The 144,179-nt window shown below is 40.9% G+C and overlaps 4 protein-coding genes and 1 long non-coding RNA gene across 7 annotated transcripts in view; 1 reads left to right on the forward strand and 4 right to left on the reverse strand.

The window, feature by feature from the left end:
- Window positions 1–4,670: 4,670 nt before the first annotated feature.
- ndp (norrin cystine knot growth factor NDP) lies at window positions 4,671–31,632 on the reverse strand. 2 transcript variants are annotated; one of them, XM_080290799.1, is made up of 3 exons: window positions 30,894–31,632; window positions 18,025–18,470; window positions 4,671–5,900 (listed from the first exon to the last, which is right to left on the reverse strand). In XM_080290799.1, exons 2-3 carry the CDS (start codon window positions 18,232–18,234, stop codon window positions 5,676–5,678), a joined length of 435 nt encoding a protein of 144 aa, XP_080146925.1. In that variant the 5' UTR covers window positions 18,235–18,470; window positions 30,894–31,632; the 3' UTR covers window positions 4,671–5,675. The 2 variants fall into 2 exon arrangements, with proteins under 2 accessions (XP_080146925.1, XP_026001762.1); XM_026145977.2 differs by lacking the exon at window positions 30,894–31,632 and adding an exon at window positions 29,373–29,608.
- Window positions 31,633–40,928: 9,296 nt separating this feature from the next.
- efhc2 (EF-hand domain (C-terminal) containing 2) lies at window positions 40,929–51,435 on the reverse strand. The gene is given in 14 exon segments (XM_080290800.1): window positions 40,929–41,118; window positions 42,440–42,539; window positions 43,602–43,694; window positions 44,565–44,759; window positions 45,515–45,594; window positions 45,597–45,669; window positions 45,791–45,956; window positions 46,640–46,778; window positions 47,811–47,918; window positions 48,587–48,838; window positions 48,988–49,211; window positions 49,947–50,097; window positions 50,323–50,511; window positions 50,769–51,435. Coding segments are annotated over 14 exon segments (1,929 nt in total). The 5' UTR covers window positions 50,811–51,435; the 3' UTR covers window positions 40,929–41,001.
- Window positions 51,436–51,604: 169 nt separating this feature from the next.
- On the reverse strand, window positions 51,605–54,726 carry fundc1 (FUN14 domain containing 1). 2 transcript variants are annotated; one of them, XM_026145525.2, is made up of 5 exons: window positions 54,576–54,726; window positions 53,958–54,108; window positions 52,662–52,737; window positions 52,447–52,575; window positions 51,605–52,342 (listed from the first exon to the last, which is right to left on the reverse strand). In XM_026145525.2, exons 1-5 carry the CDS (start codon window positions 54,643–54,645, stop codon window positions 52,265–52,267), a joined length of 504 nt encoding a protein of 167 aa, XP_026001310.1. In that variant the 5' UTR covers window positions 54,646–54,726; the 3' UTR covers window positions 51,605–52,264. The 2 variants fall into 2 exon arrangements, with proteins under 2 accessions (XP_026001310.1, XP_080146924.1); XM_080290798.1 differs by having other exon boundaries at window positions 54,219–54,579.
- A 1,103-nt stretch (window positions 54,727–55,829) lies between these two features.
- kdm6a (lysine (K)-specific demethylase 6A) lies at window positions 55,830–105,936 on the forward strand. The gene is made up of 30 exons (XM_026145520.2): window positions 55,830–56,334; window positions 56,481–56,544; window positions 61,087–61,195; window positions 61,481–61,530; window positions 67,220–67,278; window positions 76,186–76,306; window positions 82,324–82,378; window positions 82,829–82,863; window positions 84,343–84,436; window positions 87,240–87,366; window positions 92,911–93,009; window positions 93,280–93,499; window positions 94,524–94,664; window positions 96,345–96,437; window positions 96,519–96,572; window positions 97,717–97,821; window positions 98,465–98,851; window positions 99,250–100,133; window positions 101,756–101,885; window positions 102,047–102,152; window positions 102,656–102,861; window positions 103,066–103,118; window positions 103,208–103,279; window positions 103,389–103,537; window positions 103,623–103,737; window positions 103,827–104,014; window positions 104,104–104,245; window positions 104,332–104,458; window positions 104,568–104,738; window positions 104,820–105,936. The coding sequence occupies exons 1-30, from the start codon at window positions 56,165–56,167 to the stop codon at window positions 104,844–104,846; spliced, it is 4,353 nt and encodes a 1,450-aa protein (XP_026001305.1). The 5' UTR covers window positions 55,830–56,164; the 3' UTR covers window positions 104,847–105,936.
- A 36,330-nt stretch (window positions 105,937–142,266) lies between these two features.
- Window positions 142,267–144,179, reverse strand: part of LOC113007825 (uncharacterized) — a 25,069-nt gene continuing 23,156 nt past the window's right edge. The window contains exon 2 of the long non-coding RNA XR_013902193.1: window positions 142,267–144,179. This exon is cut by the window's right edge and continues 5,339 nt beyond it. This is a non-coding gene — a long non-coding RNA (uncharacterized LOC113007825).

The raw sequence follows: 144,179 nt of genomic DNA on the forward strand, positions 1-144,179 counted from the left end.
TAGATGAGTTTGGTGACAAAGCCTTAAAATGTCAAAGACTGCTGCTGACCTACTGTAAGCAGGGTTATATTAGAGGTTTTCTGGTAACATTCTTTGGAAATCAGTATCCATCATTTCATCCATCCATCAGGCTATTACAAAATGAAAGTCAACTAAAACTGAACTAAAACCAATCTGAGCTCACCTGTACTTTGTTTCGATTTAACCAAGTGTGATTTTAGGCGTTATCGAGAATGACCTGTAAATAAAAGCAAGGCGTATTATTTCTCATATCTGAAACACAAAAGCAATGTACCTTACTGTCATTTGCCCTGCAACTTAATGAAACACCACAAAAGCCTAACATATGTGGTGTTTGGTTACACAGTGAGTTTAGATATGAATATAAAGGGTTTTTTTGTTTTACAAACAAACAAACAAACAAACAAACAAAAACACATTTTACTGGAAATTAACTTTTCATCCCAGTTTTCCTACATTACAATCCTAGTAAAAAACTTTTCCTGCACTGTGGATTTGGTTAATCTGTTTATTATTAAAAGCAAACACCATACTGGCACATCGAAGTGAGGAGAGAGTAGCTGAAGTTAACGATGCCTGAGCAGCCCTAATTAATCAAACTATTTCCAAAGTTTCAGGACGAAATTCTTTCTGGTTAGACACAAAGCGCAGACTGCCAAAGCCTCACATTAAGTTAAGATAAACTCTGCTGGATACTTTAGGACATAAACACTTTTTAAAGAAAATATGATCACAAAGAGTGCTGCCAATTTTAGGTTGCCTTTTTAAGAGCTTGCCAGAGACAATAGAATTAGCTTATAGAGGGTTGGCTCTGTTTTTACAGTTTATTGTGTTGTTGATTAATGAGCACAGCCCCGGTCACAAAAATAAAATGAAATGAAACAACAAGCGAAACTTTCAGAGAGAGACCTGAAACACTGTGAGCTTACACCCTACACTGCCATTGTATTCATATTTCCTTAGTAAAATAAGTGCTGACAGCACGCTCGCAAACCTCAAGCAGTGAATGGTCACATTGTGAACCCTCCAGCACATGGCTGTTGTCCACGTTTCACGTCTGGCATTATGATGGAAAGCTAAACATACAGAGGTGATTTTTTTTAAACGAGTCCAAATGAAATGCTTCTTTTCTACGATTTTTTATCAAACGCCTGAGTGGTTATGATTAGGCTCGAGACTGAATAAATGTGTGATGTCTGCTGATGTGAAGAGTTATATAATGACCACATCTGCCTGCCAGGCTGCCTTACACCTGGAAATGAAGAAAGTGGACCTGATGAATGATGTTTCTGCTGCTTTAATTAGAAGGCCTGGACCCGGCCAACAACAGTCTCCCCGATCCTATTTTGTTCTGCTGGGACAGCCTGAAAAGAGAGCTGTTAGCATCAGCCTTGAACCTTCTCTCATTCTGTCACACCAGTTCTCCTGTTAATTACACCTACTCGTGCCTCCTCACCACCGGCGCTTTTGCGCGCGTGTGTCGAGAAAGGTGAGCCACAGTGAGAGGAGACAGCAGAGAAAGGCAGATTAATCTCCGGAGTGGAAGGTAAAGCCATTTTTATGAGGTTCACGTGTGAAGCAGCCGGCCGTGCTGTCAGTTGTTGTCGGCACTGAAGTGTTCAGAGAGCAGCGTGTTGTGCTGTTTCACAGGGTACAGGTCTGAAAACAGCGAACACATGTGTGCAGGGAGTGGATACTGCAAGCAGAAAAAAACACATACACTTTGTAAGTGTCAGAGCTCTGTGTTCCAGGCTGTCACACTTCTCTGAAAAAGAATCTTACAGGATACTCGGTGAATCCACACAGTGGGCTTTGGGTGTGTGAGTGAAAGGATCCATCCTTCAGTTTTTCATCGTTTGCATTTCTTTTGCATTTCGTTTGCATGTGTTTTCTTTTTCTTTAGCTTTGTTGTGCCACAACCTGGGAAGGAGCAATCTGAGTTTCATCAAAATGTATATGTTGGCAATTTGATCAAAACCTAAATCAGAAACGGATCTACCCGTTGGTTACTTCATATTTGTCTTCTCTATGCGCTATGATGCAAAACTGTATAGAAGCAAACCATTAAATACCTGCAGTCACAATCCTAAAGCTTTTTTGTATTTCATTTCTTTTTTCAGTTCTATGAATTCATCTGCACGCAGCTGACTTTTATGGTTCCTGCTCTGGATTTGAATGTCTGCTATGAGCACTAGGGATGCACAAAGGATGATGCACACATATAATCCACTGTTACTGTTTTTAATTTCCCTTTAAGATCAGCTTCTCTTCTCCAGCTGTTTCAGGGCTGGATGAAGTTCATATTACAAGCAGCACATGTCATTGCTAAGCTACCACTGACTGCACTGAAATGTTTTAGCTTACAAAGTGGGATTCCAGTGACCATAGGATCAGCAGTCACCTCTCTGTCTGGGTTTATGTGACTTAGATTAGAGCTGACAGAACAAGAAGTCAGATCAGTTTCCTCATATTGTTCTCAGCAGACGGATTTGCATGGGGTAAATAAGGAAATGTATTAAGAGACAAAAATCCCCACAGATATCTACATCACCTCTAGGTGACTAGCTTCCAGTGTCTGTATTAAACTCCACCACTTCCATCTTAGTGGGTTAGATGTGTTTGCAAAAGGGACTTCTGGCTGTGTGGATGTTTTTGAGAAGACATCTGCTCCTTTGTATCTCAGTAAAAAAAAAAATCATAATAAAACTTGTACTTGCTTCAGTTCATAATCAATAAAAGTTCATTTTGTAAACTTTTCCCTCTCATTTTAAGTGAAAGAAATTCACACAAAACATATTATTTATCCCACATTAAGTTTGTCTTTCTCTTCATTGATTTATTTTTGAAGTGTTAAATTTTCTGATAAGACATTTAATGACATGTAGAGGTTTAATTAATAGCAGAACATCAAACAACTATTCCATTTCCTAAGACTGGCTTTTATTTTTTTTACCCATTTTAGTCGTTCTGCAGTGAACTGCACAAACTGATAAGTGATCTGTTAAGGCACCAGTCACACAGGCCTGCAGATGGGATGGCCGCCAGTCACTGGGGAAGAATAAGTACTCCCAGACTGGTTGCATGTGGTTGCTGGCAGTCACTGTGAAACTGATTGCTGATGATCGTTCATGCAGGGCTTAAAACAGTCAGTGACCCCAAGGTAAGTCCAGGTACCTCATGGCTGCAGGAGTTGCTAGGTGAAGCTGATCATACGGTGCTGCACTGAAAACCTCATTGTGATTGCTGTGGCTGCAAGCAGATGGCTACAGTCACCTTTAGTTTGTATGGAAGAGTGTTTGTTTGCAGACACTTGCAAACTTTTGCCAGTGACCAAAGTGATCACACAGAGGTTTTTGGAGCAACACCCTCTTCGATCAGTTTCACCCAGCAACAATCAGCAGCTGCTCCTCAACCAGTCGGGAAATCACTTCCCTAGTGACCAGACATTTTGAGAGTGCTACCAACTATCTCTGAGTAGCAGACATGTATGTGAGGGTAGTGAAATATATGTACAAGGACAGTGAGACTGTGGTCATGTTTGCAGAGTGTGTCTTTAAGGTGTAGTTCAAGGTTGGGTGGGATTACATAAATGATTGGCTCTGAGACCCTTCTTATTTGCAGTGGTGATGGAGAGGCGGACAGAAGCCTTCTCTGACTATGACGTTTGCAGACAGCATCGTGATCTGTGGTGAGAGCAGGGAGCCAGTGGAAGAGAGCCTGGAGGGGTGGAGGTATGCAGCAAAGAGAAAAGAAGTCGAGACAGAATACATGTGTGTGAATGAGAGGGAGACGAGAGTAACGGTGAAGCTACAAGAAGTAGCTGCGAGGTGAAGAAGAGAGTGCAGGCAGGGCGGAGTGGGTGTAGACGAGTGTCAGGGGTGATATGTGACAGAAGCATAGCAGCAAGAGTGAAAAGGAAGGTTTACAAGATTGTAATGAGACCTGCTATGATGTATGATTTGGAGATTTGGATTTTGGATAGCCACAGTTGCAGGTGGAGCAGGTGAAGATGTTATGATTGTTATTAGGAATGATCAAGATAGACAAGATTAGAAATGAGTACATCGGAGGGACAACTCAGGAGGCAGAGTTAGACGGGTGAGATTGAAATGGTTTGGACATGTGCAGAGAAGGGATGGTAGATACTTTATATTGGACAAAGGATGTTGAAGATGGAGAAGATGGTCGTAAAGAAGGAGGACATGCAGAGGGTTGGTGTGACAGAGGAGGATGCGGGGCTAGAATGAAGGCAGATGATGTGCTGGAGTGACCCCCTAAAGGGAGCAGCCAAAACAAGAAGAAAGAAAGGACGTCCTGCTGTATATGCCAGACACACAGGATTTAACTTAACATGTATGACATAAATTAGCATACTCCAAAGCAGTGAAGATAACTGCTGTGCATTTAGAAAGAAGCATTTAAAATTCAAGCTACCATGGCCTTTCTTTGCTTTCAACCACCCATTATTTCAGCTCAAATACTAAAAGTGAGCTCTCAATTCTTTGTGGTTTGAAAAAAAACTGAAGCCTTAATGATGGAAAAAGCTCAATTTGAACACAGTTTTTCCAATTCAAATAAAGTGACCACAAGTTTTGCAAATGAGCCTGCGGCACACACACGCATACACAAATGCACACACAGAGTATGAATAGTGAGTGTGAAGTTCTGTATTCATCATGTTGGACACAGGACATGTCATTACTAACAATACGTTACAGGCAATAGCGGCAAATTTAATCAATCCGGCGTGATAGTAGCGGCAGTTACAATAACATCAACATGAACATCACAAAGATCCAAGTAGAACAGGTTATACTTTAAATGAGCACTGATACCCTTGGCAGTCTATTGACAGTCCACGCCGCTGACCCAGAGGCTGCTAAAACCTTCATCAGTGGTCTTCTTGCATCCTCTGGGCTCCTCTTACGCTACTTTTTTTTTCTTCTTTTTTTTTTCTACTGTTCATTCGATGAGCTCTCCTGTCAGCATCAGTCATGTTTTACACAGCTAGATGAAAGTCTGCAGGGAGTGTGTAAAATGTTACTGGGTGAGTAAGCACGGCGCAGGTGCTCCACTGTAGATCCAGCACATGTCAGGGCTCACGCGGACCCGCTTGTCCTTTCCCATGCTGCTTTTTAACGAGGCATTTTGTTTAGTCGTCAAACGCTTCTTCTTTTTTTTCCCTTTTTTTATGGAGCAGGGAGAAGGCTGTTACAGATATTTGCAATGAGCTCTCATTCTGTGGTTCTTGAGCGTGTGTGTTATGAATTACGGAGGCTTATAATGAGTGCAGTGTGTCTCTGCAGCGAGGAGGGTCTCCAGCGGGCTCCTGGGAGCTGCAGTTTGTGGTGTCTGGCCTTGTGAGCTGAAGAAATATGCTTTGCATTGTTTGTACTGATTGAATGCACATAATAGAAAGGGTATAGTATGTTCTGTCTGAGTCCCAAGGGCTGTAGGTCAATTTTAAGGCCCACGTGAGGCTGATCTGACTGCTCCAAACTATCACTCACAAGTTAACAACCAGTATCTCTGGGGCCGTTTTCTGATCCAATAATCAACCAAAATGCTTTGGACAGCTTGAGAGGAAGGTCTGTGGCCAAGAAAACTGCCGGCTCTTGAGAGTCTTGAGGGTCTGGGAGGGTACTGCTGTCTGCTCAGCTGCACTCCTCGCAGTTGCAGGCGAGGATGTATCTGTAAGTGGCCGTAATGCGAGTCCCGCCAGTGCAGCGCAGCCTCACCGCCTTCAGCTTGGAGGTGTGCGGCCGGCAGCAGGAGCAGGTGCTCTTGAAGGGCTGTTTGAGCACTGAGCTGAATGAGATGAGGGGGTCGGAGCGGGTCGTGTGGCTGCAGTGGCCCTCGCAGCGCGCCAGCAACACCATCTGGAAGAAAGAAGTAGGCGAAAAGGCGATGTTATGAAAAATACAGATAAGCATTTTTCGTTGACCTTCAGGCTCTTTAAGGGGAGTAAAAAGATGTTTGGGCTCTGTGTGTGTTTATGTGTGCGTGGTTGGCCACTTTTTTTCTGTGCTGTTTAGAGGGAACAAAGCCAGCATATGAAACCTTTCCCCAGTTTAACCAGTCAGCACACACACACATCACCAGCCTGATTAGTGTTGTGACTGTCCGACCGGCATTCCTCTGTAGGTCACTGAATTCCTGTCGCCTGTGTCATGTCCTTCTGCCAGCTGCTGTGTGTCGCCACCCGTGTACCCACTTTGATAAAGGCCTGTCTGGGGCCATGTATGGGTGACACACACACACACACACACACACACACACACACACACACACACACACACACACACACACACATATGAACACTGTTGTCGCCACTTTAAGACCATTTGTCTTTGTCCTGGCAAAGGATCAGGCTATCAAACTTTGGCCTCCTCTCTGTCTGCACCTTTCCTGCTCCTCCTTTTACTCATGAGCCAAATTCAAATTCAAATTCAAATTTTATTTGTCACGTACACAGTCATACACAGTACGATATGTAGTGAAATGCTTGGACAACTGCTCGTGACCTAAAGAAAACAAAAAAGGAAAAGGCTATGAATAAGATAGGAAATAAATATGAAAAATTAAAAAGGGTAAATTTAACTAGGAAGGAATAAAATATAAATTAAGGTTAAAAATGAAATAACTGTACAATACAAATTAGAATGAAGGGTAAATTTAACTGGGAAGAATAAGATAAAGATAAATATATAAATTAAAGTTGAAAATAAAATAACTGTACAACAAAATACACAATATAGAACTATATAAGAATGTATGAAGAAATCTAAATATAAATAAATATATACACAATAACAGCAGCTGTACAAGTATTAACCGGAAATGAAGAATATAGTGACCAGTGTTGTGCAAAACCAAAGTCCAGAATGTCCAGTGTGTGTGTAAGAACTGTATGTGTGGGTCAGTACTGTGTGGTGGTGTGATTGAGAGACCGTATCGCCTGCGGGAAGAAGCTCCTCCTCAGTCTCTCTGTGTTGGTCTTCAGGGAGCGGAATCGCTTTCCTGACCTCAACAGAGAGAACAGTCTGTTGTTGGGATGGCTGAGGTCCTTCACGATCTTCCTGGCCTTGGTCCAGCACCGCCTGCTGTAGATTGAGTGCAGGTCAGGGAGCTCGGAGCGGATGGTGCGCTCAGCTGACCGCACAACCCTCTGTAGAGCTCGTCTGTCCTGCATGGTGCTGTTCCCGAACCAGGTTAAGATGTTTCCCGTCAGGATGCTCTCTATGGTGCACGAGTAAAAGTTCCTGAGCACCTTGGAGGGCAGTTGGAAGTCTCTCAAGCGTCTGAGGTGGTAGAGACGCTGTCGGGCCTTTTTCACCACGGTGTTGATGTGACAGGACCATGACAGGTCCTGCGTGATGTGAACTCCGAGGTATTTGAAGCTGTCCACTCTCTCCACTGGGCACTCGTTGTTGACAGGGGTCTGGTAGTTCCTCTCCTGCTTAGTGCTGAAGTCCACTATCAGCTCCTTTGTCTTACTGACGTTTAGAAGGAGGTTGTTCCTCTGGCACCAGTTCTCCAGATTCCTAATCTCCTTCAGGTAGGCCGTCTCGTTGTTATCAGAGATCAGGCCCACCACGACGGTGTCGTCAGCAAACTTGATGATGGTGGTGGAGCTGGTAGTGGCCACACAGTCATATGTGTACAAAGAGTACAGCAGGGGGCTCAGAACACACCCCTGGGGGGCTCCAGTGCTGAGAGTGGTGGAGGCTGAGACATGTCCGCCCATCCTTACTGCCTGTGTGGTCTGCCAGTTAGGAAGTTGGAGATCCACTGACACATAGATGAGCTGAGTCCCAGATGCTCCAGCTTGGTGGTGAGTGTGGAGGGAATTATGGTATTAAATGCAGAGCTGTAGTCTATGAAGAGCATTTTAACATAATTCCCCCTTCTAGTGTCCAAGTGAGTGAGTGATGTGTGGAGGAGATGAGAGATGGCATCGTCTGTGGAACGATTTGGACGGTAAGCGAACTGTAGTGGGTCCAGTGTGTCTGGTAGTGAAGAAATGATGAAGTCTCTGACCAGGCGTTCAAAGCACTTCATCACTACTGAGGTGAGGGCTACTGAGAGTCATTGAGAGAAGCAGGGTGGGGTTTCTTCGGGACAGGAACAATGATGGACTCTTTGAAGCATGTGGGGATCACCGACTGAGATAAAGAGATGTTGAATATCTCAGTGAACACAGGAGCTAGCTGGTATGCGCAGTCTCTTAGGATACGACCTGGGATGCCGTCTGGTCCTGCTGCTTTCCTGGTGTTCACTCTTTTGAAGGCTCTCCTTACTTCATGCTCGGAGATGACGAGCACGTTTCCGGTGCTGGCAGTATCTTCCTGTCTGCAGCCGTTAGCGCCGCTAACACTAGCATTGTTGGAGACCTTAGCTGCAGCCTCGAAGTGAGCATAGAAAGTGTTCAGCTCGTCTGCCAGAGTCACGGCCGCGTTCGTCATACCAGTTGTTGGTGCTTTATAGTCCGTTATTGTCCTTAGTCCCCGCCACAGGCTCCTAGAGTCACTCTGTTGGAGTTGTGACTCTAGTTTCCTCCCGTAGCGCTGCTTCGCCTCTTTCACCGCCCTCCGCACGTTATATGACGCGGCTTTGTACGGGTCCATGTCCCCCGTCATGAGTCCCGTGTTGTAGGCAGCGGTGCGGGATCTCAGAGCGTCGCGGATGGTTTTATCCACCCACGGCTTCTGGTTGGGAAACGTTGTGATAGTCTTTGTCTCCACGGTATCATCCGCTAGTTTCCCGATGAATCCCACAACCGCTTCCGTAAACACGTTGACGTCATCGTCGGAGCTGTTTCTGAACATGCCCCAGTCTGCGTCATCGAGTGCGTCCTGTAACGCGGCCACCGATTGATCCGTCCAGCGCGCGACCTTCCTCTGAACCGGAACTTCCTGTTTCAGCCTTTGTTTGTATTTTGGCATGAGGAAGATGGCGGCGTGATCAGATTTGCCAAACGGGGGGCGGGATTGTGCCTTGTAGCCGTCCTTGACCGTAGTGTAGCAGTGGTCCAGTGTCCTTTCACCCCTGGTGGGGCAGGTGATGTGTTGATAAAAGTTCGGCGCTGCGCGTTTGAGATTGGCGCTATTAAAGTCCCCCGTCACAATAAGCGCAGCGTCCCGGTGTTGTGTCTGGTGCTGTGTGAGTGCCTCATGCAGCTCGCATAAGGCGGTGACCGTGTCCGCTTGTGGTGGAATATAAACGGCACTTACAATGACCGATGTAAATTCCCGAGGTAGATAAAAAGGACGACACATGATGGACAGTAGTTCCAGATTTGGTGTGCAGGAGCGTGTGAGAGGAACAACGTTCGCACTGTTGCACCAGTTGTTGTTCACCATTAAACACACGCCGCCTCCCCTTGACTTCCCCGAGTACCGTGTCCTGTCCATGCGGTGAACCGAGAAGAACTCGGCCGGCTGGATGGCGTGGTCCGGCACCGCTGGGTTCAGCCATGTCTCGGTGAAGCAGAGGAGATTGCAGTCCCGAATGTCTCTCTGGAACTTTATCCTGGCCCTGAGGTCGTCAAGCTTGTTCTCCAGTGACTGGACGTTGGCGAGCAGGATGCTAGGCAGAGGTGTGCGGTGTGCACGAGCTCTCAGCCTGTTCCTGACGCCGGCTCGCTTCCCTCTAGGCCGCCGCCGCTTCCCTTTGTTCTCCCTCGAGATCTCACTCGGCCAGCTCGGATCCGGAGTTAAAAACTTCGAATTGTGAGTACATTGTAAACCAATAGAAACAAGAGTGTCACTGTCATACCTAATGTACCCAATGGTGATGATTTTGCCGATTTAGAAACGCTGAAAACTAACTTAAAAAACAAAGACAAAGAAAAAGTGGTCGGAGCAGTCGTGACGGCAGCCGACCTCACCGGCGCCATCTTAAAGCCGCTACATTAAACAAACCTATGCAAGCTTCAGTACTGACACAGCACTGTTCAAGTGCCATAATGAACTATTATCGGGTGAACGTACACCATTTTAAACGACTCAGTTTGTACTTCTGTATATTTCCATTCTCATCGGTTGATGGCCACCCTTCTCTGAGCCTGGTTATTTTGGAGGTTTCTTCCTGTTAAAAGTGATATAAAGTGATATAAACCATTACTAAGCAGTCATCATGGGCTCATTCAAGCAACTTTGTTCATGTTGGAGGGTCCTTGAGGAACATTTAGAGGCTCAATTTCAAGAAAAGGTTATTGGAGGAGATTCTGATAACTCAAAACTTTCCCAAAGGAAACTTATTTAAAAAGTCAGTTAATTTATATTGCAAATTTTCAAGATGTACAGTATACATTTTTTATTAATTTGCACCTTTATCAGTTTTTTCTAATTTTATGTATGATTATGTTTTATTATAGTGGAAAATAAAACATCACTAATAACAGAATCTAGTGACAATATACTGCTGTCGGAGGGATCATTCTTTTAATACAGAAAAAAAGAAATTATTATTTTAGATGCAACATGTCAGGCTCATTTTCCCTATTATTATTATTATTATTATTATTATTATTATTATTATTATTATTATTATTATTATTGTTATTATTATCGTTATCGTTATTATCGTTATTGTTGTTGTTGTTGTCGTTGTTGTTATTATTATTATTATTATTATTATTATTATTATTATCGTTATCGTTATTATCGTTATTGTTTTTGTCGTTGTTGTTATTATTATTATTATTATTATTATTATTATTATTATTATCGTTATTATCGTTATTGTTTTTGTCGTTGTTGTTATTATTATTATTATTATTATTATTATTATTATTATCGTTATCGTTATTATCGTTATTGTTTTTGTCGTTGTTGTTATTATTATTATTATTATTATTATTATTATTATTATTATCGTTATTATCGTTATTGTTTTTGTCGTTGTTGTTATTATTATTATTATTATTATTATTATTATTATCGTTATCGTTATTATCGTTATTGTTTTTGTCGTTGTTGTTGTTGTTATTATTATTATTATTATTATTATTATTATTATTATCACTGCAATTTCATCTGCGGTAGTAGTACACAGCAAAATCTCCAGTGTTAAATTAACACTGGAGATGTATTTAACACTCAGAGGTGTGGACCCATATAGACACTCTCCAGTGTTAATTTAACACTGGAGATTTTGCTGTGTAGTATGTAATTTTGCAACAAACTGTAAATTTCCTTTGAACTATATTGTAAAATGTAAATACAAGACTAGCTTTGTATTTATTATTTATATAATTATTTAAAATTATATAATATACAAGTATTATATATTTTCAAAAGGGCTTGTACCACCTTGTGGGCCCCTCTGGACGTGCCCCTGGTCTGATGGGTGTTATATAAATGTAATTCTATACATATAGGACAAATGTCAGCAGTGCAAATATAAAGCACATCAAACTGACTGTTGTTGTAATTTGGTGCTATATAAAGAAATAAAATAAAACGGAATAAAATTAAATAGGACACGAAAGTAAAAAACTGAAGGTGGAGTGCAAAAGTACTGGAGCTGGATGTGTGTTAGTTGTGTAATAATTTTTAAAAGAATTATCTTAAATTCTTGAATTCTCACGATGAAAAGTAGCTATGATTAATCATGAAAACTCCAATATGACATGAACCTTGCATTCATCGGTCTGTTGTGTTTTAGTGACAGGCGCTGTGGTTACTTTTTCCTACTTTGGTTTTTTTATTGGCAGTTTTTAATTTGAATTTGAGGTTTTATGCTCTAAACTCAAGTACTTTTGTAATTAGGAATAATGGTGCTTATTTTGGCTGAAATTACTTCAGTGTTTCCAACAACAGCTGCTGTTTTACTTAAAAAAGTCACTGCTTGGATTTTCAGACTAAAACTGAGCGGCATTGGACTTTATTTGAGCCGGGGTTGCTAAATGCACGTGGATCTGTTAGGTAACAATGTAATTACAGTGTGACATAAAGAATGTAAGCATTTGTCTTTTAAAATAAAAGTAATTAATAACCAAAATTTCAAAATAAAAGCATTAAAACTTTGTAATCAACTAGCATGTCCGCAGCAGTGTTGCTGTCCAAGTTTAGACAGATGTAATTATGTTAAGAACTAAGATACTCGGAAATGAAGGACGAGTTTTCTGCAACCCTGCACTGAAATATTTGTGATTCCCGTGAGGAAGTCCCATATGTCCTAAAGACAAAATCCAGAGTCGACACAGTAATCTGTGCTGTCGTCAAATGGATAGCTTGTGTGACTGATCCATTCAGATGCATGGGGCATGTGAAATATTTTCTTTTTTTTGTCTGTGTGTGGGGATGGGGGATTGTGTTTGCTTACTGTAGTCTCTTACAGCAAGAATATTTTTTTCATGCATTTAATATGTTATAGGGTTTGTTTTAATGTTTTAGAGGCTGAAGTGTCATCTTGGCCTTTAGAGGGTCTCGAGATCCACTTCCTGTTTTTTGTCGTTGCTTGGATGTGTGGAATGGCTCCCTGGGAGTAATGGCTGACACCTGGTTTGCTCATCTGCAGATATACAATTTGGGCCTACGGACTCAGCTGCTCGCTGACCTCCAGATTATTTGTTTTGACTGAACGTTGTCACCATTATTTTTTTGGTTTACTTGCACAGCACTTGTTCACACAAGACACATAACCGAAGAACTCACTCCATGTTAAACGTTTTGGTGAAACACTTGGTGAAAATCATGTGTGGTCTTCACATTCTCTTCTGCCCCATTGTGCTTGGGTTGTGAGGGCAGTAATACTTAAGAGGAATAACACGTTCAGTTCAGTTTCTCATATGAAAGCTTGATTTTATAGCCTTAGGTCACCTCAGGCTCTCCTGTGCTCTGATATTTCATTTACTGAACAACACATTAATTAATCAGCAGTGGAAGTAATAGTTAGTTGGAACCCTAATTATAAAAAAAAAATTTAACCTTGGAATTTTTTTTTAATGCATTTAAATTATAATTAACCCTGTAATGCCAAGTATATCAGATTTGATGCATCAGTTTTTAAGAACTATAACCCTCTAATATGTTTTTTTGGTTTAAGATAAACAAACTATGAAAAATAAATTGCACAAAAATCCTGGACGTAGCAAAAATGATACAAATTAAATCTTATACATGCAAATTCGTCAGAAGGGTTGACAAACAATAGTTTGAAAGAAAGGAATTTTCTGGAAATTTTCAGGCTTTACAGGCTTAAATAAAACTCAAGGTGAAGAACTAGTTTTACACTGGTAATAACTGGTAAGTGTGTTCTGTGTTTTTGAACACAAATCAAAGGCAATTTCTGATAAATCCATTTGTCAGATGGCTTTCTACATTTCTTTGAAAAACTGAACCCTATAGTTGGTTTAGTGTCACATAAATGACAATGTACAGTATACTCACACATCAACACCAAAAACCCAGCAGGGGTGAAAATAAGCAGAGAACAAAGAGGGAAGAAAAAAAAATCAACATCTTGAACAATTTTTCACTCATTTTTACTGCACTGCAAAAAAACAAAACAGTACAATTTTTATGTTTGTGCATAAAAAAGTACAATAAATAACAACATCAGTGTATGAAATATTGTTTTTTTCCTTCACAATTAAGGAAGAAATTTTCTTCAGCTCCGGTGAAACAGGTCACAACTGTTACTTACATTAACCCGAGAAAGCAGCAGTTCAGCACTGGCAGGAAACCACACACTGTGGATCTAACCTGTGTGTTTTCATCATGTTTTTGCTAATAAGTTGAGACAGATGCTCAGACAAGAGTTGCGTTAGCATCTAAGCAGGAAAGTCATTCAAAAACAAACCCAATCCTATTTCTTTGCACGCTGCACAGTGCCAAGATAACCATAATGAAATCCCCAGGTTTATTTTTCTTCTCCCCTCAGATCCACAGAGGACATTATACAACTGCTTCCACTGGCTGAGTTGTGCTCTTCGCACCCTGTAAACTCAACTTTATTTGTGGAATTAGCGTAGTGATGGTGTAAGTTCAAATTTACAATGGAGGAGTTTGCTACCAGAATATTACTCAACACCTGTGCTGCAGACAGCAGAGAGAGCTTTTTTTTCTAGTCATACAGCACTGCTTGAGCTTGAGCTGCCCCATATTTCTTTGTTCCTAGGAAAACAGGAAAAATGTGTAACAATACACAGAGTATAGAAGGCAAAAACACACAAAGTCAGTGTTTTGTATGGCCACTTTTATGACCACCTTTAAAGCTTTCGTTATTTCTTATTTTCAGCTTTTTGAAGGTCAGTCAACGCTGTTCTTTGGATGTTTCTGCCTTTTGTTCTGTTTTCTGTCAAGGTGATCCCACACTGCTTCAATAATGTTGAGGCCTGATCCCCAACACTACTGGCCCCAAGCCATGTTTTACAGATGGCTGTAGACATTCGCTGTTGTCCCCCTCTCTTGTTCATACAAATCCTCTAAAGATCCACCTCTATAAGACCTGGTGCCACTGATTTTTTAGTCCAGTTCACTGTGTAATCTGCCATACCTCATCCAGTCTTGTTTCTTTCATTTAAGATTCATTTGAAAAATCAAACCTTAATTGCCTCCAAATAATGTGGAACTTCTTGTACACACACAATTTTCTTCTGTCTTGATTATTGCTGCTCACTTTTCACATGCATTTCTCAGCCTCCTCAGCCCGTCTTCAGTTGGTACATAATGCAACAAAACAAAAACTAGCCGGCATTCAGAATCCATTTAAGAATGTTACTAACAACATATAAAGCCCTTCATGACCGGGCTCCTGCGTATAAAGCAGAGCTACTGAGACATCATAACTGCAGCCAACCTCATCTGATCGGGGTCTCCTAACTGTTGCTCTTATCTTAAAGCTTGTGGTAATCACGATTTTGTGGTTGTAGCTCAGGTTGGCTGAATCTGGGGTTTGTTTTAAACATCTGCTGCAATCTCATTTCTATAGTTTAGCTTCTACTTAATCTTTTGCTGTCTATTTGTGGCCTTTTTTTTCTTCTGCTATGCGTGTATAGGACTGTGTATGCAGGAATGAAAGCGACTGTGTGCTTGCATGGTTGAACATGTGCACTTAACTTTAATGCATTTTTATCCAAACTATGAAGCCCTTTGTAACTGTTCTATATAAATAAAGTTATTATAAGTACATTTTCCCTGTTTCTCTTCCTTCTTGCCTTCTTGAGACCATTTCTGATGGTCATCAAACTGAAGTTGGATCAACTGGAGTGCCAGATGCATCGCTCAGGTCTTGTGTCAGTTTTTTTTTTTACTGGACTTTTTCCTGTTCCTTAAGAACGGGCCTTTCAGATACTGTTTATCTGATGTATATTTTTAAGCCTGCCACTTATTTTGTCCCCCAGTTTCCTCTAAATATTTCAGGGCACAATGCACAACATGATGAGATATGGCAACAAGTTTTCAGCTAACAGCTCTTTCCAAATTGCCTACTACTGCTATTTTAAGTCTATCAAACTATTTGACAAAAGACAAAATAAAGTGACAGAAGATACTTTTAAAATTGTTTATTTACTAAATTGTCTGTGTAGACACAACGCTGGCTCATCCCTTTGTTAAATGACTTTTGTGATACTAATTCATAGGTCAGCATTAAGGGATTTAAAACTCAAGAATTAAAAATGAAAATCCTCTGAAAATGGTCAGGTACAATGACTGGAATGAAAATGTTCAAAGAAAAGCTTTAAAACACCTTCAGACAACCTGAGGACCCATCACTCAAGACAACCTCCTAAGCCCCAACGTCCCCTGACACGGGAGCAAAAGGCAGGAGATCAGTTAGGCTTGGGGCTTAAGAGGTTAAAAGGACAGGGAAGTTTGGCTTTGCAGAATCTAAATATAAAGAAATGACAGCTGGCTCAAACTTTTTGCACAGTACTGTACACAGCCAAAATATGAAAGTGGAAAGACTCGAGGAACCAATATAGTTTACCCCAGAAAAGAAGCAAACAACAAAAAAGAACACAACAAAGCGTGAGGGCCCATCATTTTATTGGTTTCTATCCGCTGGCACCGCATATAAAACAAAGGACACGACCACATGCTAACTAGCACATAACGCACCAGCACAGGCATAAATGCCGGCAAGAAGTCGGCCACTTACGTAGGTTACATTGTAGGCACTACAAAGATTCACCACAGAAGTCTAAATCAGGCCTGAGGTGTAAAACAGTTGCTCAGTTAGGCTTCCACTCGGCTCTCTGTGCGCTGTAATAGAAAGCCAAGCTCATGCTGAGTGTGTGTTCAGCCCTGCCTCGCCTGAGCCGAGTTGCGGTTTGGCCACCTGCTTGATGCACTCATAGTCAGAATATTAAAAAAAGACCAAAGAACAGATCACTCACGCTAGACAAGCAACTGCACTGGTGCACAACAAAAGGAAAGAGGGAAAATCGACAGCACCTTCCCACAATAGCATTCACATGTTTGGTGCTACTCAGTGGGATCATCAGTCTCTTTACGTCAAGTGGCTGTCTTTAAGTTGTCAGGATACACACCACACCATTGTTTAATCACTGCCTCTCCACTTTTCTTCTTCTTTCCTCACCCCATCTCTCTCTCTCCCCCTCTTTAGCACCTGGCAGTGCACGAGCGAGCAGGCTAACAGCGACACGATAGCTTCAGCCAAATCTGAGCCCCAGCTGAGGTGCAGAATATGTCTGCAGCGTGGCCCATCTCCAGAACCACCAACACACACACATATACACACACTCCTATGTGACTCTTCTAAAAGAGATGGAGATTAAGAGAGCAAAGGAAAGAATGATACACTAGAATGGTCAAATGGAGAAAGGCTTTCAAGGGGAAATGAGCAATACTAGTAGAAAGGAAGGAATTTGTGAGAAAAAATGGCTCTTAAGTCATTGCTGGGTATTATTCTTAGGCTCAGGAGCTTGATTTGAAGCAAATGGCCCATTACCTTAAGGAGCTCTGTGCAACCTTAGAAAACCACTGTTATTGCTGACACCTCCACCCAGGTGATCAGTAGGCTATAGCTCAGGTTCATGCTCAGCTTGTACTTTCGCCAGTCAACACTGTCCTGCAAAAAAATGTTGTTCTGTTGTATGTGCTGTATTTCTTGTATCTTGAACAGAAACCAGGAGACCGGTATAAACACTGCGTATCAACATAAAGACATCAAAGCTAAATTGCAGACAGCTTGCTAACCACCTCCATGTTGAAAAGAAAACCATATTTTGTATAAAGTAAATATTACTCATAGATATCTTTGCCATTGCATGATTTACTAAAATCAGTACCATGTGACACTTTATAATCAATGATCACTTTAGCTGGGCAAGCTAACCAACTAGCATTTTCATTCAGATATGATTTTCACTGACAAGCAAGATGTGATTAGCCATACTCAGTTTTGGTAACATTAGCAGATAAAGTCGTTTTAAAATGTCCAGCTAAGTTATTAGATTAATTAGCAGACCCTGCTGTTTGCAGTTTGTCCGTGACTCTGAAAACCAAACATCCTGAAGTCCACCACAGTTTCCCCTGATAGTCAAATTTCCACTTCCATCTCCAGACCATCCAACTTAAATAAAACTGTGTTCTGGCTAATTTCAGCTCATCAGCTAACATGGACAACTTGATACCAACACCAGGTAGCTAGCTAACCTTATGTTTCATCCTGCAGTGTATGACAGGGCTTATTAGTTGACTTATGTTCTAAGCTGTTGTTTTCTGCTCTTGACACTTGCACTAGAAGGCAGGCACTGAGCTACGCGGGGTGTAGAATAATTGTCACATCCTTTGGGTTTTTGTGGAAAAGTTCAATCACATCGTTCACACAGAAATCACACCACCGGCTGACAGAGGGAACTGAGAGACTCGGGGATGGTCTCATTTTTGAACTTGTATTGCACTCCATTTAAACACTGGCAACAATAAACATTTAATACATCAAACAAAGTAAAAGTCACATAAAAAACATTGACAACTATCTAGATTTCATATGAAAGGTTGGCTTTTAGTGTGTTGGTAGGTTTACCTTGGAGTTGCATTTATAAATTGGGTGTGTGATGGTCTCCACAAAGTGATGCCTCATGCAGCGGTCTGGGTCAGCATCTCCCAGGTGTGCGTGTCCGTTATCGCTGGCCTTGTTGCTGCTGCTGGCAGAATGGACCAAGCCCAGGAGGGGGCAGCACATTAGAACCAGCAGAAGACCAGAGGGGGAGCCCCCAGAGATGGAAGGTTTCATGATCGGGCCACCCTGAGGCGCTTGATCCTCACGGGATGTCCAACGTGTAACGTAGTTGCTTTTCTTCCTCCTCCTTACAGAGTCTGTTCTGTCACAAGGCTGCACAAAAGGAGATTGTCTTTGACTCTGCTTTGTTCCTGTCAGCTCACTGTAGGTTCAAATTCAGCAAGCTTTAGGTAGTAGGAGGGTTTCTTGGGCAGGCTGCTCCATCCCCCGCTGCCTTAATCCATCAGAGTCTGGAAGCAGAAGACAAACATAACTGCATCAATGGAAACATGAAGAGATAAAGACCAGAAAAAGCAGCGATATTGCGTGTGGCCGTTCTATGTTTTGTCCACAAGTCAAACTGTTCCAAATGCTACAATTCGTGTGTAGTGGATGAAGCTATCTCCAGACATAGTTTTTTTTTCTGCCAGTTTTTGAGATTAATTATTTGAGTGTGTGTGTCTCAAGAAACTGGCCGTCTACTTTGTCTCCTTTATTCCACGCTCAACCCAGTACACCCACACACGGCACACACATGTGGACACATAAGTCCTTGTGCTTTTATTATAGAAGAGAAACTTAAGCCATGCACAAACAGCCTGCAGCCGGGCCTTTTCCTCTCCCCAGGAATGACTTTTTCATTAAAATAATTCACTTTCCCAACAAGCCCTCTCATGACTGCAAGCCCTCTGCATATTTTCACATTTATTTAGGTAATTTTTTTTCCCGACTTCATAGTTTTATAGTCCTTCTGACAATAGGGTTTGTGTTAAAAGTGAGCCTGGTTCTGGCTGCAGCAGGTATGTTGAAATGTGTTGTGAATTAAGTGCATGGTAGGGTGAGAGATGGCGAAAGGAGCAAAATAGCCATGTTAAAGTTTATTAACTATTATTATCTATCTATTTTCACGAGCTACCCATAAATTCATGCTTTGTGATCATTTTAAATACTTTGACCCAATTTATACTTGTGTGCTAAAGGTTTACGAAGAAGTGGTTACACATGGAGTCGCAGGAGCTGTATTTATGCTTAAGTGTTTGTTTTTTTTAAACACGTACAACTAAAGTCAAGTGTAAACCGTGGCTTTGTAAATGTAGGTGCTCATTAGTGGTGCTGTGGAAAAATATGACTTTTACACAGTTGCTTTGGGATGAGAAGAAAGTTATAATTTTGATGAAGGAACCGACCTCCCAGCCCATTGTTCCTTCAGTGGGCTGGTTTCAGTCAGTATGCAAATGTACTGTTTATAAGATTGGGGAAACCTGCAGTCAGCTGAGACTGAAGAAGTCACTTGGATGAGTGACGAAACGTTTCTCCCACTGAAAACGCCACGTCCAGATGAACAAAATCAACTTTTGGAGATCAGTAGTCTGATGTTGATTGTACAATAGTTAGAAAAATTCCAGGTTATATAAAGTGGTCAGATGAATATTCTGTTCCTTATTACTCCTCAACTAAATGAATATGTATTTAATTTCAGGGACAACTATATAACCCCACTGATGTATTTTCCACTCTGTCATATGTCAATCATATCATTCATTGTCACCTGTAAGTGCTTTAATCCTTGAAGTTGAGAAAAGTTTAACGTTTGAGCATAAATCACTAGCCTACTTCATGCTGCTGACATTTGTTTCCCTCCTTTGTGACAGTGTAAATGTGTAAATGGTAAGATGACCTAATTGCTCTCTATGGTCTGAGGTTGCCATGTTGCTGGTTGTTGCTTCCTGTGTGGACACCTCTTGACATATGATGAGTACAAGTAGTTATTAAGTGATAATGTCTACTTAAAAAGTTTGTGAAATGTAACCTATTTGAATAGTACTTTGATAATACTTGGAAATTATTGAAATTTTAACTCAAGACAATTTGTAACTAGCTCTTCAGTCAATTGCTTTTAGTTACATACCTATGCAAGAAGTGGAGTTACATTACAGTAGAAAATGAAAATGTAACTTTAATGCATTAGTGTTTTTGTGAGTGTGTGTCCAAACATCTGCTAATCACCCACCTGAGGCTTCTATGCATCCAGTTGCCTTTCTCATGCAATATGCACTATTTTAGTTGCTTTATCCTAGTCACAGTTCCACCCGATATCATGGAAAAACGTGTAACAGACATCCACCGTGTCCATTTCACGCTTTGCCTCTCCAAAGCATGAAAAGGACATGCATGCAGAAGCTGCAGTACCAGCAGGCGAGGTAATATATTGAAAGCCAAGAAGTCGCTATTGACCAAGGGTGGAATAAAGTACATTCCAGGGTCCTTAATCACCAGAAACAATTTACAATAATTTGCAGCAAGTGGCTGGTACTGCTACTAAAATGATCAAACCTAAGGGAACGTCTTCAGCCTGTAGAGAACTTTCCTGTTTTATTACTTACAAGGAATGCATTTGGCACATGACTGAATTACTTATAGTCTTGCGTTTTAAAGCTATGTCTAGCAATTTGTGACCTACTACATTTCAAAATAACTTCCCAAAAAGGTCAGTTGCACTAAAATACTTTCACAAAACACGAATACATGAAATTATGTTATTATTATCATTTTATTACATCCCTTTTCAACACTGCACCATCTTGCACTCACTTCTTCCTCTGAACTAAAACCAAGCAACTAGTTCGGGCAAAACCTTTAACCCATCTCTCCATCTTCAGCTCCCCTTTAGTTCAACCCCAGTGTTTTTCTTTCTAAGGGGGAATCATTTAACCTTAACATTCCTCTTGAGAGAAATAGAAGTATCATTTGGCCTGTTAAAATAAATATTCCCTGAGATGTTTCGTTGGCTTGTCGAACATGTGCTGCAGGGTTTACATTGCAGTCGGCTCATGCAACAGGATGCTTTAGACAGCCAGCACCCATCAGCACTTCCAGCTTTGCCAGCCATACCGTTAGAACGAACACTGTTATCCCCGTCTCTGCTGCTGGTATCGCTATCAGCATCATTAGTGTGCATGTCTTAGAAATTACACAGTCAAGTCATTGAGAATCGTACAGTGGAATCAATTCAGTTCCCATGTAAGACAGAGTAAACGAGGAAAATAGAGGCATCAGCCAAAGTGGACATTGAAGCAGATGTTGGCTTGTTTTTACTAGATCGACATGATCTACATATTTACGTGCACCCATATGAATATAGCTTACAAAAAGTAGAATAAAACTGGACATGAAAAAAATATCTATTATGAAAAACAATAAAAATTACACCACACTAACACTAACTGTAATGATTTTGTGAACTTTGAAAACGAAAATAAAATAGAAATATAGAGGAAATATCCTTTAGTGTCTGGTAAAACTTTAATTACAGCTTGCCTGATGACACTGAGGGACATGTTTATCGAGACTCTGAATGTCCACAAGAGTCAACTGCTTTCAAAAAGTTCTGTTTTTATTGTAATAATTGTATAGATTTTTCTAAATCTTGCCTCTGACAATTCCCTTTTATACAGTAACAGTTAAAATAGACTTAAACTCTGATGCTAATTAAAAACTAAAAGTAAACATTTTATAAACTAATCCGAAACAAGAAAATCCACTCAGAGAACTAACTGAAAATAATACAAAATAAAAGCGAATTCGAAAATACAAAACTATGATAACTGATCCATTTAAAGACCAGATTAAGCAGCAATGGGGCAGTGAGACAAAAATTTGCTGTCGGGCTCCTTTTGACCCGAGACTACCCTCACTTATGCCTCTGTGCACACCTTGCATGCCCCGTGGCCTCCAAATTCCCTTTCAGTGCAGTGCGCACTACAGAGTACACATGACAGCTTCATTACGTCCCCAGAGACCCAGAAAACAACCAATACTCAAGTGGTAAAGCAGTTCTTAGGTTTTCTGCACGTCAGCTGAATATGTGGTCAACAGGTTTATTTTCCAGTAAATGTGATCTTACTACCCCATAAAATCTAAGCAACGTGAACTCAAAAAATGAACTAGACCTTTCTTCCAGCCTCCATAATCAATATTTCTAAAACACTTGAAATGATCAATGCAAAAGGAAAGAGTTTGCTCAAAGAAGCATAGCAACTTAGTGAGCAGGTGGCAAACAAATTTGTGCATATAGCAGTTAAAAAGTCAGATACCTTCCTAAAAATTCAGTGGAGACAACGACTTAAGAGGACTTTACACTACAGACCTACATTCAGCATGGCCTGAGAGACATATTTACAATGAACTGGAATACTGCTTAATATCTACTGTATTCAAACACACAGATGTCTGGATAAAATGGTCATTATCAGCTTCAATTATGATAATATGGTTTCCCTGCTCTCAACTGACTAAACAATGAATTATTGACGATTCAACTGATTTTCCCTTTCAAATTGCCTATTAAAAGTACACATGCAGTCAATCTGTGAATTTTCTGGCTCCTGTAGTTTTGGCGCTCAGTGACAGCTGGATGCTGCCTTAGCTGGACGACAGTCTGGTTTTGGATGAAAGAGCAGAAAGCATATGTGATTGCAGCATCTCCTAACCCACTTTTTAAGGGAAATGTGTTTAATCAGTTCAGATCAAACATGACAATGTAATTGTATTTAGGTGTTTTCACAGGAAAAACATCCACAGTGTTTCCTCATAAATCAAAATGTCCGCTCAGAACATGTGTTTTTGTTAGACAACAGGCCTTACCATGAAGCAAAACAATCAAAGATAATGACAGGAGTGAACCGCCTAGTAAATACCAGGACAAGTCAAGCAAACTTTATTTTACCCTAAATCTCATAATTTTGGTCTCCAGCCAGCTCTGCGCTCTCTGATTACTAATTAGTTGAGCTAGCCAGACATTTCCACCTTTTTATGTGCACCAGGGAGATGACTTTCTATGACTGTCGTCTGCTTGTTATGTATCCATCTGAGGCAGCTTCCCTCTAACATCATTGCTATGCAAGCAGGGACGTGCCCTTACCGCAAGGTGACCACACATCATTATTACTGTCTCTTTTGGCAACTCATGCTTAAACTCTGAAAGCTGGTCGTATCAATACAGAGCTACGAATGGCAGCTGACTCAGATAATGGGGGCTTTCAGGATAATATATGGAGATTGTATCTGGCTGAGTGAGTTCATTACTGCACTGTGAATGTACAAACTGAGAACTTATTAATGTGTGAAATGCCAGGTACCTTATACTCTCACCTATCCAATTCATATTTATAGAGATCTTAGAGTTTAGAAAAACAAGCTCTATTGCCCCTTCCACCCCATTCCCCCAACCGATCCAAGTATAATGACCAGCAAACCCGAGACCGTTACGGTCCATATCTTTCCTGGATCTATTGTTTGGAATCAACCCCATCATCAAGTCCAACCAAGCTTGTCTTTCTGATATAATTACAAAAACAAATCCCCATGGTGTTCCACTTAAACCTGAACCTTTTCCTTTTCCCAAAAACAGTCCCTCTATCGTTCCTTTCCCATCACATCTTTCTCTTTAATCCCCAAGACCAAGCAGTTGCACCGGTACCGTCTGATGTCTGATAGAAATGATTATTTCTGGGAGGAGTGCTGGATACAACCTCATTATGTCACCTTGGGTCCTTACTGCTTTCATTATAATGTGCTGCTATGTGAGCAATACAACAAGTCATTAATTCTGAATTACCCATGAAATTTCACCTCAGTTAAAGTAAACAACCTCCTTTGATGATCGTTGTAGAAAAATTGCTGCAAGACCAGGTCCAACCCCATAACCTCCAGCAAAAAAACCACCTCGTCCCTCATCCTCATCACATGGATAACTTCCATTTGGTGTATCACATACATCACTCGAATTGATTTTACTTTAACAAATCCAGGTTCTTAGTTGTGTTAACTGAAAGCCTGTGTCCTGATATCCGTGACAGGAATCCATGTTCAGAGCTTAGTGGAATAGGAACACTGCATGAGGTAAGACTACAGGAAGCAGCAGCTGGACCGCTGCTTCAGAGTGTTAGACTTGTACTGTTCTAGCAAAGAAGGAGAAAGTATGTTGTGTTCTACAGAAGCCAGGGACATGGGGGAGATATGCTGAATTAGTTATCACAATATTGCCAAGTCTAAGGCAAAAACAAGTAGTCCAGAGTAGCATTATTACAAGAGGAGAACGATAGAGTAGTGGGGTGATTTTTTTATGTATATATTGAGTTAAGACCACCACTAATAAAGACAGAACTTTCAACTAAGTACAGTTACAACATATTAAATTGTTTAATATATTACCTTAATTAAGATGGTTACACAAGTAAGTTGAATACACTGCTTAGAACTAACTCTTTAATGTGTACAGCTGGCGCGTAAAAGAGGTCTTAGATATAAACTTAATGGCTACTTAGTTTATATTATACTACCAACGTTAGTAGTTACAAAAATTACGATTATAAAAAGCCTTAATGTGTATTGCTTACTTGGAAATGTTGCCTGAAGCCTCTTTTCTCTCTGTAGAGAACATGGCACCACAGCTTAGGTTTGCAAAGCTGTACCTGAATGAAAAACGAGACTTCTGGAACAATGTTCTTTGGACAGACGAGACAAAAGTGGAGATGTTTGGCCGTGATGCACAGCACCACGTTTGGTGAAGCATATCTGCACAAACATCTCATACCAAATGCCAAGCATGGTGGTGGAGGGGTGATGGTTTGGGTTTGTTCTACAGCCACGTGACCTGGGCACCTTACAGTCACTGAGTAAACCATGAACACCTGTGTATACGCCTCAACCCAAATGAAATGCTGTGGCGGGACCTTAAGAGACTTGTGTATAAACAAAGGCACACAAACCTCAATGAACTGAAGCAACATTGAAAAGAAGAGTGTGCCAGAATTCAATGTGAGAGTCTGATAAAGCTATGTGGAAATGGATTACTTCACGTTATTAGTGCTAAAGGTGGTTCTACGAGCTACTGAGTTCATGGGGTCAGGTGAAAATGCAGCGTCATGAATGTACGCTTTGACTTGTGAAGTAAGGAAGCACACTCTAAACCCTTTTATTGAAACATGACATTCTTTTTACAAATTCATTCACATCATTCATGTGGAGAAATTCAGAGCCTGACAGACCTGAGATGACAGTGAGTTACTAAGAAATGATTGTAAAATCATTTAGCAAAAAGCTAATAGTTTTAGCTTTAGATTCTTCGTGAACATCCTGCTTCTTTGGCCTATACCAGGTAAATGGCAATTATCCATTACCTTTATTTATCCTTTACCTATCTTACCCCAACCAGTTGCGGCAGATGTCCACCAAAGGGAGTTTTTCCTTCCCACTGTCACTGGAGGGGGGGGGGGGGGGGTGTCATATGATTGTTGGGTTTTTCTCTGTATGTATTATTGTAGGGTGTACCTTACAATATAAAGCACCTGTTGGTGTGATTTGGTAGAGTGCGTCCACTGCTTCAGGTCTTACTTAAACAAATTGGAACTTCAGTAATTTAGCACAAAGGCCTCCAAATCTAAAGCAATCTCTTTTCCTCTTCAACTGACCAACGTGAAATTCCCAGTACTCAGAAACTAATAAGAGTGCCAAAGCTGGAGGCCCAGAGGCAGACGAAATTATTACACAGCATGTATTATTTGCACTGTAACTCCAGGCCTATATCTAGATCTGTGCTTATTGCTTTTAAAAGACATATCATCTGTCATAGAACAAATCAAATTAAACAAACTCTCCTTCATTTTTATATAACTTTAGCAGCATAGCCAAAGGGCGGCTAATTTAAAAAAGGGCTCTGGACCTGCAAAGAGATCCAAACTGGGTTAAATATATAATATGTGGGAATCCAAACCACATTACTACAAAGACAGCCCCACAGTTTGTGTGGTCTGAAGGTTTTGGCTTCAGCTGAGAAGATAATTCCAAGCTTAAGAAGTGCAGACACTGTGATGCCTCTCTTAGAGGCTACTGTGGGAAAGATGCCTCCCCACGCTCACCTGGGATACAGAGACCGATCATGACGGGTCTGAAATACAGGCAGGCCAGATCTGCTTCAGGTTTTTGACTACTTTTGGAGTATCTGTGGTGAACAGTTTTCATTATTTTCTTACCATTTATAAAACCAAGCAATCGATCAGTTCACACAGATCAGTGACAGCAAAAACTGATTTCCCTGTTTTCCACTGCTCTAAGATACACAAACACAAGTCATAATGAAAACTTTTGTTCAAGAGGTACAAGTGAAACAATTACGTTATCTCAAAAATCTGTTATGAAAAGTGACACTGCGCTGACGCCCCAGTGTATGTTGTGTAGAACAGAATTGCACAATACTTGTTACCATGTTTTCTTCTTAGCAGTGGGGTGCAAGTATAAATATCCCCTGCCCACCTTACTTATGGGTTTTCATCTCACACACACAAACCCTCACATATGTACATAAGGGCTGTGTCATGTGGTATTCTCGTGGGTGTTATTATGCTCCTGCTCTGGGGCTCTGAACATTGCTGGGATGTTGGTGTGTGACGGCACATGGCCTGGGTAGAGGAGTCGGATCTTCTGAGGGATCCTCTGCTTTATCACCTATGCCTGGCGGCAGCTGAGTACACAGTTGTTGTCCAGTGATGGGCCTGTCTGCAGTCACAATGGGGAGCTCGGGTATTAAGCCCCCACTGCCCTGCTGAGAAAAACAGGTGCATCACAGGACGATGGAGGAGATGGAGTGAGGGCGAGGTGACAGGTAGAGCGGGGGAAAAGGTTGTTTTATGGTCTGTCATGAATAACTCAATCTTGCCTTCTCTCCTACATTTACTGCTACATCATCACCCTCGCTGCTGATCTGCCACGGCTCTGTATCATGCCCAGAGTTTACGTCATGATTTTCTATTCACCACCACCTGCCCTCATCCCCAACCTCACCCCCTCCATTGTTTCACCAGCTTTTAATAAACTAAAGGGCAGATTCCTGACTGCAGTGAAGTGAGGGGGGGTGGGGGTGTACAGAACCAAAGACCTGTCCAACCACACACACACACACACACACACACACACACACACACACACACACACACACACAGTTTGGCATGCAGAGTGCCAAGCTCTTCCACTGTCTACTGACGCCAGCTCTCAAAACGCACACACAAACTTACTCTTCCTCTCTGTCTAAAACACACACACATTCGCCCTCTCTTACCCTCCCCACGCGCCACTCTCCTAAAAGCTAAGCTCCTCACTAAATATATATCCCCCCCCCCCTCCCCCCAAGTAAAGATAAGACAAACAGTGTGGATTTGAGAGCACTGTACAGCCAATGACAGGCGGCCGTGTGAGCTGGAGCTAATCTTGTGTTAGCTTTACAATTTAGGCTTCTCAGAAACAGTGGGAAATAAGAGGCACTGAGATTGGAGAATACACAGGGAAGGCATTTGTGTAAATATTCTCCAGTTTCTTTTTCTTCTCATTTAACCAGAGTGTGGGAGCTGTTTGTTGACCGCTTTGATAAAAACAGAACCCCCTAATCTTCCTGAGTCAACACGCATGCACCTCAAATCCCAACTCCATCTCCTCTGCTGTTCTCTCCATCCGTGTCAGAAAGAAGTGGGGGGAAAGAAAAGCTGTGGCGAGCTGTGGGCTAAAAAAGCTGCGCATGTAACTAGATCAATCCTCAATGCAGCTCCAGGCCTAAGATGTTTTTGAAAAAGAGGGAGCGAAAGGAGTCGTGGACGCATTTGTTTTATCGCTCTGGACCGGGTTTCTTTGGGCAGCAGATATCTGCCACATGCTCGTCTGGGTGGTTGGTGTTAAGGATCCCCTTGATGGCCTCAGGTTCGTGTAGAGCATCCATTTGTCAGAAGCACATTCCTGTGGCAGTGAGACATTGTGAACTGCCTATCAGAGCTTCAGCACTGTCCAAATAAATATACTCACAATGGGCCCCAGTGTGTGTGTGTGTGTGTGAGAGAATATGAAACATGAGACACAAAACCAAGTGTGTGCTGCTCTGCCAGAGTATTGCTGTCTATCTGTACCTGGCTGAATGTGCAGTGTTTCAAACACACCTCCTACTCCTTGTCTTCGCCTTTTTCTCTTCCCCAAACAGTTCAGAGGTGATTCTCAGAGTCTGCGGCGCTTCTTTCGTTGCCGCGCAAACTGTTTCTCATCTGGTGTCACCGGAAGTGGACGGAGATGTCTGGAGGGCTGTTTGCATCACACGGTCTCAATCGCTTTCTTTTTTCTGCCCCGTCTTGTGTCATGCTCTCTCACTCTCACCTCCTCCAGCCCTTCTTTTCTCAGCCTCTCTCACACATCTCAGTTTCATTCTGTTTCTCCTATTTATTGTGTCCTCCTCCTGGCTCTGCCCGTCTCTTTCTTTCTCAGATGTTTTTTTTTCCCCTTTCCTCCTACTTGGGCTTCTTCTCCTACCCCACTCACATTATCCCACACTCTTTTGTAGCCACTTCATTTTTCATTTAAACACCTTCTCCCTTTATCATTCTCACACACACGCCTCTCCTCCTCAGTCAAATCAAAGTGGTAGCTCGCCTCCTCCTCCTACCTACCACAGAGTCTATTGTATCTGTCATCATGTACTTCTAGCATAAGCCAGCAGCCTCGGGGTCCAACATAACAGGCCAAGTCAATCATACACTTACAGCCATGAACGCACACACCTGTAAAACACATATTCATGCATCTCCGGAGATGTTCACTATTAACGCACTATTAATGTCCCGCAAGCCACGCGGGTTCCCACTATCCTTCCAGCCTCGCTGTCAGTGCCTGATTAGCAAATCCACCGGCGCCAACACAAACATGTTTCCTCTTATTACAAATCATGTCACACTGCGTCCTAATCACAACCACTTGCAGTTTATGGACTCGCACGGTGTAGAACTGCCCTGCAGTAAAACAGGAATGCACACCTGAGCTTAGTGATGTGCAACAGAGGAAGGGAGGAGTAGGGGGGGAGAAAAAAAAAGTGAGCAGGAGTGTCACTCAAACTCTCTTTGAGCGAGCCCATGTGTGATGCACGTACAGCTACGTAAAAATGCACACACGTGAAACACATCCAGGGTATAGCAGTGAATACTTGGATCCTCGATGGCATGCCTGATACAGAGTTTGATTGACTACATTTGCAGTGCACAGAGTTATAAAAAAAGACAACAGGATGCACCCAAATCTGCAGGAGTGCAGATTCAGAGGTGTGACACCCAGGCTGATGGTCTTACCTTCAGTGACCGGCAGCAGAAAGACAGCAGAGGTATCCGGAGAGGCTGCATGCAACACTGGATTTGTTGTTCAACTGTTGTTTCCCAGCCAGCTCCTCTCTCCTCTTGTTTCTACCTCTCTCTCTCTCTCACTTACACACACACAGACACACACTGATTGTCTGAGCGCTCCTCTCTCCTCCCTCTCTCTCTCTCTCGCTCTCTCTCTCACCTCTGCTTTCTCTCTCTTTCTCCCTCCCTTGCCCCCCTCTCCCTTACTTTTCTTTAACAGGGAAATCACCAGACAGAGGGAGCAGCCTGGATGCTCCCCGCCTGTGAGGACGCTCATCACATGTGGATCGTGACACAGCAATCGTATATCATACGCCCTTTTACCTCTTCCCTCTCTCTCGCAGGCACACCAGCTGACGCACCGACATGCTCCGCAGCGGCAAATGGGAATTCCAGGCTTGGAACGACTCTGCTTGCCCCATCAGGAGAGAGCTGACCAAAAGCTGCAGCCAGTTTTTTACGAGGTCAGGGTTATAAAACTGTTAGCAGATTTAGTTTATTTAAAAACAACTGGCCCCTGCGGCCCTTCCTCTTCACGCGGCGTCCCCCCCCCCCCCGTGACACAGGGGGTAGGGGCGGAGGGGTTCGCAGGTGTGGTGGTGGTTTGGAGGGGAGGAAGGAAGGGGAAGGAGAGAAGCATATTTGGGATTGCAACTCTGAGATACCATTTACTTCTACTAGAAAAGCAAAGCTACACATACGCTGAATATATTGAAAAAGGAGACATTATGAAAAGCGCCAAATCATAACCGAATGAAGGACTTATTTGCCAAAAATCACTCTGTGTTTAAAACACAGACACACAACCCGGAGGGGAGGGGAAATATGAGCACAAACCTAAAGCCAGTTGTATGTTTAGAAATGATGAAAACAAACTGCAATATAGGAGAGCCCCGAGTGGATCCAACTGTAATAACCTCATCCATCATTCTCAAGCGGCTCAATATGAAGACAGACAGACCCTGGAAATATTAAAGGGGCACACTGCTGTGAAGAGAAGGCAAATAATGAGGCTTGCCCTGAAAGTTATATATTCTCTGAGGCTGCGCGCACAACAGTCGCCTGATTATTGCAGTCGATTACGTCAGTGACCTCGCTTCCTTTTCAGCATTTCTGGATAGAGAAATATCAGAAATATGACAACTAACTGATGTGTTTGTGGTACTGGGATACAGAGGGAAAAGGGTATTTCACAGTTTTTACACAGGCACAGGGAGGCAGAGCCTATTAAGGGACAAGCTCGTGCCATTTTTCATCGCCTCATGAAATAAGTAACGAGTTCATGGCCCCCCAAAAAAGGTGTAAAAGAATAACACGTGTTTGGTGACAGCATGTGCTCCGATTGTCATTGTAGCGCACACGAACATGTCCTTGGTACAGGGAGTAAAAATTCTCAGGGGAAATAAGGGGAGCGAGCTGCAGCACACTAAGCAGGGCTTACAGGGTCAAAAGTTTAAGAAGCACAATTACCTGGAAGGCCTCGGCTGACCCCCAAATTTCTCACCTTCTGTTCCCTCTCTCTCTCGCACAAATACACCTTCGACAGAGGCGATTTACAACCAGCAGCAGGAGGTGGGGGTGAAAACTTATATGCCACCAATGGGCTCCTAGAGAGTGAGAGCGAGAAGCACACGTAAGTGTCTTGTGTTTGTGTTTTGATTGCACTTTCAGGCATTGTAAAAGATCGGGCCGGCTGTGAATGGTGTCAAATTAAATGGTCATAACTCACCTGGACTCAGCCTCTCCTTGGCTTAACTCGGCTTGTGTCCACACGAGAGGTGGTGACAGGGAGTAAATGGCTTCAGATAATGTATCATAATATCACATTAAGAAAACGGTCAGTGGAGCCAAATGTGAATCCCATATGCGGGGAGAAGAGGGTGGGGTGGGAGGCAGAGAGCGGAGGAGAAAGGCCAGAAGACATATTGAGCTGAAGAGGGATGCACTGAGCTGACATACCGCTGCAAAAGCAGCCTCCTGACAACTTGGACAAACCCTCTCACTCTCTGCACTTTTAGCTGGTAAACGGGCGGTAATAAAAAGCAAAAATAATGTGACAGCTGCTGGCAGGTAACTTACTTTTTAAAATTACACCTCGTTTCTCTCTTTGTTCGGCTCCATTTTAGTGATGTGTCACGCCTTAAGATTTTTTTTGCTTCAGTTGCATGTGACAGCGGTCCATGTCTTTATTAAGTCCCACCTTGGCTGTAGGCACTCTGATCCTGCTGTCCCTGTGAGCACCGGCACTCGAGCTGGTCTTCAACAGGATTAACAGGGCAGGGTCACATCGTATCACCTGAGGCAGACATTTTTTGGCCTTTGGGCATGGTATCCTAACACCAGCCAAGAATTTATGGTGGTGATGAAGCTCTGATGCCCTGTCCAAAGATGTAAACATTGATATCTGTCAGTTTTTAACTCGTTTCCTTCGGAGCAGCTTATTTCGAGCCACTTCATATCGTCTGCGAGACACATAAAACAGCAGGCTGACTGATGGTGAACGCACACGTATTCAGTCTTCATTTGGAAGCTTGACTTTCAGTATTATTTGAAGCTGGATGAAAAAAAATAGAAGTGGGCTATTATTTTTGGAGATTTATGCAGACCAGTGTGCAACAGAAAAACAGGCGTGTTTGCCTCAAAAGTGGTCTCCACTGGGAGCCAAATGCCTGACAAAAATAGTCCCATAGTTGTAATTTAAAGCTGGTGTAGAATAACTTTCTCTGTTCTTGACCAGGTAGAGTAATGTCACAGCAGCTGCCAAAGACAACTTGGTGTCTGATGAGCGTACCAGGTCTGCCTATGGAGCTCAGGGAGAAACACAGTTAGCTCAGAATCAAGGGATATTGTCTAGTACAGCAATAAAACTCTGGTATCAAAGAGAAACTGCACAGCTCAAATGGCGATGAGGGCGCAGTGAGTGCAGACCACACCGTAGCTAATGATCTTAACACTCATTTAAACCCAAAACACATAGCTGTGTGCATGACATTGCATGGGAAATCAGAACAAATAAAGGGATATAAGAGAGAAAGTGAAAAGATTCTGAGATATGGAACAAAGAAAAGAGCAAATAAGTGCTTTCCCATGTGCACCTGGGGCAGGGTCTGACCCTGTAAAGTGGGGTCCAAGGCTTAGCCCTCTCTACCTCCACCCTCTCTCTATACCAATGGCCATTGGCACTGAGCAATCACCGAAATGAGGGAGAGCTGCAAAAAAAATCTACTAAACTCACTTCATTCCCATAGAAGTCCCATTGCAGTGGACATTAAAGTAGCTGCTCTACCTCTGCAGCCCACTTGGGACTTCTGAGTCAGAATCAACAGGTGGAAAGGCATCATGTTTAGTGAAGGTAGTTTGAACTGTGCTACAAAAACACTCTACCTGTGTTCAAAAGGCAAAAGCAAAAACCAGTCAACAAACATGATACCATCTAGCTCTCATTTCCAAAGGTTTTGCAAAGTTTTCATCACAACATCGTCATTCCATCTCAAATCAGATGATCAAGAACTCAAAACAGAGATTTGTTCTATTTGGATTAAACTATCTGCTCATATTTTGTTTTTGTGGTAAAACTTGTTATATTTCCCCAATCCAGCATGAAAGTTGAACAAAAACAGCATTTTCTTTATTTTTGTGAATAACAATTTCATGTTCAAAAATATTCTACGTTTGCTTTTGCATTTTTGGAAAATATAACTATTCAGACATTGTCACCAATTTTCTTTTGCAATGTAAAGTTTTTTTTATTTGTGGATTCTTAATTATAGGACTTATTTATAGTCCCATAATTCTAAATAAATATATTTTAACTAGTAAATACTCAGATATTTGAATACAAATGAAAGTTTTAGGCTTTTATCTTTAATCACTTTTGAGATAATCGTGTTCAAACATGGTCTGAGATTTCAATGTGCAAAAAAAAGAGACCTGAAAATGGATAAATGGACCATTTCTCCCAAAATATATCTTGAAAGTATTTGATACATAAAGCTACAATTTCACAGCAATCAGAACATATGTTCAACCTTTGAAACATAAACTTTCGAGGCATTTTTTAAATGCAGAAAATGTTTTTAAAAATGTGATGATTTAAGAAGAAAATGGAAAAAATATACATACATATTTAACAAAATTATTTTCTGAGTTGTAATTAAAGTCCCACCTGTAAATGTCATACTTTTGATTTATTTAGACGCGACAATCTACTGATACTTTTGTTTTTGTCATATTTGCTCAATCTTTCGTGATGAAGTATTTCATGTTAAAAGCTTTTCTGCATACTTTATTTCACAGTTTTGTGAATTGTCTTTCACAACGTGAGACTTTACAGGTTGGCTTGAATTTTTTTTCTTTCATATTTTACCTAGCCAGTGTGTACACGTACTTTGATGTATGTCAGGGCAATGAAAAATTCAGGCTTTTATCTTTAACGGTCTTTCGGATATGCATGTTTATCCTTTGCCTCAGATTACAATATGTGACAAAAAGGCCCGAAAGCGGGCCAACGGACCATTAAAAAAAATAAAAAATACTAATAAATTAAATATACACATATTTTGAAATTGAAGTAAAATGAGTATATCAGAGGGACAGTTGAGGTTGAGCAGTTTGGACAAAAAGCTGGTTTGGATGCAGGAGGAATACTGGATATTTTGAACAAAGGATGTTGAATTTGGAGCTGCCAAGAAAAAGGCAAGAGGAAGACCACAGAGAAGATTTATGGATGCACTGAAGGACGACATGCAGAGGGTTGGTGTGACAGAGCAGGGCGGTGCTGGGGATAGCGTGAGATGGCGTAAGTCTGATGCCCTGCCTGTATCTTTTTTTTAATGTTGTGTAGGTAATGACTTTAGCTAAACAAACTTGATAATTTTCCACAACTACAGTCTTAAGCTGTGTAGAAAATCATTAGCAGGACGGATTAAAAGATTATAACAATTACTGGCAGATTGTTCCGAGTTAAGTGCAGGGCCAAAAACTGCTGCTTTGGGGGAACAGTTCTGAGAAAACAACATCTGAACACAGGTGCTTTGTGATGTGTGATGTGTGTGTGTGAGTGTGTTGTTCCAGGTTTAAGATTTGTTGTCATGAGAAAAGAAAGGCACCCAGCCAGTAAACAGAAACTCCCCCCTCTTGTTCTCAGATATCTGTTTAGACTTCATAGATTAGCCATGACTCCATCAGACTTGCATTAGGCCACTCACGCACATAGAGTGCGTGCACGCAAACATATCTGCATATTTGGACGTGCGCCGCACACTCAGATCCTCTTCACCCAGGAGACATTTATGGATTTCCTGCGTATCGGTTTTTACAGTACAATGGTCCTGAGCAGAACAGCAGTAAAGTAGAATGAGGACAAAAAAAAAGAAAAGAAAAAAGGGAGCAGACTCTTTAAAACAAGCCTCCGTGTCCCGTTTGTGCTGAGTAGAGGCAACAGAACACAAACCACATGAACTAAACAGTGAATCGCAGAGGGTGATTCACTGTTGCCCTCCGTGTTTGCTGCAAAGTTTGAGTCACATGTTCCTCGTTGTGCTGTTTGATAAAACGCTTTCTTAAACGTTAACAGCAACATTAACCTTCTATACAGCATGCAGACAAATATCAATTTACATAAAAGTCCTTTTTAAAATTGTGACGTTAATAAATAAATACATTTATGAAAGCTCATCACAACGATTAGAATTTTATGGAGTTAACCATACTCCATGGTAGGGTCCATTACAATTATGCAAGCTAATGCCTGTTAGCTTTTGTTTTCTGTGTGGACAACTGCAGCTAAACAAAAGTTTTTTCCTTTTAATTTGTAATTTTATTTTTTTGAGAAACTTCCTTTTTTTTTAACAGCTGATGAATCTTATCATTTACTTATTCAGGACTACCTACTCCCTAATGCAAGAGAGACACATGGCACAATATTCAGCTGCCATGTTTCAGGACAAAGACAGCAAACTTATATCAGTAGTTGTGTTTTGTTTTCACTGCTATGATTCTGTGCATGCAGTTGCGCTGAAAATAAAGTACATTTACTATCCAAAAGAGCAACTTTTGACCCCCCAAATCTCTATGAAGTTCTAACTCATGTAAATCAAAACCTACTAACACATCTGACTACTCTGCTCAACTGTGGACTCCATCCATCCATTTTATTCCAGTTATCTAATCTGCAGTAGACAGTCTAGTTCAATATGCAAGATTCCTTTTCATTTTTCTCCAGCTACATGTAGACAGTCATCAACTGTGGGACCTGTAAATACAGCAATATCCTGATTTTTCTTGAAATTATTTAGCTTATTACTGTTTTTGGTGTTTGCTAAATTTGTCTCATGTGAGATGAGCAAAAGGGCAGCATGTGGCTGTGGAGCTGCAGGTTCACCACCCCAGGTCTGATAATGCTTTAAAGCAACTGTGCAAATAAGAGCCAACAGCTAGACTCACTTCTAGAAGGACTTTTGTTCTTTGGGATGCGGATGACTATACAATAAGTTCATGTACCACCTTAAAAACACTTTCAAAAACTACTTCTGTCATTCTCTCAGCAGCCAAAATGAGTTTCTGTTGGCTGCTAACTTATACAGAAGGGGTCCTCACAGCAGACAGCTCCACATATTTGATTTGATTTTTACACCAGATGCAATCCCATGGGCAGTCTTTAACCATCTCGTATGCTAGCTGAATGTTTAAAGCACTACACTATGAAGCAGCTATTTTTGCAACATTGTTATTTACATTAATTTCTGTCGGATTGTTAAAAAGTGACTCAGCATCTGCTAAACAAATAAATACAGACGTGCATTTTCTCAAATTAATAAGCACAAACACGGTTGATATTGTGATAATACTCATAATTCATTTGGACAGCACTACAGAATGAGGAACTCTAGTCCATTGCATAGTGAGTGGTCGTTGAGATCTGAAACAATCATTCAAAAGTGTGGTTTAAACATTAAAATGTGCCCGTAGACATAGCCTAGAAGAATCTAAAATAAATTCAGGGTGAGGTCTGTGTAACCGCTTTTGCTTAAAAATGCTATAAAAATGTACAGCCACCTTGAAATCTGTTAAAAGCAGCATAAAGGAGGGCTTTGCACCTTTTTTAAAAAAAAAAAAACTTTTTCTTTTGCACAATTCTCACATAGATTTGAGTTCAGTACAGATGAGAACAGATGAAGGAGAAAGAAATTTTTTTAGGTCAAATTTTCTTTTACCTGTGTTCCCCCCTTCCCTCAGTTCTCTCTGCTGTCCTCAAAGTGTAGCACGCATTTGAAACAATGGAATAAATTACTAAATGCTCATTGCCTTGTAACTTTACACTCTTCAAAACAAAGATGGGAGTGGCACAAAGTGAAATAATCGAAACAATCGAATTTAAGACCATACACAGGCTTCACTGGGCCAAAGTCAGATTATTTAATTAACAGAAATTTACTGTGACCTTAAGACTACATGTGATCGTTGTAAACTGTCTTCGTTCGTACCCAAATTTAAAACATTTCTGATGTCAAGATTTTGAAAGTTTTCTACAATTTGGGGAAAACTGCACTGTCTGCTATTACAGCAATATTTGGGGTAAACCCTCCAAATGTGAACCTGAACAGAATCCAAGCTGACATTACTGCCTTTTGTCAACTTGTGCCAAGAAGGCCCATCCTACACAAACGGAAGGACTCCTGAAAAAGATACACTACTTTTCTGAAGGATCGACCTAACTGCTTTTGAAACCTGACAGACATCTTTCTTTTGTGTCCGACACAGAAGCAAAAGATCTGAGATCAATAAGCTGTTCTCTCCTTTTCATAGTTTTTGATTCTCTTCTCTAACTGGTCTGGATGTATATAAATCCGCACACTTATATATGTTCTTTCACATATACATATATATTAAAGTTCAGGATGTTCTGATTATCTGCAAAAAAAAGCAGCAGTGAGTAAGTGGAAATTTGGTTCATAACTAGATGAGTGTCTTCCACTACTTTCTACTCTACATTTAATGGATTCATTTGGGAAATGATTAGTGATTAATCTGTAAAGAACACAATCATTATTTGCTTGTTTTTAACTGAATGCATATTTATAATCTAATATACAGTACACATAACAGTCACAGTGACCATTACTCTGCCTGGAGCATTTTTTAAAAGTAGTAATACATTGTCCTGAATATAATAACTTCCTTTGATATTTTCACTGCATGACCTTCCCCATATGTCAGTAAGTCTCTGAGTACTTCCTCCCCACTTTAAATAACAGAGGCATCCCACTAACAAACTTATTGTTTGTCGCAAAGCGTAATTTATTTTCTGAATACATCCAAAGACAATCAAAAATCATTGATCAGCAAGTACTTTGTATACTTCAGCTGAAACTATAATATTCTATATTTTTAAAAGCCCAGCCTACTCCTGAAGGACGTTGTGCACCTCATATGTCACATCCATATTTCTAAGCCCAATGATGATGACGCAACCCATTCAATCTGCTGTTGCTGTGCCACAGACCGTGACAGGGCAGAAAATGGGATGTGTGGGTGTATAGCAACTGACAGGAGGAAGAGGAGTGTTGGACGATGTGTGGGTGGTGGAGGCGTTGAAATTCCTCCCTCATTATCCTCTCTCTCTCTCACCTCATGTTTCAGAAAGCAAAAAAAAGCCAAGCATGTGCCCAGGAAGCTCCCCGCCACCGCTGACCGCATCACCGTCACTCGTTGTGTTTTGGTGGCGGGTGACTGTGGAGGTTAATATTTTAGTACGTGTGAAAGCAGGCGGACAGGACCTGATAATGCCCTGAGTGATGTAATGCACTGTTTCTGTGCTCAGTGTGAAAGGGGTGAGGCGGTACATATGGTGTGTGTTTGCATGTGTGTGTGGTTACTGAGAACCTTCACAGACATGTGTGTGTGTGGTTACACAAAGGGGATTCGGTGTTTGATTACCCAATGTTTGACTTATCCCCTTACTATAATTTGCAACGCCGGCTCCCATTACAACGGCGCCTCAACCTGAACAACCTGTGCTTTTTCATATTCCAGCAGTGCCACATACAGACAGGCAAACATGAGAGTGTAGTTCCATGTAATTCTGACCTATGAAGAACTCACTCTTCACTTCTATGTGTTGCCAATATCCTTTGCGATGTTTTCATCCATTTAGTATGAGAAAAGAATTCCCACAACTATCACTGACAATAAGTCACTGATGCCGGAATGAGCCTCAGGGAATTTATAACTGAAGCCAAAGAGAGACAACAAAAAACAACAACATCCATTTTGTTTTCTCTATTTACATTTCGACTTTGAAAATTTTTGCCATGATCATAAAAATATAAGGCCTGGATATAATTTCTGGATTTTGGATCATTACAACCCATCTACGGATTAGGGCAAAATGATCAGCCCCCTGTGAAAACTTTTGATTTAACAGGAGGGCTGATAATTTTGTGTCCAGTACCCAGAACAACTGCCAAGACACGAGTGAATGACTTAGCCAAGTTGGGAATTTTAGTGTCAAAGACGATAATTACTAGAACCCCAAAGGAATGGACTGTGAGGCTGCAGACCAAGAAAAGCTCCATTCCTACAAAAGAGAAACCTTCAAGCCACACTGAGCTATGCTAAATACAACCTGGAGAAAGATTACATTTACTGGAAGTTCATCCTTTAGTCAGATGAGATGAAACTAGAGCGACAACAAAGACACTGCTTATATTTAGAGAAAGAAGATTGAGGCGTACAACCAATAGAATAGTAAAGCATGGTGGTGGGAGTATTATGCTGTGAGGGTGCTTCAGTATGTCTGGAACTGAGAATCTCGTCAAGGTGCAAGGAATAATGAAGAAAGAAGGATATTTGTAGATTTTGAAAGAAAACTGCAGTCAGCAGCAAAACTTGGCCTGGGTTGTCGCTTTATCTTCCAACGACATGTTACTGATTGGACTCCCCAAAGCCCTGATTTGAATCCCATTAAAAAGTCTGCGGCCTGGCCTAAACTGAATGGAAGGCCAAGGTCCAAGCCACACTACCATCAAATCTGGAGGAGCTTGAGATCTGCCAAAGAAGAGTGAGCTGCGATTGGTCAAGAGACTTATTGAAAACTACAAGAAATGACTGCAAGCTGCTAGTTTTGCTTTTTTGTTAAATAATCATGTTTCTTTCTGCAAAGCAAAATAATGTAAGCATTCAAAATAAAACCAGGATGTTTGGAAAATGCTGTGTTAAAAACCCATTGCTCTCTTTAACAGTACTTGGGAAATACATTTTTTTTCATAGGGGTCTAATAATTCTGATCTCATCTGTACATTTTTTTCTATAGCTCTAGAGGAGATAGAAAAGGGTCCAGTGACTAGAAGATTCATACCAAGTAAAGAGCTGTACGGTTGAGGTCATTCACTTCAGTTCACTTCTTATGAATTAAGGTTGCCAGTCTGTCAACAAAATCAACGGAAAGACAACCATTCACACTCACTTTCCTACCTGTGGCCAGTTTTGAACACCAGTTAATCTGACTTGGGTGGAGCACTGGGCGGTGAAGCCAGAGCATTTGGAGAGAACCCATGCAGGGAGAATGTGCAACCTCCACACAGAAAGGCGTCAGCCAGCTGGTGGATTCAAATACAGGACTTTCTTGCTGCAAGGCAAATGTGTTAACCACCGTGTCTGCAGTAATTTATCTTTGGCAGGCATCAGTGACAACAAGCATGACACTGATTAAGTCAGAAACAACATAAATACTATGAAATGGAAGAGCTGGAGTAGAGGTAGGGTTGCGAAGCAGCTTGCAGAGGCTGCGGGAGCTGTAATTAGGCTTAACCTTAGCCCTCAAAGGGTTAAAGCAGCTTAAACCTCTGAGGGCTTAGTCATCAGCCTAACCCTACCATAACCCTGTAAAAATGTGAATAGTTTCTGATGTGTGTCAGACTGTTTTCTAAATTCCATCATTGCCAAGATTTGGGAAAGGAATTTCACGAAAACATTAACTACATGTTCTGAATTCCCAGGGTTAGGTTTCGGAGTATCACTGATGACTTCGAACAACGTGTAGCATGTTTATCTTTACAACCTTATTTAGTTGTTAAAATGATAAAGTTTAGTACCTAAAATTTTTATGTCCTTGTCCTTTAGTTTAATCATTTGGCAAGGCAGACACAACATGGTATCATTAACAAAATGACTGCCAAATGTCAGCTTTTTCTTGTAAAGGTAATACTGTTTAATCAATATGTTTGTGAGCAGAGCTCTGGTCAGCATGTGTTTTTCAACCATATCTTGGTTAAGTTCAAACCAAATCGCAAACACACACTAACACATGCAAGTACATAAAAAAAAAACATCTGTGTTCTCACAACTTCTCTCCCCTAAAGCACCAATTTTCCAGTTAACTCAATTGTTTTAGCTTTGCGCTTTAACCACTGCTGCCAAACTGTACACACACACATGCATACCACCTCTCCTGTGGTTTTACACATCTTCACTGTGACCCATGATGAAAACACAAGAGGCTGGTTATGTGATGTACCATGTCCTTTAATTGAGGAATGAGCAGTGTGTGTGTTTGTGTCCATGGGGTAAGGGTATGTGTCTATGCTGAGGTGTCACTGCTGTTTGAGGGCAAGCTGAATGCATCCTGCAGGAAGGCAGAGTAGTTGATGTTTTTCACGGCTGCTCGGCCACCATCAAACCCCACATCGACTTCAAACTGGAAACAGGAACAGGAACACACACGTCACTTTGAGCAGATTCAAATACTTAGTGTTGTAAATAATTGATCATTCTGGTGTCCAGCTTTATTTTACTATTTCTTTCTCTCCTCTGTGACTGTTTGTGCTTCTCTGTGATAACGCTCTCCTTTATTGTTCTTTTATTTGCTTGACTCTGCACTATGACTTGACTATGCACTTTTGCACAAATGAAACATTTCAGAGTGTAGCAAAAGGGCTATTTAAAATAGCACTGCTTTTTCAAACGTTAACAAAACTGAGGGCTGTCTTTTACCTCCATTATACTGATTAAACCCTAGGAAACAAAGGAAAATCCTGCTTACAAAAGTGCCATTTAGCACTTTCCACTTTTTTTTTAAATTGTTTCCAAGATAAAGTAAAATGAACAGAACAAAAGAATGATAACAGCAGAGGCAATAAGAAAATCAGCAATGCTAAACAGCGAGCTGGAATGCAGCAAATACCAAAAAGGCACGCAAGGAGAAGTTAGTTTGTCTGGACCTGCCAACGTGACATTCCTGTTGTTCTTGACACCTTAAAAAATGTTAAAAAGGTGCAGTGGCCATTTTTGGTCTCTTCGAGGGTTTGCCTTGGAGATTTTTTAGGACGGCAGAGTAGTTGAGCAGAGACTGAGCAATGAGTTTGGGCTTAGAAGCAGGCGAGGAAAAAAGCAGCTGGAAACCATGGCAGAGGAAAATGGAGAATAAATTAAGCACAGTGTCAGTATACACACACACACACACACACACACACACACACACACACACACACACACACACACACACACACACACACACACACACACACACACACACCGTGAGCACACACACAGATTCCTTCACTCTTGTTCTATTCACGCAAGTCTGGTGAATATCTCTCCTGCTCACCTGTTTCTGCTTAGATTTGGCTGTAGCGTAGCATGCCGAATTTGTATTACACAGGAAAGATACAAGTAAAAGAGAGAAGAAGAGAAGAGCTACTTCTTTTTGACCACCTCTGTATGTATGTCTCTCTCAAGACATTTGCCTTACACACACACACACACACACACACACACACACACACACACACACACACAAATTGTCTTCTTATCCGATGACTGTTCCTTTCCGCTCACTTGATTCTGCCTTTGGCTCACTCATCCACTGAGTGATTGCAAGTTAGAGGAGAACGTAAACTCATTTTCAGTTACCCCTATTTAAAAAATCTGTGCACATGCTGTGAAATCACTTACTGTCTCTCACTGAATTGACTCTTTCTTCTTGCTTTATTTGCTTTATAGTTCCTGCTTTTTCTCACCTTTAAGGTGTCTTCAGGCATCACGGGTGGAGCAGGGTGCTCTAACCAGTTAATACCAGCAAGGAAGGCATAGTAGTCAATCTCATCTCCATCTGCAAACCTGAATAAAAGATGCCATCCACTTGAGAAACTGTTTTTTTGTGCTTCATGGTCACAGTCGCTGGAGCTTATTGAACCATTTTGCAAACTAAAATTTAAGAATTGCTTCCTTTTCAAAAATAAGTCACAGATGGAATTACACATTAATTATCAGACTCCTGCAATTTTTGCTTATTCTTCCAGTTCCAGCTGCCCCAAAGGTGCTACAATAATCATGTACTTTCTGTTTGTCTGTGGCTTCTGGAAAATCCAGTCTGAGTCAGAATCTCTGTGGCTTTCATACATTTTTTGTTGAAAGGTGAAATATTTTCAGTTTGTACGGATGCATATTGGACTGTATTCACACCACCTGGGCCAAGTTTAACCCATATTTCTGCACTTTATCTGCACTACTTCAAAACTTTTCTTTGCAACTTGTAACAACAACTGTAAAGCCAAGTATGATTTTTTTTAATGTGGAATAAAAATAAACAATGTAGACTTCAGAGAAAACAGAAACTACCAAACAATATTCTGGGCTGACAAAAGCAGCCAAAAAATACGTAGAAATTGTCTTTAAGATTTTTAAAATGTAGTTTTCTCAACCATCAGGAGATGTTAGTGCAGATTGTGATTGGGATGTCTACTTGATGTCTTATATGTCTTACCCAGTCAAATACCCCCAACACAAATAATAACAAATAAAAACAAAACTGAGTCTAAACACTGAAACTAAATAAATCAAGCTGAAACAAAAAAATGAAACGCACACTGGAAACCAACTGAAAATAGAAACCAAAATTTCAAGTGCAATTAAAAAATACAACTCTGGTCAGAACACACCTTTAAATATTTATAAGATATGTCCTTGAAAAGATTGTAACAAGGCACCATTTCTTAATTTTTGTGGTTTTCAGTTCGGTAGAGATTTTTTTTGTATGACAAGAACAATCCCGGGCACAGATTGCGGACTGCACTTCACCTCGGTGAAAATAAACCTTTCTGAAAAGCCTTCTGAAAATGTTCTGACATTTTTGAGGGGACCTTGAACTGCTCTACTCTAAACTGATTTGTGGGCTCTTACTTGCTGAGAAGACCTTCGAGCAGGCTGTTGGGCACGGGAAGGTGGAAAGCTTTACAAATGGTCCTTATCGCTTTTGTGGAGAGACGTTGTGTCCTAAAGAAAAAAACAAAACAAGCGCACAACATATCCAACATATGGTAGAGCCAAAAGCTGCAGCTACAGTTCAGACTCGCATTGGCTGTGAGCCTGCTGTTTGTAGAGACATTTGAGAAAGGCTCTAATAAAAAAAACAAAACAAAACATGTTGGTTAGAGGCCAGTACATTACATCAGAGACAATGTGCCATCAGCAGCAACATGAGCTGGCCTTTGTTGTTAGTTTAACATAAAGTACATGTAATTCCCATAAGGACTGACATAAATTCAGTGCTAGTGGAAAACGTTTTAAAGTGATATCGTATTTGGACAATGTGTGTAAAACAGAGGATGTCTGTCCTGCAAGAACACTTATTCTCCACAGTAATGACCGCGAGTCCAGAGGCGCCGTTCTTGTCATGCCTTCCTTATTACAGGGACGCTGATGAACAAGTTGATGCCTATCAAGGGTGTCTACACTTGTGTCACATAAACAAATCAGCAAAAGTGGGTTAAAGGTCCTATCAAGTGGATGAGCAGTGTGTGCGCATTAAATATGTGATTTTATGCACAAAAACAAAATGAAGGTGACAGACAATGAAAAACACACATAATAGACTCAGGAGACTGTGTGTGTGTGTGTGTGTGTGTGTGTGTGTGTGTGTGTGTGTGTGTGTGTGTGTGTGTGTGCGCGCGCGTGTGCACTGGGCTAAACAGGTCTTAAGGATCCATCTGGTTCCCATGCTCCGCTATGGCATTGCTGGAACTAATCGTTGCTCTGAGGTATGGGGGCCACAGGCTGCACGATTGATGCCTTGTTGTGACGCTATCTGCCTGTGTGTTTTTCTGTGTGTGTCTGTGTTTATGTTGCAATAGTATTTTGCCTTACTTGTGTCGATCGTGATCCGCGAATGCTCTGGCCATTTTAGGGAATTCTTCAAAGGCCTTCTTCTTGAGGAAGTCCTGGGCCACAGCCAGCATCAAGCCCACGTCCACCTGGGTCTGCTCGCGCTCTGAGAAACACCGGCCCAGCACCAGCACCTCGTGCTCAGACAGATTGCAGTCCAGTCCCAGCAGCAGGCTCCTATGTGGGGAGAAAATAATACACAAAAACTGATGACAAATGAATTAACCCACATCTCACAATCCTTTAAGGTTGTTTTCACACCTACAGTTCACTTACTCTGGTCCAAATCAGCTCATGAGTATCTAAACACGAAGATTTGGTTTCTGGTTACCAGATAAAACTCGAAGGGGAACTCCAAGTGAACCAAAATGTGTTGCTACAAAATAAGTGAGAACGTGTAGTATGCTTATTGGTCAGATGTGTCTGGAGCAACAAAAGTAAATAGAGGAAAGAGGTTGAGGTTATGTTCTCGCTGAGTGGATAACATGGAGAACTTACATTCAATTTATAGCTGGCCCATACTAACTGTTTTATTCTCCATTTTCCATAAAACGAAGAGAGTTCGACTTAGAATTTGATTTAAACTGACTAAACCCTGCAGATGTGAAAACACCCTTAATATACTGTGCACAGGATTTCTCTTTGCTTTCATGTGTCACTTATTATATTTACATCCCTAGAATTGGATAGGAACAAATTAGTCTCCAGTAAATCACTATTTAAACTCCACATATGTAGTGATTAACTGTCCTTTTCATCACTTTATGGTTGGGAACTAGAACCCTTCTCTCGGTCTCGTCCAAGTTACCACACTCTGCTAACAGGAGGTGCTGGCAGTAATTTCACCTTGGAGAACTGAATACATTGATCACGTACTTCAACACTTGCGGGCTAGAGATTAAACTGCAAGTGTTTTTGCTTCATTACTGTACCTTATCGACTCAAAAGGGATGAAGCCAGTGTTGCTGGGGTCACTGAGAGTCAGAAACTTCCTGATCTCACACTGTTTCTCCTTTCTCCTCTGTCAACTGGATCAGCTGTAATCATCTTAGCTTGGAAATTCAGCACTTTACTGTCCAAGCCATACCTGTGGAGACAGGCTCACAGTAGAGTTCGGGGCTAGCACTAACACACATATAGTGAGAGATAGAGTAGAGATAAAAAACTTTCACTAATTTGATTGTGACTGTGACTTAAATTCATCGAACCTGTCTTTCGCCATAAATTTCTGGAAGTCTTTCCGTGGTGGCTTGGGCAGGAGGTGCTGGCAGAAGCTAAGCGAGTCCTCCTCTGAGCCAAAGCCGTTGTAGGGGGGCACAGGTCTCGGGGGCTTAGGGGCTGGCGGAGCTTTGTACTGCAACGGGGTGAAGTCCTCTAAGAGGAAGCAGAAGAAAGAAGAGACAAAACATTTAAAAGAAAAAAATAAACCCAGGAGGAGAGCTTAAATGATCACAACGAAACAGGTCATCTATCCCTGAGCTGACCCCTGACTACTCAGAGCAAGAAGGGACACTTCCATCACAGTGACCTGTCAGCGGGGCCTCTGTCTTGTTTCCTACTGTGACTAATGCAGCAAGCCCCCAAAACCTGCCCAGGGTGGCAGTGAGCAAGGATACACTATAAGGTTTTTCCCTGCTGGGGAGTAAGTGCCTTTAACTTTAACTGGAGGCCCAGGTGTCTTTTGTCAGTTCATCAGTGGTGTTGAACACTTTCTGTTTTTCTAATAAGCGTCAAGCAATAAGCGCTCTCTATAGACAGAAAGCAAATCTATCCTGTACCATTGGATTCAGGAATCACCTCCACAAGAAAGATGGCTTTGGCAGATGCTTGCTCTTACTGCCCCCAAGTGTTTATATTAATGCAATGCAAGACACAAGTGAAAATCCCCAGGAAAAAATATGTCACTGTAAGCATTTTCTTACATCAGTTATTCCATAGGTGTATACATAATGCAATTTTTTTTTTCAGTTGACAATCCTGTCCAAAGAAACAATGCAAACATTTTTAGTAATACTCAAATAAAGAAATCAACAGCACTGCAGTAGTGTTTACCGTACCGATGCCATATTTGGCGCGGTAGTAGTGTTTGGTGAAGTCATCACAGTCAGCGAGGATTACTCTCCTGCCCCACACATTCACTTCCCCACCTATGATTAAATCACAGTCCTTGTAGAATTCCTCGTGGACAGCTCCGGTCTGCAGGTGAGAATAGAGATAATGACATGAGTAAACAAAACAAAAACTTATATAGAATCTTACTTGTTGAATTGAATTACTTAAACACACATGAATTGGATGGTTATATCTATTAAGAGCCTGGTGCTGAGTGGATACAGGGAGTGGGACATGGTGATCGAAGAATCCTGTATTAAAATCCACAGCAGAAATTATGTCAGCAAAAATGGTGGAATAAGATTAACGCTCTGTGGAAGCATTTTAAAACCTTATTTTGGGTCAAACTCAGGAAACCTTTATTTCTGATAAGACTGATGGTTGCATACAGGCAAAACTGAAAATTGATGGAATTATTATTTAATACAGAAAAGTGTGGTCAAACATAATCTGTGTTTGATTAGCAACAGCTTCTTTTTCAGTATGACACTGCCAATGCAGTAAAAGCATATCTGAATAGAGAAACACACAATGGAACATTATCAGTCATGGACTGGCCTCAGCAGAATCATTTTAGCAGTGTGGCATCATCTTCACAGAGAACAGAACAAAAAGCAGCCAACATCCAAAGAAGAACTTTGAAAGTCTTTGAGAGCTATTCCTAAAGGATAGTCAAAGAAATTAGAAGAAAACCCACCTAAGAGAGTTCAGACTGTGAAGTATAAAGGTGGTCATACTTTGACTTTCAAGGTCTTGTACATCCTCTGTTTTTGCCTTATATATTGTATTTCCACATATGTACACACATGTTTCAATAAATTGCCTCTATTTCCTAATTTCCTAGCAAAATATGGAGGAAATGAGGAGTGACACAAGAGGTTTGCACAGTATTGTATTAACTGAAAAAGGAAGCTGCCTTCCCCTAGACTGGATTACTGGATTGTAATTTGACGCATATTTTATCCTCTAACTCTAATCGAGTGTCTTAATAGCTCGTTTTAGGTTTAACCTCTGAGATTCATGTAAATCTCGCTAACTGCCTAGCCTCTCAGTGACCTCTCAAATAACATCCCGTTAGCATGTTTGTAGTGTGAGCATGGCTGAGACAGGACATACTTTGAGGCTGTCCAGTATGTAGCGGTTTCCCATAGTACTGGAGGTGAGCACGTTGAGCACCGTGCGGTCTGTTATCTCTCCAGGCTGCTTGACTTTGGCTGGAACATGCTGCAAAAGGGAAACAAGTGCGGACAGGAAAAATACAGAAACTGTTAAACAAAAATTATTCTTTATAAGTAAATACCATTCTGCATGCACACAACTGGTAAGAGAAATAAAAAGACGGATAAAAGACTGAAAGAGAGAGGGAGAAGCAGATCAACAAAATAAGACTGAAGAAGGAAACGAGATCTGTCGTTAAGGACACGGTGATTTCCCACTGGATGGCAAAGTCTGCTCAACCTTTAAGGCTGACATTTAATAAAAAGGCATCGGAGCAAACAACGTTACTGGACTGAAAACACATAGTTATACATTGACATGATTGATGCCTGGATGTCCTTCAGGATGAATTAAGCTTGGTCAGTCAGTAACTGGAGGAGAAAGCCTACATGCTTGAGGGAAACTGGGTGCTAAAGCAGTCCTGTCAGAGTGAATGAGGTCTCCATGAAAGCAGGAAGATGAAAAGAAGCAACACAACCAGAAAGAGGGACACTGCAAGCCTTTAGGTTAGGAGTAACCATCTTTAAAAGTTAACAAAAACAAAGAAATAGCAAAACTTCAAGCTCAAAAAAGCCCTTATTTATCCTTTTGTATAACCCTGCCTGTGCTTTTTTTCTTTACTCTCTCATTTCTCGACAGCTGTTATCGCGCTCTTATCACGCTGCTTTACCTACCTTAGGTAGTCTGCAGCGACGAAGAAATTTGTTCACTTTGTCTCTGCCAGAATTTGGGGGGATCACCTCCCGGATCTCTATGGTGTCATCAACCAGGAAGTAGTGCAGTATGAGCTCCCGCAAGTCAACATAAATGCTCTGTGAGTCATCCCAGAAGCAGTAGAAGCGCAGGACTTTGCGGTCATGGTCCAAGAACTGCTTCAGCGTATCATGTCTCTCATATGGCCGAAGTGGCTGCATACTCTTTTTGAGCTGAAAGCGTGAAACAAATAGATTATTCGCTATAACTTTCTTTAAAAAAAATAAATAAAGGAGGATTAAAATATATTTCGACAGAGTTAAAAAAAAAAAAAGAGTTAAAATAAAATACAAACAACAAAAAATGTATTTCGGATGCCCACCTGTTCCCGTAGGCTGCTGTAGGGGTCCTCAGGTACAGTTGTAGGGTTATTTACGTGCACCCCAAGTTTTGTCAGAAAGTTCCTTGTGAAAGAGTCACAGTCAGTCACAGTGAATGTGCGAGAGTGCAGCTTCATCTGTTGGTTGATGTTGAAATGGAACAGGTTGTAGAACTGGCCTTCATTTGGAGGAGGCAGTGGAATACGGTGGCGACGAATGAGTGTTCCTATGACAGGGATCACCAACACAGTAACAAATGAGTCTGGAAACTCTCATCATATTGCAGATTTTTGGGCCACTTGGGAAAAAGCAGAAGATTAACAAAAATCCAAACCCAATCCCAAAAGAGTTGTGATGCTGTATAGAATGTAAATTAAAACAGAATGCAATCACTGACAAACTCATAAACCCATATTTGTCTGGAGAAATGTCTTTTTGCAAGACACAAAGCTGAAAATCAATGCTGGATGCCCATGATCATCGCCACCCCGAAGGCATCTAATACAGGCATGGTTTTATCATGGAAATCACTGCATCAGCTCAGGAACACTTCCAGAAATCACTGTTCACTTTCCACAAATGGTTGGCAGAAACGGTTAAAGCTCAATCATGCAGAGAAGAAGCTGTATGTGAACAACGCCACCATCTTCTCTGAGCAAACACTCATTTAAAATTTAGAGAGGCAAAGTAGACTGCATCTGTAGTCAGACGAATTAAAATGCAATATTTGAATTTCTTCTTCTTCATCTTCCTCCCATCAAATTCAAAAGTGACCTTATTTTTTTCTTAAAAATGTTACAAGTTTTTATCATGAGTAAAATGTGAGTTTATCAGATTTGCAACTCATTTTATTCTGTTTCCATTTATATTTTGCATAGTGTCTCATTGTTTATTTATTTATTGAGGCTGTAATTGAATTTAAGCAATATTCTCAAGATATTTCCTGTTATATCACAGACACCTTGGGGAATGCCACTGTTCTTGTACTCCGGCTCCACAACCTGTATGGTATCGTCTTCCAGGAAGAAGTAGATCTTACACTTTCTGATTCTGTACGTCTCAGACTGAGCCTCAGGTACAGTCTCCTGGAAGTATGCATCAAAACACAGAACCTAGAAGAACAAAATGATATTTTGTGGCTAAAATTACTCAAATGACAAATGCGAAATGATTACAGGCTTTAAAAAATACCAGGCTTTAATTTTTTTTTTTTACTTGAATGAGTAACACAAGATATTGGAAGCTTTAAACCTTAATAACAGACATGAAAAAAAAATAACATAAAGCTATACCATGTCTGTCTGAGTGGAGAATTAAAATCAGTTTCTATTATTCACCTGTTTGTCAAAGGTTACCCATGGTGGTAAACCGGTACCACTTCCTATGGGATAGACGGAGTACTTTGGTTTAATCTCCTGACCAACTAAATGTTCTCCTCCAATGCCTGGCTTCTCAGACCCAACCAGCATAGGGACTCCACTGGAATAGTTAAAATGTTGGGATTTGTGGAATCTCTCCTTCCCCAGCTGTGGTACAGAAAGGAGAAAGTATATCTGAGCACTTTCTATTAAAAACATGTTAAATAGACTGGTTCTTATATGCCTGAGTACTCAAAGCGCTTTCTAAACAGCATACATCACTCACCCACTCGTACAACCACTTTTATCTGAGCTTAAGCGCTCTCTAGCTAACAGGCGACCTGGGGTTAGTTTCTAGCTAAGGAAGTCGCCTGCTAACGAAACTCGGTAATTTGCGAGAAACATACGAAGTGTCGTAAACTTACTCTTTCATTGGGAGAGTTCCCTGGCAGAAACGGTAAAGCCATGGTGGTAATACTTATAACTGTTGGATTACTTTCTCCATAAAACTCAGCGGCCCTGAAGTTCCAACGGTCTGTTATTGGTCTGTTACCATGGAAACGTCTTTTGGGGACACGTCTCTTAGCAACAAAAAGAACCAATGAAATATTTTTATTTTCATAACAATATTCAAATTATTGCTGTTCATCGTATATTTTGATGCTAACATAGCCAATTAAATAAAAAAGAATTTATAAACACATTATTTTTCCTACAAGTTAAAAAGTGCAACAGAGCGTAAACTGTGTACTTATGTACTATTTATATATTAAAGTTTACAAATAGTATCAGAGGTGGCATAATATAACCACCACTACTAAGGTAATTAAGTAATTATCCCTGTAAATAATACCTTGCTGTTTAGAGCTTACTGTACATTCTGATGATTTGGAAATAATTCTTGCTTGAACTTTTACGCCATCTAAAAGCCCTCTGTGTCTACCTAAGAAATTATAATTTAATGTATGCCACACACATCCTGCAAAAATTTAACTTGGACTCAAGAATACATTATAACACATCCTGTTTCCTTGTAAACTGTAAACTATTATGCTTGTAGGGCATACAAAAATAAATGGCCAGAGTAGCAGCTCATTTTTGTTTCTAATTATAAGTGCAAACTAAAACATTTTACAAAATCCAAGTGAAAGTAAACCAAAGCATGGATGAATGTATACTAACAGACTTCAAAGGCATCCGAGACTAGGTTTCTTCATCTGTACAGTTAAATAAACTGCACTGTAAATTGAATTAGACACAATTAAACATATTTCTTTATTTTTATTTACTTACATAATAGTCAGACCACAGCCTTCAGTACCCAAAGCGATGCTAAACATAATAGACCATAAAAAACAGAGACCGCAAAGACTGGTGTAACCCAGTTTTTACTTTGAAGATGATTGATTATAATGTGTTAAACCAAAATATAAAAATTAACAGTGGCACTGATGGAATACCCTAAAGACATGCATCCCCTGCCAGGTGTAGGTGAACTGAAATCTATTTGCCCCAACTCTGCACAACCACAATGGGAAATCTTTCCTTCTGGAACACTGTCCCGTTTTTTTAATAAATACATAATAACAGAAACATTCTGCTGGGTTTCCTTTTTTGATTTAATTTACATGATATGTATTATTATTTGGCGTTAAAACTGGAGTGTTTCAAGATGGCCATTCTGGGCTAATAAATAAGTCCCATGTCTATATCAACAAGTATGGTGTTATAAACAGAGGGGTTTGCAATGCAGCTTAAGTAAAAACACAGAGCTCCAAGCTAAACTGGTATCTGTTGGTCACTTGCTGTTAAAACACTTGAGAACTTTTCAGCAAAGACTTATAATTATCCCCTATAGCTTTTTATAACATCAGAAACATAACACAAAAAAACCCCAATAACTCTTCTCATTCGGTAGGTCCTAAGATGCCAGGCCGAGCAGGAATCCTCCGATGAAGCCACTTGTGACGACAATGTTTTTCTTCACAAACTCTCTGGACTGAAAGACACAAACCATATTTCATATGACACAGTCACTTTTTCGTTGTAATGGGAAGGTGAAAATGATCTCACAGTCAACCAGACAACTCACAACAAAATTACCTTCTCAACAAATGTGTTGAGCTCAGGGACTGCCTGATCTGTTCCCTTCTTTAACTGCTTCTTAGCTTTGTTGACATCCTTCTCTACTCGCTTCCAGTCCACTTGGATATAGCCACTGTTGTTAGCTACCTGAAGAAAGACAGATTCATGAAAACAATGTCAATGTGTTGAAAAGCTTAACCTGCACATATTTATGCAGGGCGATGCAATAATACCTGTAAAAGCAGAAGACCTCCCCCCACTGCGGTAGCAGCAACTTTTCCAACCTTCTGGAAGAGGTAACCTGCACACCTAAGGCAAATTGAAAAGAGAGCCTAGTAGCTGATCTAACAATAATAATGACACAAGTTAGCCTAACAATGACCATTGTAAGGTGGCCATTCACTGTCATAAGGTTTGCATGATGTGAAAGGTTCCACTGATAAAGTGTAACTAAGACACTGTTTGCAAGATACCTTAACTGCAGAGTTATAAAGTTGGGAGTGTGAAATTTGTTTTCTTAAGTGATGGCAAAATACAATTTTGTCTCTCTGCTACAGTAACACGTGAACAGCACGATGAGCATGCACTATATGTAATACAATACTGTACAAAACATTTTGAGCTACTCCTCATTTCCTTATATTTTACTTCCAAAGAGCCAGGCCTCCTGGTCATTTTTTAAAGCGGCCTTGAGCAGTAGCTCTCCAGCCCTTCTGATGCTCTTTTAATGTTTTTCTTTGGACGTTCCTTTCCAAGTTCTGAGGTATGCCAAATGACACAAGAACTGGGTTGTAAATAACTTGTCAAAAGTAATAAATTCATGAACACAGAAAATGATCTTTGATCCACCACCCAATGTCATCTCTAAAGTGTTTGATTTGGAAACTGAAACTAAAGAATGAAACTGCTGCCATACACGCTGCTAAAGGCATACCTGGATAACCCCCCCCCCCCCCAAAAAAAAAAAAACCCCAAACAAAACAAAACAACAACAACAAAAAACACAGTGGAACGCTGTCAGCCACTGATTGTGCAAAGCCTGGACCTCAACATTACTGAAGCAGTGTGAGATCATCATGACAAAGAATGGAACAAACAGCATTCAAAGGAGAACTTTGAAGAACTATCTTTGAAGAGTGCTTAAAGGAATTAGACGAAAGCTTTCTGAGGAGACTTCGGGCTGTTGAAGAATACTCATGACCATGATCACTTAAAAGGTCATGAGTATTGTATAAACTCTGTTTTTCTTATATACTGTATATATGTTTGCATGTTTCAAATACTGTCTGCACACATTTCATATTTTCCTAGGAAAGGGGAATGTGGGGTGGCTAGAGATTTTTGCGCAGTACAGAAATAAAGACATCCGTGTCCAATTAGCCAACAGAAGATATACTGTAAACAAGATGAGACACAGAGCAATTTATAACCATCTAAATCTTGAGATTTTCTCATTTTGCGTTGGGGTGTTTCTCAGCCATTCATATTTACTACGCTAAAGGCAGCATAATTTTAATGAGAATATTTACCATCCACTCACTCCACCTATTGCAATCTGTGTGGCCACAGAGTATTTTTCAGCTATGGGGCCGGAATTCTTTCCGAAAAGGCGGTTCCACCATCGCTGACGTTTAGCGTATTCTGTCAGATCCACGACCTTGTCGTAAATCTCATCTTCCACTTGTGTACATACAAGAAAAAATAAAAGACAGCTAGCATGAAATAACAATGAATGCAGCGGCGAGAAGCCTTACAAGCACAGTTATATTAATGCTACAAAATCAACATACGATTCTGGACGCTATTATCCATAACTCAACGATCAATTTTAGTAGTTTCCTGCTTTTTTACTTAAGATTTATCATGACAGAGGCAGATACCAATAGTTTCATTACGGGCTCCATTACAACTTACTAAAATTCATGGGCCTAACAATAACTTAGCATGACTACATAACTAAAGCTAACAGGTGAAAAGTTAATGTTAGCTGTAAATGGTGCGGCCCAGGACACAGTCAACGCTACAGAGGAAACGGGAAAACGTCTTCAAGGCTTCTTAGCAGCAACGCGAACGTTACTAAATGCACCCACGGTGTCGAGACCGTCCTGGATCCGAATAACATGCAATAACTTTGCAGGCCTCCTTACCCTTGCTATTCGCCATTTTGGAGTGCACTGGTCTGTCCTCAGCTGCTTTCACGTCCGGCGTCATTTGCATAAATTTGACGGTGAAAAAGAAACTGAGACATGGGCAGGCCTACATACACTGCAATGTTATACGTTGTGTAATAATAATAATAATAATAATAATAATAATAATAATAATAATACATGTTTTTGTTTCTTATGAAACATTTGGAGATTTTGCCAGTCTCGCAACTCCATCCAGGTTTCGCGTGACCTCCAATACACTCAGTGCACTGAAGGTTGTTAGGACACAGGTATGGGCAGCTAAAGGTGTGTTGGTTGTGACTATTTTGTTTTTTAAGAATAACTCTAAATGAGTGCATTCCAAGTGGAGATGGTTAGCCCCCTATTTTCCTAACTGATATTAGGAAAACAATTCCTGACTAATTCCTGACAATAACAGGTTTCATTTATTTAGGTTATTTTTGCACTATTAAGTTAGCAGAAGAAATTCTGCCGTGAATTCTCCATGAATGAGTTTCGTAATAACCCGGTGTGCCTAGTGGTAGAAAAAGACAAAACAGACAAACAAAAGAAAGAATCGATAGTAAATATATTAAAATGTTATTACTAAGTTTTATATAGCTTTTTATTTTTTATGGGATTTGTTTATATCTTTTTTTGGAACACCAAGGCATTGTGTTCATTCGCTAACTGACGTCCTCCTGAAGCTTAAAAAACAGATAAATAACACGGCACAAAACTTCAAAAAGGGAATAGTTATAGTTTTCTGGACTGTTTCACTTTAGTTTACTTTCTATGGTTCATTTCACAGTTTCTTCAGTCGTTCATTTTTTAAAATTCATGTTTATTTGTGTTATTTGGAGGAAAATGAGTTCCCAGTTTCTTGATCTATCTATCTATCTATCTATCTATCTATCTATCTATCTATCTATCTATCTATCTATCTATCTATCTATCTATCTATCTATCTATCTATCTATCTATCTATCTATCTATCAGTCAAAAAGTACATGTGCGACGTTGCAACAAATACCCTTGGCACATATGACAGTTATTTTAACCAATACGTTACCTACAAAAACAGTTACGTAATCATAATATAGCCTGAAGAACCAATCGCAGGACGTGAGGCGGGACTTGGAAACAGATTTGATGTGTGCGTGCGCGTGTTCGTTCGCGTGTTCGCAACACGTCAACAGGAGACCACCACGTGACCGCGGATGCCGCGTGCTGATTGGGCACAACGAGCAGAGGGCGTGTCGAAGGTGGCGGCATGCGTTTGCCTGTGTGACACAATTACAACAACTTTGAGCCGATGGTTGGGGAAGTTTGCGATATTATAAAATAACACTCAGTCCTACAACCCAACATTACATCAACTTCATGCATAAATTGGCACTGGAATACACGTTGAGTTTGATGTACAATGAGGAGTGTGGAAGATAACTTGAAGGGATCATTTCCTTGAGGATTTGGCAAGAATTACACTACGCCCCGTTTTAATCCTGGATAGGTGTGCAACACTTTCGTTGTGACTGCATTTTGGCGGAGTTGCTCGGTGCCGTTGATTTTCCCAGTTCTTTTCCATGAAATCGTGCGGAGTGTCGCTCACCGCCGCTGCCTCTGCTGCTGCCCGGAGTCTCGGCGTTGCTGGTAATGACGAGGAGAAAATGGCGTCGGGAAAAGCGACTGAAATCGAAGAGGACTTTCCGAAGCTAACAGCGCAAGAGAAAGAGAGCTTGGTCGGAATTGACAGGTTAGACGCTCTATTGTGTGAATAGTTTAATTCGCTTAGTTTTTTTGCAATTAATAAATTTTCTTCGCGCAGTTGGAAACAACAATTGCCCCCCCTCCCCTCCAAGTAATACGGAACCGCCTGTGTTGTCTGTCCTCTACTTGCAGTTCACTGTTTGGATTTCATAGGCTTCAAGAAGATGGCGCCAGAACGAAGGCCTTGCTGTTAAAGGTATGCCACAGAATAGGATCACAGTTGCCGCTCTCCGTTATCTCCACAGACGAGTGCATATCCCATATGAAATACGTGGTACAGACCTCCCAACGCCACTCTTGGTATAAGGCTAGCAGCGACATACACAAACCATAATTTCCCCAACTTTGAAGCTGAACCTGCGGGCTGAATGTACAAACCAGCCCTCAGTTTTACATCATTGCATTCGCAAGACAACACGTACAGTGCCAGGTACACAGCGAGCCAACTCGAGTGTATTTCTGCTATGTTTATTACTATGTTTAGTATTAAACATGCCCAAACTAGCCGACAGGGCTACAGTACGATTGCAGGGAGATGGGAATCTCCACCCTGCTCAAATCGGTGGTGTCATCGGTAGTTGAGAGTAGGTACCATGTACATAGCGTTTTATGGAGTGTTGAAAACATACTTGGCGTAGCAAAAATATTGCTTTTAACAAAACTCACAATAAGTGGAAGGCACGTGTATCGGTGAAAAAACGTATTACAGTGGTTATTACTAGTTAAGTATTGCTAGATAGTCATGCACACGTTGTAAACTGTAGGACTAACAAATTTAATACTTTGCTACCAAGCCAACTTGGTGTTTCTTATCTAAAAGCATTACAGCGAGCCTAATAATACGGTAAACGCCGACTTTTTTGACTTTTACCGAGAGGCGTTAACAGAAATATCAGTGTCGCACTATGTCGTCCGTCCCCTCCTCAGTAACGGCAGGTAGAGTTTGGTTTGTGCGTCAGCTCACTCTGTTAGCATGTAGCAGCTAACTGTCCAGTGGTTACCCGCCCCTACCCCCTTCCTGCTCTCACTTTTAGCTATTACGGCATAACCTGGAGAACACTAAGAATGAAAAACACAATGTTAGGTATTAATTTAAGCTTGCAAAAATAATGGCTGCTCAACTTGGCGCAAGATGGCGGGGATAGGGAGAAAATACCTAGCAAAGGTTTGCTAGGTGACTGGCTAACTATCAGCGGTGGCTAGGCTAACCACCATTCGCTTAAAAGATACAACGACGGTGGCGTTCAGTGTTTTAGAACAAAGGTGCACGATTAAAGTGCAAAGAAGGGTTTACAGTTGATTTCACGGTGTGTGTTGCAAACACATCAACCCTGCTCATTCAGTCAATGTTACTACAGGTGAGCTGCCTGTGCTGGATGTGTCTTCAACATGTGGCTTCTGGGTTTCTTGTTGAAGCGGTTTCTTGGGACGTTGTTTTGTCAGGGTCTACTTTCAGATTAGGGCCGAGCCATTACACTCAATCTTTGCACATTTGTGGTGTTGCTGTCCTTCATACTCTGCTGGATAGCTGGACAACCTGACCGTTCAACATCATAACGTTAAACTTACAACGTCTGGTTGTTGAGTCTTTCTTGGCGATGGTGTTTTAGATTGTATCCCATTAAATACAGTTGTGTCTTCCAAAATGAGTGCGCTTTACCTAATTCTTCTTATATTCTTTCCGCATCCTACCATTTTAAAATGTGGTGTGACTAATTCTTTGCACGATGCTCTGTTCATTGAATGGTGAATATTAAAAACAAGTAGATTTGTCGTCGTAGAGTATATAATTTGCTTAAATGGTTTCAAAAGTGGTCCTTGCTGATTGACACCGTCTCTACAGACTTCACTGCTGCACCAAAAGCAGAATTCGTGAGCAGAACAACAATAGTTTCAATGTGCATGGATTTTTAACCAGTTAATGATACATCACAGCCCTTTTTATGTTAGCGTAGTTGTATGTGCAGTGACGAATCATGCGGGAATGTTTTTCTTCTAGACCGCTAGATAAGGTGCATGGTGCACAAGAATAATGTTTTCAATTTTTTTTCATAAGGTCTTGTAATAACGAAGAGATACTGAGTCAATTATCTGAAAAAGTACTTTGCCAGAATCTCTGAAAAATATACCTCTGCTGTAAACAAGCAGCATACATATATGGAAGGTTGCCTTTTTTGCAGAGCAGTAGAACTGATCACAGATAAACACTATGCAGGTTTCAGAATCAGTGCAGCTAGTTAATTATATCTGTCTAAAAACAGTGCAGCAACATTGTGCACGCAACATAGCCGTACAGTGAGATGGATATCATTGTTTTGCAAAGTACACCTGTCAGGGGAAAAAAGTGTCTATGCTAGACCGACATGCATGGGATTCAGAAGGATGGAGTGCTGCTCACGAGTTCTGCAAAACAAGAACCAAAACCAAAAATAAGGAACCATTCTGTGTTGGCTGTTGCTACCAGGCTGATTTCCAGTTCTTGCACTAACATTATCCACTACTACCTCTTTTCCACCAACATACTGCTGGTGTGTAGCCAGTTCTGCCTTGGTTCCCATTAGACCTCTAGACTCAATTTGAGCGTTTTAAGAGCTAGTTATTGGGTAGCTCTGCTTGCAGACATTGGGTCATCTACTATTGTAAGAAAACTAAGGTGGTAAGATACCTGTAGTTTGCTCTGCCTATATTTCTTGCAGTGACTTCTCCAGTAGCCACTGAGATCAATGCTTTCAGCTTCAGCTCCATCAATATGATAGTGCCAGTGTTTTAGAACAGGTTCTAAAAGGAGCATCCGTGACAAAGCCTTAAACTGTAAATAGATAAATACTACTGATAGTTTTGCTGTGTTTCAAATATTGATCTGAGTCACATCACATGACAATAACCTGACAGTGATAAAGTTAGTTCTTTGCTGAGTAGGGCTGCCATGATTAGTCGACTAGTCACGATTACATCGACTATTAAAATCATCGACAACTAATTTAATAGTTGACGCGTCATTTGAAACTTTGTAAGATCCCAAAAGACGCAGGAATAAGTAGTAGGATTTAAGAGTGTAACAATGGCCTGAAACAGAAGATGGCAGCACTGCATGTACAAGGATGCCAGCTGCTATTAAACCTTGAAGAAGAAGAAGCAGTGTCCGGTATCGTAGCTGTGTCCAAATTCAGAAACCGCATCCTCCTGTGCCCGCATTTGTAGGCTGATTACGTTACAACGACACAACGAAGACTGTCCAAATTCGAAGACTCCAACAAATGCGGCCGACAAATGCGCCCTTCATTTCCCCAGATTTGAAGGATGGGTCGGGTGTATACTTCGTGGCCTAACCTATCCCAACAATGGCGGCAGCTAGTTAGTTTGAATTTTACTCTTATTATTCTTTCTGGGTCACAAAATAAACGTTTAACATATTTTCAGGCTAGAATGTAGCTGTGTAAACCTCAAATATCTGCTCTGTTTATCAAGACGCCACATATTTTCAAAAGTGCTCCAACGTTTTCGGAGACGTCTGTTATCCACCAGCTTGATAGGTAGCCGGGATTCAAGGCTCACTAGAGCCGGCGAGAACACCGGACTCCCAACAAATCGTTTACGAACCCACAGCCGTCTTTCGTTACTCAGGTTAAACATATATAAGTCACTTAGATAACTTAAAAATGTTATTGTTTGGCTTTTTTCAGTATTTTATTTGTTCCTGAGTAAATCGGTTGGCTGAGATTAAAGTTATAGTTTTTACACAGCTAAATAAACATCAAGCAGACAGCTGATTATCAGAAGTGTGAGATGCTGGAGAATATACTGCGGTGTCCTGTTATATTTTAGATAGCAAGGGACAGACGGCTGAGTTTATTAAACTCCAATGAAACAATCTGCAAATTTCATTAAAATTTAATAAACTATCATCTTGTCTTTATTTTTAGTTAGCACATACCTTAAACACTTAAAGCTGTAAGCTAATGATAGTTATATAAGAGCAGATGCATGCTGGTGCAATAAGCTGTACGCTGTACGTCCAATGGATGCATGATCTGATTAGTCGACTAATCGCAAAAATAATTGGTGACTAGTCGACTATCAAAATAATTGTTTGTGGCAGCCCTATTGTTGAGTTGTAGCTGGTATAAAGCAAGTTCTGTAAAGCACTTTGAGTAATCAGGCAGAGTAGAAACGCGCTATATAAGCACCAGTCAAGTTACAATTTATTTTCTGTGACTGTTACCAGCTCAACAAGACTGTATTCTGTATGCCCAAATTCACAGTACACTCTGTTCAGTTCACTTACCATTTATTTTTGTCAGTTGAGTTACATTTAATTTATTTCAGCGGTTCCAAATGATACAATTGTTTTTCCGCCTTTATTTTACCCTCTCATGTACGCACACAGTCATACTCATCAATCATTTGTCCTTAGTGACTGCAGCACGGGCTAAAGCGCATAATTTGTATAGCCATTGTTTAAATACTGACTTTCCAGGTCCATATTTGGGCACAGAGCTGGTACTATGCAAAGCAGGTCTAGAAGGTTTGAAAAGGATATCCCTTTGATAGTATGTGAGTCAACTGTGTCAGAACGTTACCTCCAATAAAGCTCATCCGGTGACCTAAGCATTGGTCATATCGGTCCTTTATAGCCTCATAACGTCTCTGTAATATGCACAGGACAAACTGAACATCTACCTTACTGTTATCAGTCGCACCCTTTTAAACTCTTCATTGCTATCACCTTTTTATTTAGGCTGTTAGCTGCTATGATGCCCTCATCCTGAAAGCAGAGGGGAAAGTGGACCCTGACATTTTCTGCCAGCTTGGACACTTCAACCTTCTGCTGGAGGACTATTCAAAAGGTGAGAGACCAGAGTGTAAATGGCTCCCTGTTCCTGTCAAATCTGCTTCTTAGGATCCACTAAGACATCTTTTTTTTCCCAGTAAAAATTTGACTTCACTCTTGTTTCTTTACTCTGCTTGAAAAAATGTTGATGATAAAATATTCAGATTAGGTCATTTGTGCTTTCCTGCTGGGAAGCGTTGAAGTGTAACAGAGCTAAATATCTTTAGCTTTTAACATTGTCACAAATTGTTTACATCCTGTTGAGTCTTTCCCTCTCTCTGCTTTATGTTCTTATATTTAGCATTATCTGCATACCAGAGGTACTTCAATTCACAGTCGGACTACTGGAAGGTAAGCGTTCATGACTCTTATAGGTAACACAGCCATTAAAAAGCTGTATTCATTTATTTATGTTTTAATTTGCTAGGACTGATTTTTTTCTGGGATACACAACATCCCCTATTACCGATTTTTCTACTGCTTTTGTTTTTGAGCTGGCAGAAAGGTACAGGTCAGCATCAGAAACGGTGCCTTAAATGCGCTGCAGGTACTGAGGGGCGGTAGAGGCTAACAACTGCTCAGATGCAAGAATGTTCAGCATGTCATTGTCCTTAAACAGTGTGCGCATACCAAACAATGCTTGACTGGTTGACAGTTAGCCTGTAAAATGCGCCTCAGCAACCTGCTTTAGATTATTCACTCCTAGTCCAGAGCCACTGCTGGAGTAGATACTGTGATTGACAGTTTGATATTAGAATCAGAATCAGAAAGGGGTTTATTGCCAAATGTTGAGCAGGTTTACAACATTAGGAAATTGCTGCGGTGCTTCAGTGCAAACATAGTGTCATAAATAGCACTTAAATAGACATGAAAAAATAAAAGTAGGGATAAGAATTAAAAGTGCTACGTAGAAAGATATGTGCATGAGATATACATGAGATATATACATGAGAATAAGAATTAAGAGTGCTACGTAGAAAGATATATACATGAGTGCAGGTGGTGATCAGTGCCAAACATGAAATGATGCAGTGACACAGCGTAGGGTCATGTGTTAGTGGTGGGAACAGTCATATGGTTATTGTTCATGTGTCCAACAGCAGAGGGGAAGAAACTGTTCTTATGGCGAGAGGTTTTGGTGCGAATGGACCGGAGCCTCCTGCCTGAGGGGAGCAGGTCAAACAGACTGTGTCCAGGGTGAGAAGGGTCAGCTGAGATCCGGGCTGCACGCCGCAGTGTCCTGGAGGTGTACAGGTCCTGCAGAGATGGGAGTCTGCAGCCAATCACCTTCTCAGCAGAGCGCACAACACGCTGCAGTCTCTGTTTGTCCCTGATAGTGGCTCCAGCGTACCACACGGTGATGGAGGAGGTGAGGATGGACTCGATGATTGCAGTGTAGAACTGCATCATCGTCCGTGTTGGCAGGTTGAATTTCTTCAGCTGCCTCAGGAAGTACATCCTCTGCTGGGCTTTCTTGATGACGGAGGTGATGGTGGGCTCCCACTTCAGGTCCTGGGTGATGGTGGTACCCAGGAAGCGGAATGAGTCCACAGAGGTGATGGGGGTGTCAGTCAGGATGATGGGGGGGAGTGGGGCTGTGTGCTTCCTGAAGTCCACAATAATCTCCACTGTCTTCTGGGCATTCAGCACCAGGTTGTTGTGGCTGCACCAGGACACCAGACGTTCAACCTCCCTCCTGTAGGCAGACTCATCCCCGTCAGAGATGAGCCCAATAACGGTGGTGTCATCTGCAAACTTGATTAGCTTGACAGACTGGTGGGTGGAGGTGCAGCAGTTTGGTGTACAGGGAGAAGAGCAGAGGAGAAAGAACACAGCCCTGAGGGGAGCCGGTGCTGATGGTCCGAGAGTCCGAGACATTCTTTCCCAGCCTCACATGCTGCTTCCTGTCCGTCAGTAAGTCAGTGATCCACCGGCAGATGGGATCAGGCACATTCATCTGGGAAAGCTTGTCTCGGAGATGGTCTGGAAGGATGGTGTTGAAGGCAGAGCTGAAGTCCACAAACAGGATCCTGGCGTAGGTTCCTGGGGAGTCCAGATGCTGCAGGATGAAGTGTAGGGCCATGTTGATGGCGTCGTCTACAGACCTGTTGGCTCTATATGCAAACTGCAGGGGGTCCAGGAGGTGGGAGAGAACCAGGCGCTCAAAAGACTTCATGACCACAGATGTCAGAGCCACGGGTCTGTAGTCATTTAGTCCAGTGATCCTAGGTTTCTTGGGGACAGGGATTATGGTGGAGGACTTGAAGCAGGCAGGCACATGACATGCCTGCAGTGAGGAGTTGAAAATGCCAGAAAACACTGGGGCCAGCTCGTTTGCACAGTGTCTGAGGGTGGCAGGAGACACGCCGTCTGGGCCGGGAGCTTTCCGAGCATTCAGGTTCTTAAACTGCTTCCTCACATCTGCTTCATGAATATGAAGAGTTGTGGTGGGAGGAGGTGGTGTGAAATCCTCTTTTGTGTGGGGTGAGGAGGGGGGTGTTGTAGGTGAACAGTTTGAAGGTGGTGATGGCTCTATGGAGGGGGGAGAGGTGGGGGAATTAGTGTCCAAAGTGCCTCTATTGTTGGGGCCGTTGGAGGTGTGAAGGCTGCCTGATGGCTCGTCAAAACGGCAGTAGAAGTCGTTAAGGGTGTTGGCTAAACTATATATTAGTTTATAGAGCTTGGAGATCGGTAGTCATGTCAGTGTGAATATAGTGTGGATATTCTTTTTTGCTGTTTAGTTATTCTGCTGAAACTTGAAGTGCATTCTCTGAATTGGATACAATACCAGGAAGATGGGGTGGATGGATGGAAGCACGCAGTTAACTAAATGTAACAGTCTTGCAAAGACAGTAGCAAACATGATTTCATATAAACTGGCTTGATTACAGGTCATTTAGTCAGCAGTATTATGTAACCGTTTTGAAAGCTGAAGTTTGCCAAATGTTGCCAGCTAGTTTGTGTTTTTTTTATATCTGTGCAGAGACCAGAGTCACGTTGGAAATGCTGTGGCATGAAGGTTAAAGGCTCCTTTCTACTGTTTGTTTTGAACTATCGCAATTCTGCTTTTCATAGCCTTTAAGAGGTCAGGGGATTTTGTTATTCTGTGCTGTGTCAAAGGTTTAAATGTGCATTGGTGGGAGGCTTTGTTCCCCATACGGAAAAGAAATAGTAAAAACTTATATGTGATTACTCATGAAAGTGGCCACTTTCGCATTACTTTCATACATTATTTTAGTAAGTATCCAAAACATACAAGTTTCATTATATAATTTTTCAAGGGATCTTATATCTGTTTTCACTCTTATATGCTTTTCATACAAGTTTCACACAAGACGGATACAAACTTTATAGGATTTATATATATCTTTTCCATATGGGTCCACCTCTAACTTGGGATTTTTTACTGTAGTCGCTTATTACTTAGGAAGAGACTGTAGCAGGATGACAACCTGCCTAAATTGCAGTTCCAGTGACATCCAATTTGCATCAAGAATAACCATGGCTTTACAGCAGTAACTAATTTACTACTGAATGGAATAAAATAAAGAAATAAGGCTAGTCAGCTAGTCTATAAGTAAGTAAGTAAAATGTATTTATATAGCACATTTCACAGATAAAAATCACAAAGTGCTTTATAATAAGATCAGACATACAAGCTAAAATTAATTAAAAGCCCGTTTGTATAAAAATGTCTTCAGCTGCTTTTTAAAGGAGTCAGTTGAGTCTAGAAAACAGTTACAATTTAATCAACAAAATAACTGATTTAACCGAGGTTAAACAGTGTCCCAGATCTAGCATGTGTGTTTTGCCACCATTAGTCACATAATTCAGGAAAGAAATTCTGTCTTAAATGTTGCTGAAATGTCTTTCTCATTGTGCTGTGCCTAACACTGGACACATGATGCTGCAGGTAGCACTAGCAGCCTTCTTTCCTTGTAGATTAGTGCCCACAATGTGGTTATTTAGTGTTCTGGTTCATATGTCGGTTTCGTTTGACAAAGTCTACACAAAACCGTTCATTAACGGAGCAAAGTAATGCAGAATCAGTGGCTAGCAGGGAATCATCTGGATTACTTTACGTTTAGCTAGTTTCAAACTTCCTATAACCACAACAAGTAAGAGAGAGAGATGCTGGTGTTTGGTTTCACCTCAGCACTGAAAGCGACCAAGCTAGAGAGAGATGGTGTAAGCATGTTTGCTGGAGCCTTAAGTCATATCAACTCACTTAATCACAGTTTTTGGTTAAAGAAAAACTATGTCTTTAAAGCCCAAAAGGTTGATTCTGTTCATCTGGACGTAGCATTTTCAGTGGGAGAAACGTTTCGTCACTCAGCCAAGTGACTTCTTCAGTCTCAGCTGACTGCAGAGTTCCCCAGCCTTATAAACAGTACATTTGCACAATAACTGAAACCAGCCCACTGAATGGGCTGTGAGGTCAGTTCCTTGGTCATTAATATGAAAACCATTGATGAAAGACCACTGATTAATGGCCATGAGAACCATTCAGAGAGTTGGGGAATGGCTGCAATCACAGCAGTGTAAGATGGCGAAAGATGTACCCTTAGGCCTCCTCCTGGAGTCTAGATGAACAGAATCAACCTTTTGGGATTTACTTACCTGGATGACTGAGCATGCATCAAGATATGCCTGCAAAACAAGCTATCTTAGTGGTCCCATTAGCGGCCATTGCTCTGTTGCTAATGTGCAGTGTAGAACTGAATGAATAGACTTTAGATCAATTGGTATCAGAGCCAGTTTTTGAAGTCCGGATTGGACTGATATCCAGTCCAGCTACTGGATCGGTACATGCCCAGTTGAACATTAGTCTTTCACTGTGTAATGAATCCCCTTTTGGGGATGCTCGTTTGTTTTTATTCTTTTTACACTGCTCTGCTACAAATGAACTACGTTTGTTATGATTTTGTTTTCTCCTATCATCACAACTTTTTCAGTATTTTGTTGCTAACTGCTTTGAAGCAAGTTCATAGCATGACAGTTTTAAGCTTGTTTTTCTCCAGTGTGGTCATATGATTTGTTGTCTTTGCAGTTTTTTATTAATCCCAAGTTTTTTGGAAAGTGGAGCGGCTGTGCTGAGAGTTTGCACCTGTATTCTGTCTAAACTAAAAGCAATAAGGTTAAGTGAAGTGTCGCGCATCCTCTTAATTTAACAGGGCAATGCATAGCTTGTCCTGCTAAATTACAAGTGTATCATGCCTGGCATGAACTAGCACATTAACTTATTTGTATTGTTCAGGAGGATCACAGACAATATTGTGAGGGGAAAAGCAAACTTAATATGGTGAGAAAGAGGATCACAAAAGCACTTCAGGGGAAGGAGACAAAAAGTGCTCTATTTCTGTCTACCCGACCACAATTACCTCATCCATAATCATGGTCCCCCATTGTGTAATTTGTTAGCTTAAACCCCAGATCAGTAGTTTTTTTTTCCTTAAAGCATTATTTGAACTTTAGTCAAATTGTCCAGTCATCTATGTTATGATAGTTTCCAGTCCGTGCTCTTCATGTGCTTCAGCACGCCCGTTAAACAGAGGTGTTGAGAGTTCGATTGTGATCAGACCTGACAGCTCCCTGCTTACAGCTCACCACAGTGAAGTGATAATGTAAGCTCGTAGTCTCGATTTCCCCGACTCAGTGCCAGGGCTGGGTCGCGGGGGCAGCAGCCTAAGCAAAGCATTTTGACATTTAAAAAACAAATAAGAAGAAGGATTCAGGGCCCTAAAATTGAAAATGGAAACCTTTTTTCTTTTTTTGGCTATTGTTTAATGTGGTGCTACTTTCTCTCTTCTATCTTGCTCTCTGTTTCACCTCAGGGAAGAATTCATTTAAAGTGGTATTAAAGGCCTTGAAAAGTCATACATTTAACTAGTATTGAATGTGTATAAACATGTTTTCGTGCCATCAAGGTTATCCTTGCGAGCTCTTACTTTAGTGCTAAATTCTGTACAGTAAACAATGAGCTGAAAAACGTCTGTTTTGCTCTTAACAACAATTTTCCAACCTTTGGTTTTCTCCACAGAATGCTGCCTTTTTATATGGCCTTGGCATGGTTTACTTCCATTATAATGCATTTCAGTGGTAAGTACTTTTGAAAAAAAAAGTTTCTCATTGCATGTGTGATCTCTGCCAGTTTTATAATTGTTTCTCCATGAACCAAGTGGGGATTAAAAAAATCCTTTTCCTTTGGTGTGTAACGGTCTGACCTTGTGGTAAATAAGCGCACGTTATGTCACCCCAACTTTGTGTGAGGACCAAGAAACTTGATAAAAGCAGAACTGTTTCAGGGAAAGACAGAACAGTTGCAAGGCAAGGTTCCCCTCTGGACTGAAGTCTGCCTTCGTGTATCAAGCTAATATGCAGATAAGAGTAAGAGAAATCCTTTTTTGAATTCCCAGTGCTCAATAGGCACTTGACATATTATTGTCAGGCATTAGTTGTGTGTGTGTGTTTGTTGAAGTATTGCTTTCCCGGCTATTGGAAGTACACTTTTCTGTGTTTATGTGATTTATATGCTGTTAACAGGCACTTTTTGTCATTAAATGTTTACATCTGTTGCACTAGAGAAACTTTGTGTGTTATGAATGATGTCTTTGTATTCCATTAAATATTCCCAGTAAGCCAAGAGGCACTGGCTGACCCTCAAGGTTGTGGAATTGGTGTAAGTTATCACCACCTCTGCCATTTAATTTTTTAAAAATTACACATGCTGGTAAAAATATTCTTGACTCTTTTTTTGCTTTCTTAAATCCTTTTAACCTAGGGCTGTTCGATGTAACGATATATATCGGATGACGATATAAAAACGTCTATCGTTTCATTTTACGCTATCGTTTGTTTCGTGGTGTCGCAAAATAAACTGTTTACGGCAATATTTTTTCATGGTTTTGATGGTCACTGTAGTGGCTATATTAATTTCTTAAAGTTCTCTCTATCGCTTATATTTAATATAACTACACTACAGACAGACAAGCGTTTGTTTTTATGCGTTGTCGTTAGCAACAACGACGGTAAAACCACCGCGTGTCTGCTTGTTCCACATAAACCTTTCACAATAAAGCTCAAGATCCTGTTGAGACTTTTCAAAATAAACTGAATCACGTGAAAGAGCAGATTGTTTACGGATGAGAAGCAAAAAAGAGCCGCCAGGTGCTAAAAAATAAACCTTAGACTCAAACGTGAGTACAGGCTTTTCCCCGCAGCACGCCGTGCACGCCGTGTAATAAGCCGTGTGCAGTCAGCACAATCTGGAGCTGAACACTCTTAAGACTGTAGAGATGACAGTGGCCTTCAGGAGACATCCCTCAACTCTGCTCCCCCTCACCATATCAGACAGCCCTGTGTCAACTGTGAAGACCTTCAAGTTCCTGGGTACCACCATCTCCCAGGACCTGAAGTGGGAGACCAACATCAACTCCATCCTCAAAAAGACCCAGCAGAGGATGTACTTCCTGAGACAACTTTGAAGTACAGTCTTCCACAGGAGCTGCTGATCCAGTTCCATACTGCGGTCATTGAGTCTGGTATGGAGCAGTCACTAAACAGGACAGGAGCAGACTGCAGCGGACTGTACGGGCAGCAGAAAGGATCATCGGCACCCCCCTGCCCTCCATCCAGGATCTGTACCTCTCAAGAACCAGGAAACGGGCAGGGAAAATCATCACAGACCCCTCACAGCCTGCACACAGACTTTTTGATCTGCTGCCCTCTGGCAGACGGTACAGAAGCCTGCAGACCAGGACCACCCGACACAGGAACAGTTTCTTTCCCCTCGCCATCTCTCTTCTTAACAGTTGACCTGTCACACTGCTCCCACTGCCAGACTGCAACTGCACCTTATGTACATTTTGTAGTATTCATTCCATCTCATTCATTTCTGTATTTTAGGTATATAAGTTAGATTCGTTATTTATAGTTGGTTTACACAGCTTTGTGTATGTATGTGTGTGTGTGTGTGTGTGTGTGTGTGTGTGTGTGTGTGTGTGTGTGTGTGTGTGTGATTTACATTGCTGTGCTTGAGAGCCACCATCTACTGGAACCAAATTCCCTGTATGTGTCTGCACATATACTTGGCCAATAAACACGATTCTGATTCTGATAAATACTCACAAAGAAAACGGCGGCCGTTACAACTTACCGGTATGTCTAAAAATGTATCGTTTCATGCATCGGTTAAAACACTCGACTCCAGCTACATGACGCTTAGCTGGAAACACTTCACGCAAGTCGAGCTGCCTGAGCTTCACAGAATTTACAGAAAATGTTACATTTTTGTGATTTATATCATTATCGGACGATAGATGTCTTAATATCGGGATATGAGATTTTGGTCATATCGCACAGCCCTAGCACAACAGACTTTCCACTTGTGTATCGTGATTGTATAAAATCTTGGAGGCTAAGACTGTATTCAGATTGTTTTGTTCTGCTGCCGCCTGTGCTGGTGTTGATGTGCAAAGATGTGATGAGCGCTGACACTTATTGCATTAGAATGTAGTAGATAAGTCTGTGATGTGAGTGTAGTCATCTTGCTGCACCGACTGAAGTCCCATCAAACAAATCTTGTAACCAGACTTATGGAAACCAGGGGTGTAGCTTTCTTATATACCAGGCTGTAGAGGCTGACCTGCTGCTGTGTCTGTTACCTTTGGGCCTGTTGATTTTATTGCTTTCATAAGCTACACCAGCAGAACATCTTATTTTTTCCCTTAGCCTAAGCCAAGCTTTTAAAGCTTGAAAACCTTCTTTAGCAAGTCTTTTACTACATTAGTGCTTTTTGCCCTGTAAGGGACCACCTTGTTCCTGGGTCTATTTCACTGAATCCCCATTGTAGAACTTTTACTTTGATTTAAGATCAAATACTTTTAAGTAATGTCCAGCATTTTTGTCTAATGACCAACCAACGTATTATCATTGGTTGGTCATTAGACAAAGGCAGATATTTCCTATCAAATTTAAAATTACATTATACATTGCAGTGCACCGGCTGCATATGCACCTGTCAGGCTTTAGGATCAGAAATGACTACTCGTCTGTGCTCCATCAGTTTCAGGAGTAGAAAAATATGATTGGGTGGCTGATACAGTATTTTCCTATGGAGTACTGGTACCCAGTACTCCATTTTTTAGTACTGGGATTCCAAGCGATCTGAAAATGTGACATCAACAGACTGACGATGAGTCACATGAGCACATCTCTTTCACAAAATTCAAAACTATAATTTTTAACACCAGGCAACTAGGGAAAGGGCTTCACCTGCATTAGGTGGTACTCAATTTTAATGGAAAAACGACCAAAAGGGGGATCGGGCCGAGCTTGTAAGGTACTATTGGAAAGGGCTATTAGTGTAGCCGAGAGACCTGCGCAGAAAAAGTCTGTGTACAATAAAGAGGAGAAAGATTTTTACGTGATGTTCTAAATGGTTAATCTAAGACTGGTTGCATGTTTCAAGTGATAAACTATGTCTGAGTTTGCTGAATTGCAGAGAAATTGTTGTCTGCAGAGCCTGCATATTCATCCTTTGCCCTCTTGCTCGCCATATGTAATTCCTTTCCTAAGTGCTTTCTGAGTCTCTCAGTGCAAACAGTGGTTGTAGAGATGTACAGTCATGTTTCATTCACACTAAGATGAAACCATGGTTTTGACAGGTTTTTGAATCTGTTTGTGTAAAACGGCTGTGAGTGTTGGGGGATGTTAATGGGGGAGGGGAGCATGTCATGTTGGGACCTCAAGGTCAGATTACGTCAACTTGAGCCGGAGGCCCAAAGGAATGCTGAGCTGTCAAACGGTGAATGTTACTTCACAACGCTGTAGTTTTGCATATCCAGAGAGGGATGCTAGCCTATGAATCACAATCCTTTGATTCTTAGTGTTTATTAAAAATAAAAATAAATAAAAGAAAGCCATAATGGAAGGATAAGATATTAGGTCATAAATGCCATGCTAATTTTGATGTTGAAATAATGTTGGACATTCAATTTCAAATGGTCACCAACCAGTAGCCATATTTCAGATGTGCACCTTTTTGTTGTTGAATGGTCTTTTCTAAAGGCCTGGGTCGCCCTCTGTTCATCCTTTGGCTCGAGTCTGCCTTATGCTGTGTGTCACAACCTATTTGGTAGAGCAGCTTCACTTTGGATTGTGCCATTTAGGGAGGGGAGGGTGAACACGGAGGGGAGGGTGAACACGGAGGGGAGGGAGAGAGGGAGGGCCCAGATAAACAGGGAGGAGGGAAGGAGGGCAATGAGTTCAGTCAAGCTGCCGTTTGTGTGTGCGTGTATGTTGCACACAGTCAGCAGTGAGCTGAGTGCCCTGCCATACAGGAGAAGGGCTTCGTGCTGATATGCAGTTGCTATTGTTGTCATAGCTACACAGTGAGTGGCTTCAACTGGAAACTAGTATTTGTCTGTGTTTTAATGTGCTCTCGTCTCTGTAGGTTAGTTTATTTCAATATTGCTGAGAGATCGGTGCTGAAATGTTGAAAGGCTGCTGTCATGCTAGCAAATTTACGATTGCTCTGACATACACTACACTTGTGAAGCCAGACCCGCCGATATAGACCAGATCCACTGTGCAGATACTGTTACTGAATGACTGATTTTTAGCTTGCAGCAAAAGTGTTGAAGAGAAATTTGGGGACTTGAATTTTCAAACTGCTGAGCATGCTGTCATTCTTAAATAATCGCGCTCCATTTTCTGCTGGCTGTGCTGTATTTGACATTACAAGGATGGATTTGTTTAAAAAAAGGAGGGAGGGTTTGCATGTGCACTTTGCTTTTATTTTACAGATAAAAACAAAACGGTACAGCGGAAAGTCTGTTTGCCTTTTTCTGGGCTGAACTGAGAAATTAGTTCAGCATTTTGCTGGCAACTAGGGACCAAGATATGAAGTCCTCTTGTTAGCTTTGATGGAACATTATACCATTGTCACGTCAAGTTTATGTGAACTGAAACCTGTTTCAGACTAGAGTAAAAAAAGTAGGATGGCAAACTGTGCAACCAGGAAAAACCACTGGTAAATAAGCTTGGCTTTTGGGTGTGTTTGTTTGTTTGTTTTTTCTGTCTGGGAACAGTTGAAAGTCAATGCAGTTACCCTCTGGGAGGCCAGAGGCTGAGTGCCCTCTGCTCTGGGCACCCAACTTTGGTCGCAAGGCAACTGCTCAGCCTCTGGGTGGGAAGTCCAAGGCGGGCAGACTCCAGTCCCTCTTCAGTAGATTGATGAAGGTTTGCTGTTAATTGCCGTCTAATCTATAAATGCAGACAAGTTGCCAACAAATTTTAATCAGTGGTTTGCTCAATCACATATAGAATAGCACAAACCTGAGTTACTGTTCGGGCACTGAAAAGCATGTTTTATTTTGTGCCAATGTGTGTAGTTGCCTCTTGGACTGTTTATTTGGAATGAGAGGGAAAGATGTTACCAGAACAAGTGTGTAATTGGCACGGCTGGATGGCTTAAAGCTGTAGGTCTCTTCTGTCGCTCTTTCCTCAGTGTTTATAGCCGAGTCCCACATGTTCCTGCTCCACAATGATGCTGGTATTTTACTGAAACAGTAGAAGTAAACTCAACTTAATGGAAGGAGGAGAATTCTAATGCAAGACACATACAAGGATTCAGCTTACTTTCTCTCTTTATTTTATTTTTTTTAAATTATAGTGAGCAGAGCAGGTTCCAGTGTGTCTGAATGTTGCAAAAGGGTCAGTGTTAGTTAAATTAATATGCAGAATATTCCAAGTCGTGTGCTTTCCTCTTCAGACACTCGAAGTCAGACGCAACAATACAAAAGTATAATCTGTAAGAATTAAACGCCCTCTCCACTTAGCCAGCTGTGCCACTCAACTTCGATGTTTAATATGAAGTAATGGCAAGAAGTTGTTAAAGAAAGAAAGAGTTAATGTTACACTGCAGTAGATTTCTAAGAAAGCACTCTACTTTGATGGAGGATTTATTTATTTTATTTTGTAAGTCTGCAGTTACCTTGAGAGTTAATAAATATGTATAATTACTCTGCATCTGTAGCAAGTTTCACACCATCACCATGGACTGGAAGTTCTAAGTGTGCAGTGAATGATGGTTGGGTTAGGGTTGAGTTTTTTTCACTCAGCTGCTCTTCTTGGCCTGTCACAACAGTTGCATCATCATTTGCAAAGCCAATAAACTTTGCATGACATTTTATCAGAGATCCTCTCACAGCAAGGCTTTCTAACTGTAGGATGTGAGACTGCAGCCCCGGTGCATAGCATCAGTTAGGTTTCGCACACTGTAGAATACCTCTGATCAATCATATTTGTACACCCGGCACAGTAAGAGCATCTTCATTAACATGCGGACAGCTTGGAACTGACAATAGATAATGTTTTGTTCTTCTAAACATCGTATATGTCAGGTGTTACAAATGGATTTCAGGCTTATATGGAGGAACAGTTTGCAATAAAGCAACTCTAAGGTCAAATCCTGCCTCCACTCGAGTCTCAGTCCTCAAGCCTTCACACAGTTACCGACAATTTCAAACAGAAGTGTTCACACTTGTATCATATTTACCGATTCCTCTTCAGCCTTGTTACCTGCTCCCTGACTTTTGCTCTTGGTGAAATGCTTGTAGTTTGCCGCGTCTTTACTTGTTTGCCCCGTTTAGATCTGGCCCAGCCTGAGAGAGTTGATTATGCACGGTCCAATGCTGGCAAGTCTGTCCCTGGCCCAGGGTACAGCTCTGCAGGTCGGATGTAGGCGGGAACAGATTTGAGATTGCAGTATTATCACAAACAGATTGCATGTAGAGTGCTTAACAAATGTGTTAAACCACATGTCATAAGTGCCAACTTGTTCCTGAACTGATTCAGAGAAAAACCACCCCCAAAAAACAGTGGTAGCCGACCGACTCGGTCTTATTGCTGTTTTATCCCCATTCTACCGCCATATTGACACACCAGTGTTGATTTGAAGACGGGCAAGTTGACTACAAGTGGTCTCAGACCCTGGTCCCTGACTTTGAAGCCACAATGTACAATTTAAAAATGGTGTCAGACTATGTTAACTGTTCATCTGCACAATTTTATACAATTTCTTCAGATTTACTGCAGATTTTTATTTGTGTAAAAACAAACAGCGGTGGATGGAGCAGCTACAAAGTTTTGCTTTTCTTTGCATCAGAGTTTTTGATCGGGTGTTTTGATGAAGGACTCCCGCTTGCCTTTTTCCACTAAAGGCATTAATGGTGATCACAGGAACAGCACTGCTGTTTACGACACTAGAAACACGTTTTTCTTTCACTCTACCCGAGCTCACCAGTTCGGTAATGGCTCCGCCTCTTTGCTCTTTATGGTGTGTAAAGATACTCTGGGTCCACGTTAAACTGTGCCAGCATCATCACTACTGCTGTTATGTTATCAGTGTTTTTGTTTAAAACTGGGGCCTGTTTGGGCTTAATGTTGTCAGACCTTTTAGTCACACGCTGCTCCTAAACACATTTATACTGAAGGTCCATTTTTAGTCGCACATGCGCGTGAAACCCTCATGTTTACATCATTTAACACATCGGCGCAATACAGAGCCATGCGTTAACCGAAGCATCGAAGCAAAGTTCGTGTTGAGAATTTTTTTTTAATAATCGAGTTCTTGGAATTACTCAATGAAATGTTGTAGCCCTGAAATGGTTTCTTTACCTACAAGTTATGCTTCTATATGTATGCAAACATGTAACAGCTCAAGTGAGACGCCTCTGGCTCCCACCAGACCACTTGCCATGAAAAATCATCTTATGAATATAGTAAGCTAACAAAGTGCACATAACTCCATCTTTACTGTAGTGATGAGGGCCTCCACGTAGTTGACCCTGTTGTGAACTTTGCAAGCAAGCAAAGAGGAAAAAAAATTTACTTTTGGGAAAAGACACATGCGTGAAGCCCACATGGAACCATGTGTATCATAGATTTGGGCTGGTAGATACCAATATACAGTAGTGTCTGCAGCACCTTGAAGAATAATGGGAAGATACTAGGGAAGACACTATCCACTGACCATAAAGGCTACAGTACAATATACTGATACACTGCTGAAGCCATTTTATTTAATTGAAGTAAACAAATTGCCTGCAGCTGTTTGTACAGTGAAATGATTAAGATTTTTTTTCTGTTGTAAAAGTAGCATCAAGCCTTATCTGGGCTACCTCAACCTGGATAATGTTTCGCAACACTAGAATAGTTTACAGCTTAGCAGCTGTTATGTTATGTATGGGTTAAGTTGCACAGTTGCATCTTGCTGCCTTAAATGGCTAATATTAGGTCCTCATCCCTTATCTCAACCTAATTTCCGAGATGGTTTTACAAATGGGATTTCACTCATTTTCCAAGTTTTTTTTCTTTTTTCTTTTCAAAGTAGCATTTACACTTATCTGGTTACCTTGGAGATTTTTATACTCCATATTATTACCATATCAATTCCATTCGCTTCCGCTTCTCCTTTTCAGGGTCGCGGGGGGCGCTGGAGCCTATCCCAGCTGTCATAGGGCGAGAGGCGGGGTACACCCTGGACAGGTCGCCAGTCTGTCGCAGGGCTAACACACAGAGACAGACAGCCAGTCACACTCACATTCACTCGCACATTCACACCTAATGGCAATTTGGATTATCCAATTAACCTATCCCCACAAGCTGCATGTCTTTGGACGGTGGGAGGAAGCCGGAGTACCCGGAGGGAACCCACGCAAACACGGGGAGAACATGCAAACTCCACACAGAAAGACCCCGGCCTGATGTTGGAATTGAACTCAGGACCTTCTTGCTGTGCGGCAACAGTGCTAACCACCGTGGCACCGTGCTGCCCCTATTACCATATTATTATTATTATTATTATTATTATTATTATTATTATTATTGATTGGTAGTGTAGTAAAGTGTCCACATGGGCTATATTGGCATATTTTATTAGGTTTACTGTTTGTATTCATTTCTGTTCTTGTTAATCCTCCTATTTTTGTGGTCTTTTTCCAGGGCAATCAAGGCATTCCAGGAGGTGCTTTACATCGATCCCAGTTTCTCAAGAGCTAAAGAGATTCATCTGAGACTGGGATTCATGTTTAAAGTCAACACAGACTACGAGTCAAGCTTAAAGGTAAATTCAATTCAATTTCAATTCAGTTTTATTTATATAGCACCAAATCACAACAACAGTCGCCTCATGGTGCTTTATATTGTAAGGTACACCCTACAATAAAAGATACAGAGAAAAACCCAACAATCATATGACCCCCTATGAGCAAGCTCTTTGGTGACAGTGGGAAGGAAAAACTCCCTTTTAACAGGAAGAAACCTCCAGCAGAACCGGGCTCAGGGAGGAGCACCCAACTGACGCGACCGGTTGGGGTGAGAGAAGGAAGACAGGATAAAGACATGCTGTGGAAGAGAGACAGAGATTTATAACAAGTACAATTCAATGCAGAGAGGTCTATTAACACATAGTGAGTGAGAAAGGTGACTGAAAAGGAAAATCTCAATGCATCATGGGAGTTCCCCAGCAGCCTATGCAAGGAAAGTTTAAAGCCTAATCTTAAAAGTAGAGATAGTGTCTGTAAATCTAAATAGATATGAAGTTTGAGACAGAATCCAGTCTGTGTTTTCAGGATTTTATTTCAGTGGTGTCATATCTTCCACCTTGTCTTGTTTTATGTATTTTCACTGAGATGGTAAAATATGTTGGACTGAACTGAAGCATGCATGCACAGATAAAAAGGGTGATCTGAGGTTGCTATACTGAGGCTGCAGAACAATGTCCAACTTAATAGGATGCACTGTAGAGGACTACTGAACAGATGTTGTCTCACACATTTTAATAATGAAGTTACTGATTTCAGTTGGAATATTCTAAATATCTTGAACTATCCATCACAAAGGACTTGGGGTGACAACTCTGGCTGTGGTCTGACGTGATTTAATAAATGTAGTCAGAAGTAAAGCCATAGGGAAGCAGGCGAGCTATCTTATCTTGTAATGTTGTCATAACAACCTTATCAGCTAATATTGGAGGGATACTGGAAGCATTTGCTATTGTGGGTGTTTATGAAGTGTATTATACAGTCTTACTTTGTTCATTGCACATCTAAAGGTTCTGCACCCACAGCTGATAGAAGTGCAGCTAGAACAAATATATACATTTTGACTCGAGTCATCAGCAGAGTGTCCTTGCCTGATGAGAGTGCTGGAACAATTGAATCATTTTGCATTCATGCCACTTAAGTTTCATGAATTCCGATGTACAGTCACAGATAAGAGCCTTTTAACTTTTTAGATAATTCTGACCTCCCTAGTCCTTTGGATCAACACCGGCTGCAGGATCATCTGTCCTGTGTGTCTGTAATCCCCGGATACTTGTGAGTTGTCGAGACAGTAACAAAAGGAAAAAGGCATTCTGACTTTTAGCTGCCGATCTGTTGTCGGGGATCCCTTTGGGGATTGATTGCTCTGATCCTAGGCTTTGTCCTGTTTCAGACGTTATGTCACACTAGCATACTTATGCCAGTGCACTACAGAAGTTTAGACATGCCAACTGGATATTACAAGTTTAAAAAAAGTAATATTTATTACACTGCCATCGCAGAGGATTTTATTCATGGTGATTATTTATGAAATAAAAGTTCAAATAACCAGAACTAAGAATAGAAAACTAACTAAGAAAAGATTAAATTCCAATAAGTTACAAGTAAGTGTCAATATTGCAGCAATAGGTGCATCAGTGTATTTAACACTCTGAATGACCACAGTCAGAAAATAGCAGGGGAAGCACTGCAGTAATATTCTTCCAGGCTTACAGAATATGAAGTTCATACATAGAGCTGTTCGATATAACGATATATATCGGATGACGATATAAAAACGTCTGTCGTTTCATTTTACGCTATCGTTTGTTTCGTGGTGTCGCAAAAAAATTAACTGTTTACGGCAATATTTTTCATGGTTTTGATGGTCACTGTAGTGGCTATATTAATTTCTTAAAGTTCTCTCTATCGCTTATGTTTAATATAATCACACTATGGATGGACAAGCGCCTGTTTTTATGCGTTGTCGTTAGCAACAACGACGGTAAAACGATCGCATGTCCGCTTGTTTATTTTCCACATAAACCTTTCACAGTAAAGCTCAAGATCCTGTTGAGACTTTTCAAAATAAACTGAATCACGTGAAAAAGTATGCAGAGTGTTTACGGATGAAAAGCAAAAAAGAGCCGTCAGGTGCTAAAAAATAAACCTTAGCCTCAAATGTTAGAACAGGCTTTTCCCCGCAACATGCCGTGTGATAAATACTCACAAAGAAAACGGCGGCCGTTAAAACCTATGTCAAAAAATGTGTAGTTTCATGCATCGGTTAAAGTACACGACGCCCAGCTGGAAACACTTCACCTTCCCGAGATTCACGGAATTTACAGAAAATATTAAATTTTTTGTGATTTATATCGTTATCGGGACGATAGATGTTTTATATCGGGATATGAGATTTTGGTCATATCGCACAGCCCTATTCATACATTACTAAATCTTTTGGGGAAGGTATAATAAGTGCCAGACACACAAACTCAGACACATATCGCTGTGATCTCAGTCAGCAGCACAGGAGCTCCTCCTCTCCTCTGATGCCCATGGAGGATCTAGAAGGAAAAAGGCCGAGGTGGTCATATTTTCTTAAAAGTAAGTTGTGAGTTAGTGTTGCCTGATCTCCCTGACTTTCTTTTTTTCAGTCAGACTAAGTAACCTAGTTTGAATGTGAGTAGAAATCCTGCCGAAACACGTTTGAGCGGTATGGTTCAGAGGTCTATGAATTCAAATAAATTTGTCATTGATAGAAAAAAGCTGCAACATACACATTTAAACAATTCTCTCTCCAAAGAAAACACACCGACATCAGATTAACAGATAAGATGACACAAGAGGAAGTGCATGTAATCAGCAAGGTGAATTACATTTCCAGAACAACACCGACAGTCCTGTATATGTGCAAGAAACGAAGTGTGCAACACTCGGAATTTAAGGTGCATGACACGTGTCTTAACTATATCAAGCAAATATTCTGTATTGGTTAATGGTGAAAGAAGTATTTCCTAAAGCTTGACATTTTCAGTTTACAGTTTATTACCAAAGGTTTTAAGAGTTTATACACATGGTGCTCTGTGGAGCTAACTAGGCTGCACGCGTTGCACGTCTTCACTCGGTGTTGGAGGCCACCCCTCCCTGTTTGTTCTGGCTCGCTGCCAACACATATACACACACAACTGCCCCACTTATCTAAAGGGAGGGGTGGTCTCTCACGCAGAGGAGCTGAGATTGAATAAATGTAAGAAACAGAAATGAGAAAGGAATCAGAAACTGTTTTCTGTAGTAAATGCGTGCAGGAGGGAGGGAATGTAGAAATGGACTTTCATGAAGGATGCATGTTTCAAGGTGCAGAGCATCAAGTGACTGAGATGCCTTGAGTTTCTAAGAACACATTGCAATGTGAATCACTGCATGTAACTGCACCAAACTTGGATTTCACATACAGCGCAGACAATTTCATCCCATTAGTGTCTGCTAATGTGGTTAATGAGAGAAGAGGAAATGATTTGGCCCCAGTGTGCTTTAAATTGAGGTTATATGAGTTGGCTGCTTCTGTAGAGCTGCGTAGCCATAGAGAAGAGCTTTGAGCTGAGAAAGAGAGGTGAGATTTGGGTTGGGTGAGGGAGGGGGGGCTGTAGAGGTGGTGTTTCCCTGCCTGTTCCAGCTTTGAGGTATTGTGTGTCATCTCTCAGCACTCTCCACTGCAGCCGTCTGCTGAATAGTAATCAGTGACACCAGGATAGAAGAGGGGGAAGGAGGTGGCGTGAGAGAGGGAGGGAGAGAGACAAAAAGAAAGATTGCAAAGAGACAGAGAGAGAGTGAGGAAAGCGAGACATGGGGAGGGAGGTGGAATGCCAAGCTGACAATCCTGCTGCATTATCTGCCTGATGGTAGAGCAAGTGTGAAAGGGAAGGAGGGAAAGGATAGAAGAGGCTGAGGCGGAGATCTACTGGAGGATGCTGTGGGGTTCCATGAGGAGTGTGATGTGAAAGCGATCTAGGTAAAAGCATTTGTCTTTGCCTCTGTTGCTTGACATTAAAGCATGTGGATGCAGTTGGAGTGTCTGGTGTTTAGTGGCTCGTAGCGCTGTTTAAAAGGGAGTTTGTCCTAAGCAGGGTCCTCTGTGTGTGTCTGCATGCGTGCGCATGCATGTGTAAGTGTGTGTGTGAAGCTCCACTGGCCCAGGGTGAAGCATGCAAAGAAAGATCCAGCTGGACGGCTCTTGATTTTTATCTGGCTGACATTGACCGTCTGTGCGGCTGCTGTCGCTCCAAGACAGCGGGCGCCTCCTTTTTCTGTGTGTGCCTGTGCTTATAGCTGCCTTTTCCCCAGCATGGACCGCTGATACCGGTGCTTGCCTTTTAAGGTTAAAGCAAGAAATCCTCTTTAATTTGACCAGTTCAGCAACAGCAGCAGTACAGTTTGTTCCAAAAGTGTGCGTGCCATTGAAAGAAGTTCAAGGTTTTGGGATTTTCCTCGTGCTCAGGTGCTGACAGGTTTTACTGACCCAGATTCTAGTGGTGCCTTTTTAAATGCACAAAGCATCATTTGGGACTGCATAGGGTTACAGTGCAGCAACCCTAGGGACTGAAAAAGGGCTCCAGTGATTCGTCCAAATAATCGATGACATCAACTATAAAAATTAATTGATGGGGGAATTTTATTGTCGATGCATCATATCATAAATTTCTTTTTGTAACTGCAATACACTACAGGAAGCTATAGGGCAGTATCGCCTATATCGTCTGCCAAGACTGCAGATAATACTAACGAAGAAGAACGTAGCGCGAACGGCAAAACAGGAGGACAGAAGAAAATAGAAACTGAGATTTTAAACAAAAGTTATTTGCAGAGTGTCCAAACTGGCACTTTCCTTCCACGACAGGACTACTGCTGTGCACGAGCATTTAAAACGCCGGCACCCTGGAGCTGTGACGTCAGCTCTGAATGCTTCAGTTTTAGGGAGTTCAGTGCATCGCGTTAATGCTTTATGTTCAAATTTGTCCAGTAATGTTTATGTTAGATTACCTATCAGAACCTTCTCATGCATGATGCTTGCTAAGCGAACACCATTTCAGTTTTGTTAGCTAAAGAGTGAAATGCGATAATGTAGCTACTCCTGTATGCTAGTTTGTTTGGTTTTTGTTTTTTTTCTCACATTATTATTAGTGTTTATTCTGAATAGTAATTAGTACAAGTTTCTGGGTCATTATTTTATTTTGCTGTGGGCCGAGACAACACAGTGATATTCACAGGTGGGAAGACTTGACTAGGTGAAACACTGGAGCCTAGAAGAGGAGGTTCACCCACTGGAAGTGGAGATAAGCATAAGTGAAATGATCGTTGACTAATTGAAGAAAAATTGGCAGATTAGTTAACTACCGAAATAAACTGCAATGAAAACTGTCACCTTGAAGCCACTTATAGACAGGACATCTTGCTGGAATTTACATTTCACTTTCTCGTATAATGAACTTGAATACAGTTAAAATTACAGCAGTGTGTCAGCAACATCTGGGCATTTTGTGGAAGAACTAAAGGGAGTCCGAGAAGGCCAGAAGAGCTGTGTGACTTGGGCTAATCAGTTCAGTGATCCCATATAGAAGGCATTTCCTGGTACTGTGGCACGCCTTGGCCTCTGCAGACATCTGCCTTACCCAGAAACCGTAGTTCAGATGATGGAATTGGATGCCATTAATAGCCTGCCACTGGATATCAGCGTCTCATTTTGAGGACAAGTTGGACAGGAGAAAGGAGGGGTGAGATTTGCGCCTTAGCTTTTCCAGCTCTGTGTCCTCTCTTGTTGCAGTGGCAGGAGTTCATTTATGGTTTATTAGGAATGCTGGGGATTTGGGTAATGCACATTAGCTGGAGAAGAATAGAGATTTCTCCACGATTTCCTTAAAAATATCACTCCTGTGCTCTGTGCTCTCGGAAAAAACTAGGTTAAATCGTTTTTGTTTGTTTTTAATCTTGTCACAGAGATGTTTGATTTGTGTGAATTTGCTTTCACACTAAAATGATTACATTTTTTCCCTCTCTGCAGCATTTTCAGCTGGCTTTGATCGACTCCAAACTCTGCACTTTGTCCAAAGCTGAAAGTAAGTATAGGTGCTATAATTGTTCCAGCCAACCAGTCACACGCTACAACGTAAAGTATGATCACATATGATGGGCCGTGTTGCTAGTGGTATGTAACACATATTGAAAGGGCATAGGAATATTTCTACAGAGCAGATTTTTTTTTTCTCTCTCTCTGTTGCTGTTTCCCTGCTGACTCTGCCCAAGACTGGGGTTGCCTAGGAGACAGCACAAGGAGAGAGAGCGAGCTGGAAGTGCTTTCAAGCACATTGCAGATACACACTGTGATTTCAGATTACATGTACACTCTGGGGAAAGTGTCCTACTCCCCCTCCCATCTGTGCTCCATAGTGCTAGCAGTCTGTACCCACTGAGCTTCATGGAGCCATTATCTAGCTTAATTTCTCTCTTTGTTTGGGTTTTTTTGTTGTTGTTTTATTTCACTAATTTCTAATTTCTCACCCCCACAGTTCAGTTCCACATCGCTCATTTATATGAGATCCAGGTAAGCAATCGATAAATGTGGGCCAAACAATTTCATGTTGTACTCAATTAATATAGCATCATGCACCTGCTATAACTTTATATTGATTTAACAATTTCTCTGACAAGGGAAGACCTTCAGTGTAATCCAGCCTTTTTAAGAACTCAGATACTGTGGCTTATAAGAACAACTGTACTGTTTATTCATAAGTATAAAATAATTCAATTATTAAAAAATTATGATGAACAACACCAGTAATATAAAGCTTTAACTTCTAACTATTATTGTTTGGCTCAAAGGCTGCTGGGAATGATTCAGGGTATATATAGGTACATTACACCCCTACTTTGTACTAGACCACTGGTGTCGATGAGTTACTATATCTAGGTATTGTTTTTATTTACATGTATCTGTCCCTTTGCCTTGTTTAGGCCAAGTTTGAATATGTTAATGCACTCCTCAGTATGCCATTATGAAAATATGCTGCACTGGGGGTAGAGCAGGTTATTTACTAAGTGGAAGGTTGTTGGATCGATCCCTGGCTGCTCCAGTCACAGATCCCAAGTTGATGCATCCATCAGAGTGTAAATGTGTGTATGTCAGGTAGAAAGCACTTAGGCATAGAAAAAAGTGCTTTTTTGAATGGGTGAATGAGGCATGTTGTACAAAGCGCTTTGGGTGCTCAGGTAGAGTAGAAAAGCGCTATATAAGAACCATTACTGTTACTATCATGTTGAAACAACATGATCAGGACCTGTTGGAAAATGTGTCAATTAACTACAGAACAGTGTTTGTTCAAGTATTATCTAAAACTAAATGACTCTAAATGTCAGATCTTGTAGGTAATGGCAGGGCTTCATTACCAACAATCCCCCCCCCCCCCATTGCAATTCTTCAGTTGTAGTAGTTCCAAATGCAGCTGTTCATTTGGTTGTATTTGCCTTCAGCCTTAATGACAATCATTAGTCGACACAGGAAGGAACATTAAAGAATCTCTCTCGCTTGTGTGCCCAAGTGTCAGTGTTTGCCCAGAGGTGTTTTTATTGTGTGCAGACAGGAAGAGTCTAGAGCCAGACTGTATGTGCAAGGTCTGCACATACACAGTCTGGTGGGTTGGTTTTTAAAAGGCTATTTTAGACCTGATAAGAGAAGATTCTGTCCATGCACTGACATTACTCTACCTGATGATCTAGACAAAAGGTCAGTAAGCCCACTAAGTTAAAACAAACCCTTGGTTCACCAGCAGGCAGCTCAGATTTCCCCAGATTTTTGTTAAAGCACACAAACATTTTAGTGCAGACACACACACCTGCCAGACTTGTTGAGTCTCCCTCCCCCCGTGTGTTTGTCTGTGTATGGAAGGACACTATGAGTGTGAGGAGGTCTTTAAAGTCTTTGTCTGTCTAGATAAAACCATAAAACACTGGCTTTCCTGTCTGGCCTAAACAACCCCCATGTCTACTTCTCTTGCTTGTCCTCCTCTTCCTGTTCTCCCCGCAGAAGAAATACAGAGCAGCGAAGGAAGCGTATGAAAGTCTGTTGCAGACGGAAAATCTTCCTGCACAAGTGAAGGCGACCACACTGCAACAACTTGGTGAGTGACCTTTGCTGATGTAGGCCGATGCTCATGTCCACATGTGAAATGTACCGGATTAAACTGGCTGAAAGTATCTTCAGGCTCGGTTGGTTCGATTCCCGGCTTCCCCTAGTCTGCATGCTCATTTACCATTTACCATCCTGCAAAGAATGGGGGAAAAAAACCATCTGCAACCAGTGATTGCTAAAATCGTTGTATTTTTACATCAAATGTAGTAATAAGTGGATTTTTATCTAGTTTGATTAAATAATTCTGGCTTTATTTACTCAGGCATTGGTTTCTCTCTCTCTCTCTCTGTGTGTGTGTGTGTGTGTGTGTGTGTGTGTGTGTGTGTGTGTGTGTGTGTGTGTGTGTGTGTGTGTGTGTGTGTGTGTGTGTGTGTGTGTGTGTGTGTGTGTGTGTGTGTGTGTGTCAGTATTAATCAAAAGATTTCATACATTTATATAAAAAATTTTTTTTAAAAGAACCACACACGCTGTGATGTTGTTGGTAAATTTTCTATATACACTTGCTGTATTACCTATACCTATTTAACTGCTTGTTAATGCAGATATCTAATCAGTGAGTCACAGAATAGCAACTCGTTGTATTTGGGTGAGAACAAGATGACTTATTGTAGTCCAAACTGAGCATCAGAATGGGGAAGGAAGATGATTTTAGTGATTTTGAACATGGCATGGTTGTTGGTGCCAGGAGGACTGGTCTGGTAGGAACTATCCAGTGAGCAGCAGTTATCTATGTTCATGCCAGAAGTCAGAGAAGAATGGCCAGAATGTTTTGAATTAATAGAAAGACAGCAGTAACTCGGGATAAGCACCGGTTACAACCAAGGCAGGAATGCACAACATGTTGAACCTTGAAGCAGATGGGCTACAGCAGCAGAAGACCACAGCAGAAACTGACAGTATACTTTGCACAGGTTCACCAAAATGCCAAGATAACCAAGGTAGTGAGGCGCACAGATTAGTTTGTTTGGTGTATTTGGCTTAGTATGTTTGTATATAGTTGTGGTAGCCACTGTTGTACCTATCAGGACTTGCTGGAAATTGGTTTTTGGCTAAAACTTCCCATTACAGATGATTTACGATGCTTGCAATAGCCCTGCCAACCTTGTGAGACCACTAGGAATTGCCATAGATTGCTGTCAAGTAGGGGTGGGCGATATAAACGATATACGATAGAAACGATACCACTTTCTGACTATACCGCTCTATCGTGATAGCGTATGTTGATGATGTCATCAAGCTGCGCCTGTTTTGGTCGAAAGCATCGCAGCGGCTACAACCATTATCATCTGCAAATTATGCCAGGCGACAGTAATGGCAAAGAGATGAAGCACTTTTTAAATATGGGGAAAGCCAAACACTGCGCGTCCTCCACTTCCGTAACATTGATTCATTAATGTTGAATTCTCTCGCAGCTGTTCTGTTCCCATGTTGTTGCAGTATATTAATAACTAACCTTGTATTGTGGATGAATAATCTCAGTTGTTGTCCTGACTGAAGTTTGGCCCGTGTATAGCATCCTGCTATGCGATTGCATTTGTCCCTGACCACCAGAATCCCTCACGTTAACTTTTATCGAGTGGAAAAAACGTTGGCGTTCATCCTCCAGCTTCACTGTGCTAATGTTATGCTAACATAGCTGTATCACTACTAATCACGTAGCACAACATTATATACCAGGTAGTCCAACTTCAGTAACCCTGCAAACGCCATCGCTGTTTAGTTTTCTGTCTTTGTTTATGTTGGAAGTGGTAGCAGAGCTGTACGTTTTAATTAGTTTCAAAAATCTCTCAGTCAGAACATGGTATGTCATGTTTAGGTGGAAACTAGCGAGCTAACTTCCTGCTAACTTCTCACTCCGTTAAATTGAATAAATTCTGTTTTCATGGATGTTAAACTTAATTGTTACACCTGGTAAAGAGAGCAACGCTGATGAAAGAATTTAGACAGTTTTTAACTCTGTGTTCGTTTGACTTTGGGACCTGAAGCCGACGGAGTTTTGGACCCAGATTACTCCGCGAAGCTCCTCACTACGGCAGCCGTAATGCTCTGACAATCCATCAAAACATTTTTTAACAGATTTCTGCACGCAAAAATAGGTTCGAGGTCAGTAAGCACAACCAGAATTCATACATAAGGCGCACTCGATAAAACAGGCGGAGTGAGAACACATCCGGGAATTTTTTGCGTTCTCGGCTTGATGCGTACTTTGAATTGGAACAGTACTTGGTCTCCGACTGATGACGTATCATGAGTACACGGGAACGCAAGTACACATAAGTACGCATATGTGGTTACACAGGTGTATAGGAGAAGAGCTGTGGGAGGTTTGTCATTGCTCATTACAGTCTTCCTGAGCCTCTGTGTTTGCTTGAAATTGCCCAGTTTATGTGTGTGCACGCACGCGTACTTGTGCGTGTGTGTGCACACACTTGTGCGTGTGTGTGCTTGAATGCAGGGAGGAGCTGTTTGTAAAGGCTGGTTCATATCAGATGTTTAAGCGTTTTGAATATAACTGCTTCTTTGACTTTTTCCACTGTTACTCTCATTAAAGTTTCAGGAAGTAACAAGTTTTTATTTATTTGATCTGTTTTGTTTTTTTCTCCTTTGGCAGACAGAACTTAATCTTATCAGAAATCTTACCTTTTTCATTACATTTAAAAAAAAATGTGGATTTTGATTTATAACACTTGTATTCTCCTTTGGTATGTAATCATCACTAAATAAAAAAACAAAGCCAGGAGGTGTGTTACAGTTGAATCGTGAAGGCTGATGTTTTGTTTTGCTCTTCTCAGGCTGGATGCATCACACAGTGGAACAGTTGGGGGATAAAGGCACCAAGGACAGCTATGCCATCCAGTGTCTGCAAAAGTCTTTAGAGGCAGACCCAAACTCTGGCCAGTCTTGGTACTTTCTTGGCAGGTACGAAAGCAAAGGACGCAGCTGTTTGCGTATTATCTTGTCTTGTGTTGTCAAATTTAATTAGACGGCAAATTCTGATTTAGTTTTAGTCGTAGTCTTTTGGCTGACCTTACTGTATATGAAGATTATTTCTGATTGGATCACTTCCAAACACGTCCCACCTTTCTGCACAACTTAATCGGATCTCATCTCTTCAAATTCATTAGTTTTTATTTAGTTGTCATCTTCTTTTCATCACAAAAAAAACCACTTGTTGCCAAAAACATGACATAACACTGTTAGAAGGCATCACAAGATAATTTGTTTGTTTTTTAGCAACCTTAAAATCTAGCTAATGCTTCAGGATGTTAAAATGCATGCTCCTGTGCTGCTGTTTCGGTTGAATGTAGTAGATGCCCAGTCTTGACCATGGGGCCAATGCTGTCCTTGAGGTTACAGCCTAAGCAGGGAAAAAACAAAAAAAAGGCATCCCTTAACTGGGTTATTGGTCTTTGCATAATATTCCTTTTAGACTAAGCAGTCTTTACTTGAGTCACTATGTTGGTGCACTAGAATCGGCCTTGCCTGATGACCCACATAAATAGACCTTCCTCTGGATCAGGGTGCTTTTCAGTTCACCGACTGAAAGAGTTTCTAGTTATTCAGGAAAATAAGTTGAAACTTGCTGCACAATAGTCAGCATTCAACACTGTAAAATCACTTCACCATAAAACACCATCTGCACTGGTTTTTTGACTCTGTGTTTTGAAGCCTCAACTTTAAAACAGTTGATCATATGTGGACAGTGTGTAGCGTTACCAGCTTCCTTAGCAGGCTGCATGTGTAAACTGTATAGATTAGCAACACACGTCTGGTAATTGGTGCTAACCGGCAGACTAATAAATACCAGAATTTCACTCACCAGATCTGGGCAAACAGCAGGCATTCTTAATATTTTGCCAATTATTAAAAGCCTTACAAGCCTATGTGACCAATTATTGATCTTTCATTAGGGCAAGTAGCTGTTTAGGTAGAAAAGCTTTTCTACTGCTTGGAAGCTGAAAGCTGCTCTTGCTCTTGATATAGCCATCTGAGTGATACCATGTGCTTGGTAGTCTAAGGAGCTTGGAAAGAAAAGCGCCTGGAGTTTCCTTGAAGACGTTTCACCTCTCATCCAAGAAGCTTTTTCAGTTATAAGTGCAATCGGTGGAGAGTCCCAGATTTAAGCCCTATTGGGAGTGTCCCTAAGATGGCCACGGACCCCCTATTGATCCTCTGCCTAATCACACGAGCCAAGGTGTGTGTGTGTGTGTGTGTGTGAGATTCACAATCAGCCAAGGTTTCGGGTGAACCCGTTATGAAACCTAGCCCCACCCTATCATGTGATTTATTAAGGTCAAATGGCCCAGGATGTGAGTGGGCTTTAAGGTGTATGAGAAGGGATCTCAAAACTTTTCAGAGATGAGAGGTGTATCGTCTTCAAGGAAACGTAAAGAATTCCAGACACTTTTCTTTTCTAGCACCTTAGACTACGATGACCTGGATGACTGAGAACCTTCACAGACGTGTGTATGTTAGTTAAAAAGTACCTAAAAGCATGGAAAATGTATCTGTCTCTGTCATGAGTTCTTACATTTATGCATGGGCAAACAGTAATGATTAAAACTGTTTTGTGTGGTTTTCACAGCCCAGGAAATTCTACAGGACAGTTTTTGGTTAATTTAAGTAACTTGACTCGGTCGATTGCACATCAAGGGGCTTGGTGTAAAAAGGTGTCTTAAAAGCGGGCTAAGATGCATGAAGAAAGATAGAAAGCGAATATGTTTTGGAACAAAGTTCAGTGCAGATTTTTCCTCAGCAACATCTACTAGATAGCTAAATGTTGCTCCCTTTGCTAGTTGGCAACAGAAAAACTAGTTGGTTAAACTAAATTTAATGCACAAAGGCATTTACATGTCCCGTCTAGCAACCCTCCTCTCCATTATACAATGTTGCAGATGGATGAGATGCAAGGTAGCATTGCAAACCACTGTATTAGTACTGTATTGAAGTTTTGTAGTGTTGTATTTTAAACTACAACATAAACTGTTGTATGTAGGCTGTGTAAGCGTAAACTGACACATAACCAGTAGATGCCCAACTGTCTTCTGAATGTTTTCACATCAGTCAATTTGTTCCTAAAAACAAACATCAGACTAAACCCTGAATTGTCTGCTTTAGGGTAGAAATTGGTCACCAGAATGGTACCAGTCATATTTTTATACAGGGAGTGGAGAATTATTAGGCAAATGAGTATTTTGTCCACATCATCCTCTTCATGCATGTTGTCTTACTCCAAGCTGTATAGGCTCGAAAGCCTACTACCAATTAAGCATATTAGGTGATGTGCATCTCTGTAATGAGAAGGGGTGTGGTCTAATGACTAGGGGTGCAACGATACACAAAATTCACGGTTCGGTTCGGTTCGATACTTTGGTGTCACGGTTCGATATTTTTTCGATACAAAAAAATGTTCATGCATTTTTTATTTGTCATTTATTAAAATTATAAATATATATTTTAACTCAAAAGTACAGTTTTTAAATTTAACCCTAACCCTTGTGCGTGTTTTTTATTTTGACAGCGAATGCACACCTGCGGACCACTTATGTGCAGCCCTGGTTATTTAGCTCATCATATTGCAGCCACAGAAATTCTTTTGTCCATGAAACCATAAAGCTGCACTTTCTTTTTGCCTTATAGTCTGATTTGTCATAACTTCTCCGTTTTGTGGTAAGCTTTTCTTTGGCTGTCACTTCTTCACCCTGACCTGTCTTATTTGGCTCAGCAGAACTGAAATGCTTTTACACGCTCACTCACATAAGCTCAGCGATTCTCTGCGCGATCAACCTCTCACATGTTTAAGCTGCGGGAGATTTCACTTGTCATGTTTGCATAGTAAGCTAACGATTAATAAGACTATGTCAGAGGAATTGGTGCACAAATTATCATCACTCACAGATCAGTGCTGTCGCTCTCTATACACAGTTCGCACGATTGCAAAGTGAAAGCAAAAAAACAAGCGCAAATTCAAACGCAACTTCAATATGTCACATATTGACAGTGGCTCACCGATGCCAATGACATAATTACCCAGCTACATTTCTGAAAGAATGCAAAAGCATTGACATATATTTTTCCTACAATAGCCCGACGGGCAGGGAAGAGATAGATTTTGGTAGCCCGACTGAAAAAATCGCTAGCTCCGGGACGTCGGGCTAGTGATTTTGCGAGCCCTGTATCTGATTGAGGAATCACTCATCTTTGGAAAAGAGAGTTTATTACAGAGAAATGTCTCTTTCCAAAATAAAAGCTATACTATCCGCTTCTTCTGGGCTATATTCTCAGCAGCATAAGGAGAATCATGTGCTAACAGCTGTCTAAATGACTCGGCTAAAGTTAGTAGCATGCTTGTTGTTTTTGTCTTTGCACTAGGATGATGTCGGCGTAAATGTGCAGTCATATTCGTTGTGTTCCCACTAGTGCTTTCAGGTTAATCTCGTTGAAATGACCTTAACGCCACAACACGGCAAATCTCCGTTAACGAGCTACCGCCGATCGCTCCGTGCATGGGGCTAGACGGCCAACACGTTAACGAGCTAACTGCGCTAACACACTAGTTCACACCAATGTAATTGAGCATTGCATGGCACATCCAACATACTGTTTTACTTTAGTCCATGACTCGCTTACCTTCAGGGTCATACGTCACATGAAAACCAAAATAATTCCAAACGCCAGATCTGAATGAGGTTCAATTTGCCTGTTGCAAGGAGAGCTTAACTTCTGTCTCGCTAGCTTGCCCTGCGCTCTTCCTTCTGACTATGCTGTCTGTGTTGAGGCTCAGTGAATCTGCATTCGACTACTCCGCCTAGGCTGCACTGTCGAGCCTAGGCGGAGTAGTCGAATGCAGATTCACTGAGCGCTCAACACAGACAGCATCGTCAGAAGGAAAATTGATAAAATAAATTACAAATGTTGTATTGTTCGATACATATGCGTACCGAACTGAAAGCACTGTATCGAACGGTTCAATATCGATACGAATATCGTTGCACCCCTACTAATGACATCAACACCCTATATCAGGTGTGCATAATTATTAGGCAACGTCCTTTCCTTTGGCAAAATGGGTCAAAAGAAGGACTTGACAGGCTCAGAAAAGTCAAAAATAGTGAGATATCTTGCAGAGGGATGCAGCAGTCTCAAAATTGCAAAGCTTCTGAAGCGTGATCATCGAACAATCAAGCGTTTCATTCAAAATAGTCAACAGGGTCGCAAGAAGCGTGTGGAAAAACCAAGGCGCAAAATAACTGCCCATGAACTGAGAAAAGTCAAGCATGCAGCTGCCAAGATGCCACTTGCCACCAGTTTGGCCATATTTCAGAGCTGCAACATCACTGGAGTGCCCAAAAGCACAAGGTGTGCAATACTCAGAGACATGGCCAAGGTAAGAAAGGCTGAAAGACGACCACCACTGAACAAGACACACAAGCTGAAACGTCAAGACTGGGCCAAGAAATATCTCAAGACTGGTTTTTCTAAGGTTTTATGGACTGATGAAATGAGACTGAGTCTTGATGGGCCAGATGGATGGGCCCGTGGCTGGATTGGTAAAGGGCAGAGAGCTCCAGTCCGACTCAGACACCAGCAAGGTGGAGGTGGAGTACTGGTTTGGGCTGGTATCATCAAAGATGAGCTTGTGGGGCCTTTTCGGGTTGAGGATGGAGTCAAGCTCAACTCCCAGTCCTACTGCCAGTTTCTGGAAGACACCTTCTTCAAGCAGTGGTACAGGAAGAAGTCTGCATCCTTCAAGAAAAACATGATTTTCATGCAGAACAATGCTCCATCACACGCGTCCAAGTACTCCACAGCGTGGCTGGCAAGAAAGGGTATAAAAGAAGAAAAACTAATGACATGGCCTCCTTGTTCACCTGATCTGAACCCCATTGAGAACCTGTGGTCCATCATCAAATGTGAGATTTACAAGGAGGGAAAACAGTACACCTCTCTGAACAGTGTCTGGGAGGCTGTGGTTGCTGCTGCACGCAATGTTGATGGTGAACAGATCAAAACACTGACAGAATCCATGGATGGCAGGCTTTTGAGTGTCCTTGCAAAGAAAGGTGGCTATATTGGTCGCTGATTTGTTTTTGTTTTGTTTTTGAATGTCAGAAATGTATATTTGTGAATGTGGAGATGTTATATTGGTGTCACTGGTAAAAATAAATAATTGAAATGGGTATATATTTGTTTTTTGTTAAGTTGCCTAATAATTATGCACAGTAATAGTCACCTGCACACACAGATATCCCCCTAAAATAGCTAAAACTAAAAACAAACTAAAAACTACTTCCACAAACATTCAGCTTTGATATTAATGAGTTTTTTGGGTTCATTGAGAACATGGTTGTTGTTCAATAATAAAATTATTCCTCAAAAATACAACTTGCCTAATAATTCTGCACTCCCTGTAGTTCAACTGTTCTTTGGTCCTTATTTCTTTCTTTGTCTCCTCTCCTCAAGGTGCTACTCCAGTATTGGGAAGGTGCAGGATGCCTTCATTTCTTACCGGCAGTCCATTGATAAATCGGAGGCCAGTGCTGACACCTGGTGCTCTATAGGGTAAGAGCAAAATTTGTCATGTGTTGGCTATGCTGAGAAGTATGATTAAGGTCACAACGAAGAAGGTGAAGCTCTTTAGGTCTGACTCAAAATGGCTGGTGGAGAAGCAGCAGCTGCATAGAGGACATGGAAAAAGTGTGAAAGGATCTATTGTTAGAATTATGAAGAACAGATTAGGTCCCCTGAGAACTGTGAGTTTGTAAGAGGATAATGACCTAAATCCTGGAAGATGGCAAGAGAATAATTTCCTATCTTTGCCTCTGGGTCCAGGGTGCTTTACCAGCAGCAGAACCAGCCTATGGATGCACTGCAGGCTTACATCTGTGCTGTTCAACTGGATCACAGCCACGCCGCCGCCTGGATGGATCTGGGCACTCTCTACGAATCCTGCGGCCAGCCGCACGACGCTATCAAGTGCTACATCAACGCTACTCGCAGCAAGGCCTGCCTCAACACTGCTGCACTCACACAACGTATCAAGCTGCTGCAGGTAGAGCTGGCCTTTACATAAACCCAACGCACTTTGTTACGTGTTGTGCATTTTGGTGTGTGCGTGTATTAAAGTGACGTGTTAAGTGCCAAACATTGCCAAAGCAATCAGCTTTTTGAATTGCAGGCTGCGTGTTTGTCCTTTTGATTTCTGGTAACAGAGATATGAATAATAATTCATATTGGTATTTTGTTTTGGCGTTTTCCCCTCACTTTATTGTAAAGCATTCCTTCATGGCATTGAACATTTTAGTATATCACCTATATAAGGTGTGATCAAAAACATCTGAGAATTGCCCCAAGAAAATGTAACTTTACCAAATTTGTAATTTTTCCTTTAAGGTCATCTTTTTGTGGAGGTCAGAATGTTTTCAGCATGGCTGCATTTGTAATATTGCTCTCTGGAAGTCCCGTCTTGCACTTGCACGCCTGCGATCTTCAAGCAAAGACGGCAAACATCAACCAATCAAGTTTTAAACTGATCCAACTGTGGTTTTGAGTGCTGGGCCAGCTTCAGTTTTCACTTGAAAATTCACAACATGTCAAAAGCTCAGGAGAGGTAAAACCAGAGTGGGCGTGTGAGTTTTTTAGTATTGAGTAAGTTCCCCTGAGTTTGGCCACCAGAGTCAGACTCTTGGTGTGGAGTTCTACTATAACACCAGAGAAATGTATCTGGCTGTGTGCAGATACAAAGCAAAATACTTTTTTTTTTTTTGGCTACAGAAAATAGTCTTGTGTCACAATCTACCCTACTAGCAAGTGCAAGTGGTCAAAATGGGACTTCCGCTTACCTACAAATAGCTACAAGCTTTTCAGACATCCACAAAAAGGTGACTTTGAAGCAGAGATCAGCCAAATAAAACCAGCCAAAGTGTTTTTATCTTCTTCTGTTTTTTTAAACGGGCTCCTTTGAAGATTTTTTGATCACAGCACGTACACGAGCAGTAACTTTTCTAGTATCTTTTTTTTTTTTTGTCCAACCCAAGTTCAGCACTAAAGTTTGTGTCTTACACAATTTCTCCTAGGCTCAGTTGTGTAACCTACAACCAGGTAGTCTGCAGAATAAGAGTAAAATGCTTCCTAGTATTGAGGAGGCATGGAGCCTACCCATTCCTGCTGAGCTCACGTCCAGGCAGGGGACCCTGAACACTGCACAGACACAGCAGGTGAGATCCAGCTTATAAAGGAAACTCCAGTCTCTTATAAACTAGTTAAACTGTAAATTGAAGAGGATTGTTTAAGCCTTGCCCTCATACTTTTAGAGGATTTAACTACATCATAGTCATTTTCCAAAATTCTGGCTAGCATCAGTGTTCAATATGGATCCAAAGATAAAAAGCATGAAAGAACTGGAGTGAGGCCCATTTTGCAATAATCTTAATTGCTAAAGTGCAGTTTCCCTTCATAGCCCCTCTCTCATCAAAAGGCACGTGTTAGAATTACTAAGGATTTCTACAAAGAACTCATCATGCCACACTGCTTTTATCTTTTTCACAAAAATGCACAAATCTTATGCAGACATTGCAACAGAAAATGCTGAAAATGCATGTCTAATGAGCATAGCATATCGAGTAGTACGAATGCATGGATTTGACCTGTGTTTGTCATGAATGGCATACGCGAGTTTTGATTGCCACAACTGACTTAGAAAAAAAGACTGAGGCTCAACTCCACCACTGTCACATCAGTTTTAACCCTTCTTGTTTTTTCTGTTTGTCTGTTAGTAAAATCCTTAAGTCCTCATTTTGGCTTCAAATCACCATATTTGCATCATGCTTCATCTGTGCCACAATAATAATGAGGTCATTTTCAGTGATTCTAAGTATTGATCACAGTGAACCAAGTGATATCCTGTCTGCATTAGTGACTTTACATGAACAGAATATGAGATGTTCAAACTACTTTCCTGTAAAGCAACTAGGGATGCTCTCAATACGATTTTAGTAACAGACTGTGAATAATCAAGGATTCACATGAATTAAAGACAGTGGCTGCAATCTGATTTTAGTCAAATGACCAAAATTGTTTTACTCAGTGTGACCTGAAATGAGTGACTAAGCCCATAAGCTCGTGGGAAAAGCATTTAAACCCATCAGGATCGAGGGCCGTTTATCCATAGACTAGTCATTTCACAACCACAGGTATCACCCCTCGTCGCCATTACAAAGAATGCAGATTTAAGCCACTTCAAGCTTGTTTTACTTTTTGGATTCTGAAAGAGAGGGAGAGAGAGCTGTGTCAGTGCCAGGTGAACAAGAGGCCGATGCAAAGCACTCGACTGCTGGCTATAGACTGTTTGCCAGGCATTGTTTGGAAGGAAAAGGCTAAAGAGATCTGAAAGTCACAGAACTCTAGTGGCAGTCGCTGTGTTGGCAACATTGGGATTAAGTGAAACATGATCATCACTGCTGAGAGAGAGTGGGAAGTTAGGCACAGAAACTAAGGCTTTTTATTTCCTCATATCTGAATCCTGAACCCAACACAAAACTGTTTCATTATCAAATATTCAGTTACAGCCCTAAATGCAACAAATAGCACATTGTTTCACATAATAATCACAGTATGAATACTCTGATTATCACCTTAATCCATCTCAGTTATTTAGATTAAGGTAAACCATATTTGATATCAGAGTATTGCCATACAAGCATTGTTTAAATGCTCAATGTTTTTGCATGTAAATGTGTAGTATGGACCCTGTCCTTTGATCTCAGTGTGGGGAAAGTTTGGATACTTTGGCTCATTTTTTTTAAATTTTAGCTTACTTTTTTTTTGGGGGGGGGGGCAGCTTTACTGTTGTTGATAGTCCAGTGTGTAGTCACAAACTGTCTTTGATGCATTTTTAGGCCTGTAAAGGGGAGGGAGGCCAGTCTGCCAGCAATCATGCAGATCCGCAGGCCAGTCCTGCTAAGAAGAAACGCACTGCCAGCCCAGCCAAGGTACAGCCAGGGATGCTACTGTGTGTGATGGTGGAGAGTTAAAAATATGGTGCATGGTACATATTTGTGTCTCTTTTACAGGGTGCTGCAGACTCGTGGGGAAACACCACCAATCAACAGCAAATCAAGCTTCAGGTAGGAACATGCATTTCTTAATTTGGTAATTATTACTATTTTTCACAGAGGCTTCACATTTTAGTGGTTTACATTTGCATAATATGCAAAAGATCCAAGGTTGGAGCCCAATAGGGGATGCAAGACAGACAAAACAAAACAAAAAAAATTGCCAAATCAAACTTTATTACTGTTACACATGATTCTGATTTAGAAGAAAATGTAAAGTCTGATCTGACATCTGACTTTTATTAGCTAAAATGAGACATACTCAAAGAGGTCGCTTTGGGGGTTTATATGCATTTCACAGAACCACTTATATCAGCTCGTGATATTGTATGTTTAACATTTTTATCCTGTCTTGTCATTTTTCTTTATATCCTCCATGCTTCCCTTCTGTATCACATTCATAAAGTTGATCATGGATTGTACTTGGACATCAGTTTCATTTATAAATTCCAATTACTCATTTATTTATTTATTTACATGGAACTCAAGTGTAAACCTAGAAACTCTTTAAAGATTGTAACACTTTTATATGAAAATAACTGAAGCAGTCATTTAAAATTTTAACATATATGTTTTTTATTTTACTTTTTAGGTTAGTTGTCATTAAGGATAACAATCTCAGAATCCCCATATAGTATGGGTAAAAATGACAAAAATACCATTAGGTTGTGTTTCTCTGCAGCTACTTTAATTGCCAAAACTCAATGACAAATTTATATTGGCATAATGTAATCAGCTGGACTTTTGAGTCCATTGTCTTGAACTACAGCTGCAGATGTAGTGTTAATTCTGCTCTGCGTCATTGCTGAGGGCGTTGCTACCTGTTGTCCGAGGTGGTGGGATTGAAGATTGTACAATGAGACAAGGTCGAATGGTGTCAGAGACTGCCACCACAAAAACACAGAAAGGGATAGGGCTAGCTTGTCATCATGACTGAAGTTTAGAAATAAGAAAAGGAAAATTGATGACAAAATAGATGAAAATAATACACAAAAAATGCTAAAGTTAATAAACCAAATATATTTGGGTGTTAATTAAAACATGTGTGTCTTGCTCAAGTAATAGATATGTGTGGGGAATGCTACCTGTGCATTTGGTAGTAAGCTTTAATAAGTGATCTTCTAATTTTAATGCAACACTGTTGTGAAATGTACAGCACCTGGAACACTTGCGGACCAACCGAGCAAACCTCAACCCCCACCAGTTGCAGATGCTGGAGCAGCTGGAGAAGCAGTTCTCGCTCATGCAGCATCATCAGCAGGTACACACATGCTACCTTGGTTATTAGTGACGTGAGTTTCTACTGGCTAATGTGTAGGAGGTTTATATTTTACATACAGTTATGATGGACATGAATGTCAAGGCATTGTTGGGCTTTCAGTGATTTCTCAACCTCTTAGTTTGGTCTTCATGAATAAGTTTTGGCATAATTCTGGTTGGAGTGGCCACACACTTGTACCACGTACGTATAACACTGGTTTATCTAATTACATTTAAAATTTGACTACAAGAGAAGTGATTGGCTTGTGTAAATCTACCATCTTCTTTGTGAGGTCTGCTTTGAGTCCCACTGTATGAGTGAGCGCTGTGAAACAAATCCTTTTCATGATACTACCTGCTGTAGCCCTTCATGGTCACCAAAGGGAAGTGCACAGGCCTTGGCAGTTGAGACACTTTTAGATTTTGATGAGCATCATTTTGATGAGCACACTCATTTGAGAAAGAAGGTGTCTTTTTTTTCTTATATGTGAATGATGTGAAAGAAAATGAGTAGCTTACAGCAGCAATTGACAGCTCAACATAACCTAAGCCTTCGTGTTCACATTAAGTGTGTGTGTGTAAACTCCTGATCAGAACAGTTTGTGTTAAGTGTGACTCTTTTCTCATTCTCTGCCCTGTATCAGATTCGGCAGCAGGCAGCAGCAGGTGGCCAACCGAGGCCCAGCCTTCCCAACGGCGAATTGGCTGGGCCCTCTCCCCACCACGCAGGCTTCTCTCGCACCTCCCCTCTCAATCACACAGCCACCCGGCCCCCGTGTGTCACTCAGCCCACAGCCAATGGATCCTGTTCCACAAGTCCTTCAGCGGGGCTGCCTGGACACCCGGACAAAAATCACAACCTGGGACTGGGAGGTGGCGGCGCAAGCAACGGAAACGTGCCTTACCCGCAGCAGAACTCTCTACCTCACAACTGCAAAGCCGCCAGTCAACCCAGCACCAGCAGCACTACCAGTAGTCCCAGTCAAGCAGACGAGACATGGAGGAGCCAACAACGCAACACTACCACTCAGGTACACTGTTGACTGCTTTGAAATGGCTTTGTTTTGCACAACAGCAATTCACATTCACTGGCCACTTTAATGAGTACATACTAGCACCAGGTTTGACCTCCTTGTGCTGTTAGAACTGCCTTAGTTCTTAATGGCATAGATTTAGCAAGATGCAAGAAATATTCATCAGACATTCTGGTCCATGTTGGTTGTAACATCAACAGGTCACCTTTACCACATCTACACACCTAAATACTTTGAGTTGCTGCCATGTGAATGACTGATTAGATTGGTGAACTTGTAGACCGTTTGCACATGTCACTTTCTGCATTATTTTGTTTCTGCATGTTTTTCATGTGAATTATTTTGGCTCATTGAATGCACCATTTATTAATCAGTATGTCTCACTCTCTCTCTAGGGGCTTCAAAAAGGTCCAGGTTCACATTCGGCAGGTCCTAATGGAGAACCCCCTTTTTCTTCTTCCTCCTCCCCTCAGACCTCGTTCACATCATCTGGCATTCTGAATCAGGTTGGACATTCCTCTGGGCCCTGCACTGCCTCTTCCTCTGCCTCGTCTTTATCCCCCACTTCCCCTCAGACAACCCCCAACCACTTGTCCTCACCTCCCCACTCCGCTACTACCTCAGGGGTCCACACCAAAGACACCACGCCTTCAGGGGGCAACACCGGCAGCAGTGCTGCAGCTGCCGCTTTGCCATCAGGTCAGGAGGCTGCCATCAGGCATTCCGGAGGGACGTCGCATAGTCCCAGCACCACCCCTGCGCAGGGATTGACTAATCACATCCAGCCACGGGTGACTGACGGCTCTGCCAGCGCGTCTCTGCCCAGCTCTCCTGCCCCCAGCGTGCTCAGTTCAGACAATCCTCTCTCAGCCTTGATAAAGGGAAAAGCTAATACTACCAGTAACGACAATAACAATAACTACAGCAACCACGGAGGGTCTTCCTCAGAGAAAATGAACAATGTCCATCCAGGTCTCAATGGCGCCACCAAGCCAGTTTCAGAGCACTCAGTGGCATCCTCGCCACTTTCTGCCACTGCGATGCCCTCTCCATGTTCAGCAGACCCTCACACCATTAACAGCCTCCCCTGCCTTAACAGCCCGTCCAGTACAAACAGTCAGGGGCCCACGCTCAATGGAAAGGGGCTGGAGGACTCCCAGAGCCCAATGAAGGTGGAGCCTTGTGGGGGGCCTCATAGACATTCTGGCCCTGCTGGCCTGGCTCCCTGGTCCTCAGTTTCCATCTACCCCAGCTCCAGTGAAATGCTCAAAGCATGCAGGTACGAAGTCAGTAAAGCTAAGACCACATATAGAATTCACTGAGTTAATATAGTGCATGCCCAAATTAATATTCATTTTACTCCGCTTTGGATTTAAGTGTAATTCTGAGTTTTTCAAACTTTTCAGCCTGCCATAAATTAGTCACAGAAGTTTATATAAGTACAAATTATTGTGTAAATCTAAAACTGAAACACCGCGAGAGCTAAAGACACCTGCAATGCCCTCTCCAGCTCACTGCTAACACCTGCCCATTATCTGTTAGGGTTGGGGTAACCGACACAAACCGTGTCGGTTAATGCAGCAGACACATTCATATGTATGAAACCATGTTGTGAAAGTGAGGAATGCCTTGATTCTTTGTTACATTTAAAAATGCCCTGATATTTTGACCCCGTACTATACACCATTTAGCTCCCTCCCAGCATCATTCACACTCTGCACTCATGTCAGACAGAGATCTGAAGTGTACATGTGCTTAAATGTTTGTGTGAACCACATAGATTTGTAACTGTCACAGTGCTAGAAACTTGTTTCTTCTCGCTCTTTCCTTCTTTAGAGAAATGTGGAGGACATTTTTGCCTTTAATCTTCAAGTCATGCAGAGTTAGGCCATCGCTCATGTTGGTCCCTCTCCTTATCGTGTTTTTGGGGTTTTTTTTTATTTAAGAGCAGAATGACAAGCAGCTAATTTAGAAAAATCATCCATGTTTGCCTTCCAGTTAGATAAGTTGCAGGGTTTCCAGCACAAAAGTCATTAGACCCAAAAGCTAATGCTAACTGGTGGCACAGAGAGAGGGATGCGCTGTCAGACTTGTAATAAAGAGATGTACATGCAGTGATGTGAAGTGTCAATGAACCTCTAGTGAAATTACCGTAAACCAAAAGTTGTTTTTCTTTTTTTCTTTTTTTCTTACTGATTTATTGATTTGTGTCTGTCACAAAGCAGGGCAGTTAGAAATAGTGGTTCCAGATACAGAAGCAACATCAAAGCACGAATGAAAGGTGTATGAGCAGTTGATGGTAACACTATATTAGTATATGTTAGGGGTCTCAAACTTGTGGCCCAGGGCCCACTTGCAGCCCCCATCACCCCTACTTGCGGGGGATTTGGCCCAAGAAGTTACTTTTTTTTTTTTGTTAGGGAGGATTTATTTGTTGTTGAGTGCAATGTTAAAGTAAGTTCTTTAAAAAGCAAAAAATCATTTAACATGAAGGCAATATGAGCAGAGAGCACAAACTTGTTGAGGGATTGGCTGTATTAGTTCAGTGAGCTGCATTCTCAATCATCCAGGAAAGTAAATCTCCAAAAAGTTGATTCTGTTCATCTGGACGAAACGTTTCGTCACTCATCCAAGTGACTTCTTCAGTTTTCTTCTTGAGTAGAAGTTACTTGGATGAGTGATGAGTGACGAAACATTTCTCCCACAAAACGCTACGTCCAGATGAACAGAATCAACTTTTTGGAGATTTTCTTTCCTGGATGATTGAGAAGGCATCAAGACATTATAAAGGGAAGGAGAGCGAAGGGCGAGTTCACAAAATGAGGCACACTAAGCACTGATGTTTCAGATTTCTACCTAAGCCGATACACAGCGTGATGATCTCGTGTTCTTTACCTGCAGGAATCTGGGGAAGAACGGCCTGTCGACCAGCAGCATCCTCCTGGACAGGTGTCCCCCACCACGGCCCCCTCGTGCGCCATCTCCTCCACTGCCAAAGGACAAACTCAATCCCCCAACACCCAGTATTTATGTGAGTACAGCTGTGCCATATAAGGAGAAGTATTCATCATGTTGTTGATTCTCAGTATCTTAGCTACAGCTAACAAGCACAAACACTCTAAGCTCCTTTTTAATGCACTGATACTCTCAGTAAGCCTGGAGTCAGTTCACGTTTTCCTGTCTGACATACAGCTAGAAAACAAGAGGGATGCCTTCTTCCCCCCCCTTCATCAGTTCTGCACCAATCCCACCAACCCGGTCACTGTCATCAGAGGACTGGCTGGAGCACTCAAACTAGGTAAGAGGATGGGATGGCACAGTTTTGTAAATTAGGTGTTTTCCGTGTTGAGGGTTGCAAGTGCGGCTGGTGTGGCTGACTCGATGTTTCTTTCCCAGTCTCACATGGCTCTGTGGGTGTGTCTCTGAAATCACAGGAGGGAGCATGTTGTGTGGATAACTTTGTATGACATGTATGACAACAGCACCACCTGCAAGCTGAAAATGTTACTGCACACATTTCCTGTGGAGAAAACTAGTTGGATTTGCACCAAAAAAATAATATAAAAAAATCACTACCATCAGCTCTTTCCCCCCCCAACTATTATGTAACAGATTGTCCTCAGGTTATTAATAAAGAAAATAAAACAAAAACCAGTTCATGTAACATACGTGTTCCACTCTGTTCCCCTTAAGTCACAAGTTCATATCGATGGTTCGCTAAAATCTATTTTAACACTTGTTTAAAATGATGTAAGATGCATGAAAGCTGTTCTAAACTCTTCCTTGCTTCCTCATCCTCAGACTTGGGCCTGTTCTCCACTAAGACACTGGTGGAGGCTAACCCAGACCATTTAGTGGAGGTGCGGACTCAGCTGGCTCAGCCCACCGATGAGAACTGGGATCCCAGCGGCAACAGGAAGATGTGGCGCTGTGAGAGCAGCCGCTCACACACCACCATCATCAAATACGCCCAGTACCAGGCATCGTCCTTCCAGGAGTCTCTGCGGGTCAGATTTTAATTGAAGTTCTTATTTTGGCTTTCAAGTAAAAAGATGATCAGGATCAAATGCTTGGTTTTGTTTGTTAATTTTCACTACAAAACTCTGACCTTGTATTATGTTACAAATCAGCCACCTCCCATGTTACATTGAAAATATTTTCACCGTGTTGCTGAGTATGTTACCAGCCTATAAAAATCTTTTCTTTAACAGGAAGAAAATGAGAAGAAAAAGGAGGTGGAAGCGGAGGCGGGTTCCTCAGACGGGTGAACTTTCTCTGTCTTTCTGTGTTGATTTGAAAGCTTTGCGAGCTCTTGTTTCTGTTATTAATGACCTTTTACGCTCTTGCTCTTAGTGTGAAGCGAAGGAAGGGTCTGTTCAAACACATCAAGTTTGGCACCAACATCGAACTCTCAGATGACAAGAAGTAAGTGACTCATTCATTTTAGTCGATGAAACGTGTAGAGCGATTTGCAGTTGAAGAAAGATGAAGCACTAGTCCCTTTTCTTCGTTTCATTGACCTCTGCCCTTTCAGGTGGAAGCAGCAGCTGCAGGAGCTGACTAAGTTGCCTGCCTTCGCCAGAGTGGTGTCAGCTGGTAACCTGCTCAGTCACGTAGGTCACACAATCCTGGGCATGAATACTGTGCAGCTCTATATGAAGGTGCCAGGGAGCAGGACACCAGGTATAGATCAACGCAGTGACCACAAGTGTGTGTGCAGTCTTTTGTCTCACTCTGTCTCACTCTGAGTAATCGTGCTTTTTCATAGGTCACCAAGAAAACAACAATTTCTGCTCCGTCAATATTAATATTGGTCCTGGGGACTGCGAGTGGTTTGCTGTGCCTGAGCCATACTGGGGCGTCATCAATGAATTCTGTGAAAAGTACGTGGACAGAAAAGATCGTTTGAAGTCTGTTAGGTGAAGCTCAAAGTGGTTCATTGTATCTGATGATATATTTCTTTATTTTACAGGAACAACATTAACTACCTGATGGGCTCCTGGTGGCCCAACCTGGAGGACTTGTATGAGACCAATGTGCCTGTTTACCGCTTCATCCAGCGTCCCGGGGACTTGGTGTGGCTTAATACAGGCACAGTTCATTGGGTTCAGGCCATCGGCTGGTGCAACAACATCGCGTGGAATGTCGGCTCCCTTACAGGTTAGGAAAGGAAAGCTCCTTCTCCATCGGGGCCAGCTGTATGACTGAATCATGCACAGATGAACATAAATATGTGCTTTTTTCTTCAGCCCATCAGTACAAGCTGGCGGTGGAGCGCTACGAGTGGAACAAACTGCAGAGCGTCAAATCCATCGTTCCCATGATCCACCTCTCATGGAACATGGCCAGGAACATTAAAGTCTCAGACCACAAGCTTTATGAGATGATCAAGTAAATGCCTGTAGATTCATCATCTCATTCTTGGTTTTGTGTGCATGTTACCTTGATCTTACCTCAGGTGTGTTTCTGTTTCTTAGGTATTGTTTGTTGCGCACTCTGAAGCAGTGTCAGATGCAGAGGGAGCTGCTGCTGGCTGCCGGGAAGGAACTGGTGTGGCATGGGAGGACCCAGAACGAGCCGGCACACTACTGCAGCATCTGTGAAGTAAGCGCAGCCCTGCTCATTTGTATTTTCTTTCCTGCTGCAGGCATGCCATTCGATCGTCACTTTTCCTACTTTGGTAACGCTTGTGCACCTGCTATTTTGCACCTAGGTGGAAGTGTTTGACCTGCTATTTGTAACCAGCGAGAGCAACAGCAGGAAAACATACGTGGTGCACTGCCAGGACTGTGCCCGTAGGGGGAGCACTAACCTGGACAACTTTGTGGTGCTGGAGCAGTACAAGATAGAGGACCTCATGCAGATTTATGACCAGTTCACACTTGTAAGTATCGGGCACAAATCCACCAGGGCGGGCCACAGAGAACCATGAAATGCTTCAGTGTGTGCTTCTTTGTCCCCACAGGCGAGTCCCCTGCCTTCCTCCTCTTGATGGTGATATTCTCTCGTTCTGAGGACTTTTAGTACCACAAATCAGAAACTCTCCGGAAACCTTGTTTTTTCTTTTCTCTCTCTCTCTCTTTTTTTTCTTTTTTTTTTTTTAAGTTTGTTTCTTCTGATATTCAGGAAGTAAGCCGGCAGTCACCCAACTGCACCCTGTAGCTAATCCCATAAGGCAGCTGCCTGAAAGCTGTGTGTCTATGCAACCTGCCCAGAGTGGTGTGCCACCCCAACCCACCCACCCACCCACCCAAACAAGTGGACTAGAGGGGGTGAACGGTAGCTCCACCTGTCATCACGACCAGACTGTTCTACTGCTGGCTCAGCTGGACTTCACCCCAAAAACCACACAAAATCACAAAAGGAGGGGAAAAGTCAAATTTTGTACATATTAAGTTTAAACTGGCAACATCATCACGCAAAGACTACTGACTCGATAGTTTTCCTGTTCCCCGCCATTTTTGTCTTCTGTTTGTGAGTTCACAAGAGCTTTGTTCCCTCCTTCCCCTCGATGACACAAGTACATTAGCATAGCGGGTCTTTTGTATGTTAGACACCTCCTCGGTCAGGAACATGAGTTAAAAACTGTTTTGTAATGCGAAACGTTGAGTGACAGATTCTTTGAGACATTTCCCTTCGTTTGTTTGTTTTGGATTTTTTGTAATCACTTAAGTTTTTTTGATTATGCTGCAAGTATGATGAGACTTTGGTTCCTTTGGGTTGAGGGAGAGGAAATGAGTTGTAGGCCATGTCACAAAGAAAAAGGGTTGCACATAGTTGAAAGAGTGAACTTAAATTTGTGATGTTTTCTTTTTGTATTTGGTTGTAAATTACACTATTTATAAATGCCTATTTATTGCCTGAAAAATATTTGTTGATGGAATGCTGTACTTTTTTTTCCCAGAGTACCTGCCATTAAATTTGAAGGAGCCTTGTGATTTTTTTTTAAAGCAGGGCCCCTCATAACGTTTTCTATATGAATAAAACTGCTTAGTAAGCATTGTACAGAGACCTTACATTGAAATGGGTTTATTGTTTGAAGGATGTTTTATGCGTCAATAAACAAAACCGGTCTTTATTTACATCTGCAGCTGTGTTGTGTCTGTGCAAACAGTGCTGTCTGCTTGTTGGGTGGAAAGTGAAAATATTCCATACATGCCAGAATTATCAGTATCATCATCCAGCAATATAAAATTAAATGCAGTTAAATGTTTAAAGTTTATGTAACACAAGACGAGTGCAGAGCCTGCAATACAAAGGATGTAGATAAGATACAAAAATGTATTATTTTTAAAAAAATTTAAAGACCGGTTACTGAAAGGCTTCCATGTGGATGGGTGGAATGCTAATTTATCATTGCATCCAGAAAATGCAACATTCATTCACTTGTTCTAAGATTAAATTTATTTTTCACCTCAAATTTCTACACACAATACTCCGTAACAACAAACTAAAAAAGGTTGGCTTTAAATTCTTTCAAATTTAGCCATCGTCCTGTCCTTATCAGTGCTGCTGGAACCCATCCCAGAGCGCTAACACAGTGAGACAGACAACCATTTGCACTCGTGGTCAATTCGTGCATGTTCTTGGGAGGAAGCTGGAATACCGCGAACCACTGCACCACAGTGCTGCTCTAATTTATTAAATGTAAGATGCAAAAATTATAACATGTGCGCCAGAATCCAAGCCTTTCCCCAATACTTTGTTGAAGCACCTTTGGCAGCAATTACAGTCTCAGGTCTTTTGAGTATGATGCTACAATCTTGGCACATATTTTTGGGCACTTTCTCCCATTCTTTGATGGGGAGCTTCAGTGCACACCCATTTTCAAATCCCTCTCCAGAGATGGTCACTCAGGTTCATCATCATCACCCATGGGTTGGAGAAGAGCATGCTAAACGTCCTGTGGTGAATTTGGCTTTCAGGCTAACACATACAGCTCTTCAGCTTTCAGATGTATTTTATGTTTGATTTGCTATTTTCCCAAATTAGATGTGTTACCATAGCCAGCTTTGCATCGTACAAATGATGGAAATGCAGAGATCACAAGTTGCCACAAGTTTTGACAAGTTGCCACATGTGAGACTGCTTTCAGCTAGCCGCTGTCACAGCTGCCCTGAGTGTTTGTCATGGCAGGACTGTCACTACATGCCCTTGGGCTCATTGTTCCTCTAACCCAGATGTGCTCTGGTATGGAAACTTTGGTATTCAGTAGGACTGATGCAATTTAGTCTGCACACAGCCTGTGTTTTGTAGCAGGCTGTGAAAATGCTCTTGAACACTGTAAAGTTGAAGATTTTTAACACTGGAGTCTCTGTGTGGATCGACTTCTTTTTCCAGACAGCCTCAAGTGAAACCTAAAGGTACTGCAGTTGTTATCAATCCCTCATTTTCCAGCTCTGGAGGTTGCCCTTTGGGGTTCACAGCCTGCTCCAGTCGACTAGCATGGGTTCAAAGGAGGTCTATTATGCTCAGTCCAGAGTTAGAAATTTACAGGGCAAAATAACCCTTTAGTTAATCTTATACTGGCGTTATGGTTTAACGGGCAGTTTTACTTAGAAAGCTTCCTGACTGAGTGAAGTGACCTGGACGTATCTGCACAGCAGCTTCAAAGAGACTGTGTTAAATTCTTTTACTAATGAAAGGTGTTTCAGTGCTTCCTCCATTACCTCCTTTATCAGATGATACTGGAGCATCCTTTCTAAAGAGAAAAGGAGATAATATCATCACACAGTTTAAAGCCACACACCATCTGACTGTCCACAAACGTAAGTAACTCGACAACTAATGCTAGATAGACTGGTTCTTAAACACACCGTTTCTGCTCTACTTGAGGACTTTATAATAAAAAACGTCTCATTCATACAAGTGCTTTAAAAAAAACAAAAAAAACATCTAAGTGCTTTCTGTCCAACTGGAGGAACGGGAGTAACTCAGGGTTCAGTATCTTGCGCAAGGACACTTCAGTAAAATCTGCTTCTTATGAATTTGTTTCCTAATAGCTGTATTGAAATGATCAAAGTAAAGAGAAGGTTGTAGAGTGACGCGGTATGCATTGCTTTGTCTTGAGGATTCCTGGTAAGCCCTTTCCTCCAGAGATCTGTGGTTTTAATAAAGGCAGTGTTGAAGTACATCAAACAGCAGGGTGAGCGACATCTTTTAGTACAGCTGTTTCATGTTGCTTTTGTGATTAACATTTTGCTTTAACCTTGGTTTTCCCCCGCCCTGCCCACGTTTATTTAGCCTGCATAACAGAGAGCAGGGTATAGACATGAGGTGATGCGTCTAATATGCTATAATCTTTGGGATGTTGTAGTTTTAACTTCACCTTCACCTTAACTTCATCTGTCAGATTTAAGAATACTCATGGAAGGGTCGTTGGATTGTCCTCATGAATACTTTTCCACTACAACAAGAAAAAGACTTTAGGCTAAATGTCTATATCAGCTACAAGCATTTATCTCATGCTACAGCCTCACAGTTCATCTCCTGTCTGAAACAAGCCATTTTGGATCTTCTCCCTTTCTTCTGATTGGCTTCTCCTCACAAGCAAAAACTAAACTAACATAACAATAAAGAGGAAATATACTTTGTACTTTTAGTCTTTAGTTATCGAAACTTGCCTGATGAGGCTTTGACAGACGTATTTATTGAGACTGTAAGTCAGCTGCTTTTTAGCTAATTAGAAAATGTCAAACTATCATAACTCTGAAACAAATACTGTAAAACCACTGTCATTTAATGGTCGGGCATTGTACAGCTACAAGCATTTCACCCCCATGTCATATTGTGTATGGTTGTGTGTGTGTGACAAATAAAATTTGAATTTGAATTTGAAAACAGCAGATGAGAGGTCAAAAAAGCTGCAACTTAAGAAAAGAAAAGAACAAAACACCATGTAAAAAGAAAAAAACAGATGAAGTGTTTCTTTGTGACAATAAGACCAGCTGCACATGTAAGTTACTGTAAGTTACATGCTTACAGTAAAGAGCTAATGGCAAACATGCAACTACAGTATTGCATGAATTGTGATATAAACACACATTACCTGCATCCTTTTCTCCCTCACTATGCTAAAGAATCCTCCGGTTTTTGGCTCATAGTGAAAACTTCTCTACACGCTGACCTAATTATTTGACACTATGGCCACATTTCATATGAACAACTAACAAAATGAAAAAACATTTTTATTTTTTGTTTATTATATATTTTATGCTACTAGAATGACAAATGTTCTTTTTTACGAACACAAAATGCTGACAATTATAAGACGGCTCGGTGTGTTCAGAGACAAACATAATCAGATTGGTGGGGCCTGACTGATGCAACAGTACAGATCAGCCTCCCACTACCAAAACTACAGGTGGCTGAAAACAGTTTGATAAGGTGCCAAACAGCAGTTGAGACAGCTGTCCTGTGTTTGTGGCTGTTTGGCCCGTGCTCTGTGGTTGGTCATTTCCACCTTCACTGGAGCAAAGCAGGAAGTGAGTCAGTGTGATGGCCATCGCCTGCGTCTTTGAATGAACAGTTTTTGGCTCTATCTCTGCCTGCACTTTTTGTTTGTTCACTCACCTTGCTGTTCCTCCTACTAATACGATCAATTTAAATACTGTACACTACCCTTTAAAAGAGAATCCTTTAAAAAAGCTAAAGTCATGCTTGGCCTGCTACTTTTTGTAGCTGATGCACACATTAGAGTGAAAATAGATGAGCCTCTTGTTACAGGTGAATGCATAGGTTCTCATACAAAATGATGTATTTTAGTTGAGATTCCTCATAGCACACATAAAGAAAAAGAAATCTGGAAATACCCCGGCTCTAGTTACCCTTTTGGATTTTGTGATTTCTGTCAGCTCAGTGCGTTTCTTCCTGTTAAACCCTAACTTCATATTAAAGATCCTTTAATAATACTACCTGCCTTCAGTCCTGCAGCGTCAGCAACTGGGTCCACGCTTGGCTGCTTTTTGTCCATTCTTTGGTTTTTCTACAGCAGGCTGCCAGTAAAAATTTAACTTTGCCAAGTGGATCAGTAAGAGAGCAATTAAAATAGTTTTGCTCACAGGGCTTCAGTTTTCTTTAAATTATTTCACAGAGTTGTTGAGCTGTGCGATATACTGCTTAGGGTAGCGCTTAAAATATTACATTTAGAATCACTGAAACATGTGTGTGAAAGCACTTCCCCAAAAAGAAATAAAATATGAAACAGGCCACCTAATTTCTTGTTTGTTTTTTGGTGTAACCTGTTTGCTTGAACACAGCTGAGGTCTCCTTCAGTGCTCGCTGGTTTTGTGCACAGAATTCACGAGGGAGCCTGTTATTCCACCATATTCAGTCCAGTGCAAGTGTGCCACAGTCAGACTGTGTGGCATAACAAAGTCATGATGCCTCATTAAATGTCCCCATGGTGCATCCAGTTTCAGTGGGGAACTGTTTCTTTATAAAATCCAAATGACGTCTATAAGTACAGAAATGGAAACAAAATAATGACCCAGAGCAAAGCAGCTGAGAGAAATCAAAAGCTTTTCTGATGTTCTGCCTACAATCAATATAAAGTTCTGTCTTTATCCTCTACCCACTAGGTTGTCACATTTGGTAATTAAACAGTGTAGTTTTTTTAGAGGTGCTGTGCAAAATCTACTTTACGTTTTCCCCCTAAGAGAAGAACAGATAATTCCGTGATTTACAACTGAGGAAAAGAGGAACTTTGATAATTGTCGGTTTGTAAAAGAGGAACAGAAAGTGCCTTCCACCTCCGGGCTAATAATGGTTCAGAAATGTTACAACCAGCTAAATAAATAGTGAAATGACTGACTGGCTCCATTTGATTAAACTGTTTCTACATTTATGATCAGTTTAACAGCCTTGATTTAATCTGACTCTATGTAATGACAGCCCAAACCTCAAGTAAAAGAAAGAATAAAGATATCTGTTATATTCACAGTGTTTTAAAATGGCATGTGATAGCAATATAACTCCAGACTCAGTTATATTAATGTCTCAACATAAACCAAGCCACTGGCCTTCCCTCTGGGGTTAGAGTTTGAGCTCAGTGAACGCTCCTTTTTCACCTACTTTTAGAACTCCCATGTGGGAAAGCTCATAACAGAAAAAGGGTTAAATGAATGTGCCCTGTGGCTAAAAAAACAAACAAAAAACCCAGTCATACCCCTAACCTTAGATAAGTTGAGGTTGACTTGGACATGAGATCTGGCAACTTTGCTTTTATATATAGGAAGTTTACCAAAATACAACCTTACTGTAAAGTGCATTTATAAATCTGTCTGCAGTTATTTAGATTACACTCAGTCTGACCCTGACCACTATTGTCTGGAGACTGGTTGCCTCCCACCAGTCGACCTGTGCAATTAACTTGTCATGGAAAGTAGTTTCCCATTCTCAACCTCTGGGTGACCAATTTATTGCAATCACCGAGCAGCCACCATTTTTTCGTTGTCACACAGAGGTTGGTGCCTTATTTTGAGTCTACCGTGACTGAGCCATGAGTGCCGTAATTGCCTAGTGACCGGTCCAGTACCCAGCCTCTGATCGTAGGTTCCAGCCCTCCTTCAACTCATCTTGATAAACAGCTGGTAATGGATTGATGTTTCCACTGCAGCTGGATGGAATGAAATGGATACATTTTCCAAAACTTGTTTGATTCTCTTTCTTTTCCATCTCATTAGAATGAAATCGTTGAGAGAAATGGACAGATAATTTGCTGTGCACATCCATTTCCTGTTACGTTTGCAACGTGAACCAGCAGTATGTCTGCAAATGTCTTTTATTTCAAACTACAAAGGTTATTTTTAAACAGATGTGACAGTACCCTGCAGTCCACCATTCTTTGTGGGCCTCACAAGCCGGATCAATCCAAATATTGATAGTATTGATACCAACCTCGGTATTGGTGTATCAATGGAAGCACGATTGGATCTACTCTTTAGTTTGTTTCTCTCTTCTAAGTTCAGAACGTAGCTGCTGTTCATCAGAAAATAGACACGTCTGTGCAAACACCACTCTTCTCATGCTGGTACTCTTTGCTCCATCCTCTCCTCCCTGCAGTCACGTGACTCAGCGGCACTGAGCAGAGCCAGGCAGACTGACGTGAGTAAGAAAGAGGAACATGGCGTAGAGGTGCTTTGTGGCTGTAAATGAAAACATTGTAATCAGTGATGTGTGTTTGAAAGAAACTCAGTACTGCACCAACTCATGTAAGGACAAGAAAGGGCATAAAAGAGAAAAAGCTTGAACATGAACTGTGAAAAATGAACACATGATTGTCAAGTCTGTTTTAATGATGTGACACATTTAAGACAGAACTGATGCAAAGTGCTTTTGAGACAGGCACATTTACATTCCAGGTTTCCAAAAAACCCGGAATGTAAATGTACATGAAATACTGAAAGTTTTTTTTTTTACTGTGTTACCTGGTTACTGTGGAAAGTAAAACTCTCATAAATCATGACACACTGCTGTCCGCTGCATATGCTTCCTTTATAAGTTAAAAGCATCAATATTGGCATTGGTATTGACAATAACGGCCCTCTATTTACTTGGTATCATATCAATATCACAATTTGCAGTATTGCACAGTAAAGTGCATAAACCTGGCAACTGACCTCATCATTCTCTCACATCATTTTTTATAGTGCTGGTTTAGTTCATTTTTTAAGGTACTCATTTGTGCACTGCTGTCTTCAGGTCCAGCTACAGGGCATTTTAATCAGGTCTGGGTTTTGACTTGGCCATTGCAACACCTCGATTCTTTTCTTGTAAAGTCTGTATGTTGTAAATTTGCTGCTGTGATTGGAATCATTGTCCTGTTGCACGATCCAAATTTCAGGGGTGTATAGCTTTTTATTTATTTTAAAATATCACCCGCTTTAACTTAAAGTAGTTGTACGGTGATATTAGTTTTTACCACTAGATAGCAGTAGAAGCTTTGGTCTCTTATTCAACCCCCAAAATAACAAATACCCTGGATTTTCTGGATTTGATCCACATAGAAGCTTCAACAAACTAAAATAAAATGTTAAAGTTGGCTAGCTACTATTTTAATTTTTCAAGGAAAAGAATGCAGCAGCAGCTATTTACCACCAAAACTCCAGCGACATCAGTACTGAATGTGTAAACTGCTGCTAGTATAGGACAAAACAAAACAAAATCCATCCATTAATCCATTGCAGCTTACAAAAACAACATTTTTTTTCTTTACCTAAAAAATTAACCACAGAGAGGAATTTATGCCAAAACAGAAAGCCTACTTTAAACAATTTGTAACACAGCAGTCAGGTCAATCATTCCTTTTCACTTTAAAGGTCCTCTTTAATTGTGTTGCAGTCTGTTCACACATCATGTTATGACAGTGTTATCTCTGCTAAGCTGCAGCAGGAGTGTCAAACAAAAAGTATGGCTTTGGCACTAAAAAAGCACCTGTGAGGAAAAGAAACCTTCATCAGAGCTACTCATTTAATAACAAATATCATACTTGTTCTGTGGTTTCACCAAAATGTAATTTGCACTGAGGATCATCACTGGAAATCATTGGATCTCAACTAGATTTGATAAAGTTTGGCGCATTTGAATAATTTGGCAGCACATATATGACTATGAAATGGCTTGAGGCTAAGTTTCAAGTCAATGTTGAAGAGCCGCTTTTCACAGAAGTTTTTCTGGCATGTGACACGGGGAGTTGGACAGGTGTAATGAATAGTTGGCTGAATGGCTGCATTCAACTTAGTTGCTTTAATTTCAGGCTCCTGAAACTGTACATGCTGTTTCACTGACACGCTGTGATTAATCGCTGGGACATTTGAATAGTTTGGGAGCATGTTGTTAAAACTTCTTTTCTATAGTCAGAAATTCATGACTTGTGAAAAAAAGCCTCTATATTATCTTTCTGTCTTTTATCTCACCAGTCCTTTTTAAATGGTAAATGGTCTGTATTTGTATAGGTCTTTACTTAGTCCCTATGGACCCCACTACATTCAGTCATCTACCTATTAACACACTGGTGATGGCCACAGCTGCCCTGGGGCGCACTGACAGAGACGAGGCTGCCGGACACTGGCGCCAACAGGCCCTCTGACCACCACCAGTAGGCAAAGGGGGAAGTGTCTTGCCCAAGGACACAACAACCGAGACTGTTGGAGCCGGGGCTCGAACCGGCAACCTTCCGACTACATGACAAACTGCCAACTCTTGAGCCACGATCGCTCTTTTTTATCAGTAAAAAGAAATATCCTGGTAGTGTGAGTATAGCATCAGTTCATGCAGGCAATACACTCAAGCTCAACCAGCAATCTTGACAAACTGGCAAATCTCAAATAGGGTACAGTATTTAAAAGCTGCTTCAGCCTGCCCACTATTGCTGCTTATTGGCAAGCTGCATTGCAATCCACCTCCACCCAAACTCCTCCTTTCCATGCTGTTTCTGTTCTATTTGTTGCCATATCTTCTTTTCTGTGCTAGAGGTTATCAAACACTTATCAAACTAAACACATCACCCGCTGCACGGCAAGGCTGACACAGACAGACAGACACAACTTACACGCCCGCAGCTGTCGTTGGACTTTAGGGAATAAACCAGACCAGCTGGAGACAACCTACACCTGCTGGTTTACTTTTTTATTTGTGAAGCTTTGTATAACTACTCTACAAAGTACAAAAAGTGAGGCTAAGAGAAATGTATTATTATTTATCTATGTGCGAAAAGTGCTTTCCATTAAAGCTATTAATGTGTTACGCCCATCATTCAACTCAGCAGGAGGAAAGTGCTTTGTCCTAACTTCAAATCAGACATATTTCTTCGCTTTCTTCAACACCTGATAGCTGGATTCAGTTTATTCTTGGCAAAAGCTGTCACTGCTGTTACTGTGTATTCAGATCATTCCGGTTACAGCTTATTTTGTCCATTCGTTTTTCAGTTAGTCCAACTTTGTACTACATGGACCCATCAACACACACTGGTGCCCTCCACTGCAGTATTTGGGTGACCATTCTGACAAAGTGGGCATTCAGTTTATTATGGATCATTGTAAGTGACCCTATCCTGCTGGTTAAAAGCTCATTAAAATGCTGTTTTAGAAAGATTTCAAATATAAAAACAAAAAACAATGGAAGTTACAAAGTGCTGAGAGACGGACTAATGCAATGTTGAAAATTTGTTGATTTGAACAACAACGACAGCAGAATGCATTAACATCCCGCTGTGATACTGCCATAGCGTTGGTTGGTTTGTTTGGCCTCTGAGTGGGCACCACTTTCCTTTTTGTTTTGGCTTATGGGTAAAAAGGATCGAAGTATTCAAAAATCTGGCGACTTACTGGCAATTACTCTGACAACCTTTTACATGAACAGTCGGTGTGAAACATATGAATACAAGGCTTATAATAACACTAAAATTAGACTTTTTGGTCCTTTATGGTGCCTGAATCTTTAAACAATATATTCCTTACCTAAATCTTTGAAAATCTTTAGAAAGCATGTGATGGGGGACATTCATTGTGCTCACTGGATGACATTCATTGTGCTACTGTAATAAAATGAGTCATAAGTGCGAGTTCATTCATCTGTAACAAGGTCTGTAGGCACTGTGCTTGACAGTTACTTCATTATCACAACCACAGGTGGCTGTGTTGAACCGATGGACTGACAACCGCTTCAACCAAAACACTTTTAATTTATTCATGATCCCTTTTAAATTTTACGTTTAAAAAAAAAAAAACAAAAAACTGTACTGGCAGGCTATGTTTTTTCTCCACTCTTCACTTACCTTCAGAGTGAGGATGGGGTGGAGGCTGACATTTTAGAAAATATCAAAGATGGAAGCTGAAGTCTGGTTTTGTAGAGATTTCTGTTTTTGGTCTGTCAGGTATAAAAGGCAGTTATACACATTTATAAGTGCAGTTATGCACTTTATAATTACAATCATGAGGTTCAGTAACAAAGTGGATTTGTGGGTCTGTGCACACACATATTATGGATGGATAAGCTCGTGCACAGCATGCACCACGGGCAATGGCTGAGCACAAGATCAGTAGAGGCTGGGGTCTATCGCACCATGGTCCCAGGTGCTGGCTGTGCAAAGATGCCCCTGAGACAATCCAGCACATAACAGCAAGGTGCAGGAAGAGAGAGGCAGGGGATGAGTGGAATGCCATAACCAAGTGGCTCGCATATTATACAGAAACATCTGTGCTGACTAAAGTCTGGAAGTCACGAGGTCAAAACTGAAAAAACAAACAAACAAAAAACGCCAAACATGACCAAACTAAGATCCTGTGGGACTTCCAGATACAGACAGACAAACTAGTGATGGCTAACCAAGGCAGTCACGCAACAGCTCTCCTGGCTCTTCCATCGGATGAGATGCTTGCAGATGTGAACAGTACTCTATTCACCATCCCTGCTACCAGTATCACTGAAACCAATGTCAAAGCAATCCTAAAGCATTTGACTATAAAATCAAGGATGCTTGTAGAGGAAGCCCCCTGTGGAAAAGAAGGTTAGAAGCCAAAGTCAGGGAAGACCAGAAGGATGTTAGTCAGTTAACTAAGATGCTACTGAGGTAGAAATTAAGAAACAAGGGTTCACAGCTCTGATCACTTGGCTCAAGAGATATGGAGTGGAATGACCATCAGACACCTCCTGTGTATGGATGACATCAAGCTGTCAGTGTGTCAAAATGCTTGTAAAATGTATGTCATCACAGATCTCAGCGTCATGGTGAGTGATAGCTAAGCTGTACTTGAAGTGAAACCTCAATGTTTGTGCTTAAAATGAACCAAACAGCGAGCAAAAAGAAAAGCAAGTGAAAGACTGATATCTACAGAGTTTGATGAATTAAAAAAAAAAGATTTATGGTCTTTTCTAGTGTGCAGACCTACATGTCATTTCAGGAATGCTTATATGGTTTGTTTTGAATAGCATAAATGAAGTACACTACCCACGATTTTGCTAACTCACCCCCATTTAAAGTTTACAAGTTTGTTGTGTTTTTACTGGTGAGAGTTGCACCACACGGTTTGCAGTGCTAGTTGCCCCCCACTGAAAGAAATGTTCTTTGCTGTACTGTTTTCAACAGTCAGATTGGTCTAACCTTACTGTACTAGTAGTTTACATTTCATTGGATCACTTACAAAGTCGTACTGCCTTTCTACACAACTTAATTAGTTCTGATTGGATCTCATATCTCCAGGACACATTTTTATTCTTTAATGAAAGTATCAGTCCATTTCATCATAGTTTTAGTTTTAGTTTTTAAAATATAATGATTGTCTTGTTTTTGTCAGGAAAAAAAGGTTGTTGATAAAAACTAAGCAAAAATTATTGGTCAAAGAAATGAACATGGGAATAACTGGTAGGAGGCAGGTTGAAGATATGCAGCAGCTACTGTCAGGGTAAATCATATGAGCATCCTATATGAACAACAACATCAGCTGTGCCATTAGCCGATGTCGTCTGGCAGTGAGATCAAAGGTCCTCTCTAAAAATGAACTTTTTTCTTATTAAAATTTCCTCCAAATCACACAAACTCCACTGCCTTCATTTAAAAATCAAGATCTGTGATGTTAACAATATTTTTCATTTCAAATAAAATGTAACTTTTGAAACAAGATGGCTCTCAGTCCAGGGAAAGTTCTGCTTCCAGTGAATCGCAGTTGTAAGTTTCAAGTATCCACACCACTTCAGCTCAGAGTGAAGATGAAACATCCAGATAAAGGATCAGGTTTTTGAGCTGAGAGGATTTGAAAGCAGTCTTGCTGAGCAGCAGAGAAAGCCTAACACTTCACATCAGTCTGATCAACCGATGACCCCACTTGCCATTAAAACCATTAAAACTGTGATCAGAGCCAGTTTAACACAAAGCCAGCAGATGTCACTATAGTTGTGAAAAAAATGGACACTAACGTAAGGGTGTGGAAAGCACCACACACACACACACACACACACACACACACACACACACACACACACACACACACACACACACACACACACACACACACACACACATTACTAAACAGGATCAAAGCTGTTCCTAAATCCTTAAGGTGTATTCCAGATGCGTTAGTCACTCATGTGAGTCAACTTGTATTTGTTCCGTTTACTCCTAAACAGAGTGAGTCACGGCAAAGTTGGCAAAGAAAACACATGCAAGTATTTTAGAACAGGAAATGGATGTACAGAAGGGCAGAAATTATATTTCTTGGACTGTGTGCATCAAGCACTTTCAGCAGCCAAGAGGAAATCATAGTCATTTGTGGAAGTGCTGGGTTTGTGAGGAATGTGTCTGTAAGAAGCACGGACTGCCGTTAATGCAGAGAGCAAAACATCTGAAGTCTGACAAGGCTGAGATGAGAAAATAAAATAGCTTTCTGGTAGAGAATGCCACCAAAAGATAGTTTTCTTCTTCTTGTTCAAGGATGATTTATTGAAAAATAGCAAAAGTTCCAGCTTGCATCCAGCTGCTTCAGTTAAACTTTGGTATGAAACTGGGATCAGAATAAATTGCAGTAATGCATTAGCTTTTAACAATGAAGAAAAGGGCTGAATGTAGCTGAAACATAGCACAAAGTAACAGTGTATCTGTTGTCTTTATAATAAGTATTATTCTTAATATTAATTATTAGGCATCGTTACGCACCATCATCAGCTTAGTCTGAAATGAGGTGTTAAAACGTGATTTCCTCACAGTTAACAATCTTATAATATTGTATAAAACACACAGACAATATCCATAAATCCATGCATGAAAACGTATCCACGTGAGCTTAATATCCATCAAATATAATCTTGAAAAGGAATTCCCATATCATGGGAATCCCAGTAATTTCTGTCTCCATTAACCACTTTTCTAAAGGAGGTATCCACACCTGGTAACTAAATGGAACAGACACCATGAATCTAGCAAGTAAGAAAGAAAAATAGGTCTTATCATCTGCATCACTAAAGAAAAAGTCTTAATAAAATAGTGTTAAAAAAAACAAAGAAGAAGAAAAGAATTCACTTGTGAATATCAATGGATAATAACATATAAATAAAAGGCAGGATAAAAATCTGGAAAGGGTTCAGCTTTAAAAGCAAATGTTTGTATGTAATATGTGTGTAGCATTTCCGTTATTTCACTCCAAGTAAATTCACAGAAAGACTTTTGAAAAGATAGACGTAGAAGCACCGTGACGACCATCCACAGCTCTCATACGGGGAACACGGGGCATTTTTATTGCTTTTTATTGCTTTTATTTACTCAAAGGCAAGCTAAAATACATAGTACATACCACCCACAAAATGTATTTGAATAAAAGAAGTATTTTTCATTAAAATAATATTGTAGTAGTTAATAATTATGCAAGCATGTTATTCTATTTGTACAGCTGTTTCGTAAAGAAAGTAACCGCACTCTTGGTCGGTTATTCACTGTCGTTTTTGAACTCTTCCTCGTCTCGGCTGTTTCACACGTACACTCTGTATTGAGAACTGCGAGCCGAGGTGCTCGGCATCCGCTCTGTTCGGTTTCAGGAGCGAGACAGGCGGAGGCGGAGGCGGAGGGTCGGTGTGGTGCGGTCCAGTGACTCAGCCGAGAGTCAGAGCCGGCGCGGTGGGTCGCGTGCGTCTCCCGGGGCGCGAGGAAACCGCAAAGTACAGGGCTGGGACGAACAAACAACCGCAAACTTCATGCGACCTCACAAGGCAACAGAACCGCAAACTCTCCTGATAATGCAAACACAAGATAGTGACAGGAAAAACGCGCAGGGTGACTGGCAAAAGGCCAACAAACTGTAAGTCATCCATTCACAAGCCTTCTTTATTTGGGTGGGAAAAGTCCCTACACCTCCGGCAGCCATAACTCATGACTCATTTCTTATGGAAGTTGTTAGTTAGCTGTTTATGTAGTCAATGTGATAAAGACAAAAATGGAAGATTTAAATCTTATGATAAAGGCACAAAAAATGGGAAGGAAAAAAAAAACACTTGCAGCAAAAGCAACTGTTGCCTGCAGTGAAAAACCTACAAAAACCTTTGTATTACGGCAAGAGACGCAGAAACCTGAAAAAAAAAAAAAAGCTCTTGAAATCAGATTTCAAAACAAAAGCATTTGAAACCTTATTTCAAAATAATAGCCAACTTCGAGTGAATTTAGCTTTCAAATTAACAGACACGTTAAGAACATAATAATAAATATCATTCAGTCTTGTTTCCACACTCTAATGTTAGATCCAACTGATTAGACCCTTGTACTCTTGTAGCACCCTGTCACTATCAAGGCCATCTTCTTGTGCATTTCAAAGTAAAAGCTCTCTGAATTTTCATTTTTGAACTACTCTTTCAATGACTTCAGAATTTTCTTAGAAGGACAATTCATGTTTCCACAGGATAATTGGAGTTTATATCGACAGTATACACCTTCACAGGGATGCCATGTCAATATCAAGACAATCTGCCATTTAAAGATGCTGACTTATTGCAGAGTATTTGTGAACGAGATGAGGCCTGTTGTTTGTATTCCTAGACTATTTAATTTATTTAATAAAATATCAGGTCGCCACGCAACATGCCATGAAACTATGGGGTATCATTTTTTTCCCCAACCCCTAAAATCTAAGATGAATGAAATCAAAGGCTCTCAACTGTTACAGTTGTCATGGTGCGCAATGTACTCCTTCGTGTTCAAAGAGAGAATAGCTTGCTACCACACATTTGAAACCGTTGGACTCTACTGTGCATCAGCGCAGCAACATTGGCTAATACAATGGCTAATACACAGTGTTGGGAAGGTTACTTTAAAAATGTATTCCACTACAGAATACGTTTCTGAATACTTTGGATTCTGAATACTTTGGATTGCTTAATATATTATCATGCTTTTTACAGCTACATGAATGTACTATAGCTGTGTGATTTATTACTATTACTGATGGTTACTCGCCATTTTTGCAGCGATCTCATATTAAAACTATTCCTCTGGCTAATACGTCGGGTTCTGTGTCAGGCTCGTAGGCAAAAACTAGCTTTACTTTGCTGTCTCGGTCAACTTTGCTAGCGAGAGACAGAGAGAGGCGTTGAAAGACTGCTCCAACAGAACTTATTGTTTCGGAGGAAAACACGAGCACAGTGTACAGTCAAGTCTTAATAGCTTACTTACAACTGGGCTCGTCAGGCACTCTTTTTGGCTGCAGTGGTTATTATTATATTTACATGCTTCCATCTCTCGTTTCTGGTCAGTGACAACTCATACTTTTCCACTCACCTTTTTCTCCCTCCCTCGCTCACAGACACATAATGGGTATGGCAGTCTATTCTCCCTGCAGCACGGACTACACTGCCCATGAGGCTACATTCTTTAAGGCTATGCCTGTAACACTCTGCCTGTTGCCTTCATATTAAATCATTTTTTTGAATAATAATTTTAAAAAATATTTCTTCACATCATTAGAGGTGACATGGGCCGCGAGACTGACACACACAGGCATTAGAGCCTCTTAATGTGTGTTTTGTTTGGGTTGCCACCGGCATGGAATTACCAAAAACAGAGAGGGCATAGCCTAACATATGAAACAGGAAAAGACTGTATTCTGAATACCATCTTAAACTGTTACAGAATAAAGAAAGTATACTTTATTGATCCCCATGGGGAAATTACTCTCTGAGACCAATGTGTAGGGACGGTACCTTGCTCAGGGGTACCTCAGGGTAGCCATTCAGTGGATTCGAACCATCAACCATGGGGCCATCACTCTACCTACTGAGCTACCCCTGCCCCCAGATGGAATACGGTTACCCATATTTTGTATTTTAAATATGTAACGCCGGTACATGTATTCCGTTACTCCCCAACACTGCTAATACATTTCCTGTTACTACCTGAACTAGCTGTTAACTAGCACTTCTGGAGGTGGAGACAACTGTCATCTTTTCAGAATTTTGTAGTAGAATTCTTTAACTGCCACATTTCTCCATGTATGGTTTCTGTGGAATAACCATGCTAATTTCTTGGATCTAATACAGTAGCATACTGAACATGTAATTCGGGTAATTATGCACAGTAGTAGTTAAACACAAAATAGCACCAAAAATGAAGGTCCACAAACCCTGCAATTCCTGTCTCAATAAACAGGTGGACTGGATGTACACACATATCACACTCCTCCTGTATCACTGGAGGTCCCCTCCAGTGATACAGGAGGAGTGTGATACAGGAAGTTCAGCCGCTTTGCCTGCCAAGTGTGCAGACCGTTCAGCGTTGAGCAAGCTCACCATTATGTTTTCAGAAAGTATCCATTTCCCCACATGTGCCAAAGCAACAACAAGGTCTCCATGTGGTAGAAGTCCCCCAGATTCCGCTGGTAAGAGCTGGAGTATTTTGGAGCTGAGTCACAGGATGCATCGGGTTAACTTGATGAGCTTCTTGTGATTTTGTGCACACACACATACATAGTGAATTAAATGTGCATGCATAGTAAAAGTACTCATTACAATGACTCACCACCTTGCAAAGTGTTTTGATGCTAGAACAGCACTGTAGGTCCAGGTGGTGAAAGAAAAACTTCTGCATAGCCAGAGGATGTTCTGTGTAACAAGCACAAATAGAATCGAGCTATTTTAGCCAACAGAGCTATGTTTCTGTTGGTTTAGAAGAAAAATTGTCATACTTATCATCTAGTAATCTGTTATCCCACAAAGGTTTTTTTTGTCTTTTACTTAGGTCAACTTTATAGACAAAGACAGCTAAGTCTGAGATGGTTTGGACATGTGCAGAACAAGGAGCCTAGAGCTGCCAGGCAAGAGCAGTTGTAAATGGACTGGTGTACTCTTGTACTTTAACTGAGCACTCAAAGTGCTTTTCACTACAAGTCACATTCACCCATACTAGAGATGGACCGATCCGATATTACGTATCGGTATCGGTCCGATACTGACCTAAATTACTGGATCGGATATCGGAGAAAAATAAAAAATGTAATCCGATCCATTAAATATCACGAAAGCACCTCACAAAACTTGCAACACGCCGTAACTCGCCTCAGAACGTCGGAGCAGTATGCATCACGTGATAGAGCAGCTGTGGCATGCGGGACCTGTCGGTGGTCTGGATAGCATTTGGAGCTTCGCTAGCAACCTGGCATTTCATCTCCGACAAAGTTATCCCGAGAGAAGTAAAGCAAGTGTGTAAGTCCATCTCTGAATGTTTTTAAAGCATTCCCACGTTAAGCTTAACGAGCGACTGCCTCTCGCTCTCCGGCTGCTACTTCAATCGTGAAACTGCTTAAATGATCAGCTGATCGGCTTTTCTGTTGTGAGTCTCTTTTGTTTGTTTTTGGTCCACTTTGCGCCAGAAAGAGCAAACCAGCGGCTGAACAACAGCAGCACGTTTAAGCTTGATCAGCTGTTGTTACAATTTATTTAATATTACTTTCTACTCGAGGATCTTTTTCTACGTAGCTGACGGCTGGTAACTGTGCAGGGGCGGATCTAGCAAAGTTTAGCCAGGGGGGCCGATAGGGCATTAACTGGGAAAAGGGGGCACAAAGACATACTTTTCTTTCTTATTCTCATTTAAAATGTCTAGCTTTTAATAAATAATTATCTGACACCCAAAGTTTTAATTTGATGTAAAATGAATAGAAGTCAATTACTGTATATAGTGACTATTAAGTCTAATATATATACCCTAGTAAGCTATAGTACATTTTCCTTTGGGAAGGTACCATCTGTGCAGTCTGCAATTTTGTTGAAGAAAGATGTTGAATCTATTTAATATTTCTTGAAAAATAATTGATTTCTGTGCATTTTTTTTCACACTGCATCAAATTAAGGTTGATTACGTTGATTAAGCATCATGAGGTGGAGCGTGAGGGGTGGTTCCCTATTTTTTATTTATTTATTTTTGTTGTTGCTGGGAGTTGGAACCCTATTAGTTAGGTTGCTTAATATTTACGCTAAGTACTCTTTAAAATACCAGAATAGGGAGGATGGTGTAGGTCTAAGTTTATTAGATTGATCAGTATTGCTGAACTATGAAATATTTTTTTTGTATACAGGTATAACAGAATAGCTTTAGTGTAGTTGTTGTTTTAAACTTGAGTATGAACTTGCAGACTTGCAAAATGCAGCAAGATATTTTAAAAAACAGTTTTGTTGATTAAAAAACACTATATCGGATTCATATCGGTATCGGCAGATATCCAAATTTATGATATCGGTATCGGTATCGGACATAAAAAAGTGGTATCGTGCCATCTCTAACCCATACACATACAGCTATATTTCTTGCCTTTAAACACTTTCTAACTACTACGCACATGCTCACACTCCAATGGATGCATTAGGGGCAATTTTTGCTTCAGGATTTTGCCCAAGGACTCTGACATGCCGACTGGAGGATGGACCTTCCAATAAGTAGACCACCCGCCTGAGCCACCGATGCGCGCAATACAGGAAGACAAGGAGAATTCACTGATGTAGTGATAGACATGCATAACAGATGGTCTGACAGGATGGGATGGAGGCAGACGATCTGCTGTGGAGCAGTTGAAAGAAGAAAAAAAAAAAGTCAAGGTAACTTTAGTTTACATAGCACACACCTAAATGTGGAATTTCTAATTAATCTGATCAGTAATAGATCATTACTATGAGTTATTCTCCTATTCTGGCTCCTACAGGTGCTGTATAGATCTTTCTAAGAAATGTCTCACAATACTCATATTTTAATCAAAATTTTCCTGAAACTCTGGACCTTTCCATTTGTCAGCAGTGTGTCAACGAAATCATAACAGAAATTTGTTTAGCCAAATGGTATGAACATCCACTTTGCAGATGCTGGAATACAACAGATCCACCTTCTTTGTATTTAAAAAAAATTGTGTTGTTCTGCAGATTTTCAATCAATAGGATCTTAAAATCAATAGGTTTTAGAAAAACCCTTTACAACACAACCTAACAGTTTAAAAATCTGTACTTAAAATAACTGTTCCAATCACCCTGTGGCTTTTGCTGGGAATAGCCAGTAAGGATTCTGGGTTTTGGCTTGCTCCTTATTCCTTAAGTTGGAAGGTGGTAGAGAGCAAGCAGGGTTCCTTGCAGAGAGTGAGGAAGGTAAGTAACTGGAAAAACTTCACAGAAACAAAACTCAGCCTGAACTAGTCACCACTTTGATATCTATAACAATCTGGCAGTAAGCGAGCGATGAGCTGTCCTTTGATGTGCAGGAGGTTGATGAGTGGATGAGAAGCAGGTGTGTCTGCCAGAATCTAGCCAGGTCTGTTTTGAGGACCTTCAGAGGGTCCTGACAGGCTGGTACGCCCTCCCATATACTCATACCCGGTGGGAGAACAAGTAGTGAGAGAGAAAGGGAGAGAAAGACAAGAGGAAGAAAGAAGGTAGGGGACACTGGAATGTGAGGAATCATAATCCATACGATTAGAAATGGTCAGGAAATGTTACATTGAGCACCATGATAAGATGACAGTCTTATTTAAAAAACTGCAGAGATTACATATATTTTAGGCCATTTTAGTCTTTAGTTTCACCTTGGTTCCCTTAACAAGAGTCCACTGGTATTTTTTTTACAGGTCTTCTTTGGTTCTCGGTTTGATTCACTACCTCTAACCTCCTGGGTTTCGCTTTGATAATGTTGGACGCCTCTATGTCTTAGCCATTTGTTAGCTAAAACCTTCACTGAGATACACAAACAATTTGTGAGCTACATCTATATTTATGGATTTCTGAGATTGCTCAAGGACAGATTGATGGATGGATAAGATGACTGCTAGTGCAAAATCCAAAATCTATTTCCTGCCGCACTGTATTCTGCAGAATGTATCACACTTTTTTAAAAAGGTATTTGCAGTTGTACTTTTTATTAACTTCCAGCATTTTTACGCTGTGCAGAGGTATAAGCACAGTTTGACCATCTTGATATATTTGTTATGAAAGCAGTCATGTGTTTTCACTTCCAGAAGTTCATCACCAGGAACTGCAAAGATAGTTCTTAGATTTGTCATCCAGCGATGTGGCAGACAATATTACTGCTGTCACTCATCAAGCTACTGCAAAAGTACACGGCACATTTTTGTGGAATGCTTTTTCCTGTTGTAAATTATTAACCATTATAACATGAATCAGTGGGTGTTGACCTCGGGACTGATTCATACTTTTAAAATGTGCAGGGGGAAAATATTTATCTGCTCATTCAGTAACACTGCTGGTTGGAGGTGATTTTCTCATTAAACTGTGTTAGCTGCACAGGCTAAACTCGATATTAATTCATTAATAGGTTGATTTTAGGATTGAAATGGAGAGCAATTACATAACTAAAACTGGCATTCTTGAATAGTAATTAATCAATTAGCCTTAATATTAATGCCAGTGAATTGTCGTGGGTTTGATGCATGACATGAAAAACCTGATCTGTTTTCACAGCAGTTTGACTCTGTGTCAATACTGCCTGTCCGTAAATAAATGTGAATGAACTGATATTTCAACTATGTCAAAAGGAATTACAAGAATACGCACTGTCTATTTAATCTCAGCTGTGGCGAATATAACTGGATCTATAATAAAAATCATTTGTGTGTGCACAGTTAGTGTTTGAATTGAATACCAGCACTCAATGCTACTTATCTGAATTGAAACCTGTATTTTTTTCACCTGCTAATATTGCTACTATTTACTTATTATTTGAACTATATGTTGCTGATATTTGAGTTTGATCCTTTGCTGTGATGAACCTCAGTAGAATGGAAGGAGCCACATGGTGGCAGTGTCCACAAATGCTGTCAGCTTGTCTTCAGTGTCCACATGAATACAACTCTTGCTTGTGGCTTCCCTGTTTACAAGGTGATTGCACCTCCAGCTAACAAGCCATGTCCGCTGTGACAAAATTTAAAACAGGAGCGATCTCTGCAAAATACAGATGGCAACCCAACTGGCACCTGGCCAGTTTTCCAGAAATCTTGAAATTCCTTCCGCTGTTATGCTTGAGTCACCGTGACTCTTCTGACAATCATCAATCAGCAGAGAGGTCACTTGAACAGCTATTTAATGGTTCACATTGCCAATTTGAAACAGTGGTTAAATCCTCCCACAGCGGTGGCTTTTAGTCATTTTGTATCGCATTTTGTTGCCAAGAATATCTGGAACATTAAACAAAATAAACCGAGGGGAAGATCAGCAGCCTGAATATGAGTGATAACGGCAATGAGTAATGATGACTTGATTGTAAAGCAGATCCAATAATAAAATGTATAAAAAATATTTTGTTAACGGCAGGAAGAAAAGCATCAGTGTTCTGTTTGTTTAAATCATAAAGCAACGCTCTCGTAGACAGGTGCTCCGCTACCTGGGCAGCAAGGGAAACTCCACAGTTCCAACAGATGGGAATAAGAGACTCCTCTTTATCTGCTATGTTGACATAACTTAATCCAGTTCTTCTGTCTTGTCAAAATTCTGGCACTGCTTCGAACAGAACGGCTTTTATTTTTAAGTTAGAGAGAAGTCATTGTGTTTTTTTTAAAGTATGACAAATACGTGTGTATGTGAAATAGTCCACATGCTTGTGTGTAACAACCAGAAACAGGAGAAACAGCTGAAGTTGGGATTGAGTTACTTCCTGTAAAAACAGACCACAATGTTTGGTCATCTGAAGTGCCTCCAAAAGTCATCAGATTATCTGGCTTTGCCAGATAGTACGGTGCTTTCCACCTACTAATGCAGTATAAGTCACTGGCCCTTGACTAACCAGAAGCACTACAGCGATGCCTCTGTGCCGCCTGCAGGCTCCACATGACAGATGTTGTTTAGAAGTTGGCCAGCCGGCTCCCAGCTATGACCTGCTGTTGTCCTGGTGCAGAATGACGCAGGTATTGCACAACATTTTCCTTGGTTATGACTGTGTGACATCACCAGCTCCTATTAATCCTCACTTTCCCAGTTGCCCTGACGCGTGACATGCACTCAAACGATTGCACTGTTATGTGTAAACACCACAAACAACTCAAAGAGCGCATGCATACACACATAGACCTTCGCTGCCTCAGGTCCAGGTCCTGCTGTATCTACAGAGGCACCTGTCGTACATGACGTCACGTGTGAGTCAGGTGAATGCATCCATGCATGCATATGGGTGTGAGTACAGGCTCCTACTGGCTGTGGGATGTTTGCATAATCAGCACAGCAGCACACCTTGGTCACAAGGTAAACTTTCCACTGTGTCAGAAAAAAAGACACTTTTTCACACTTGAGTAGTCCGGGAATGGCCTACTTTCAGAGAAAGGAGGTAAAAAGGAGGTAAAAGGTCACAAAGAGAGCTGGGAGGGTCTGACTGTACATGCTCTTTGTATATGCAGTGAGTAAAGGACTTATTGTTACTTTAAGAGAACTTTAAGAGTACTTTTTCACTGTATTACAGCAGTAGTTCTTAAACTGGGACTCTCCAGCTGGAGTATCATAGGGCGAAAGGCAGGGAGACTGATCTATTGCTGGGCTAATATAGAGGGACAGGCAAATATTCACACTCACATTTACACCTATGGCCAATTTAGCAAACTAACATTCATGTCGTTGGATCATTGGAAGCAGAGTACCTGGACAGACATGCAAACTCCATACATAAAGACACTAGCCAGCTGGTGGATTTTCTCACTTTGATGCAGTGCTAACCACTGCACCAGTGTGCTGGGAACCATTTATATCAATAGACCAGTAATATTGTGTCCATAATTCTTTCCACCGTATATTTGGACCAATGCTCTGACATGGTTGTGATGCATTACAGTAAGCTGGGATCATGGAATCACTGCCTTCTCTTAGGATGTAGCAAACTGATCCCACTACTTAGCTTGGCTTATTAGCTGGCTAATATTTGAGTGAGTCCCATTCGATACTAAGCCTAAAACCAGATAAATCCATCATTTCATGTTGAAAATCTACAAGTTAGTTGTTTGTAATAAAAATTTCCTCAAATACATGTATTTGCTTTCTTGCTGAGATTTAGATGAAATCTATAGAAACATGTAGTTAGCATAGCTTTTGTCTATGGAACCAACTTACCTAGTGACTGCTAGCATAGGCTCCAGCGCCCCAAAGACCATGAACTGAAGAAAATAGATGGACAGAACTTTAATTATGTACTAATTGACACAAGTAAAGTAAACTTATCAACTGTTTTCTCTCTGTTTTTAGTACTTGTGCTAAGCTACAAATCTTAATATTTGGTTGCAGCCATACTTTAAGGACAGAAACATAAAGTGGAACATTTCATGCTTGGTTAGGATCCTATTACTTCCCATCACCTTTTCATACCCACGATTAACCTTCAAAGAAATTAAATTTAAAATAATTTCAATATGAAAGAATTAACTATAAAGCCAAAAGTCTGTATTAGGAGGAACACAGAGGTGGTGATTGCATAAAACATTTGCAGTTCACCTCTCATGAAATCGTGTTAATTTTTGAATTTTCTTTTTGTGCGTGTTCATTTCCAGTTGCTGTTTAGCTAGAATTATGCAACAAAACTACTTGGTTAGATTTAGAAAAATCTCATTTCCTCTCAGGATATTATGGGTAATTTTGTGAGAAGCCAACGTAGCAGAGTTACACGCAAAGTATTTTATGCCTGCGCTGCCTTGACACACTGGCTGTGTGATTACTGAATACTGCCAGCTAATTGTCCTGCTTGAAAATAGAAGCTACATTTAAATCTGATGGGAGGAAGTCTGGAACATGCATCCATATATGACAAATTTTGAGTAAGACCTGTCTGACAAGTGCCATAACCAACACCTTCGGATGCCTTGTGTACAACTGGAAGATGTCAGCATTTTTGGCCAAATGAGCGTTTGATGTCCTGAGATAAAGAATGGGATGTTTCACAGTGTTAACCACATGATAGAAGGCAAACTTTACCCACCAACAACAAGCTCCCCTCTGCTTGCCACAATGAGCAGTCCATTCCAAGTGCCACGTCAACACGGTGTCATGGTGTCTATTTTAGACTGTAGGACTTGTGAAAGGGTAGCAAGCACATTAAAATGTAACGCCAAGTGGTCCTGCCCAAGAATCTGTTGGTGGCAGCTAAATATCAAACTACAGGCACACAATACAAATTGCTTTAAGGATTTTCCTTTGAACGTCAAACAAATCATAGAACAGTGACGTATTGGCCGGGCATGTTAATGTTGAAATGATTCCTGGATGCCGCACCAGCTGTGATCCGGACTCTTTTTAGCTAGTATTTATAGTGAGTCAAGTAAAGTAAACTTGAGACAGGAAATAGAAATCAACACACTTTACATGAATACACATCATTTCCTTTGCAAATACTGCAAATCACGCTTTTTTCTATTTCTGTATGTAGACTTAATTGGGTTTGACTTTGGCTTTACTTTCTTGAGCTATAAATGAATGTTCAATTAGAAAATAAAAACAAAGAATAAATAAGTAAATTTATAAATAAACAATAAACTCAAGGAAACTTCTTTTAACCGACTATTTAAAAAAGAATTACTGAAGCTCTAATAATGTGATTTTTTAGTGCTAGCTGCAAAATGAGCATGAAGTTTAAAATTAAACTATTCTGTTTGCCAAATGCTAATTTTCTCAATGAGAATTTTTAAAAACTTTGGATGCCAGCTATCGTGTTACCCTGTGAGTGGCACTGTTGGGTGGTGCTTTCGCAAAACATTGCTAATGTTCTGACAGAAATTGCTGGCTCTGACCTTAATGTGCTAAAATGAAACTGAAGGGATTATTTATTTCTAATATCCTGAAGTCAAGGATATACACTTTAAATTCTAATGATGGCAAATGAGAGCTCTTGTCAAACCCCTTTTCATAAAGCCTCTTTTAACTTAATGGTCATTTCATGCAAAGTGGTATCATCCTAAGGAGATTTTTTTTGGTTTTACTTGAAGAGGTTTTGATAAATCCACCTTTGCAAGTTCTGCTGCTTTCTCAACGGGATTTTTCTTGTTGTATTGAAAAGACCTGAAAAGTATTTACTCTTAAAAAGTATCAACACCGAAGAAATGCTGACCCATCTGTTTTCAGTGTCTAGTGCTGTCACATGATGTCGAATAGCCTGGATATTCCTGTTGAACATAGCTTGGTCATCATATTTGATATCCATCCTTGACTTTCTAGCAAGGGGAAGTTTGTGTACAAGAAATATGATCATTTTTTCAATTAGAAATAAATGGCATAAGCAAAACATTTGTGGAAAAGAAGACTATGAAATGAATGAAAAGCTCTCTTCAGAGTGAGAATTGAATATATGACTTTTATCTGTGTTTTCCCAATTGCAGTAATATGAAAGGACTCTGACAGGAGCACTACCAACTGTTCCTATATCTATGTATGTATGCATGTGCCATGCGTGGTGCACTTTTTTGCCATTGTAGCATATCTGCGTGTGATTGTGGCAATAGTACTCTAATGTTTCAACCATGTTTGCTGGGTGTGGTTTTCAGACAGTGTGCTGAGGCTCAATGGTGTCCTTTGAGACAAGTAAAAGTGTCCCTAAAAATTCAAAAACGTTCTGTATGAACTTTCAACCAACTATATCAATACTTTGTACGAACTAGTTTCTTCTAAAATAAGTAAATAAATAAATTCTTTAAAAAATGTAGTCAAAGGTAAGCCCAGTCTATGAATGCACTTGCTGGTGGTAATCAAAAACTATCATTTATAACAGTAAGGAGGCTAAAAAGGGGGGAAATGGACCACTTTTCGACCACAACTACCCATCACTAGCAACCAAACGAAAAGAGCAAATGTGTTGCGAAAGGTAGTTGTCTTTTGGCTTTGCCTTCATTAGACACATCAACAGTCCTCAATCTGAGGGCGTCATCTGTCGGGAGAAGCTGACTAACATGGTGCCACAAGCTAAGGAGGAACTAGAAAACCAAATGTCTTTTCTTAAAGAAACTTTGCCTATTTCGTAAGAGCACTGGATCTAAACCAGAGCCAGCAAGACCATGTTGGCCAAAGTGTCACGTTTCATGCTAGATGAGTGGTGATGCTAGCTTAAAAACATATTCCAGTTGTCATGCTTGGGCTTGGTAACCCCTTGAAAAAACACTGACAATGAAGCTACTCTGTGCAGATAAAAGCCCAGGTATGGCATGAAATGCTCTTTCCTTTGATGAGATTTTCCACAAAAAAGTCAAAACTACTGGTCTAGTGGATCATATATTTAAATGGTGTAAATAACAAAATAAAATTCTAGGCAATGACAGTCTCACAATCTTAGAAAATAAAACCTAAACTGTTCAGTTGAGACAGTGACATGAAATTGAATTCCCCTTATCCTGTTGATAATAATCCTCCACAATCCAGCAGTTAATTGTTTTAATAAGAGTTGAACTGCAGTTGACTTGCCCAGGAGACCCTAATGGTGGACCTGTTGTTAGCCTGGACGATGCAACAGAGGCCCATCTGTTCCGCTCCTGAATGATCATAAGGCCAGGCTGAAGCATCTAAATATAGAAGGGCCAAATTAAAATCAAATGACTCAGATGCTTGATGACTGAGACGAGTGGCTTCAGTCAGTCGGTGCACTGCCTGCCTTTGGAGCAAACATGCAAGCCCGGAGTCACTTATTCCACTCCGGGTCACCTCTCAAACCTTCAAGTGTTAGAGGAAGGAGGTTGGTGGTATGGGATGGCGGGGGTTGTGGGGGAGTGAAAGGAAGACGGGTGGAGGGAGGGACGACAGAAAGGCTAAATCAGTTGGCCGAGGAGAGGAAGCTCTGTCATATCCAGGAGGAAGTGTGAGTCAGTCGTTGTACATTCTTCAAGGCTGATTCAGCGCTGTACAGGAAGTGGGAAATGCTTACTGCTGGGCTTTAACACCAGGAGGGAAAGAACCTCGTCTGGAGCGGTGTAACTGTAAAAATTGTCCCCAGTAAAAAAAAAAAAAAAAGGAAAAAAATTGAGAACACACACGCGTAATATTTTGTGCACGGAAATGACTGACTCATTGCTTACAAGTTCGAAGGAGGTGGCTGCCACTCAAAATAGATTTAACACAGACAACAGAAAGAAGAAGAAAGACTGTATCAACAGGGAGAGCGGCAAAGAGCTGTCAGAGAAGAGGAGGGCAAAGGGTAGCGCTCTGGGTCTTCCTCTTTTTCTTTGCTCCCCAGAAATCCCCCCTTCCCTCTCCCATCACTTCTCAGATTTCACAGTTCCCGCTATAGCAATTTAACTCCTTCTGTTCCAGTAAAAAAAGCGTTCAGTTTCAGCTACATCCAAGTGCTGTAAGTCACTCAGAAGGAGGAAGTGAAGGTCTGGCACAGAGAAAGGCTGAAAGCTTGCTTAATTGTGCCACTAATACGTCAGTCTACGTTTGTTCCAATCGAGTTCGAACTTTGGTGTCACTCAGCTGAGGTTTTCCAGGTTGTGACCTATATTTCAGTTCAAAGCCAAGGTTGATGACATCATGGTGGCCATGTGGGTGGCGGTGGTGGTGAAGGGGAAAGAGGTAGTTGTTTATAGGATGTCTTCCCCCATTTATACACCCATGGACAGTCTGTCCCACCCAGACTCTCATGGTCACTGCCCCCGTCCTCGTGATAAAACGCTAGCTTATCACCAGTTTCCATTCAGCTTCTTAGTCCTTATGTAACGTCAACCCAGGGAGGAAGTGCTGTCCGCTGTGAATGAAGAATGTATCTGTGTGTGTGTTTGTGCTGAAAGAGCAAGACGACGCGTGGAGTGGAACGAGTTTCCACATGACAGAAAAAGCCTCCAAACATGTATGACAGTGGAAAAAGTGTGCTCAGCTGATTAGTGCACACACACACACACACACACACACACACACACACACACACACACACACACACACACACACACACACACACACACACACACACACAGCTCAGATGGTTCCCAAACTCTCTCACACTTCTTACAAACACATACACACACACATTACTCTCACACTGTGTCTCTGTCTCACACAAAACCATGTTGTATTGTGCGGGTTGTTGCTAGGAGACAAATTCCAAACCTCTTGAAACAGAGGGACTTACTCCTCATTTCTAAGCCGGTATGTCGGGAGAGAAAAGGGAGAGTGAAGGAAAGGGGCAAAGAGGGATGGGGATGAGGAATGGGGGCTCTAAGAGACAAGAAAGCAAGTCTCCCACGCACAAAAGCTTTCGCTCTCAGCAGGAAGAAGTCCACAGACTCATCAGTCTCTTGCTTTGACATCAACTCCGCTTCTCAAAAGATCCTACAGGGAATGGCGATACGCATCCACAGTATCGTTGGTGCAAAATGGCTCTGCAGTACTATTCTTCACCTTTTCAAAATGAAACTATTTCTAAGGAGGAACATGAGAGTGACAGCTGCGGCCAAAAAGACTTTTAGGATTCATAGAAGAAAATGTAATTGGGGTCTGTTGTATTTTGGAATCCATGTCTCAGGATAGAACTCAAACCTAAACCATTGTATTAAATCCCACCATCCGTTTGAAATGGCTATAGCTTTACTAAGGTTCATATAGGCTGAGAGGAAAAAGCCATAATTTCAAAACTGTATAAATGCCAGATATTCATTCATGTTCCTGGGTGAAACAATTTTTTTTTGGTTTAGCTTAAAATACAAGCATAAATACAAGAATATTTTTTAAAGAATGTTATTTTAAGAAATAAAATCCATATGTGGAGTATCCTCATTCTCATATTTTCTGAAGCAGATTGTGTGTGTGAATAGTGGACCCAAATGCAGACACAATGAAACCTGGAACGTAACTTGAATTAACAAAAGGCGAGCAGTTTAATAAAGCCGATGAAAATGCACAAAGGGCAAGGCAAACTAATGCAAAACTAAACATTAACCTAAACTGGGGAAACTAAAATAGAACACGAAAAACCCTGACATGACATGAACAAACCTGGAAACATGGCATTAAACAATAGATGACCAGACAGTGAATAAAGGAAGACAGAGAACTTAAATACACAGAAGGGTTATGAGGGAATTGAGAACACAAGGGGAACACAGCTAACACAAATGAACATGATGCCAAAGGCATAGCTGGACTGGCCATCGGGCAGATGCCCGGTGGGCCGATGGTGATTTTGGGCCGATTATTATTATTTATTTTTTTATTTTGTAACGGCATAAACAATGAAAGGTGGTGGATTGGCCAGATGCTGGTCGATGTGTAAAAATAACTCAGTTGTTTGGTGGTTGCCTTGGCGGAGCTTCAACAGAGGCCAGCAGATAGATGAGGGAAATGGGAGGCAGGAGGAGGAGAGACCCGAGGTGGCCGCCGGTCCGAGTGTCAGGTGAACTGAACTTCAGGTAAGAAGTTATGACCTGCAGTCTATCTGGGTCAGATATAAACCAAGTTTAGGTGGAGTTTATTTTTGTTGTGGTGACTTTTTACCATCAGTTACAATAAATATGCATGATGGAGTTTCTATACAGCTAGGTGGGTGCTATGATGTTACTGAGAGTGAACTTTATTTTATTCATAAGGTTCGTTAGTAGAGTTGCCAACCGTCCCGTAAAAAACGGAATCGTCCCGCATTCATAGAAAATATTACGCGTTTCGTATTGAGCTGAAAAGAAGCACAGTTTGTCCCGGACTTCAACTAGAATGGAAAAAGACACAAAGCTGGAGTTATTCTGTGTTTATGCCACACAGCTGCTGCTTCTTCTGTCATTCTCTCCCCTCCCTCTCCTGTTGCTACTTCAATCATGAAACTGATCAATGATCAGCTGATCGGCAATACGACATGGAAAACGCAGACATGAAACACATAACAGACTGGGGAAACTGAATGATACGCAAGGGGAGGAACATGGAGACAGATAAGGGGAACAAGGCACAGACATAACTAAAAATCATACATAGAGGACAAGAGACTCACACAGGAAACAGAAAACGACACATAAACAAGGGAGAATGCAAACACGATGATCCAATCAAACCTAACTATGCAAACAGTAAATTATGCTATTTTAATGTGTCAGGGAGAAATCCCTCTTCCATTTAGCGCTACTTGTCCAGCTGTGCTGTATGAATTCTGTATGAAACAGTTTGCTTGGACTGACTTTTCCTGTTTTCCTGCAGTGTCATCCCCAGTAGGATTATTATAGGTAAATAAAACTAAAGTAAAAACTAAAACTAGATTCTGAAAAACATTTTAGTTAAAATAAAAATAAAAACAACACTTCTAAAAAACAACAACAACCTAAAGCTAACTGAAAAGACTTTGTGAACTTGTAAAACTAAGATAAATGTTAAAAATTAAATAAAAAATAGAGGCAATATTTTTAGTTTTAGTATTTATTAGTTTGACTTGAAACACTGATTGACATGCTTATTGAGACTCTGAGTTGTTGCTTTCCAAAAGTTCAGTTTTTTTTAATACCTGTACTGATTTTTCCCAAATTTTGCAAAAGAGTAACACTAACACTGAAACTTATAAAACTAAACTAAAACTAAACGTAAAACTAAATCTACCAAAACTAACCAAAATTAAAATGAATTGAAATCTAAAAGTCAAAATGAAATTAGAATAAAAAACAATTAGAAAACACAAAATTACAATAACTCTCCAGTGTGCAAATTTCTGCTATTGCATTTACTGAGACTGGCAGCAGACTTTTGAGAGTAAATGAATATGTCTGATGTGTTTTATGCATCATGGACCATGACTAGTGTGTGAATCATGCATTGAATAAGAATCTGCTTAGGGTTGGTCTTTTTTACAATGGAGTGTGGCTGCAGCAACTGCTCCATCAGTTGCAAGTTTTTTTAAATCCCTTCATTGCAAGGCTTTCTAACTGCAGGATGTGATGAGTCAGTGAAGCTCACTTCTGTATGATGACAGTGATAGATTTCCTGAACCTTTCTGCCACCTATGGGCAATTTAGAGTTTCCAATTAACCTATACCCACTAACTGCATGTCTTTGGACTGTAAGAGGAAGCCAGATACGGGGAAAACATGCAAGCTTCACACAGAAAGACCCCAGCCTGATGGTGGAATTGACTTCAGGACCTTCTTGCTGTGAGGCAACAGTGCTAACTACCGTGTTGCCCATAATAATAGTAATGATAATAAAAAAACACAATGTACAGACTTATGCTAATAATTATTAATCACTTATTTGGGGATGTGTTGTGCTTGGACATCAGAGTTCACATTAGTGAATCAGTCATTTGTACCTGATATTTATTATTTTTATTTTAGATCTTTCACCAAATTCTTAGCTTAAGAATATAATTAGTATCACCATGAGCTGAGTGTGAATTTAAGATAAGTGGTAATTCATCTTTTTTCCCAACAGATGTTTTATTTGTTACCAGTGGATCAAAAAAGGCAGTAAGATTCATCCTCTGGGCAACAGGAATATCACAATTTTGGTCAACTCCATCCCAGAGATATGAAGATATTTCCCATGTATCTTCAAACATTCTTCTGCTGGTGTGTCTAAAGTAGGTGAGTCAAAATATAAGCCTTTGGGCCTTAACGTGACCAACAAATGGTCCACCCTTGTTAACTGGAAGGTTCTGCAAAAGGTAAAAATGGCAGAGTTTGTGCATAGTTTAATTTTGTTTTGCAAGTGCATTTACTGCAAGTCATCCAGAATGACTAATACCATGGGACTGATTTATTCTTAATAATTTGAGTTTCATCACAACCCTAGTCTGAATAATTGTCAGTTTTTTATCCTTCTCACCAACAAAGACGCTTCCATGGGCTGCCACTCCACTTTGAAGAGAGGTACAGAAGCCAAAGAGCCAAACCCTGTGTTTCTTTAATTTATGACAGGCACAAAGTAATGCCAATACACCGAACACGTGTTGAAATATTTAGTCTGGACCAGAAAGCTAAATGACCAAGATATATACTGAGCATCCAAAACTGCTAAAAACAGACAACTTTCTTCAGTTATAAGAAACAGCTAAATGCTATTCAGTGAAGGCAGCAGCAATAATGACTCATAAGTATATTATTTGAGACTGTTTGTTGTACATATGGCATTGCAACAAAGTCTCAAAGCAGTTCTTGAATTATTCATGAAATTGAATCTGTTGATTCATGTTTGTTTTTGATTCACATTTCCACTTGGTTTCTCTTGTTATCTGTTTGTGTCCATGCACTCAAACCAGGGTTTTTCCAGCTTTAACGAATAAAAAAAATCAGGATTTACAGGTTGGCAAGGTGGTGGAAACTTTCACACAATGATCTGCAGTTGTTCAAATCCCACCTACCTATGATCTAGTGATTTTTCTTTCTTTGACTCCTGATATGTGTGTGTTTAGCTATTTTTGTTGCCATTCTGTGTTTGGTTAGGTTAAAGCTCCAAAGAAGTCTCGACAACATAGTGCATGCACAAAAAATTTCCATTTGAAATGCAACAGATTTAAAGTCACGTCGACTGTAATGAAAACAAAACAAGACAGGACAGTTTGTGTCTGTGTAGAAACAGATTTTTGCCTTTTTTGTTTCTATTTCACATAGATCACATTAGATCAGGTGGGCACTGACTGAAAGCTGTATATTTCAATTAAAAGTAGGTAAGAGTTCTCTCTTTTGATTATTAAGATTTCTTATTTTTGATATTTAACCCTTCAGAAAGATTCTCCCGACACCTCCAGTGATAAGTCTAGGCCTGCAAACTGCTAAGATGAATAAAAGTATGCAGTGTAAAAGCTTGTAAAGTATTAACTGGAATGCAATTAAGGAGTTAAAAAAGGATAGTAAACAACAGCACCTTGAACCCTTTCAGCACTAAAACCTGTTACTATGTGTCAATCATAGTGGCTGTCCATACTTACAATGTCATTACCTGAACAACAACTTCTGCATGTCAGCATGCACACACATACACACAATGAGAGAGAAAGACACTTTCAACGACCTGTCACGTGCTCTTCATTTCTATCGTACCATTTCAGCTGCTCTGCTATATACTCACTCCCCCTTTAGTGTTTGCATATTCTCAGCTGCCTGATCTTTACTTGTCTCTCGTGCTGTGAAAAGCAGACCTTTAGCCAAAAGATTGATCGTTGGAGAATTCACACCCTTATTTGACAATGCTGTCCCCTTGCTGTCAGGTCTCCCCCTGACACTAGCTGATCCTCTAGCCCATAAAGTCACATACTGTGATGGTGCGAGGTCAGCTGCCTGCCTGTCCATCTGTCTGACATGACAGGGAGTGTGCCGCATGATTTGCAAGGTCAGGGTTTCCCGCAAGATGAAAACTAACCAGAATGCTATCACACATTTCCTTAGGGATTTGATGCGAGAGATATAAAGGCTTCTGACAGAATGTTATTCACTGACTCTCCACCTGTGACTTGTCGCACCCACAAACACCTAAAGGTCACCTACTGAGGCTACTGTGTTTGCCGTTGAGTCACCTGCATGATGAAGACTGATGAAGGGACTCCAATCTTTAAGAAGACTTCAGTGAACCACAGCTAATGCAATAACTAAACACATGACTGACTTAGCCTCAGTTTCCTATTCTTGCCCTGTAGTGGCATTAGCCTTTACCTGTGGTATCCAGCTACTGTAGCCCATCTGCTTCAAAGTTCAGTGTGTTGTGCATTCAGAGATGGCCTTCTGCGTACCTTACTTGTAGCAAATAATTTGAGTTACTGTTGCCTTCCTATCAGCCTGAAGGAGTCTGGCCATTCTTCTCTGACCGCTGCCATCAACAAGGGATTTTTAGCCAGAAAACTGCCACTCACTGCATATTTTCTCTTTTTCCAATGGCTCTTTGTATAGTAGTAACCAGCTATGAGGGCACAGAGGTCTGAACCACAGACAAGATAGTAAAATGACATGACTACATGTGTGATGCTCTAGGAGGCTTTTACTTTGGAAAGACTAAACAGGAATTCTATGAAGTTATGTCCTTCCCTGCAGTAACTCCAACTGAGTTGTTTTTAGGGGATTAGGTTGACACATGAGTCATGAGAAATGATGATTGGTTGGTTTGAGGCACGACGTGTGAATCAAAGGTACAGTAGAACCAGAGCCACGAGTAAGTAACTTTTTCCCTGGTGCTATTTTAATTTCAAGTGAAGAAAAATTCTATATTCTGTTGTTTTATATACAAAACACACTCATTCCACATTTCTATATACACAGTTGCCCTGGAGGAAAACTGTACAATATAAAGTCCTATAAAGTTTCCAGATTTTCTGTCTTTGGTTCTGTCGAGGCTTTTTCCTCTTCAAAAGTGTGGCGTTTTATATGAAATATGATATACAACCCCAATTCCGAAAAAGATGGAACGCAGTGCAAAATGTAAATAAAATCAGAATGCAACAATATGCAAATCTTAGAAATCCATATTTTATTCACAATACAACACAGAAAACATACCAAATATTCAAACAGAGAAAATGAAAATGTACCATTTTAAATTATTTTAAGAAAAAAGTAAAGCAATAAATTACAGTCACAGCTCATGAAAGTACATAGAAGTGGGTTTAAATTTAATGCTTTTTAAGTTACCTTATTTTAGAAGCATTGTTGAGCCCTCATAACATCTTAAATAGAGAGATTTGGACATGAAATGAAAGCTGTTGTCAGGGGCTGAGTCTGTGACCCAGCACTTTCAGTTGGTTTTGATCTCTTTCATTATATTTTGAAGATAATGTACAATTCTTGGATTATAATTAGTTGGCTTTGAATTTTAGTTTAGTCTATGTGTCACCTAGGTGTTCTGTGTTATCTGTCATTATATCTTGTCTGCGTTTTTCTTGTTGTCAAGCCTGTGTTTTATTTTGAAAGTCTCGTGCTTCTTTGTTCGGCGTGTTTAGTTTACTCTTCCCCTGTGACATCGTTATGCTCATTTGTGTCAGCTGTTTCTCCATGTGTTTCCACTTCCCCTGAGTTTCCACACCTCCTATGCGTATTTAGGCTGTGTGTTTCATTCAGTCTTCGTCAGGACGTCTGTTTTCATCCCTTCATGTTACGTCAAACGTTCAGGTCCTTCATGATTCAGTTCAGGTCATGCTCATGTTTCATGTTAATGTGTTTTCCCACAGTTTCCCGCATGCTCCTGCTCTGAATCATGCTCATGTCTTTTCATAGTAATCATAGTCTAGTTTTTCCCAGTTTAGGTTTTAGTTTTAGTTTTTTCCATTCATTTTGGCCTTTTTTTGTATTCATGTTTTTCGAACAACAAACGACTCACTTTTTGTTTAAACGTAGTTCCTTCTTCTCTTGTGTTCTGCATTTGGGTCCTCCTTCTCACTCCCACACAGTCTGGGGAAGACTGTGACACCTGTTTCAAAGCTGCAACTAAATTAAATTTTCAACCATTCCAAGAGTCACAATCAAAAGTTGGAGTTTTACTGTGCAAACTATGATATGCTAAGAGTATAAAAATCAGCCTCATTTGTCTTCCTCGTTGATCAAAAGCACATTTAGGCTTAGTTTGGAAGATACCATCATCGTGCAGTACTAGCCGAACAATCTGAAATAATTAATGTAGTGTATTCATTGAGTTTTTTTTTTTTACTTTATTTCTGGAGGATCCCATAATGTACAGGAGAGATAACAGCCCTGAAATCTTATATGTTGCTGACTGACTACAGTATGTTTCTATTTTATAATTGCTTTGTAAAACTGCAAGTGATGTGGATATTTTTATACACACTGCAAAGTAGTAATAATGTCACAAACACAGGATTTCCAGATTCTTTTCTCTAGCATTCACATTGGCACACAAATCAAAGCGGAGGATTCTTCACATAACTTTCCAAAAATATGTAGTCAGAACAGAAGAAAATATCATTCATCAAGCTTCTTGATGGTCTTTAATCTAAAGAAGTGCAAACATAAGATCTTCTATTAGGGATAACAAGACAGCAGCAATACAACAGCTACTTGTATGATTTTGTGTGCAGATTTTTTGTGTGTGAAGATGCGGCTGTTCTGTGTCCTGTGTCTGGGTTAGGGTTAGTCTGCTGAGATGCTTTCACGCCAGACTCAGTGGTAGGGTTCTCATCAGCCTGACTCACCAAGTTTGATATTTGATAACAGAGCGGTGAACATGTAGTTGTTTGCCTTACTCACCCACCTTTCGAAATTCTGGTGAGCTGTGGTCAAACCAAAGTAGCGAATGGCACATTATGTAAAGCCTACATTACGCTGCTGTAATTACTGGTCTCGTCAGCCCATGACCTGGACTATCATGTTGCAAGTGATGGTTAGTCACAGGTTTGGTTAAGGTTTTACGTAAATGTCATGATTCAGTGTGCGTCATTAGGAAGCACAATCAAAGACACTGACCTGTTGTAGTGGTTGTCTAAGTGTATGTAAGATAGGTATTTAGATGCAGATGTGGCAGACCCTGAGTTATTTTCATATTTGACTTTAAGCCTCCATTTTTGTCTGTACATCAAGCTATTTTCTTGTCACATTTGGTTGTTTTTTTGTTTTTTTTTTGTGGTGTTCAGGATTATATCACATAAACTGTTACCTTTCCTGAACTCATCCATATGACTCCAAGGCTGCCAATTACTATAACCCTCTCAGAAAGCACATGTTATTTGAAATTCATGTTATTTATATACAATTCATTTGCACAAATGATGGTGAAAAGCATACTCTGTTTCATCATCTTTTTGGTTCCGATGGGAACCATAAATTACAAAATGAATACACGCGTCTTCCATATGACTGAATCTAATGATCGAGATCATGAACTCATCAGAAAGGTGTTTAATTGGATCACAGATCAAATGTCCTGATACCTAGCTTCACTTTTTCAGAAGTGGCAGTCCATCATTTATAACTAGTTTATGTTTCCTGTGTATTTTGGTGTATTTTTCCCTTTTGTTGTTAATCGACCGTCGACTGAAACCAGCAGAGCATTTTTTTTTTGAATAGCTGTGAAGGATAATGAGATTCCTGTCCTTTTCTGTGTTTGCAAATTCTTTTATAATAACCTCTTTCACAGACGCATGTTTTATGAATAATTTTAGAAATATGTGCGCTTTGTTGAAAAATGTGTTGCTTGTTTTAGGGAAAAACAGAGATGAATTGCTCCAATTAATTATTTACTAATTATTTGGTGGCTGGACAGACCCTTGAATACTGGGTGAGGACCTCTGTGAGAGCTCAGTGTATGACCACTGCAGCTATATGTTAAGGAGCCGGTTTAGGTTCTTCTGAATCTGAATCTGATTAACTAGCAACTTTAACTGCCAATGAAGACATAGCCACTTACTTTGATTATGTGGTCATTTTGTGTGTTTCTTCATTAAGGCATTCATTTCTTCATTCTTCATTAAGGCTGTCATTTAATATTTTACTTAAGTCAGGAAAGCTTGAGTAAAAGTCCAGAAGCTCTGTGTCCTATAGATGCTCGAATGGAATGCAAAGTGTTAATTTTTCTACATGTTTTTCTGTATTTTTATTGAATATCTTTATAAAACCAATTGGATAATTGGATAATAAGCAATTTTACAGACCCTCTACCAGACATACAAAGAAGTAACTCTGTTCTATTGAGAGGTGGTGATACTGTAACATTTACAAAAATTCAGCTCTGTCGTGGTTTTGAGTTTTTGTCTGGACTTGAAAGGAGGAGACAATAATGTCTGGTTGCTGAATGCTATTTTCTAGGTTACCATGAGTTTTGTGATTGAGTCTCAGTCATTTGTTTGTGTTCTTTATTCCTAGTTTCTCTGTTCTCTCTGTTTCATTTCTTTGTCTCCCCAGTCTGTCTTGTCCCCATGTCTGTTTCTCCCTAGTGCAAAGCCTGTGTGTTTTAGTCTTTGTCTCCGCAGTTATCTTACTTCCTGTTTTACTTTGATAGTTTCCTGCCTCGTGTGTAACATATTCACTTTTGCTTCCTTTAACTCATTTGCCTAGATTAGTGTCATCTGTGTTTCCACCTGTGGACCGTTCTCTCATTACCCCTTGTGTGTATTTATCTCCTCAGTTTCCCTCTGTTCCCTGTTGCCTCCCCCCCCTCGTGGTTTAGTCCTCCTCCCTTGCAGTCTGTTCCTCACTGTGTCAAAGGTTTGACTTTCCTAGTTTTGTCATTCATGTTATTTTGCATTTCATTTTAGCTTTCAGTTTAATCCTCGTTTTTGCGCGTCCTGCATTTGGGTCCTGCCTCTGCCAGCCACTGTGACACAGTTCAAGTGGAGTGTTGATTTATTATAGACAGTAAAACAGGAAAGGAAATTTAGGTTTTTTAATCTTTTAACCTTGCTTATAATTACATTACAATAAAATAAAGAGAGCCCGAATAAGTCTCTGCGGCACTGGAAATGACTTTGCTGGAATGCATGTTCGAAGGAAATTGACCTCTTAAATATACGAGAAGT

The sequence above is a fragment of the Astatotilapia calliptera genome, chromosome 16 (genome assembly GCF_964374335.1).
Source record: "Astatotilapia calliptera chromosome 16, fAstCal68.1, whole genome shotgun sequence".
Lineage (NCBI taxonomy): Eukaryota > Metazoa > Chordata > Actinopteri > Cichliformes > Cichlidae > Astatotilapia > Astatotilapia calliptera.

What these genes read in the sequence shown, in the direction of transcription:
- fundc1 (XM_026145525.2), bottom strand. Translation starts at nt 54,645, where the DNA reads ATGCAAATGACGCCGGACGTGAAAGCAGCTGAGGACAGACCAGTGCAC. An exon ending in CAAAATGGCGAATAGCAAGG is followed by an intron (nt 54,109 to 54,575) that starts GTAAGGAGGCCT and finishes TATGTACACAAG; the next exon opens with TGGAAGATGAGATTTACGAC. An exon ending in ATAGGTGGAGTGAGTGGATG is followed by an intron (nt 52,738 to 53,957) that starts GTAAATATTCTC and finishes AATTTGCCTTAG; the next exon opens with GTGTGCAGGTTACCTCTTCC.
- kdm6a (XM_026145520.2), top strand. Translation starts at nt 56,165, where the DNA reads ATGAAATCGTGCGGAGTGTCGCTCACCGCCGCTGCCTCTGCTGCTGCC. An exon ending in GCTGGAGGACTATTCAAAAG is followed by an intron (nt 61,196 to 61,480) that starts GTGAGAGACCAG and finishes TCTTATATTTAG; the next exon opens with CATTATCTGCATACCAGAGG. An exon ending in TCTTGGTACTTTCTTGGCAG is followed by an intron (nt 87,367 to 92,910) that starts GTACGAAAGCAA and finishes CCTCTCCTCAAG; the next exon opens with GTGCTACTCCAGTATTGGGA.
- ndp (XM_080290799.1), bottom strand. Translation starts at nt 18,234, where the DNA reads ATGAAACCTTCCATCTCTGGGGGCTCCCCCTCTGGTCTTCTGCTGGTT. An exon ending in TTTATAAATGCAACTCCAAG is followed by an intron (nt 5,901 to 18,024) that starts GTAAACCTACCA and finishes TCTTTCTTCCAG; the next exon opens with ATGGTGTTGCTGGCGCGCTG.